This window comes from Antechinus flavipes, chromosome 5, assembly GCF_016432865.1.
Source record: "Antechinus flavipes isolate AdamAnt ecotype Samford, QLD, Australia chromosome 5, AdamAnt_v2, whole genome shotgun sequence".
Classification (NCBI taxonomy): Eukaryota; Metazoa; Chordata; class Mammalia; order Dasyuromorphia; family Dasyuridae; genus Antechinus; species Antechinus flavipes.
The window spans coordinates 210,058,444-210,189,139 of NC_067402.1; the positions used below are offsets into that span (position 1 = coordinate 210,058,444).

The following is a 130,696-nucleotide window of genomic DNA, read 5'->3' on the forward strand; positions in this document are numbered from 1 at the left end:
GCATAATTTTCAACATTTACTTTTACAAAATCTTTTGTTCCAAATTTTCCCCTACTTATCCTCTCCCCTAGACAGCAAGTAATCCAATTTAAGAGAAGGGGTGAGGTATATTGGGACTTTAGCATCTTCAGCAGGTATAAAGTCACTTAAGTTGCGTTATTCATGTGCAATTCTTCTATACATATTTCCACAATTATCATGCTACACAAGAAAAATCAGATCAAAAAGGAAAAAAAAAATGAGAAAAAAATGCAAGCAAACAAAAACAAAAAGAGTGAAAATACTATGCTGTGATCCACACTCAGTCCCCACAATCCTATCTCTGGGTGCAGATGGCTCTATTCATCACAGGGTTATTGGAACTGATCTGAATCATCTCATTGTTGAAAAGAGCCACTTCTGTCAGAATTGATCATCATATAGTCTTGTTGTTGCATGTATAATGATCTCCTGGTTCTGCTCACTTCACTGAGCATCAGTTCACATAAATCTCTCCAGACCTCTCTGAAATCATCCTGCTGGTTGTTTCTTATCCATATAGACCTTTTTCAACCTGCATGTTAAGAGGTGAAGAAGTTTTTAAGTCTTCTCCATGTCTTTCCAAAAAAAAAAGCATCAAGTATCAACCCAATACCCAGATGGCCTTCCACTGGGACTTTTTAAAATTTTAATTTTTGTGGATCCCAGTACGTAATCCTCAGGCTGTCTGCTGGTCTGCCCTCCTTTTCACTACATGATTCTCTCACCTCCTTTTCCAGTCATACCTGCCATGGATGATGTCTTTCCCACTACTCCTTAAGCACTAGTGATTCGAAATAACAGATTGCACTGATTTACAGCTATCATCCTTCTCCCATTACCCTTCTTTTCATTCCCCTTTGTGAATCTAATTCCAGTGATAAAAGTCAGAGAACCTGAGCCCAACTCAATGAATATATATTAAAAATACTACTTACACAAGGAAAGAGGTAACATGCTTAGGAGACCATTATGTAGTCACATTGGCGTACTTCTGCGCTTCAAGCAAAGCCAAAGTGGAAGTTGTTTTGTTTGACTATGTACATTTGTTACAAAGATTGTTTTGGGTTTTTTCTCTAATGGGTAATGGGGCATGGTAGAAGACCAAGGTAAGGTGAAAATAAGGATAAAATGACCAAATTTTTAAAAAAGACATCTATAAGAGGATCAGTGAAGCAACTTTTTTTTTTTTAAATAGAAGAAAGCAAAAGAAAGATCTGCAAATGTTCAAATATGCAGGACCGCTTTGAAAGCTACAGTTCAAACTTGCTATATATATATATTGTTTAATGAAGCCACACATAATAGTTATGGGCAGTGTCATGTTTAATCCTCTTTTTCTTTGCATATGGAAATATGTGCCTATTTAGTATTTGTTAAGTTTATCTTAAAAATAACCTTTTAAAAAATACTGGTAGCACTTAATTCACAATGCTGTTATGAAGTTCCAATGTGGTGATATGTTAATATATTAATATCTCTAAAATGCTTTGCAATTCTTAAAGAAATATATAATGGAGAAGGGTTGGTAATGATGATGGCAACAGTCTGCTATAATGAATGCAAAAAGCAGATTGATTTGAGAGTTAATACTTGTGATTCGTCATGAAAGTCATGTTACTGTAGACAAGAAGCCAACCAAGAATATGGAGTTTTCCCAGATTTAGAGAATCCAGCTGTAACAGGGAGCAATAGAAGTTCAGCTCTATTAGGAATAGAGAGGCAGCCCCGCTTCAGAGAGGGGAAGGGGGCTTTGGAACCCTTAATTCCACTGACTTGAGGACACTTCTGAGAATAGACAGGGAAAGGTGAGAAAGAACTGGTCACCAGTTATTGTTATTGTTTTTCCTTCAATCCTGAAGAGAATCAATGACATAGGGAGAGTGATCCCTTGGCAAATGAATTGGATTTAAGTGAGGTGGATTTGTGGAAGGTCATCAACCTCACTCTTCCTCCAGTCTTTGGGAATCCAGTGGCAAGATATAAGTCAAAATGATTGGTGATAGTTCCTGCTCACCAGAACTAATGTGCTGAGAAAGCCTGAGAGCTCCTGGTCAGAGCTGGTATAGGATGTACTTTCAGGGTTCCTCAAACTACGGCCACGGGCCAGATGCAGCAGCTGAGGACGATTATCCCCCTCACCCAGGGCTATGAAATTTCTTTATTTAAAGGCCCACAAAACAAAGTTTTTGTTTTTACTATAGTCCGGCCCTCCAATAGTCTGAGGGACAGTGAACTGGCCCCCTGCTTAAAAAGTTTGAGGACCCCTGTAAGACAGCTTGGTAATAACCTACAGTCATCCCAGGTTAAAATGGGAGGGTGTGCTAAATTCCACTGAGTTGTTACCTTCTCTCTCACTATACCAAGTAACATGGGGCCGAACTCTCAAGAAGATAGACCAATTAAAGGTGATATTGGAAAACAAATAAAATGCCTATTAAATAAACAAAGGGGAAAAAACTAAAACGGGTTATCTACACCCATTCCTGATATAAATTGGGATGGGGGGAAGGTCTCAATGCAATAAAATTAATTAGCAATTCAGGGAGCACAAGTAAAAAACATAGACTGAAGTATGACTTAACAATGAAATCTGAAGTAATGAAGGCTTAATAACTGTGTGAAAAACAGTGATAATGATGAAACAATATGCCAAAATGTCTGAGATGCAGCTGGTGTCGTTCTTTAATATTTCTAAAAAACACACTAACAAATTTTTAAAAACAGAATATTAATGAACAAAATATGCACTTTAAACATTAGAAAACCAACAAGCAAGCCCAAAGTAAGCACAAAATAGGAAATATTGAAAATTGGAACAGAAATAGGTAAAACAGAAATCAAAAGACTATAGAAATGATAAAGCTAAAAGCTAATTTGGGAAGTTAGGGAAAATGTTGGGAGGAGAGAATCAAGGCACATCTACACTTCAGTACATTACTTGAGTCCCAGAAGCCTGGCAAAGGGGCAAAAATGTGTCACTTTCAAAAGTAGCCTGGAGTAGCTTGGAAGGGCTGAAGTTTTATAACAGCTGATCTTTGGGAAAAAAGCAGATTAAGTAGATTACCCACTGCTCCTTTCAGTAATGTATGTCCCAATAAGCAGAGGAGGAATGACCTCTGGTTTGCAGCTACTGTTACTAAAATGCTGCCTGAAATGGAAAATTCTTTGCTCCAGTGACTCCTTTTATTTTTCTTAACATACCATATGTTGGCAGATGCTATTCTAATATGTTTCTGGCCACCAGGCTCTGGGCGTGAGCATCCTTTCTGTGTTCATCAGGCTGTTTCTTGGCAACTCGAAGAAATCAGTATGTGGGAGAACAGAAGATCTAGAAGGAATGGACAAACTCTCTTTACAGCAGCTGTTTAACAAGGGATTTAGAGCCCACAGCCTGCTAAGATTCTGGATTCATTTCTCAGACACCTGTTGTCCAAATCAAAAGCAGTAGTCATGGTTCCTTTGCCTCCTCTCCTCTCAACTCCTCCTAGGTTATCTAGAAAGGCCTTAAAGTCAATCAACAAACATTTATTAAGCACTTACTAAATGTTGACAAGATGCTAAACACAGGGGATACAAATAAAAACAAAAAGAAAGCCAATCCCTGCCCTCAAGGAGCTTACTTTCTAATTAGAAGCACAACATATAAAAGAAAGTTGAATAAAGAGGGAGGGGGAATGTTGGAGGAATCTAGAACAGGGATTCCTAAGCTTTTTTTAAATCATGAATCCTTTGGCAGATCTGGGAAGCCTAAGGACCCATTCTCAGATTGTGAATTTTTTGAATGCATAAAATAAAATACAGGCTACAAAGACACCAGAGCAATAGTCTAAAAGCCTTTCTGATTATGAACCCCTATCAGTATAAATTTCTGAACATGTACTTCCCATACATGTATATTTATGTTATGTATACTATGTTTTGTAACAAATAGTGTATATCATATGTTATATATAATGTTTGCATATTATAAAATAAACACATAAAATATAAATTTTTAAGAATGGGATAAGTAGGAAATTAATATTTAATTTAAGAAATTAAATAATTTGTTTGAATTTATTTTAAAATAAATAACTGATAAATGAATAAATTTTAACTAATAATTTTACATTGTTTTATTAATAGTACAAAAACTTTTACTCTATTTCACTTTTTAAATTATAAGTTTTTAGTGAGAGTAATGTATTTGAATATGCATTATTATTTTTTGATATGGTAATTCTAACATTCTAAGTTAGAATCTAAGTTCTAAGTTCAGGAGTTTTGTTTTGTTTTGTTTTGACATATGCCTCACAAAGATAAAAATCCAAATGAAAAAAGTGCATTACTGGTTGTGATTACTAAATTATGATTCTTACTTTTCAGTCCCATTCTCACCAAATTTACCATAGCTTTTGCTGAAATTCAGTGGTAAATTTCTATCCTCCCTGACTAGGAGGAAGAGAGAGAGATGCAATCTCTGAAGACCTGGTTATAGGGGTATCCAGGCAGAAATGCTCAAAGAGCAGAGCCCAGGGAGGCAACCAGGGATGTGCTCTGCTGTTGCAGTGATGGGGAAGGAAAGATTTGGACATGCAAGGGGACCGGGTAAAGAATGGCTGACTGTGGGGAAAAGAGTGCAAGTGGCTATTCATCATCTACCACAGCCCATGCTGACTGCAAAGGGGAAAAGAGCAGCAATGTGTCAGGCAGTAAGTAGCTACAAGCACTCGGAAGGGCAGAAGAGAAGGGGAGGAGGAAGGACATGGGTGCAGGAGAGGAAGAAGGGTCGAACCTCCCTCTCTCCCTTCAGTTTCCTTTCCCTTACCCAACTTTTTTTTTTTTTTTCTCTCATTAAAGCTTAAAACTGTTTTCTTTAGGAATACTCATTCTTCTGATTCATTCACTTTGTACTTCCTCTGTCATATCCCAGCTATTCATCATGAACCTCATTCCAGCCCTGGAATTCACACATTAGAGGTAACCTCAGTCGGGGCAGCCAGGTGGTGCAGTGGATAGAGCCCCAGCCCTGAAGTCAGGAGGACCTGAGTTCAAATTTGGTCTCAGACACTTAACACTTCCTAGCTGTGTGACCTTGGGCAAGTCACTTAACTTCAATTGCCTCAGCAAAAAAACCAAACAAACAAACAAAAAAAAACTCAAGTAACTTCAATCCCAGCAGCCTCTTGCTCAGATGAGATGGTTCCTCCCAGAACATCTGTTTAAGGGAGTCTTGTCTTTCTCATTCTTCTCCTGGACTTCTTCTACCATTATCTCCTTATTGGGACCTTTTTTTCTTCTCACTCTTCTGTTTCCTTTTACATGTTATTTTCCACCATTAGAATATGATGTGAGATATATACACCATGTTTAACATACATTGTTTTACATGCCATCTAGAGGAAGGGGTGGGAAGAATGGGAGGGGGGGATTGGAACACAAGGCTTTTCAAAGGTCAATGTTAAAAAATTATATTTGCATATGTTTTGAATATAAAAAATCTTCAATAAAAAATATGTTATCTATGGTGTGGGGTTTGTCACCAAATGATGGTAGATACTAAAAAAGTTGGGGTTCAGTCATATGAAGAATTCACAATGGCCATTCATTCTCTTTGGCAAAAGGTAATTTATTTAGGAAACAGGTTACAGACAAAATGAAGAGATACAATAGACACTGGGAAGGGTAAATATGAATTAGAGTTGGGAGAGCACATGAAAGAAAAGTTCCTCAATGGAACTCACAATTACCTAGCATGGGAGCACTCCATGAGGTTGGTGCATGCCCTCAGCTGGCAGGCTAAATCCTGAAGTGGATTTAGCACCTCAAAAGAGTTGAGGAGAAGAGGGTTGGGAAGCATATTGGAGCATTAGGGGAGATTCCATGTAGCATGGGAGAAAGGGAAGGGGAAAAACACCACTAGGCAGAGTGCTGAGGGGGGCTGACCCAAAGAAAAGTAGCTGCAGTCATGGGCCACAAATTGTTTTATAGGGAAAATTTAGCCTCAAGGATAAGACAGATTCCTGACAGGACAGGGCTAAATGAGACTACTGGAGATCTCTAAGGAGAGTGGGTTTCTGGAGTTTGACATACCTTGAATTTCAGAGTAGACTATCTCCCCAAAGGATGAGACCATGGAACTAAACAGATCTCTTATCTCTTATCAGACAGAACCTTCTGCCTAATTGCCTCAAGGATCAATTCTTTAGTTTCCCTTGGTTCAAAACAATATTTAGGGAATCATCAGAATATAGATTTCTTGAGGGCAAACACTCCTTTCTTCACCTACTTCTGGAGGAAGGATATTTTCTTACTTAGAACACAAGACAGCCACCACTGCTTGTGGCAGAAATACAAAAACTACACAAATAACGTGTCTTTTTTTTTTTTTTTTAACTATTTCTGTACTCTAACAATTAAGATTTCTTCTTTGAACTACTTGTGAGTTTTTACACTTCAATCCTAAAAACCTGGTTAAAATTGGCATACCCACTTAATAACTTGACATACCCACAAACTTTGGTCTCAAAAACTCCACTATCACACCCTATAACTTGATGCAAAACTCCTATCTCATCTAATTTCCCCTACTTACCAGTCTTCTCTCCATTTGCTTTAAATTTTTCCACTTGCTTTTTTTATTTATCTTGCCTTATTTTGTCAACTACATTCTCCTTCACCCATCTACTTTTTCAGTTTCTATTTTCTAATCCTCCTTAATTTTCCTTGGTTCTGTGACAACAATGTATTGGTGTCCCAGTTTTCCCACATCCACTCCAACATTTATTATATTTTCCTGTCAGCCAATCTGAAAGGTGTGTAGTAGTATCTCAGAGTTGTCTTAATTTGCATTTCTCTGATCAATAGTGATTTGGAACACTCTTTCATATGAATAGAAATAGCTTCAATTTCTTCATCTGAAAATTGTTCATATCCTTTGAACCATTTATCAAATGGAGGGCTTGATTTTTTATAAATTTGAGTCAATTCTCTATATATTTTAGAAATGAGTGGAGTAAGAGGTATTAACAATTTATTGGCTTTTTTCTAAGTAGCTACGAAGAAAAACATAAGACCATAGATTCTAAATTAGACTAAGGTGGCAGCTGTGGGAGTAGTTGGAAAGGATTGGATTAAAAAGATATTGTGAAGGTAGAAATGACAAAGTTTGGCTCTGTGGAATAATACAGGATAATGCTCATTACCAACCTGAGACTGGAAATATTGGTAGTGCTTTGGACAGAAATAGGTAAATTGGGGGGGAGGATTTAGTGGGAAGGAAAATAAATTGTGTTCTGGGCATGTTGAGTCCAATTTGAAATATCCAATAGGCAGTGATTCAGGTCAGAACCTCAGGGATGAGAACAGGTGGAAATACCTCTTAGGGAACATTCAATCAGTCATCCAGATATGGATGACATGTCAACAAAGGAGATTGAGGAGCCACTTAACATAGATAAGAACTAAAAAAGAGTAGGGACCTAAAAACCTGGAGAGGAGAGTATTCTGGACAAGGTAGCCAAGTGTCAATTTAAGTCTAAATGTTGAAGAGGAGGAATGAAAAAAGACTACCAGATTTGGCAATTAACAGACCACTGGTTAATGTAGAAATGTTTTGCATGACTTCATATGTACAATGGGTATTGTATTTCTTGCCTTCTCAATGGACAAGAGAGTGGGTAGAGGAAGAGAGAATTTGTAATTGAAAATAAGTTTAAATTTTAGAAACTAATAAAGACCATTGGTAATTTTGGAGAGAGCAATTGTAGTTAAGTGATGGGTTTGGAAGCCAGATGACAAAGGGTTGAGGAATGAGAAAAGAGGAAGTGGAAGCAATGATTGATCCCAAAGAATCTTGGTTTTGGCAAGATACTAAAGTGTGCTGCATCTTTCTGGAAGCAAGATGAACCTCCCTGAATCTGTAAATGCACAAGACCACTAAAGCAAGAGGCCCCTCTCCACCACACACTCCTCTTCAAAGGAAGCAACCACAAATGGCTTAATTAGTTTCAGATGTCCTGTCTCCCTGAACTTGAAAGTTGGATCATGAAGAGCTAGTTTATTTGATCAAACTGCACGTGTATGTGTTAGGTAACACAAACCAGACCTTCCTTGTTAAAGACCAAGGTGACTTATAATTAACAAATGGACTTTCCCCGAGAAAATAAGACTCCGGCTTCATCATTAACCAAGAAAGGAAAAAGAAAATCCAAACCAAGTCCTGGTTTCTTTTGAAGTTTACAACAAAATCTTCATTTCTATCAATCACAGAACGAATAAAGGGAGGGGGGAGCAGGGTGGGGAAAGGGCACAATACCTGGGTTTCTGAGAACATAAAATGGATACAGAACTTTCTTGCTACCATGTGGCCTAATTCAGTCAAATCCAGACAGGATACCCACTCAAAAGAGTTTTAAAAACAAAAGGATCTTCATTCAGCACCTTTCATTTCCACCCTCCTGGAACTTATTTTTAAAACCCTACAAATTTTACAGGCAGAAAAACTGCCTCAAACTTGAAAGGTTCCATTATTCTCAGTATGATCTGCCTAAAGCAGGTGATGATTTATAGTCTTGTGCTTAATTCCATCAGTTAATGCTTTTTTCTAGAGAATGAAAAGCATTTTATTTTGTATTTAAGCAAGGCAGGTAGCAAAAAGTTTTTTGGATTTGTGTTTATGTGTTTTTGTAGACCACCATTTAAATGAAGCTGCTAAAGTTCACTATTGTACAACATTTTATCCTTCAACTTTGATAAAAATCTTCTCTTTAGGTCAACAATCTTGCTTATCTTGCTTATTTCTATCATATAATAGAATTAAATGAAGACATAGGTTGGTATTAGTGTTGCTACCTAAAAATCTTAATCAATTAACAATCAATAAACATTTATTAAGCAACCTGTTAGGTGCCAAGAATTGTGCTAAGTGATGGGGATCCAAAAGGAGGAAAAAGCTAGTCATTGCCCTCAAGGAGTTTAGAGTCTAAGGGATTCTAAGTGATTACAAATGTAAATTATGATAATATATACATTATAAATATGAAGTGATGAGTTGTTTTTATCAGCATTCTATGGCAGCTTCTCAAAATCCATTTTGAAAAGAATCTTAAAATATGAACTTAATCCTCAACATATTCAAATATTTGAAACTATGAACTTATGTAGTTTAAGAAACCTGAGTGTCAAAGTTAGTAAATTAGTAACTGAATTGCCTACTTTGTATTCCATGCAAAACTTTTAAAATATTTTTAACATTTTTCCCATGTCACTTCCTCCTAACTTACTTCTACACAGACTTTTCTCCCCCTCATATCAAGTCCAATTAACAAATCAATACATTCACTGTTTGAAAAAGCATGTCTCACTTAACACACCTTTCTTCCATTGTTTTTTGTTTCTTTATTGGTCCTTTTAAATTTTTTTGCTCAAGACAATTGGGGTTTAAATGGACTTGCCCAGAATCACACAGCTAGAATGTATTAAATGTCTGAGGCTGGATCTGAACTCGGGTCCTCCTGACTTGTTAAGTGTTTTATCATTGAACCATTTAACTGCTCCTTTATTGGTCCTTTGAAGTCATCATTGATCATAATTGGTTCAAACTGATTCAAGTTTTCTTTTATGGGGGTCATGAGTGGAAATAGTTCTCTTGATTCTGCTTATTCCCTTCTGAATTCAAATTTTTCACATTGGTGATTTCTTTCATTATAATAATATCCCAATACATCCATCTTCTGTAATTTGTTCAGTAATTCCCCAATTGGACATCTACTTTCTTTAAAGTTATTTTCTATCACATGTTGCTTATTTTTGGTATGGATGAATCCATGCTCTTTTGATGTTCAATATCAATTTCCATGGCAGAATTGTGGTATGACATTTTAGGTTTTTTTAAATTTTGTTTTTATACCAGAGCTATTTCTAACTTTCCCTCATTCATACTTTAAATATTGTAGCAAAATCAGATACAGCTATTCTATGTCTGGTATTGTCTTATTTCACTGCACTGCAGCTCTCTACTGAAAAGTGATGAGGTGGTAGTGATGGTAGTGCGGGATGTTCCATCATTACTTCTCCACGAAAGACACTGGTCAGATTACAAGTCAGCTGCCTTTTGGTGAGTTTTTTTCTTTTTCTTTCTTTTTTTTTTTTTTACAACAGTGGAATCCAGTCCCTTTTATCTTGCTTCTATCTTCCCGATGCCAGTCAAATCAGGGCTCACCCCCCTCTCCAAAAAAAAGCCCACCCCAAGAACTTTGCCTCTTCCATTGGCAAGAAAAATGAAGTTGCGTAGAAATATTTAAGATAACAGAAGTCAAAACAGTCCAAGTTTTCATTGCTTTTTTTTTTAATGACCAAAATCCAGTTTACCAAGTCTAATCTTACCAACGCAGACTTAGTTCACAGCACAGACCTTCAGAGAAATTTCCATTAAAGGTATGTTACCTGAAAATCTCAGAAAGCATAGCAATGTGTTTTTTTCCTAAGAATGGAATTTGAATCTTTTGGGAGTGCTCCAAAAATGGCACACATGAAATTCTTGAGCATCTGCTTTGGGAAACGATCATAGCAAGAGTATTTGTTTGAAGAAGTTGGCAGGTAGTGGAAAATCTTAGCACACCTGCTGAGCAACCCAATTTAACCTCAGAAACTCAACTAATGATTAACAACCATTAAATGTTACCTGGAAGCTGTAAAGTACTTAATGTATAAGAAAGTACTTTTAATGGTATAATTGTATTTGTTCCTCTATGTACAGTCCCACACCAATGGAAGAGATATGATTCAACAAGTTTGGGGAAAACATGTCAGAATTTTGGTGGAATGACAGTTCAACATGAATCAGCCACAGCATAATAGCTCCAAAATGTGACCTTAAGCAATACTAAAACTGTTTACAATAGGAGAGATTCAAATCTAGAATATTCTCACTTTAGGAAGGACATCTACAGGCTGATAAGGTGGAAAGAAACCACTGGACAGAGAGTCAGAGATTGATGTTTAAATACTTGTTTGGCCCTTTAGTATTTATGTATGAATTTGGGCAAAACTCAATTAACATCTTTGATTTCCAGTTTGGAAAATGGCATTTGGATAGTGAATTTTCAGAAATGAAAGATTCTCATTTGAAAAGTCACAGAACTGAAAAACCTGGAAAGGCTTATTACATGAATTGATGCTGAATGAAATGAGCAGAACCAGAATACTGTACAGAGCAACAGCAATATTGTGTAATGACCAATTATGATAGACTTAGCTCTTGTCAGCAATACAATGATCCAAGACAGTTCCAAAAGATTCATGAAGAAAAATGCTACCATATCCAGAGAAAGAACTGTAGTCTCTTGAATGCAGATTGAAGCATGCAATTTTCACCTTTTTTCTTTTTCTTTCTTGTGGTTTTTCCCTTTTGTTCTGATTCTTCTTTCACAACATCACTAATGTGGAAATAAGTTTAATATAATTGTATGTGTATAGACTATATTGGATTGCTTGTCACCTCTTGAGGAGTGGGGAGGGAAAGAAGGGAGGAAGAAAAATTTGGAACTCAAAATCTTTCAAAAATGAATACTAAAAACTATCTTTATATGTATTGGAAAAAATAAAATACTATTAAGTGCAATCCTTTCCAAAGAGGCAAAATTTTAAAAATTCCTCAATTTAAAAAGACAAAAGTGACAGAACGACACCAAATGATTTCTAAAAGATGCTATGAGCCAAAGTGTAGCGTATCCAGAAAAAAGCTTACCAGGCTGGTAAGTAATCTCAAAATGTCAGAGTTGGGAGGGACAAGAGATTTTAATAGCCACCTATTAAATCATAACCAAAAGGAATCCTTGCTATAACATACCCAAAAGTGGTCATCCAGTCTATTCTTAAAGACCTCCAATGAGTCCCCAGTATCAAATCATTCCACTTTTGGATAGTTTCAATTGTCAGGAAATTGTTCTTGCCATCAAGCCTAGATTTGTTCTTTCTATATCCCCTCCTGGCTCCTGTCTCTGTCCTTCAGAGCCAAAAAACAAAACAAAACACAACAAAAAGCAAAAAACAAACAAAAATTACTTACTCCCTTCTTCTCAATAGCTCTTCAAATGCTTGAAGAAAGGTATTATGCCTTTCTTTAAGAAGGCATATTGAGAGGAAACTCTCAATGCTTTTTTTTTTCCCCTAGATTAGACATCAATAAGCATTTATTAGCACTACTATATATATATATATATATATATATATATATATATATATATATATATATATATATATATATCAAGCACTGAGCTAAATCCTGGGAATATAAAGAAAAAGTGAGACAGTCCCTGCCCTTTGAGATCCTACTGGGAGAATACATGTTCACAGGTGAATACCAGAAATGTATGTGGGAGGACACTTATAATTGAAAGAAAGAAAACCAACCAAGATGGCCAATCTTATTGCTGATCAGCCTAGAAACTGACCTGTTGTATCCAACCTAGGCCAGTTTGCCCTTAGGCAGCTTGGAAGTCCCCATCATCTGGGCCCTCATGCTATTGGGATTGAATTTAATAAGGACATCTGATTGTCTCTGAATCGACTACAGCTTAGATTAATCTGATCACACCTGAGCCACCCAATAGCAGGGATTATATATCACTCCCACGTCAAGTGTCTTATTATACGCTGAAATTTTCTCCAAGATGACAACAAAGCTTCTTCTCCAATACCTGTCTACTTTTTAGTACTACTAGATTAATTCCTAAGGAGATTAACAATGCATAAAGCCAGAAAAAGAATCACAGGATCACATATTTGGAGCTAGAAGGGACCTTAGAGGTTAACAAAAGAACCACAGGACAATAGATGGGAGCTAGAAGGGACCTTAAAGGTCACCAAAAGAAGCACAGGACTATAGATTGGGAGCTAGAAGGGACCCTAAAGGTTAACAAAAGAACCATAGGACTATAGATTTGGACATAGAAGGGACCTTAAAGGTCACCAAACTCATAAGGAAACTGAGGCACAGAGCATTTACTTTATATATTGCCAGCTATGTCATATTACCTGCCCCCACAACTTTTCAGAAGACTCAAGGCTCAATTTCAGTGTTGTCCCCTTCATGTGTCTTTACTGAATCCAGTCCCAATAGCATGAAGTCCAGATGATGGGGACCACCAAACTGCCTAAGCTGCCCAGAACATCATTCAATAAAAACACAAACACTAAACAAACAACAACTGCAACTTTAATATTAAAGTGGAACCACAATTCGCCATTTCAGAAACAATTTTAAGGGGAAAGCAGTTTCCCTATAAAAATAAAATTAAACGTCAAAATTATAAATAGTATAACTTTAAAAAAAAAAAAATTTTTTAGTTTTACAATTTAAAATGCTTCCCTGCGTTACCCACCACCTCATTTCAACCTCTTTCCTGTACCATCATACATGAATATTAACAACACTACAGCAAAGCTTAGGCCATTTAATATAACAATTGATAAAAAATAAACTCAAACATTTCTTTGGCTAGACCTTTTAAAAAACATTCTCTTTCTTTTCTTTTTTTTTAAAAATATTTAAAGGCTGCTGCAGTAACCAGTGTTGGGGGGAATGGGGGAGGGGGAACACACACAAAAAAAATCAGACTTTCTAGATCTACAAATTTCAATACAGTAAGTTTTCCAAATCATGACTTGTAGTGCATATAAAACAACCACTGAGGTTTCTGGATAATATAAAATGAGAATGCCTATTTTACAATCTACTTCAAGTAAAAAAAAAAAAAAAAAAAAGGTAATTCACAGATACCCATCAGCTACCACTGTTAGATCCTAAGAGCATTCAAACTGGAGCTTTATGAAATAAAAACTTTTCATTGCAAGGGTCTGATTAGTCAAAACTCAGGTGGTGGCTGCTAAAAGAAAATTCAAACCCAGGCTGTGGTCTGAATAATAAAAAGAAAATAACAATATTCCCTGAACATTACAGTAAAGTGTCTGTTGATAATGTCACTTAAAACCTCATACATGCAACTACATAGTTTCATGCAAACTAAACAGACATGGTGTGGAAAACATATTTTATATCATTCTACGTTTAAGGAGAAAAAAAAAAAACTTAACAGTTTCAGAAGATACGATTGTCTCAGTCACTTGTTTAGTACTGCATAACCCACAAACAGGACAGAATGATTGTTCTTCATCAAGTCAGCCTGAAAATCCAGAGATGAGAAGAGGAAGGCACAGGTTGCAGATTAAGAGGCACAGGACTGAACCACCTTGGAGTTTCACAAAGAAGCCATTAGGTGTCACTAACGTGTTAACAATTCCTTGGGAATTTATAATAAACGTCTAGAGTAAAAATGGGCTGCACAGGCCCTCTTGAACTTAAGTAAATTTTATTTTCTCATGTTTCCACTGGAATAAACCATATATTCTAGTTACTTGAGTCTGATTCTGTTCTACGAAGGCTTCTATTGCACACCCATCCACCTTCTTTGGTTGGTTGGAACAAGCATCTGTAGTTTAAATAAACGTCTCTGTATGAATACCGGTTACATTAGCAGTCAAATACAAACTTTTCCCCTCCTTTTCCCTTCCATGCTCTGAGGTTCGGGTGGGGAGGGGAGAACTTGGCAACATAACAAACACATGCTGGTTCAGTATTGGAATATTGCAGACGCCAAAGAGGGGAAAAGGAAAAACAGAGGGAGAATAGGAGAGGAAGAATGATCATGGATGCTCCACAGGACTTGGAATACTTTAGTCTTAACCTAGAAAACAAGAATCAGATGCACCTTGGTGAAATAGGTCCTTTCCTCTAGTCTTTTCTGCTAAGGACAAAGACAGACCTTCCTAGGAAACAACCTCATATAAAAGAAGCCGAAGAATGGCAACACAAGTTTCTAAAATACTAAGCGAACGTCATTGAGTATCATCGAAATCTTCACCATTTCTTGGGAACTGGTCTGTGCTTCTCTTGATTTAGGTCTGTTTCCTTACAGATATTGCACCAAACAGACCCACCATTTTCTACACCTATTGGATTCATGGAGAGAAGTAGGTCACCCCAAGTTCCCTGAGGGGTACTGCTCTCCTTAGACAAAGATCCAGGTTTATAAGGTACCTGGCCCCCCTTAATTTTCATGGCAAGCTCAGGACTAACCTGGCTTTTCTTGGTTCCCTTGCATTAACTGTTTCCCTAAATCTCTCCTCCTCTAAGAAATCAAGTCATCCTATATGTAACATATTACACCTTAAAAACTGTATTATTTTAAAAGTGAGTTACAAGCAAATTCCACATCCCTCTTATCCATCATAACCAAACTTCACAATTCCATCGCTGGCTACCAAAGAATCTCCATCTCTGCTCATACTTTCTTTCTAACTTACTTTTTTCTTTCCTTAGGTCTACACTCCATTGAAAACCTTTCAAATTTTCTCAAAAGTTCCTAGCTTCCTTATGCCTTCCATTATAAATAGTTATTTTCATGCAAAATTATAAACTGTTTAACAATAGGAAAAACAGTATATGCTTAAAACTATTCAGATTGGATTTTTCTTTCAGTTTAAAAAAAATAACCAATCTGTAGATTGTTAGGCTAAAAGCCATTTTTAAAAAGTAAATGGAAAAGTCACAGCCATGTCCTTCATATTTCAAAGCATCCTTGAGTTCTGTTAGCAATCTACCACAGAGTCATAGCCTGCTGAGGGGCGATACTACCCACCAACAGAGGATTCTGAGGTGGTATCAAAACTTAATAAGCTTCCAGGTCCCTTAAACAGGTCATAGGGGCCAGGTGCTGAATGGAACTAAATATAAAAGTTGGGGAGAGGTACCCTGTCTCATCACAAAACTGTAAACCAGCTCACTTAATAAAAGAGTACACTTGTGGCTGCCTTGTCGATTGTACTGAGCATGCTACATCTGAGTTTGTTGGTTTTTTAATTTTTGTTTTGTTTTTTTAAGTAGCCTGCACTATTCCTGAGTGTTTTGAGGCTGATGTTTAATCCAGCTTCCATGTTCCTTGGAGGGCTTCTTCAAGTTTGTGTCTATAAGTTGCATAGCGCCGTTTAAGGTTCTGCAGCTGTTCATCTTCTTCCTTGTTCAGGATCCGCAAGAAGTTCTGTAGCTCAGGAAGACTGAAGGCTTCCCACTGCAAGGGGAAAGCACATACACAAAACACATTCAGTGAATAACACATCATTTGGTACTTTAGGGAGTCAGCAATTTTGTTGCTGTTCAACTGTTTCTGTCACATCTGACTTTCTGTGTGTGTGGGATTGTCTTGGCAAGACATTAGAATGGTTTGCAATTTTCCTCTTCAACTCATTTAAAACTGAGGCAAATCTTGGGGAGAAGGTGGGGGGCAAAAGGGGAAAAATTGGAACACAAGGTTTAAGACTGGTTTTCTAAGTCCATTTTATCACAATGCCTTATATAATGTCATTTACTATATGCTTACTAATTGATTATTCAGTTAAAAAAAATGCCCCCTCCCCAAAGTCTAACAGATATTGTATGTCAGAACAATAATGGAACTAGAATGCCAGAATTAATCCCGACACCAATTTGGGCTGTTGTAAACCAAGAAGGAATGGAAGGGATGGTGGATAGTTTGAGCTATTTTGCCCCCCAAATGGACTTTTTAGCACCCCAGCTGTGAGCCCTCTGGGAAGAAAGATTTTTTAAAACTAGGATTCTGGGGGACAGTGAACTCTTGAGACCCCAGGAAGCATCCTTTTAGATTTAATCTCCTTTGATTTTCCTGAATTACTGCTTACTACTTGATTGGGGTTAAGTGATTTGTCCAGTGTCACACAACTAGTTAAGTGTCTGAAGTCAAATATGAATACAAGTTCTCCTGAGCCCAGGACTGATATTCTATCCACTGGGCTACCTAGCTATCCCGGAGATATGTTTTTATTAAAGGAATTGTTCATCTGGATCTTCGATGATCACAGCATTAAAAATTTAGATAAGATTGAGATTAGGACAAAAACCCCTTTGCAGAAGATAGTAAAAATGTGCTAAGAGGAACTAAATGCAGGGAACTGAACATGTGTATAAATACTGGAGACACAAAGATATTCCCCTTCCCATACAACAAACTAATAAACACCAAAAGATCTTGCCCTTAAGGATATGGCGTAATAGGGAGAGGAAGCCAGATTTTGAATCAGAGGACCTGGGTTTGTGGATTATTCTTCATTCTTTATTACTATTATCATATTATTATTGTATCTAGGAATTGTTTGAATTCAGAATGTAGCCCCGATCTCAATAATTCTCCAGAAATGCAGGAGATGACAAGGAATAGAGTGCCAGACCCCAAATCAGGAAGATTCATTTTCATGAATTCAAACTCAGCTTCAAGTGCCCTGGATCCACCTAAACTCACACCCAAGTTTGGGTCTGCCTAAGCTTGTATTCTGGGGTTCCCCTTATGTTTTCCCTTTGCCACCGTTTATTAAATGTTTATATTCACTGATAATCTATCACAATCTACTTCAAGGTGAAAGCTAGCTTTCACATAGCTCTTTTCACACAGCTCTCTAGGTAAAACTGGTTAACTAAATATGTGGGCAGGTACCCTGAGCTAAATCCTACAGAATATACGGTTCACCCTCCTCTGTCAAATAACCTAATAAATTCCTTTCTAAAAGTATTTCATATTTGAGGGTTCATTCTCGTGACTGAAAGGTTCAAATCCCAACTACGCTATTTAATCTCTCTGGGACTCAGTATCCTCAGCTCTGTAAAATGAGAGTTATAATCAGATGACCTCTAAGGTCCTTTCTAGGAAAGCTCTGATCTTAAAAGAGTTATGAAGGCACTGGAATAAATAATCAAAGGCTTCCCTGAAGGTGAGAGTTATACTTGTTCTTTTGAGGAAACTAAGACCAGTCAGGGACAAAGAGGAAAGGATTCCAGGTACAAGGAATATTTCATCTTATTAAAAGACTAAAAAAAAAAAACCAAACAGGATTTTAAAGCATGTTATACTTAATGTAGAAGGAAAAAATGAACAAATAAGCCAATATTACCAACTTGTCACATCTGTCAAACTCTTAGTTGATCTTGAATTATTAAGAAGCAAGAGAAATCTCAAATACTGTATAGTTAAGAGAAGTAGTGTGACACTGTAAACCAGCTATGTGACCCTAACCAAGTCACTTCTCATTACTATTATAAACTGCAGAACCAGTGCCTGTAATTTCCCTCTATCTTTCTGAAAGCTCCCTCCCCTGTCAGAAAAGAATCAAATAGAACAGTTGGAGATATAACTGTTCACTTAAAAACTTATGGTATTTAAACATTTACTAAATTCTTCACAACGTGTGAGGTGACATTCTGAAACCAGCTAAAGCTGGATTCCCTCCTTAGAAGTTTATAAATTAAGTTAACCATATGGGATCACTTAAAAGAACAATACCAATTTTAAAACTCTATGAAGAGTATGCAAGTATTTGGAGTCTGAACTTTCAGGGAAAATGTTAATACATGGTCAAAATGTCTTTAAAAATCCAAATTAGAATTCCAAAATAGTACTTTTCTGAACAATGGCAGTTTATATTCATGAAGCTTCAAAAGTGGCAGAAGCAGAAGTAAAAAGTAACATGAATAATTTATAAAAGCAGTTTTTCCTTCTTGGTAGCTCAAAACTGCTGAATAGATTATCTCATATTCATGTCTTTCATTCATTTTTGTGTCTCATTCATCTTCATCATCCTGTCCAGAATACATTATTACTCTCCCATTTACAGATGGGAGACTGAAGTTAAGGGACAGACAGATTTGTTAACTAAGGATCTAACAACTAGTCTAAAAAGATCACTGGAAAGTTTTTCTACTTAGACTGCACTGCCCAAAAGACACAGTTCCTGGAGGGAAGTGCCAAGTACACAGGTGCAAGCATGATAATTTAATCATTCATGGCAATACAGTGTTACAGAAAGGACACTGGCTGGGCCAGAGTTCAAATCTTGCTTCTCTGAGCTTGAATTTCCTTCTTTATAAAACTGGAGGGTTAAAGTTGAGGGCTTCTAAGGTCTCTCCTAATTCTAAATCTATTAACCTATGAAATTTTTTAAAAATTTGTTTAACTCTGGGTCTTGTGGGCCCAAGAAGCAGGAAACACTTTTTCCTCTGTTTACAATAAATTAGCAAGGAAATGTTTTGTTAGGAATGAACATACAGCAACTGTCAACTTTCAAAATTAAGCTAACAGTAAAAGTATGAGACTGTGAGAAATCTTTGGGGACCGACTACAAAATTCCAACCCTCCAAATCTATTTTTTCAATCATGATTTAATTAACAAATATAAACATTTCAATATGTGAACATAGGAAAGATGTGGGTATAAGAAAGTGTGAACTTGTTTATACACACACACACACACACACACACACACACACACACACGTGTGTGTGTGTGTAGAAACATTAAATTTAATGAGAGAGCAACAAAATTACTGTGTCTCCTGCTTTTCAAAGATCTTTTTAAAAACTACTATTTCTCCCCCCCCATCACCCATCCCAAATATTAAGCAAAGAAAAGGTTACAAAAAATTATCAAAGGCAGATTGACAATGGATTTACTCTTGCCTTCTTATCCCACTTCTTGCACTTGATTACAAAGGTAAACTACCCCTGAAATAATAAATAGCGATGGCATATCCTAAAACAATAATAAGGAATACCACTTACCTCTCCGGTTTCACGTTCACGTAGAACAAAGCTCAGAGTTTCTGTCTTTGGGCCTGCTACCAAACGCAGATAAAGGGGGTGTTCTCGATCTGACAGCTTGCACGTGTATACTAGAAACAATAGATCCATTTTACAGAATGCTTGTTTATCCATTTTACTTCCAAAGAAGTTTATCCCCTATACCTTTCTCCACCTTAGTACAACTGGCCAGTACTAAATAAATGAATCAACATCACAGGCAAATAAAAAGTCAGATAAAAACAAATAATGCAAAGAACAGTTAATAATGTTCTTATGATTTTTAGGAAAAAAAAATCTGATTTTTTTTTTTAAATGTGATCTTGTATATGAAAAAAAAAGCAAATTTTTCCCTATTCAAGGTCTGAGCTTTAATTTTAAAAGCACATATGCATCCACAACATGTGTCTGAGAAAAACATCAGACCAGTTCTTCTGTCTACTTGGTTTTTAACAAGCAAAGGTACTATTTTAACTGGGTAACTAACACTCTTAGGTTGAGCAGCAGAGTTCTAAAGGAGAAAAAATTGAGCCACCTGTGATCTCTTAGCACTTTCTGAAATGCTCACTATTTCTTCCTAGCACTTGGGGGAATAATGACAAGTGTAGTTCCTGGGACAGACAGAATTTCCTAAATGTGCAACAATCAGGTGGAAGTCAATTTCCTACAGCTGTTTCCAAATAAAACCAAGAAAGTTAGGGGAAGGAGAAAAAAACCTTAGAGAGAAGCTACAGACACCCTATAGTCAAACTGAACAGGGGGGATAAGCTGTGTTTGTTGGGATTTACTGGTCCAGAATATCCAACAAAATGTCCAGTGTATTCCCTTTTGACTCAGCATAGCTCTGAGAAGAGAGAAGATGGACTGAAAGGGATGTGGATACAATATTCTTCTCTATTCCAGGGTATGGATGCCTCGGTGTCCTGCCAAAGGATATCTGGGGTTCAGAAGGACTGGGCCTCAGACCTCATGACAGCTCCAAGAACTGCCAGGTACACAGACTCATAATGGAGCATTTCAAATTGAAAAGGGCTCAGGACTACTTCCTAGCAACAATCAATGGCTACCAGAGAAGAAATGATGAAATAACACTTCTGTCCTGTCTACAGATGCATGATGTCCCATATATTCTCAAACTGGGCACTGAGTTGATTGGTTTGCTGAGCTGTTTTATTCTATGTCACAAGGAAGAGGGTTGGGCAGCTAGGTGGGATTAGTGGAAAGAGGGCTGGGTCTGGATCCAGGTAAAACGTTATTAATTCAAATCCTGCCTCAGATTCTGGCTGTGTGACCCTAGGAAATTCACCTAACCCTATCTGCCGCAGTTTCCTTATCTGTAAAATGAGCTGGAGAAGAAAACACAAAAATCCCAAATAGGGTCATAAGAAATCGGATAGAATGAAGTGACTGAACAACAATGGGGAAAGCGTTCAACATATGGGGTATATTTTCTTTCAGTGTGTATATGTGTGTGTGGTGTGTTCGAGTCAATGGCTAGCTGGATGATATCCCTACTACCACAACAACAATTTACTACTACTAGCTAGCTAGCTAGCATTTATATAGCACCTATGATGTGTCAGAATTTTATAAATATTAAAATTAAATATTTGAAGTATTAAATAAAGTATGATAATGTAATATTTAATTAAATATTTAAGTATTAATGTTAAATATTAAATATCTGTCGATCCTTACAACAACCCTGGGGAAGGTTGGGGGTTGTTATTATCCCCATTTTACAATGAAGGAAACTGAGGCAAACAGAAATTACATGATCATACAGCCAGCACATCTGAACTCAGTGCGTTGATAACTGCAGGGAGAAGACATGGATTTTCCTCCCATCCCTGAAACTTCCTTTTTCTGTGACCGGGTAAGTGATTTAAATTCTCCAGGCCCTCAGTTGTCTCATCTGTAAAATGAAGAGGTCAAAGTGATCCTTGAGATCTCTTCTAGCTCTAGCATCTTATATGTGATTTTTGTCAAATGTAAAGACTATTCCTTAAGGGCAGAAATGGTTCTTTTTCATCTATATACGCACTTCAGTGCCTGGTATATTATCTGACACATCATCAGTACTTAATACGTCCTTACTGATCAACGAAAAAAGTTGCATGCGATAAGGATGGACGAGGAGCTATTGAAGGTACCCTAGGCACAGGAATGATGAAGATAAGAAGGGCCAAGAACAGCATACCTTGATCTTCCTTGTGACAACGTTTATAAAGTGCAAACTTGGCTGGGCTTTCAGACACTAGAAACTTTTTGAGCAAGGCCTCAATAACTTCCCGGACAGTGTTGGTGCTGCTGATGTGAAGGGTATTCATGCAGCCATTATTAATGAAGGCATGCTTTTCTTGGTTCCGAGAAGTCCACACACTGAGAGGTCTGCACAATTCCATCTGAACTTTGATGAAGCCAGTGTAAATCCCATTGGAATTCTGTAGCAGGAAGACAAAGAACATGGTCCAGTCAAGCCCTGGAGTTTGGAAGTCATTAGATTATTTGTCATTTAGGGGGAGAGGGTGAGAGGAAGTGGGGAGAAAGGAACTTAGAACACAAGGGTCAAGGGCAAAAAATTATCCTTACATATGTTTTAAAAATAAAAAGCTTTGATTAAAAAAATTTTAAATAAATAAGTGGACAACTAAAAAATAAAATAACGTAAGATGGAAGATGGAGCCAGCATCAAGAAGAATACTTCTGCTCTTGTATTTTGGTGAAGGATGATCTCTAAAGATTTTCCCCTAAAGTGAAAGGGCCTAAGTGTGGGGTGATGTTGAGAGAGTGGGCCATGGACTTAGGTAGCCTTCAGTTCATGCTAGCTGTAGGACTGCTGCCAACAGGTCACTTAATCTCTCACTGCTCCTGGCAATTTTATAGAATTGTGGTCTTAGATCAGTTGCTAAATGAGTTTCCATGCTGCAGGTTCCCCAGATCAATGAAATTATAGCTCAAGATTAAAAAGAGACTTCAATGGGAAGCCTTCATGTGAAGGGCACACAGTCCATCAGCCCAGTCTGTTGGGCAGATGGGGAAATTTTAGAAGATTCTCTGTTGGCTTTGATATATTTACGTCTATAAGACCTTCTGATTCATGCTGCTAGAGGCACATGGAAGAAGTCTGGACCCATTTTTAAGGTAATCCCTCCCTTCAAATCCCTGTTAGTCAAACCATGAACTATGGTTAATGAGAACTATCTGGGCTCAATGCACAAAGGAGGTATCCCTATCATAAAAGATAATGAGCCCTTGGAGAAAAAAAGAAAGCCACAATTTTAATTTTGAGACATCCTAACAAAAAGGGTATCCCAAGAGGCTGGAAAAGATCATTTGATGGATTATTGTTTTACTTAAGACATCATTTCTTACTTCATCAACATGAAACAGGTTATGATGAACTTTCAAGATTAACATTTTTTTTAGACTGCAAGAGTTAACCTCTGGAAATCATAATGAACATTTGTTCATAATTTACGAATGGAATTACAATTCCATTTCTTGGGTTGCTAAAAAGAAATTTAGTAAGCTGGATTAAGTTAAGGTCTTTTGAGTGTGTGTGTGGGGGGATGTACAGCACTGGTGGAAGGGTTAGGGCCTACTGGTTTAGAGAGTAGCAGGCAAAGGAGAGATAATAGGAGGCTTCTTCCCATGGCAATTTCTGCCAGGCTGGAGGAAAACAGAACCTTTAGGCACTTTGGGAGGCACATGGAAGGCAGATGTTAAAAGGGAAGTTCCTGGGAGAAAGCTTATGGGGACATATGGCCATAATCCTCAAGAGGGGGGAAAAAAAAGTAACGTATAAATGAAATCCATGCATTTTGTTCTCAACTACTCAATGTCTCCTTTTCATGATTTTCCCTACAACCACTTGGCGGCCTCAATACAGGAATTTCAAACCTGGATTTCATGAATTTAAAAAAAACACTTCAAAAACAACAGTATTTCAATAGAACTGATTTCCTTGGTAATTCTAGTATTTTATTTTATGCATTCAAAAACTTTCTAAGAAAGGATCAGCAGCTTTCATCAGACTGCCCAAGGCGGGGAAGGGGCGGTCATCATATACCAAAAAGATTAAGAATCTCTCATTTTAAAGCATTTTTATTACCATTCTTGAGTGGTCACTAAATAAGGGCTCCCTTGGATCAAGTAAAATAAAGGTTACCAAGGAATCATTCAGGGTAGCCTTAAAGGCGGAAAGCTGGGACTCCATCCCAGGAGACAAGTGGAAACACAGGCATCCAGAAAGATAGAAAGGAGAATAGGACTCTGTCCCAGATGAGTAAGAAGCCTGGAATACCATCGTGAGGGATCAGGAGGGAAATCCTAAGGGCACTGGTGTTGCTGTCATAAACTGAAAGGGCAAATGCTTGGCTCATCCAGTCCAACATATGTTAAAGAGAAGTACCAATAGGGTCCAAGATTCCACTATCCATAGTTCTGACAGGTAATTTCTCCCATGTTCCTCTAATCAGCTTATGATATTTATGTCTAAATCATGAACCCAGTTTGATTGCTATACAAATATGAGATGTTTGTCTATGTCTAATTTTGGCCATATTTTTCCAGTTTTCTCAGCAGCTATTGTCCAAAGTTAGTTCTTATCCCAATAACTGGGATCTTTAAGTTTAACAAACACTGGGTTTCCCCTATTATCTTATAAAGACATCTGAATCTCATAATTGCAATAGACTGATTTTATAATGACTCATTTTTGTCAAGTGAGTGAGTCACTTAAAGGTGAACAGAACAGAAAGATAACTGACTAACTCCTCCTTTACTGCTCATTGTTTGTCTACAAGTCTATAGGTCCAATTCATGTGGTTTAGAGTCAGTTAATAAGCATTTGCTAAGCCCTAAAGATACACCCCAAAAGAGCAAAAGATGGTTTGCTTTCAAGGAAATTATAACCTAACAGGGGACAACATACAAACAAATCATCTACAGGATAAATCAGAGATAAGCAACAGAGGGAAGGCACTAGAATCAATCAAGGAAGGTTTCTTGTAGAAAGTGAGATTTTTAAAATAGAGAAAAAGACCTATTTGTATAGAAATATGTATAGCAGGTCTTTTTTGTTGAAGTGATTCAATTAGGGAATGGCTAAATAAGGCACAGAATGCCGTGGTATGTGAATATGATGAAACATTATTGCACTATAAGAAATGCCAAATAGAATGATTTAAAAAAAAACAAATAACCTGGACTTACATGAACTGATGCAGAGAAATGGGCAGAATGACAACACTGGACACAATATGTACTTGTATGATAATCAACTGTGAATGACTTGGATGGTCACTGCAATAAAATGATCTAAGAACAATCCCAAAGGACTCATGATGAAACATGTTATCTGTCTCCAGAGAAAGAATTGATATTATCTGAATACAGACTGAAGCATGCTATTTTCCCACTTTCTCTCTCTCACTCTTTCTGTTTGAGTCTACTTATACAAAATGACTAATATGGAAATGTTTTACAGGATTGCACATGTAAAATCTATTTCAGATCACTTACCATCTCAGGCAGGGAGAAGGGGAAGAAGAAAGACAGAATATGGAACTTAGAACTTTTTAAAAAATTTTAAATTGTTTTAACATGTAATTGGGGGTAAAATATTACTATTTATTAAATAAACTGAAAAACTTCAACAACAGGAGGGAGGGAGGGAGGAAGGGAGGAAGAAAGGGAAAGGGAGGGAGAAAGGGAGGAAGGGAAAAAAGAAAGGAGGGAAGAAAGGAAGAAAGAGAGGGAAAGGGAGGGAAAGAAGAAGGGAGGGAGGGAAGGAGAGAAGGAAGAAGGGAAGAAGAGAAGGAAAGAAGGAAGGAAGAAGGGAGGAAGAGAAGGAAGAAGGGAGGGAAGGAAGAAAGGAAGGAGAAAAAAGGGGAGGGGAGTGAGATTTTAGTTAGATTAGAAACCAGGAGGCACAGATGAGGAGATATGAAGCACAGTTAATGATAATGACTAGAGCCTGGTATTTTTTTCAAGAAATAGCAAGGAAGTTAGTGTCATTGAATTAGAGCACATGGTAAGGGGGTAAGATAGGATTAAGGAAACTGGAAAGGTGAAGGGGGTTTGAGGGCTGCTAGGGTCTTTCCAAGCTCTAGATTTCTGATCCTTTGGGTACTTTTAAGGCCTATAAAAATAAAGAATAAAATTGGGATTCTTTTTGCTCATGTCCTTGGGAAAGTAACCATGGTTCCAAAGGTTCTATCAAAGAGGGCAATGAATTTGATAGCACATGCTTGAAATGGGCTAATCCAAATTAAGCCCTAATTGTTTGTAGCTAGGTAAAAGACAGCTTCAGGGACCTATTATGCTATTAAAAGGGGGTAGGAGGGTAAAGAAAAAGATGTTCATCCTTTGTTCATTCTTAGTTCTAGAAGAGGATCAATGACATCAGGAGGGTGATGTCTTGACTTGCAAATGGGAAACCATGGCTTTTTAAAGCTAGTCTTTCTGTGGTCTCAGTCAGAACAGAAACAACTGCTATTTACACTCACTCAGAGCCTTTGCAACCCAATGAGCAAGTGAGACCTAAGCTGGGACCTATCATTGACCAATCAGTGACAGCCAGAGAGATTAGGGTGTAAAGGCATAGTCAAGTAGCTCCATTTAAATCATGATGGGCTTTATCAAAACCTGTTTTCCGGAGGTATATTATAAATGAACACTACATAAGACAAAAGAGTTAATTGTCCTAGTATTTCAAAAAATAATGAGAATAAATAACAATGGAAGAAAAAAATCTAGCCTCCAAACACAACTTAGCAAAGTATAGGTGATCAAAATTTATATTCCTTTGGGCAGAGCTCCCGCATGTGAACTCCCCATGTGAACAAAGGGAGAAAGAGATTTGGGGGAGAAGAGGAAGAAAGAGAAAGGGAAGAAGCTGGAACTAAGTAATTGTTCTTTGTTATTGGAACTTCACACAAACAATAACAAAAAATGAAAATTAGGAGATTTCACTGTCCTCTCAAGCTACAGACCTCAATCTCTTCCTCTCTCTTCACTCTCAATTCCAGAGAAAAAGCTATTTCCTCAAACTTTTGCAATCAAGCTCCTGAACTCATCCCTTATCGGAAATTGCTCTTTCCAACATCAATACTGCTCTTACTGCCAAATGTTAGTTTTCATCTTTCTTACACTGCAACTGACCACCTTTCTCCCTCTTGGATTACTCATTCTCTCCTTTCTGGGTTTTCATGACACTGCTCTCTCCTGATTCTTCTCTAAATTATAACTGATTGCTCTATCTCAAGTTTATTCTGCTGCTTTATCATCCTTATCATGTCCCCTAATTTTGGGTGCTCTCCATGGTTTGTCCTAAAACCCTCCCCTTAATCATCTCATCAGTGCCAATAGTTTTAATGATCATCTTTATACAGATTCCCCCCCCCCCCCCGTCTCTGTCTCTCTGTCTCTCTCTCTTTCTTTCTCTCTCTCTCTCTCTCTCATCTGGCATTTTCAAATGGACATCCTAAAAACATCTCAAACACAACACATCCAAAACAAAACTCATCTTTCCTCCTAAGCCTTTATCACTCAATCTTCCAAGTTTATAACCTTGGAATTACTTATCCTCAACTTTTCATCACCTTCCATCATCCCTGAATAGCCAATCAATAGACAAATCCTGCTGTCTCTACTTCCATAGCATCTCTTGTACTTCACTTGTACTCCTCACCTCCAACCAATTACAGGTAAAGATAGTTTTCAAAAGTCATTTTTGTAAGACTTTGTGTTCCAAATTTTTTTTTTCCTCCCTCTCTCATTTCCTCCATCCTCAAGACAGCAAGCAATCTGATAAAGGTTATACGGATATAATAATTTTAAACATATTTCCATATTACTCATGTTGTGGAAGAAAAATCAGAACAAATGGGAAAAACCACAAGAAAGAAAAAGCAAACAAAAAAAGTGACTCTGCATTGTCTCTATGGTTCTCTCTGGATATGGATGGCATTTTCCATCACAAGTCATAGTATCTCTTGTGTCTGACCCCTATAGTCAATTCACACAGTTATTACTTTCCTTAAGCTACCATAACCTTTCTCTGGGACTACTGCAATGGTCTCCTAATTAAGCCTCCTTGCACCAAGTTTCTCCCCACTCAAATCCATGTTCCCTCTATTCAACTTCCAGAATGCTTTGCCCTAATCATGGATCTTACTGTGCGTTACTCCCTAGCCAATAAACTCCAATGAATCCTCACTGCCCCTAGTATTCGATGTAAACTCCTCTATTTAGTTTTTAAAAGCTCTTCATAACATAGCCCTGACTGATCTTGTTCAAATTTACTATACATCCTTCCAGGGCTCTGCAATGCAACTCATTTGTCTTCCTCTGTGTTCTTCCATGACATTCTTCTTGCCTTTATACAAGCCATTCCTCCCGACTCACCTCTGCTGCATAGATTCCCCTCCCTTCTTCAAGATGCAGCTCCAGCATCTTTTATATGAAGACTTTCCTGATCCTCCCAAACCCATTGTATTTTATTTTTTAAATGTATTACATACAAAAGGTAGTGATGCATGTGGATAGAGCAGGCCTTGAAACCAGAAAGCCCCAGGGGGGTCAAGCTCCAACTCATTTCTCCAGGCCAGAGGTTCCAAACGGTTTTGACTTCTAGGAGTTTAGAAAGTTGCCTAGAACAGTGGTCTCAAACTCAAACTGAAACAGAGGTCCAGGGACCTCAGGGGGTCCAGGTCTCCAAGACCTTTTTAGGGAGGTCCATGAAGTCAAAACTATTTTCTTAATAATACTCAGATGTTGTAATTTCAAATATGGTAAATACTGATAGATATAACTCGCATAAAACAAAAATTCTTTCGAGAAGGGGTTTTAACTAATTTTTAAGCTTCAGAGAAGGTGCTGAACTTTATAGATGAACTTAATTCATCTTTTCCTATGAAATCATAGATTCAGACTCTTTCCCTATATTTATTTTATATATATTCATATATATAACTTTATAAATCTCTCAATAAAAAAATATTATTCAGATTAGGGGATACTCTATTTTTTTTTTTATTATACTCTGTATCCCCTTTGCTTAGTACATAGTTGTTTAGTTTCAGTCATGTTCGACTCTTTGTGACTGCATTTGGGGTTTTCTTAGCAAAAACACTGAAATGGTTTGCCATTTTCTTCACCAATCCACTTGACAGATGAGGAAGCTGAGGTAAATATGTATCCCATGCCATCAAACTTTGCCTGTTTGTGTGTGTGTGTGTGTGTGTGTATGAATGTGTATAAATACATACACATGTATGTATGTATATAAAGTCAGTGATCCTACTCGGGTCGATATAGGATCCTCTGGGGGAGAGGGGAACAGAAACCAAGGGAAACATAAATATGAAAAACAAAGAGATATATGAAGGAGTCATAGGGTCACTGATGACAAATGACAAATCACACAACTAAGAGTGAGGCCAGATTTGAATTCATGAAGATTAGTCTTCCTGACTCCAGGAAGCATTGCCTCCACTGAGTCACTTAGCTGCCTCAAAGCTCATAGCAGGTGCTAAACAAATACTCTGACTAAATATTGTCAATTTATTGTGACCCAGAGCCCTTATTCCAATCCCCACCCCTTCTTCTTATAACAACTCTAAACACAATTACAAGAGAATGTTGCAGAAAGTTTTCCATTCTTAATCTGGTAAGAAATCTTTCTTCATTTTCTTCCTGTGAAAATGAATAATTAAGCAATGCACTGAAAGCTGAGCATTAAGTATTACATACACACACACCAAAAGCCCCATTTAGATAATAGAGATTCCAACTTGATCACATTCCAAATTTCAAGCATAATATCTCTTTCTCTCACACTTTCAAGTATATCTTTGCAAGATAAAATTACTGGAGGTCTTGTTACAAACTGAACAGGTTGACACTGATTAGGCTCATTGTTAATGATTCTTTGATGATGTGCAGAATTCTTTAAAAGTCCGTGTCTTAATTCAGTGCATTGATTTTTTAAGAGAACCCCAAATGAGATCTTTTCCCCAATTTTAGGGCAGGCCAACAGGCGGCCCCATGAAACTGAACCAGTGTGAAGGCTCAACCTCCATGTCACATCTGCTTTGAACATTAGACCCCTGCTCATTTTTAGCCTGAGATTCAAAATATTCTGATTATTCACATTCACCAAAACTGTCAAAATGGGATTCTTACCAAAGTCATCTTCAGTTTGTCTGTAACAGCTAAATTGTAGTTGTGAACCTTCTCTTTGATTTCCTCTGTGCTGAGATAATTGTGGGTTTCCTTTTCTTTCTCAACATCCTATAAGAGAAACAAATCAGGGCCGCTCATTAACAATATGAGAGAAAACACGATAAGCTGGGGTTCCTTTTGCATTCCAGGGAAGAACAACCTTGGTGTACTTAACCTTGAAACACACTCCACCCACTCCAACCCAGCTGCAGTTCTCAGCCTCTGACTGTCAACCTGCTCTGCGTATTTAAAAACAGACCCGAAAACCACACTAACACATGTGGCATTTGTTTCAAAATCCCTCCTGCCTAAAAAAAGTCACTTCTTGGCAGGAGAATCAGTTCTGGAGAAGGAGACCGCTAAATCGCTTCCTTCTCTGATCTAGACCGACAATTTCCATTCCATACAATATTTAAGGCAATATTTTAAAAGCGCTCCCCGTCCCCCCAAGAAGAATTCATGAATCTGAACCTGGTCCTGTCTTCCCAGATCGGAGGATAGGGAATAAATAAACATCCACTGAAGATTAATCATATTATGTGCAGAGAACAATTTAATTTTTTTGAACTGCAAGTTACAAGGAAGTCACATAATCAGAAATCAAGATTATAGACTACAGGTCTATAGAAGGTCTAGTATAAACCTGTCTTTCACAAATAAATAAAATGAAGCTCAGAGAAGGAAAAGGCCTGATCCATGATTATACACCAAGTTAGAAGCAGAGCTGGGACTTAAACTGCAGTCTTGTGCCTTTCTCAGTAAACCGCATTTTTATGCTGAAGGCCAGATGTGCTTTTGTTATTGTTGTTTAATCATTTGAATCGTGTCCGACTCTGTGACCTCATTTGGGGTTTTCTTGGCAAAAATACTTGCCATTTCCCCTTTTGACTCATTTGACAGATGGGGAAACTGAGGCAGAGTTAAATGACTTGCCAGGGTCACACAGCTAAGTGTCCGAGCCTGAATTTGAACTCAAGTATTTCTGACTCTAGGTCCAGTTGTTTTACAGTTCTTTCTTTAGAGATGAAGAAACTAACGAAAATAAGGTTAAGTGTTAAGTGACTTGCCAAGGATCACACAGTCATTTTCCAGCCTCTAGACCTGGCACTCTGTCCACTGTACCACCATACACCCACCTACTTGGCTGCCCCAATGTGACTTAGAGTTATAAAAAACAAGCCCAAAAAATGGCAACTTTCAGTAAACTTATAATCAACTATTATGGGGAATCACTAAAATTAAAGATCTCTTTAAAAAATCACTGAACTAAATCAGTAAACAGAGTGACACTAATACTTATTTAAGATTTATAAAGCATGGCAGCTGGATGGTGCAATGGACTTAATACTGGCTATAGAATTAGGCGCCTCAGAATTCAAATCTAGTCTCAAACACTTTTACCCTGGGAAGGTAAAAAAAAAAATTATTATTATTATTCATTAGACAGATAAGCAGGGCAAAGGGTAAATAATTTGTTTTAGGATCATATATACAGTTACTCAGTATCTAAGAGAGGATTCAGGACTTCATGACTCATGGAACTCCGTTTATACCATAGTGAAAACAAAAGGAGTTAATATACCTAAACTATTTGTGTTGATTATAGAGATCCCCAAAGTATTAAGTAATGATTCAAATGTAATCAAATCATTCTACCCTTCATAGACTGCCAGGGGTAAGGTTTTAAAATTCAAGAGAAAAGATTTCCCAATTTAAAAACAACAAGAATTGGGATAAAAGACAATGAAAGGAGATTTAAAAACGGTCAGAGACAATCTAAAAATAATCAATTTGATTGTATAAAGAGCAATTAAAATTAGATTTATTAAACTGGTTTCTTCCCCACCTGCCCCATCATGAAGCTTTTGAACACTTGTTTCTTACAACCCAGACTCATCACGCTTGTACAAATTCAATCCTCACAGCTGGATATTATCCAAGCTGGCATTTGTTCTCAATCCTCTCCGTGCAGCAACTAGGGTTATAAATACACTGAGGATTTCTACTACAGTGCTATACTCACACCAACACCATATATAGTCTGAAACTGTCCTTCAGTTCTCAAGCTCGGGGTTAAGACTTGGAGAGGGGAACCAAGGGGGAGCGCCAGCCCATTCCCTGCGAAGAGAAGACTGGGCGGGAACTACCTTGCTTAAGGCACGTAAGGTCAGCCCCTGGATTAACTCCACGGAAATCAGACCAACTCCAAAGCATATGTTCATTCCATGGCTTTCATCAAGAATGCCCATTAACAAGCTCTGGCAGCCATTCTCTCTCCCCCAAATTTTCTTTTCAGGAGTCTCTGGTCAGGCCCAAAGGCTGTGGGTTCAAAGAGCTGGCCAGAATGCCCCGGTCAGAAAACTCCTTCTCCTTATTAGCGAGGATTTCTACAACACCTTTGAGCAACACTCATTCTCTGTCACAAAGGAAGCAGAAAGCAAGGTTTTCTCCTTCCTTCTGGGAACTGAAGGCTTTGTTTCTACGTACATCATTTCTTGAGACTTCTTAGACTATATATACTACTGATGACTTAATCCAAGATGGGAAACAATGACCACCCAATGGCATTGCTCTCGAAAGAAGGGCAGACCACAGGGATGAGATGCTGCTCTTTTCAGGTTGAGTTGGGAGTAACCATTGCTCCATCCAATTTAACTTTTTTTTTTTTTTTAAAGTACTTACCATGTAGCAAGGCACAGTACTAAAGGAATGTGATTGAAAATGAATAAATTCTGCTCCCAAAGGGAGGGGAAGAAGGAAGAAAGAGCATTCATTTTAAAATTCATTTGGGTTTCCCATTTATGGCTATATTTTCAAGGTTTTTATAACTAGCACCATCAAAATAGTCTACCTTGGTGGCCCAGGCCAGGTAGGACTTATAAAGGTGGAGCTGGTTATTTCCTTTCTCATTTGATGTTTTTTTTTTTTTTTTAAATCTAAAGTAAATTCAAATTAACATTCAATTATCTATGTTAATAAAGATTCCTCTAACTTGTTTATCCCTTTAAATGATGCTTTGTTTAGATGTTAACATCAGGCTTGGGTATTCCCAGAAATAGCAAAGAGAAACTTATCAGGATGGTGAGATCAATGAAAAATGTGGGGATAACTAAAAATAAAAAACCCAGGGTTCTAATTCCTGCTCTGCTCCTGAAGTTTTTCCCAACCCCTCTTAATTCCAATGTCTCCCCCCGTTAATTATTTCCAGTTGTGTATATATGTATGTGTTTATATACAGTCTCTCCACCTAGACCGTAAGCTCTTTGAAGGCAGGACCTGTTTTAACTCCTTTCTTATCCTCAGAGTTTAGCACAGCACCTGGCACATAATAAGCACTTAATAAGTGTTTATTGATAAATTGCTCCTAAATCACACTGTGGGACCCAGTTCTGGATCCCAATATTCTGATCTGTGAAGTGAAAGAGAATTAGATGGATTCTAAAAATCTTGCAGTTCTTGACCCACACCACTAACTGCCTATTAACTATTTTGAACTGACATCTCCTCCCTCCCCCTCCATTCTTCCCTCCCTTCCTTCCTCCTTTCTTCCTTCCTTCTCCCTTCTCCTTTTTCCTTCCTCCTTCCCCTTTCCCCTCTTTCCTTCCCCCTTCCTCTTTCCTCCCTCTTCCTTCCCTCTTTCCCTCCCTCCCTTCCTTCCTTCTAATCAAGGTTAAGTGGCTCACCCAGAGTCATAAAGCTAGTAAGTATCTGAGACTACATTTGATCTCAGCTCCTTCTAACTCCAGGACTGATGCTATGGACATCTATCTCAAAAGCAACAAGGCCCAAACAGAACTCGAGTTTTCCTGTCAAACTCATCCCTCTCCCAATCTTTTCTATTCACATTCAAGGTTCCACCATCTTTCTAGTCACCCATTTTTGCAACACTGTTGTCATCCATCACTCTACTCTCTGCCCCAAAATGCTCAGATAAGCTTTCATGGCCAGCACCCTTGTTAAGACCTTCATTATCTCTGAATCTAGACTACTTCCCTAATTTGGGTCTCTCCCCACTCCAATCTATCCTCCACACAGTGGCCAAAGGTCTCGAGCAAAGATCTAACTATACATTCAAATTCTAATCACTTCTTGAATCAAATATAAAGTCCTTATTTGGCAATTATAGCTCTTTACAGAATAGGTCCCTTCCTACCTACCTTTCTGATCTACATATATTTCAATTTCCCCTTTCTGAAATGTTCACGATTCTACCATACTAGAGATCTCTCCATAACATCCCATCCCCTATCTTCACATTTCTCTGTCTATCCTCTTGTTCCATACTTGTACCTCTAGATATTGCTGGTTTTCTTCACCCAGTTCAGGATATTTACTGAAGGATGCCTTTCCTGGTTTCCAGAGCTTCTAAGATCTTTCTTCCCAGGTTACTTTGCAGTGATTTGTATACATTTTATATATGCATAGGTATTACACATATTATTTCCCACATTAAAATGTAAGATTTATGAAGGCAGGTAATGTTTTACTTTGTATTCCTGACACTTAGCACAATACTTAAGTTCTCAGTAGGTACCTGATAAATCAGTTGACCGGGTTAGGAATGTCCTTCCTTCTCCCAGAAATCAAAAATAAATAAGTCAAGATCTTCCAATCAAAAACACTATAAACTCAATCAGGGCTGAACCAAACAATCTCTAAAGTCTCTCTAAAATCTGAAGCCCAAATATCTATGCTTGACTCTGGGGATATAAGCTAAAACAGGGAGATAACATATCAAAAACGCATTGCTATTTACTGCTCCTTATCAAGAAACCAAGTTGGGGTCATTCACTAAAAAGCAAATGAAATCTAAAAAGACCCAAATACATTGACTATTAAAGGGAAGTAGTTGAGTGAAAGAAACTATAAAGTGGCTCAAACTTTAATGAATGAAAAGATATTTGCTGAGTGTCTACTCAGGCATTGAGATAGGCCCCAGAAATAGAAAGACAATGAATGGAAAAATCCCCACTCAAAAGGAGCTTATGTTTTTAAGGAGAAGACAAACAAGTACATATGTAAATATGTAGAGAAAATAAATATAAAGAGAATAAATTCAATTAGTCGCTACTTTACCTTTTGTAATTTATCTGTCAATCTTGGAAAGAATTCCCCTTTTAGTCACCTTTAAGAAATGTATCTGATCTGACTTTCTTCTAATATATATTTTTTAAATTTTTATTTTTGCAGAGGCAATTGGGGTTAAGTGACTTGCCCAAGATCATCCAGCCAGAAAGTGTTAAGTGTCTGAGGCCAAATTTGAACTTAGGTCTTCCTAATTTCAGGACTGGTGCTCTATCCACTGCTCTATCTACCAACTAGCTGTCCCTAATTTTTTTAATGGTATAATCTTTAATATTTAAATCATATATCATTCTGAATTTATTGTGTTATAAGGCATAAGATTCTAATCAAAGCCTAATTTTTACCAGACTGTTTTCCAGTTTTTTTAAGACACATTCCGGCTTAAGTACTGTCAGTCATGCAAAGATATTAAGATTTCAAAATTTAGAGGAAATTTAATTATTTGGGAAAATAAAAAAGTTAATTAAAAGTATAGAAAGCAAATAAGGAGCTCATCAATAGGTCATTTAAGTTTTTGTATTTATTAGTGATTAATTAGTGAATTCAATTATTTCTGATTCTTTCTTAACAAAACTGTTCTAATAGTTGACTTGTCCAATTCCAAATAATTTTGGTGATTTTTATCTTATAATTTGAGTTCTGAAAGTACAAATCTTTCATTCCTAGTTTTTTGTTTTGGAGGCAATGGGTTAAGTAACTTACTTGCCTAGGGCCACAAAACTAGTAAGTGATGAAGAATTTGAATTTCAGAATCTCTGGACCCAGAGCTGGCGCTCTATTCACTATCACTCAGCTACCTCCCATTCCTGCTGGTGGTGATGGGGGTTTTAATTAATTTTCTTGATATTGTTTCTTACTGTTAGACCTGAAGAAACCATTTTTTGGATAAACCTCTCCAAAAGGCTAAATACTTTTGTTTCCCCCCCTAAATCAGGAAGGGATCCTCCCCCAATACTCTAAATGCTATTGCTGACTGGACCACTCACTTGTGCAATCTAAACAAAAGGGACAGAATTTGTATCTGGAAGAAATAATGCCTATGAGCATTTTCAAACTTAAAAGACAGAAACAATTCTTTCATTCATGAAATGGGAAATGACAAATGAACAGTGTGAAAAATGGGTACCACAGGAAGAAGATGTGAAAGAGAGAAAAAAAGGAAGAAAATGCACATTGTTCTTTCATTGTGGAAGGGAGGGAAGCAAAGCTATTTGTGAATGTCACATGAGTGATTTGTGATGGCATCCACCAATTTAGGTGCCCACCTCAATGTCTGTCTACATGCGGCCAGTTTTTACAAATCCCTTTTAAAATAATTCACTTTCCTGTATTCTCTGCTTTCTCCATTATCACAAGGGGTATTTTCAGTGAGGGCTAGTTTAAATTTCCATGAAGCAAATCCCGGCAAAATCTGTTTTTTCAGTCAGTCTGGTCTCTTGGCTCATGGGTGGGGTTCCCTTCGGTCTCAAAGGAATTTTCTCATGAGAAACACACCCTATGCCACAGAGATGCAATTGTCTTCACCCATTATTCTGTATAGAAGATGGGATTAGAAACTGGACCCAGTCAGTGGCCACAAGATTGTCATAACTAGTCTATTCTATGGAAACCATGTAGAATATGATCATCCCTGTATCCCTTTATTCTTTTTATTTTCAATACTCTCTTTCACTTAGCAGAAAAACTGTTGCTTTTGAAATGGAAAGGACTTAGGATTCAAGTCTCTAAACTCCTCTGCAAAAAAAATCTTTAGAGCTCTAAAATTAATGAACCTATGACACTACTAACCTAGTTAGAATGGCTAATTGTCATTTCCCCTCAGAAATTAAAAGTTCCTCAGAGGAATATAAACAGAATAGAATCTTAGTAGAATACAAAAGCAGAGGCTGTTTTCATCATTATATAATCAGAGCCCAGCTTAACATAAATGCTTGCTGAATTGAACAAAGTATTTTTCTAGATGGATGTGCACTTATCCAAAAACAAGAAGGGCAGCTAGGTGGTAGAGCACCAGGCTTGGGGTCAAAAAGACCTGACTTCAAATTCAGCTTCAGATAGCTACTAGCTGTGGGACCCTTTTTGCCTCAAAAAAGGTCCCACATCTATAAAATGAGCTGAGGAAGAAAAGGACAAACCACTCCAGTATTTTTGCCAAGAAAATACAGATGGATATCACTGAACAATAATAACAAACAATAATAAACTCATTTACATATATGTGTGTGTATGTCTATAAAAATAAAGATCAACAAAACTATACAGCAAAAATATACTAAATATCCAAACAACTGCCACTAAGGATAGTAGATAGAATGCTATCAGATCCATTTCACAGATGACAAACTAAGGCTAAAAGTTAAATGATTTGCCCAAGATCACACAGCTAGTAGCAGATTTGGTTCTTGAACTCAGGTCCTTTGGACCTCTCCTGCATTATGCTTCCAATTTCATAATCATTCAAGGATCCTTTGGTCAAAAGCCCATAGTTGTTGTAACAGCTGGCCAGCTTAAATGATGAAATCTGCAGCTGAAAGAATAAGACTGAATGGCCTGCCAGCATAGGGGATCAAATTCAGCAACCTGGATCCAGATTGTTCCCTGATCAACTGTATAAGGTGATGTGAGAAACAGAGCACAGGTCCTCATGGCAGGAAAACTCGAGTTTAAATTCGGTCGCAGATGCTTCTAGCTGTGTGATTCCCAGCAAGTCACTTAACCTCTGCCTCAGTTTCCCCATCTGCAAAAATGAGGATAATAAAAACATCCACCTGGCAGGAGAGGTAGTGACGATCCAATGAGTAAGTGCTATCTGAGTATTAGCAATTATTATTATATTAACTATAATCAATTATTGTCTAATAGTACACTGTTCTCATATTTTTCAATACTTCCAGTTAAGTGAACTAAATTGTTTCATAAAAATGACACAGTAAATAAAGTGCTATTTACATTATATTATTTTGCCAGATGTTTTTGGCAGAGACTCAAAGCAGAATAAATCAGCAGAACCTGTAGAAAAGACCATTCCTTTACTTAGAGAAACAATCCCTGGAACCTTTCCCCTTCTGTCCCAAATCAAAGGAAACTAGAAGCTAGAACATTTTTACTTTATGAGAGTATCTGGTCTGTAATTCACATGGTTATGAATAAAGAACAAAAACCTATAAGTACATTTCTTAAAATAATAAAGTATTTAAAAGAAAAAGTATTCCAAAACACACAAACAAACCAAATTCTGTTTAGTCTGAAGGCTTCTGAGCAGCCGTTTCTGGGATCTACAAAACCTCTATTCCTGACCTTAAAAGCACAGTTTGCTCCTTGGTCCAGAGCTTTCCCTGGTGAACTAGCTGTTGACATGTCAGAGAGTCATACGTGCCTGGTATTAATGCTTATCTTACTACAAAAGCCTAGCAAGCAGATTCATAATGCTGGCTAAAGCAGCAAAAGCAAAGGATAGATTTCCACTATCTATAAATGGATTATTTTACCATGCTTCCTCTTGTCTGATTCAGATAGCTCTACAAATGCTACTTTGGAAAATGTTTTTAATGTTATGCATTTTAATATACTAAATATCTTTTAAACTATAAATTTAATAAGAAAAGCAATATAAACATTTGAATTTTTTAAAGTTACTGTATATACAACTGAACATATGTCTTTTCTTTCTATTATATATAGTCTGGAATTTTTTTTTTTTTTTGGGGGGGGAATGATTCAAATTTAACACATTTTTCCACCTGTGTTTCTTTCCAAACGGCCTTCTGCACTTTTTTATTTAAAAAAAGGATTCAGCAATGTTCTTTTCTTATTGTAGTATCCACTAAATAATATGTAACAATATACTAATTAGTAATTGATATATTGGTAATGATATATAAAACAACTAAATACCATGACCTCCAACTACCCCAACTCTTTTCCCAGAAGCAAAATAAAAGCCCTCTTTTATAACAGATCAATATAATTATGCAAAACAAAGCCACATTCTGGTAGTATCTGAAAATGTAATCTAATTCTGCACCTCTAGTTCATCGCCAAGAGATGGGCAGCATGATTTATTATCAGTCTTATGTAGCTGGAATTGATCACAGTGGCACAATCAAGGCCTTTTACTGCTGTTTTTCATTACAATATTATAGGCATTATATATGTTATTCCTCTTCATTCTACTCACTTCTCTTTTCATCTTCATAAAAATCTCCTGGGATTTTTCTAAATCAGTCCTTTTTTTTTTTTTTTATCATTTTTATGATATACTAATATCCCATTACATTTATACATTATAATTTCTTCCAGCCATTTCCCCATTAATGAACAACCACTGTTTCCACCTTTTATCCTATAATAAAAAGCTACTATAAATATTTTAGATACATGGTTCTTTTTCTTTTATCTTTTTTGAGATATATTAAGTATAAAAGTGATATGCTGGTAAAAAGGTAGATACTGTTTAATGATTTTAGAAATAATTCCAAATTGCTTTCAAGAATGGCTGACCCACTTTACAATCCCTCGATCATGAATTATTATTGCTGTCCTCCTACAAGTTATTTCTAACAACTGTCATTTTTCTTTAAAAAAAAAAAATTGGGGCAGCTAGGTGGATACAACACCAGCCCTGAAATCAGAAGGACCTGAGTTCAAATGTGACCTCAGACACTTAATATTTCCTCCCAACTTCAGAAAATTAAAAAGAAAGTTGCTTAAATTTTTGATCAGTTGATCAATTTTCTTTCCTCTCTTATCATTCTTTTGTAGTCAAGCTTCCAACTTTATTATACAACTCAAACTAGTTCCTCTAAAATTACCAATAAGTTGCTAATTATTAAATCTGATAGTCTCCACGGGAGTCATTTGGCTCCCTATGACCCACATGTGGGAGATAGTACCCTGATTGTGCCAGGAAGTTTAGACTATGGAGAGGCTTGTAGCTCTTGGCTCATATGGTGCTTGGGTTGCTGCAAAGGTAGGGAAGGGAGGAAAGCAATCTCTTTGCAAGTTACTTGACTTCAGTTACCATTATAGCCTATTTTAAAGTCTTTGAGGAAAGTTGTCCTTTTTTTAATAGATAAGGACACTCTAGAATTAAATTACATTCCTTTTCAGTGAATATTATTGCATTTAGATTTACAAAAAAAAAAAAATCAATAAAAATAACAGTCTGGCTAAACAACAAAAAATTTGATCTTCATCTTGGTCATCATCCTTCTTGAACTATCTTGCTGCACCCAACATTGTGTTTCTTGCTGGAGCTTCTTCTCTATCTTCTACTGGTTTGACCTCTCTTTCTCCATCTCCTTTGCTAGAGAGGCCCCATAGAAACTTATAATAAATTATTCTTATTATTAATTATTTCTGTTTACTGGTCTGACCTCTCTTTCTTCATCTCCTTTGCTAGAGAGGACACAAATAAACCCACAATAAATTATTATTAGTATTAATTCCTTCTACTGGTCCGATCTAACTCAATCTCCTTTGCTGGAAAGGCCACATATAAACCCATAGTAAGTTATTATTATGATTAATTCCTTTTATTGGTCTGATCTATCGCAATCGCCTTTGCTGAAGAGACCACACATAGACCCTTAATAAATTATCATTATTATTATTATATTATTACTACTACTACTATACTTGTGTATATTTTGTATTCTTTCAATAGAATATAAGCTCCTTTAGAATTGGGGATGTCCTCCACTTTGTTTTGTTTTGTTTTTGGATCCCCAATATGTAGCACAATATCTTGCATATAAATAGGCGCTTATGCTTGCCAAATTCAAGGCTCTCCAAAAATCAATGGTGAACCTCATATCCCTAGTTACTCTATGGAACACACCAAAGGATATGGTTAACTTGACTTATGTAAGTGGTGAACTTTAGTTCACCAATACACTTATGTGTGAAGCATTGTATTACATGCTGGGATATAAAGAATAAAAAACAAACAGCCCTTAAGGAAATTACATTTTATTGAAGGAATACAAAATATATAAAAGCACAGTAATTCCCCAGTGAACAAACATTTATTATAAATCTACATATGACTCCGTCCCCTCCAGCAATGGAAAGACAAGGAGAGTGCATTATCATTATGGAAATCCACACTAAGTAATATTCATCACCCCACTCTGAGTATGATGGTCATGGACAGGTACTCTCAGTCTATCTCCAAGATGGGCTGTCCTTAACACAACAAAAGCATGTTTATTAAGCTTGGAAAGGCATTGGGAAAGAGATGCACAATGGTAACAACTGATTTAATTAACTGCAGTTGTAAAAGGCATTAAAGCAGAGTTTCAATTGGGTCTACAATGACCTCATAAAAACAAAACAAAACAAAAAAACCTCTCGTTACCCATTCTGACCTACCCTATATGGCTGTCTTTTAGGCTGGGAGCTGCAGACTCTCATTGGTTTAGAGCCAGAGAACAAACTTGGTGGATGAACAGCTTCAGTGACGCGACCCAGGAGACAACTCGGGCTCAGAGACCTGGCTTACTCTGACAGGTTTGTTGAAGCTGTAACTGGATCTGCTATTCATTTCTGAAATCTAATATCTTTGGGTAGCTGCTCTGTAACTTTCTAAACCCAAACTCTAACCAGCTCAGCATTTTCCCCATAATCCCATTATCCGGGGCTGACTAGTTGAAATGAAGGTGGCTAAGACTGTGTGCATGCAGCAACTGCTCAAGTTGTACCTACAGTCAATGGCCAAGGTTTAAGAAAAAAAGGTGTCTAGGGCTTTTGTGCCTAATTTACCCGCTAACTAGTTCTGAGATCCTAAACCTGAGCCTCAACTTTCAAATCTATAAAATGGGGATAATACTGTGTCACTGTCACAGAGTTGTTATGAGGCTAGAGTAAGATGTTTACAAATGTTTGGCTATTCAAGTCAACAGGCATTTATTAAGTGCCTACTATGTGCTAGGCAATTCTTGCTAAGCATTGGGGATTTGTTTTTAAAAAGAGGAAAAAAACTACCTGCTCTCAGGGAGGCTCATGGTCTAACTGAAAGAGATAACATGCAAACAATGATGTACAAAAAAAGACAAACAAAATAAATTGGGATTTAGCTCAGATTTGAAAAGAGCCAGGGAGTCCAGAAGATGGAGAGAAGGAAAGGCTGAATTCTAGCTATGAAATGCTAGGAGTTTGGAGGCGGGCAGTCTCCTGGAGGAATAGCAAAGAAGCCAATCTCACGGTATTTCAAAGAATCTGGTAGCTATAGGAAAGACTGGGAGAGTAAGATGAGGTCATGTTATAAAGGGCTTTGAATGACAGGTGGCATTTTACATCTGAACCTGGAAGTGATAGGGAGCCACTGAAGTTTATTGAATAGGAGAGTGACATGTTCAGAAGATCAGTTTGACAGCTAAATGGGAAATGGCCTGGAATGGGGAGAGACTTGAGATCGACCCTCTACTTTCTATATTTTCTAAAAGGTCATCCTGGTATACAGTAGCCATCTGGCTCTATGTAAATGGTGATTGCAAATGGAACTTTAGGAGCCTCTTACTCAGTATTACTCATTTAAAGTTAGACTTTTGCTCCATTGAGAGTTGGGAGGAATGGAGAGGGTGGGAATACATCACTTCATAAAGTATATTAAAATCAAGAAATAACATTAAAATGTTTTATGGGACTTTTAAATCCCAAAGGGTGACATTAGAACCAAAGGAAAGGAAAGCAATTGATTCACCTAGAGGTAAAGCCAGGTATGGGAAAAGCTGGTGTGAGCAAGAGGCAGATAAAACCAAGCATCCAATAATTAGCATTCACCCAACTATCTACCCCAATCTCCATTCCTTGGCAGCCAATTGTGTCTTCATAGGACTATAAGGTTCTTGCTCTTTCCCTATGACTGAACAGAGATCACAATTCTCTTTAGATTTATAAATCTAAAATAAAATGTAGGTACATCCAAGAACAAAGGAAAACATTAAAAAAAAAAAAAATGGAGTGCAGGAGTTTCTGGTCAAACATGGCTTGGATAATAGCTAAAGGGACTGATAATAAATAACCAAGATACCATCTAAACACATCTAGGAGGTAGTGATCCCAAGTTAGGCCATCTGAAGGCAAGCTTTTCATAGCAAAGAAAAACATTTTGAATGTGCAGTCCATCCTCCCAACAGCACCACAAATCTACCATGACTATTTTGGTCAACAAAATGTCTAAGGTTTTGGAGTTCTATGTTAAAAACTGGATAACTGGAACCAAGAACATCGAACATAGGCTGTCAGAGAAAAAAGGGTACCTTAGAAATAGATTACTAGCCTCACATTTTATAGGTAATTATCACAGAGTTAAAGTGACTCATCCTAAGTCACATAGCAAATTAATGGCAGAGAGCAAACAAAATTATGTTTGAATAGCAAGTTGTACATAATGGATTTGCAGTTTTATGTATAATCATTTTTAAAAACATACTACATTATGAAAATTCCATGTTTTATTCCATAAATTAAAAAAAAAATCACAAGGGTCTTTCAACAATACCACGCTCCTTTTGTTTTCTACTTTGATAATAATTTTAAGAGCAATTCTTCTTGCTTCCACATATATATCAGTCCCATGACAGATCCCACTCCATAATGATGTTGCCCTTCAAAAGCACTACACTCAGTACAAAAAGCTTCAGAGTACTTTCCTCTACATCTTAGAACAAACACTTAGGCAGAAATAAAGATTTTGCTTCTGTCAAACTATACACAATTTCGTCATAAGGAACTTGAAACTTGGATAGGCATTACACATGGAAGCAAGCCTTGGACACCTGAAAATTACAAATCTCATTTTGGCAGAATTCTTATTTTCAAGCACAACTCAAGGTGTTGACTTTACCTTAAGCATCACCTTTCCCTTCCCAAAAGAGATTAAACTCATTTTGAGGATAATAAAAAGATAAGTAATTCAAACAGAAACTCCTGATTAGAACTTCAAAAAACCTGAAGCAAACAATTTCCAAACTAGAGGATATCCTTTCCTTAAGAAATTTCTACTACTTTGATTTTAAGGATTTGCAATATTACAGCCTGGGTTAATCCAGGCCAAATCAAGAACATTCTGAACAAAAAGCAAAGGATTCATGATCAAGTTACTAGACACAGGTCAGAAATACAGAGATCAGGATCAGGGGTGAAACAGGGGCAGTAAACAGAAATGGAGGTCAGAAAACAAAGGGATCTCCAGTCTGCCTGGCAAGGGAACTATCTAAGAACTGAAGCCATCAGAAGCAGGGCAAATTGGGAAAGTATGGAAGGTTAATCAAGTTCACAGGCTGCTACAAGGACAGGGCTAACAAAGCAAATCACAGACAGAAGAGAGGGGGTCACCAAGCTACTTCTGGAGAAATGATGGATTATTGCAACCCTTCTGGAAATCAACTTGGAAGTACTTAAGAAAAGTGATTAAACTGCTCATAACCTCTGATCAGTAATCCCATTTGTGTAGGCATGTACTTCCAAATCAAAGACAAAGAGGGCTTCTTAAACTTTTCCCACTTGCAACCCCTTTTCACCTGACAAATTTTTACTTGACCCTGGGCATACAGGAATATAAAATGTTTAATTGACCCTGGGCATACAGGTCTATAAAATATAAAATAAAAACCAAACATTTACTGATAATAAATCCTAATTTCACAACCCTCCATATTCAATTATGAAACTCCATATGGGGTTGGAAGCTACAGTTTAAGAAGCTTGGCGTATAGACTTAACAGAAATGTGTTTTGTGATAGCCAAACATAAAAGGAGACAAAGTGGAAAAATGGTTGAAAAAAAACTTGCAATGTGTTCAGGTAATATGATATTGTTGTGCACAAAAAAGATGAATATGAGGAATGTGTATACATATATACATATATTCACTCCAGTAATCTTTACCAAAAAAAAAAAGAGAGAGAGAGAGAGGTCACAATGAATCAAACATGACTGAAAAGATTGATTTGAATGGGATTGACCAGTTCATCTACCTTTCTCTACCATAAAATCCTAGAGACAGGGAAATGTTTTCAGTAGCTCTCTAAATGAAAATTTCAATTCAATACTCTCTATAAGTATTCCCTGTACAGTTAACATCACCTAGGTGCTTTGGAAGATGGAAAATAGCTCCAAGTCCATGCTCTCACATGAAGAACTTTCTATAGCCAGCAGGGAAATAAGCAGACACATGAAATAGTTAAATAACAATTCAAGATGCAATATGATTAAGTAAATTTTAATGGAAGAAATTAATAGCTTATTCTTTCTGGTACTTTTGAATCCAACCAAATTGCCTTCCCTCCCCATAAGCAATCTGCTTAAGCCGCTACAGAGGAAAAACTGAATCATTAATCTTCCTGATCTTTATTTACAATTAAAGGTCAAAACAGGAACTGCCAAAATGGCCTGCAGCTTACAAGACTGTCAGCTTAAAGAAATCAACTTGTCTAACATAAACACAAACTCACATGCATTCTCAAAAGCTAAAAACACTTAGGGTCTTACACATGCTAGGTACTAAATAAATGCTTGTTGACTGCTTAGATATCCAAGTTTAAAAAAAAAAGTGGATTTTTATAACATCATGAATAGGAGTAAGAGACAGCAGGGCATAATTCAACAGCCTTGGAATCAGATAACCCTAACTTAAACTCTTCTAATATATACATTTTAGCCCTGTGACTTGGGAAAAACAGCTTAACAAATAATTCCAGACAACTTCCTTATCCTTAAATCACAGACTGAACATCTAGATCTACCCTAAGCCTCCACAGATCTGCCTGGTGAGTGCCTTTTGGGGCCCAATGTTTCAGACTGGCTCCAGTCAGTCATCTTCTTCCCAGGTGCCCTGTTGTTGTGTTTATGGGACTTGTCTTTCCTACTCTCTAGATCTAGGGCCATAATCTGATTAATGTATTCATTACTCCTAGAATGTGTCAATATGTTCCCACTAATTATAACTATTTTTACAAGTCCACCCTTGGCCAATGACATATAATCTCTCTCTTGTAGAATATGGTAACTTTTGTATTTGTATACTTAATGTTTATTATATTGTTTAATAAATCCTTTTAAAAATTTTATTCATTCATTTCACTGAGGATTCCTTATGCTGAAGTTTGGATCAAGAAATAAAATTATTGTTGTTCAGTTGTTTTTCAGCCATGACTCTATTTTATTTTTCTAGGGGTTGAAGGTGGAGAAAGAAGATTCAGAAGAAATGAATTGGGTAATCCAGTTTAAATCAGTCCTTTTAGTCACATCTAATTCTTTGTGATCCCATCCAAATGGGATTTTCTTGGCAAGGATATTAAAGTGGTTTGCCATTTCCTTCTACTACTCATTTTACAAATGAGGAAACAGATTTGCCCAGAATCACATAATTAATAAGTGTCTGAGACTGGATTTGAACTTAGGAAGATGAGTGTTTCTGACTTTAGGCCTAGCACTCTATGCAATACCTAATTGGTCCCGAAATAAATTAGATAAATGGATAGGAATGCTGGTCAGGGTCAGAGTCCATTCCCAAGGAAATAAGGTCCTTCAAAGATCAGTAAAGAGATTTGGAATACAACTATGTTGATATAACTTAGCACTTCTAAAAGGTACTTCAATACCCCCGAGCACACTCCACAGAAATCTCAGGACCAAAAAAACTCAATCTAAGACAATTTAAAGGATCCAATATTTTTCTGATAGGCTAATATCCTCTAATGGGAGAAGATAATAATACAGAAAATGTGCCTAATGAAAAGGGAATTTATCAGCTTTAGCTAAAACCAATAATAGAGAAGCAGCTGAAAACAATGGTGGGGGAAAAAAGTGGAGGCTGAGGACCTGGGGAGAACCCACGGACCTAAGAAAATTGACAGGTAGAATCACAGTATTTTTTGCTTTACTGTTTTTTTTTTGGTAGGAGAAAGGTTTCAATTCCTGTAGGGAAAGGGAGTGGTGATGGAAGAAGATAAGGTAATATGTTCAGAGAGACAGTAATCATTTTTTAAAAAGTGTCCTTAGGGTTTGAGCTGGTCTTAGAAAGGCATCAAACATGTTGTAGTTTGCTACTCTGGGGAAGAAGGGAGGGATTTGGAAGAACTATGACTGGCAAAGAGAAGGGAGAAATCTAAAAAAAGAAAATGCTCTGAGACACTCAAGTTAACAAGCATTTGTTAAGTGCCTACTATGTGTCATGTATTGGAGATACTAAGAAAGGCAAAAACATGGGGCCTGCCTGTAGAGAGCTAATAGGGGGAGACAACAAGCAAACAATTACATACAGGATAATTTGAAGCTAATCAGAAAAGATAAGGCTTTGTATAAGTGGGCAAATTTTGGGAAGTTTTTTTCCCTTTCCACCTCTCTCTCCTCCTCCAAAATGAGTAGAAGTTCTATGGCATCTATTTAGGATTGATTTCTGTGATTTTATTTTTCCTTTATACTGTTATTCCTTTATGTTTATTCTTCCTTTATATATGCTTACCCATACTTTGTATAAAATCTATGGCAGATTCTGAATGCTGTGTCTTATTCTGAATGCTGTGTCTTATTCTGAATGCTGTGTCTTATCTGTTTATACAGTGGTGACTTTCTCCCTTCCCAGCTGGGGGTTAGAGGGAGTTAATGAGAAAACTAGTCGCTCTTTGATTAAGCAGAATTTAAACAGCTGGGAAGTCTCTTTTCCAGCCTGAAAGGAAAAGGCCATCTGGGAGATTAATGAGCTGTTATGATTTTATTAACATTTCCTACATTTGGATAAATCCCTCAACAGGCAGAATTTTTAGCTGAATTTGAGGGTTCCTTTTTAATGAGTCTCTTGTTATAACAGGGTGTGGCTATGTGCACCTTCCTCAGTCCAGATTCCAGATATAGAAAAGCTGTAGAGGAGAAAGGGGCCCATTAGTCCAGGACTAGGCCCAGAGGAAGGGGTGGAGGTAAGGGAAAGGGGGCAGGTACCAGCAGGGAAAGTCCCCAGCCAGATACACAGGTGTGGTTTGGGAGGGTTCCATTCTTCCAGCTTTCAGATGGAAGGAAACCTCTTTTAGCTAGTGTCAGTGGTAGTAGGCTACAAGAGAAAAAGACTTGCAGATTTGTGTGACTTTGGACAAGTCTCACCTACTTTGGATCTCAGTTTTGTTATCTAATAAATGAAAGAAGGGTTGACCTCTAATGTTTTTTTTTTCAGCTCTACATCTATAATGCACAATATCATAGTTTTAAAAAAGATATGAATCTCTCTTCCCTCCATTCCTAAAAATAAAAACAAAAAATTATCACTTATTATTATCATTTAAAAATGTGAGAAAAAGAAAGAAAAACAAATAACTTTGAATCACCTATTCTGTTGACAAATTTATAAATGTGGAAAGCTCCCCAAGAACCCTGGAAACTAAGGTCACAGCATTTTTATTTACTTTTAAATTTAATTTGAATTTAAAATGTCTTTATCATGTAAAGTTGACTAGGAAAAGAGTGTTCATTTTAGAAGTGAAAGTTCAAATATTTCTTGGGTTCTTTTCAAAACAGTCCTTTTCCTCCTCTACGTACACAGGAAAGAGCCAGCCACAAGGAAGTGTTGCTAGGACTCCACCTTTCCTTAGATCAACTCCTGTTCAGAGGGCAGAGCAGCTCTGGGTACCATATGTCACAGGAAAGACTGGTATTCTCTAGCCAGGGCAGAAGGGATCACTGAACAAGGCATACATGCCCAGGAAAGGTATAATTTCCAGACTAGAAAGGGGCTAAAAGCAAAGCCTCATTTGATCCTCACAATAACTCTGCAAAGTAGATGCTATAATTACCATCATTTTACAGCTGAAGGAACTGAGGCAGATAGCAACTAAAGTAATTTGCCCACAGTTACACAGCTAGTAAGTGTCTGAATCTGGATTTAAATTCAGGTCTTGGTCTTCCTGACTCCAGAATCAGTGCTCTTAATCTACTGAATCATCTGGCTGCTCCCAAGGCCAGGTGAATAAACACAGCTAATAATTGTCTGTGGCCATATTTCAACTCCAGTCTTCTCAACTCCACCAAGTCCAGCACTCAACTGTGTCACTGTAAAAGATTAGCTGGTCCAAATTCCAAATTAAAAAATAATAAAGAAATTTGATGACTTTTTTTTTTAACATCACAGCTATCTCTAATACAACCCACACTAAGATTAAACCCTTATAACAAATAAAAACCAATACATCATTGAATATACATACTTGTAGATATATCCATCCATCCATTCATTCATCCATCTACCTATGTACCTACCTACTACCTACTTTTACCACATAACAGCCTACTTCTCTGCTGATGGCTTCAAAGGACCATAAATTCAAGACTAAAAAAAACCTCAGAGATACACTCCACTAACTCTTCTTTGGAACAATATTCCAAGTGCCTCATTTTACAGGTAGACAAACAACAAGTCTCTTCCCCAGCACAAGAAAAGAATATCTTGTACAGAGTGAGAAATTTTAAAATTAGAAAAACATATTCTGAATTGCCATTACTATCAAGGAGTGACATGTGGATTTGGATGTTTTTATGTGGATGATTCCAAAATCTCTAGTCATTCTTAAAGTAGCTATTTTAGGGTAAACTTAATTGAGACATGCTTTTTGATTCCTTTTTCTTGAGAGCCATCTCTCCTCAAATGTTACCCTAAATTATGGCAATAGCTGAATCACACTCTTCTGAAGCCTTAAGATTTTTGAATTTCCAGAAAGAACTACCTGCTAATTGAAGAATTCCTTGTTGAGCAGGCAACAAAAATGTAAACAGCCCAGACTTTGTGAAAGACAAGATACAGGCCTACAGCTGGATAATAAAGGAAAAAGCAGCTGCATGGATTGTGAATAAAAGACTAAGCATGAATTTAGGAGAGTGAGCCCTATTTGCAAGCCACAAGAAGATAGTCCTGGATAAGGTGTCAGCTTTATTACTGGCCATCTGGCTGACCACATGCAGGTGACTCAACCCCCTCAGGGTCTCACTTTTCTCACCTGTAAAAATGAAGGGAACTGGACAAGATGGCTGGGATCATACATCTAGAGATGGAAGGAACCTCAAAATCCACGTGGCCCAAATTTTTAATTTTACAGAGAAGAAAACTAAGACTCTAAGGTGGGTCTTTAACATGGGATCTTTGACTTGAGAATAAATACTATTTCTATTGCTTTTCAAACTGTATAGGGTAGTGGCTCAGTGAATGCAGCACGAAGTACTGAGTCAGGAAGCTCTTCATTCATATTTGGTCTTAGACACTGATTGTATGAAGTTGAACAAATTACTCTACCCTGTTTGCCTCAGTTTCCTCATGTGAAAAATGAACTGGAGAAGGAAATGGCAAATCATCCTGGTATCTTTGCTAAAAAGCCCCAAATGGGGTCACCACGAGTTGTACATAACTCACAACAAACCCATTAATTCTATAATCATCATCCCCATTTTTACAGATTAAAGAAACTAAAACTGTGGGGGAGAAGGAAAGGGTAAGGTGACTTGCCCGAAGTCACTTGAGTTCCTTATATATGGTTAGGTTTTCTAGATTTAAGCAATAGTCCCATTTCAACTCTTAACTTCTATGACCACACTACATCAGGAATACCATTAGAGATAGTGGTACTCTTATTTTTAGACAAAGACTATGGAATCTGAAAAGACAAAATTTAATTCATCTGGAGAACCTTAACAGTGATGGCTGTTCACTCAGGAAATCAACTTGGAGCAATCATTAAAAAGACCATTAAATTGTCCATAAACCAAGATTATTGTACATAATCAAAGAAAGAAAAAAGGATCCAGCCAAGCAAAAATATTTATAGAAGTTCTTTGTTAAAGCAAAGAACTGTAAACTCAAGGGATTCTCATTACATGAAAAATGACTGAGCAAATTATTATATATGAATGTAATAGAAAAACAATTTTACTATAAGAAATGATGGAAGGCACAGTTTCAGAGAAACCTGGAGAGATTTATATGAATTAATCCAGAGTGAATTGAGAAGAAATAGAAAAACAATTTATACAGAAAAAACAACAATGTAAAAAAAAAAAAAAAAACTCCAACCTCAGTCCAATTTTGAAAGACTTAAGGAATCTGTTCAATGAAGTAACTAACTACAATTCTGAAGGTATTTGTCATAATTGTCATTGTGTTAATATACTGGTTACAATGTGAGTAAATTTTATATCAAGTAACTTATTTTCTTAAGCCGTCTTTGTCAAATGCTGTTGTGAGGGTATTTTTAGAGTGTACTTCAAGAGTTTGCTACTGTTAATCAGTCTAAACTCTTACTCAACAGCTTCTCCAAAAAGAAAAAAAACTTGATATTCATAAAAATAAAAAGAGGTTTCTTACGGGAAAAGCAATTCTTTCAGTTTATTATATAAATAATATTTAATAAATAGTGATGTTAACTAAGCCAATTATTTATTCCATGATAAAATGTGGCAATCTTAGTGACTGACAAGGAAATATCCAAACATTCCCTTGGATAACTTTGGTGTATGCGCGAGGCAGATTCAACCAACTAGAATTGACTATTAAAATGTTAACATGAACATTTGTGTCTAGGAAATTGGCAAACACTATAAAAGGCTTGTTAGTGTAGTGTTAGGGCTTGATTTATTGCTTTGTGATTGTCTAGACTTAAGAAAGTGATAGGAAAAAATAGTAATAACACAGATTATACATAAGAGTGTATCATAAATACATTTTTGAGTCAGATGCTAAATATTTACCAGCGCATCCCTGCATTGAACTCAAGATGAGACGAATAAATATTATAACCATTCAAATAACAGAAGAGAGGTGATCACCTTCCCTGTCTATAATACATGACCCAAAATCTGTTCCAGAAAATAATAGCTTCAGTTAATGTCAGAGCTTGAATAAAATCCACCTTTATTCATTTATGCACTTCCTTGTCTGCTATGGCCCTTGACGATTCAATGCAGGCAATTAAAGCATTACTAACCCCATAATATGTTTTGGAAATTGTTTGGCTTTGTGCATGTGTTTTTCTTCAAATGTAAAATAAGAAGATTGAAAAAGACAATTTCTAACACTCCTTACCCACAAAACAGGGTTGTTTTTCTTGTCCCTGGCTCCTCAAAGTAAGCACAATAATATCTAGTTTTGATGAAACTATGAATCGGTCCTGCCAATATGGAAGGCAATTACTAAGCATATCTTTTATCCTAGAGTTAACTTTAAGCCTATTTCCCCAAAGAGACTAAAGAAAAAAGGAAAGGTTGTATATGTATGAAAATGTTTACATCACGTTTTGGTGGTAGCAGAATAATGGAAATTCTTAAGAGATGCCTATTTCCTGGAAGAAATTATAGTACATAATATAATGCAAAAACTATTGTGTTGTAAGTAATGCTGAAAGGGCCAACTTTCAGAGAAACCTGAGACGACTTGTATAAATTAATTCAGAGAGAAGGGAGCAGAAACAGAATCACTTATAGAATAACAACTTTGTAAAAACAAATGACTTTGAAAAACTTAAGAAGTCTGGTTGATGCAATGATCAACTATGATGGCCTGAAGAAACATGGTACCCAGAGTCCTGACAGAATGACTCATATTTTAGAGATATCTTGTTGATTATGGAATTTTTTTTTGCTTATCTATGCATATTTGTTCAAAGATATTTCCTCTCTATTACCTCACATGGAAATGGGGTGGAAAGGAAAGAAAATAATTTCTGTTAACTGAAAAGGAAAAAAATTACAAGTTCTTTACATTGTAAACTCTGTGAGAGCAGAAGTTGTCCTTTTTATTAATTATATCCCCAGAGATTAGCACAGTGGCTGGCACATAATAGACATTTATAAGTTTACTGGCTTGCAATGGAACAATGAGGGAAAGCTTAAGGGGCAGCTCAGTGGCACAAGAGTCTCAGGAAGACTCATCCTTGTGAGTTCAAATGTAGTCTCAGACACTTACTAGTTGTGTGACCCTGGGCAAATCACTTAACCCTGTTTGCCTTAATTTCCTCATCTGTTAAATGAGCTGGAGAAAAAAATGACAAACCTCTCCAATATCTCTACCAAGAAAAGCCCAAATGGAGTCATGAAAAGTTGAACGTTCCTGAAAAGGAATGTACAAGAAATGAGGAAAAATAATTGGGCTTTGGTTTGTCAATAAGTAAACTCAACTGCATTACTTAAAACCAGGTTAAACTCTAATGCTGAAAGAGTAACAGAGTTCTAAGTGATCAGAGGATCATAAATTTTAGACAGAACTTTGGGGCCATTTCCTCAAAGTCCTCCTTTTTAAAACTGAGAAAACAGAAAATGTGAATTAACTTGCCCAAGATCACACAAGTAGCAGCAAGTAGCCAACTAAGGTTAGACTCTAGGCCTTCTGAATCCAAAGGCAGGGCTGAAGTGGGACAAATCCTAGCTTCCCAGAAGAATATTATCTTTAAATCGGGTTTAAAAAGGACTTGGTTCCCACCTTGGCAGGCAGGACCTACTTCCACCAACCTTCATGTGAGGCAAGAAAGCAACATCTTATTAAACAATTAACTTAAAATAGGTATGGCAATCAAGGTTCAAATATCATGGTGATCTCCGTGAAGGAGCTAGAATGCGGCTGACCACTATTTGTTTTTTAAATACATCTCAAAATTCTTTTGTAAATATCACAGGTTCATTTATTTGATTTTCAACTAAGTCTATATGGAGGAACTGCATGAGAACATCACTACCAAAAACAAGTCAAGTGGCCAAAAGTTAGACCAGCTAATTAAGGACTTCAGAAAACCAGCAAAGAAAATTTAAATCCACTAATTTTAATCATATAGATCCATTATTAACAACTGCTGCTCCGAGAGTATTTTTAGACTTGGTTTCGAGACCGTCCTGCTGTTGTCACCCTTTGAAGTCTACAGCAAGCTCTCTGAAAAAGGAGCCTTAAAACTGTTAAGACAAAGTTTAGAAATTTTTTGAATAGGTCAAATGCACCTTCTCCAGCATTTTTCAATATGTTTCTAATTTCTTTTTATTTATTAATAAGGCATACAAATCATAAGGTCAGGGATGCAGGATTAGAAGACAAGACATTTCTCTAATCCAATCCCCTAATTTTGTAGCCTAAAGAGATTAATTGATTTGCCAAACATCACAAGAGTCCCAGAATTTGAATTTAGGGCCTCTTAACTGCAAGGCCAATGTTTCTTAACACTTTAATACAGTGTCTTCCAAAAGAGGAAGTTATATAGGCCTGAATCCATTTTTTAATAAAGTACTTAATATATGCTCAACACAATAAATATAATAGATCTTCTCAAGGCCCTTTGGGGAAAGGAATCCCTTTAATCCATAGTGGGCAATGTTCACAATAATAAAAATTAGGGACTGAGAGAAGGCAGAGTGTTGGGACAGACAAGCAATGGGCAATTTTTTTCCAAAACAATGTTTATTCCCTTCAGGGTATCTCATTAAATATCCTGGAGTATTCTGTTAACCCTTTGGAAAGGTCCAAAGTCTACTCAAACTCCCCTAACTGGACAAGCTTGGGCCTGGATCAAATTCTGAATCCCTAAACAGGGAGAATATCCAAATTATTTTCAACATGCCACTGTTACACCCAGTTCTTTTCAGCAAAAATATTATGATGCCTCTGAGGATTAGGCCAAAGTACATCAAGTGATGTCACTCCTTATTCAGATGTTCTAAGTTGGCCTTTCTCATTTACTGACAACGCTGGAGCATGAATAACCTGTCAGACAGACACACTCCCTGCCCTAAAATACCTGATGGTATCAACAAGTTCATCTCTTTTGTAAATAATCTATTTAAATGCTCTTAAAAAAATTTTTTTTTTCTTTATTTAAGTTACAAATTAACTAATTTGCACACTGTAGCTCAAAGTTTGGAGTGATCTGCCCCAATGGGGTGAATCTCACACTTTATTTACTAACAAACTCCAGGTAATGTTCGTCTCATCTCTAGGAGTTACCTATTAAAAAAAAAATCATATTTTCATATGACAAGTGAACCAGAAAGGCAGCCATTCAAACAAACTAGGATTACCTTGACAACAAAAAAACAATCCCATGGCAAAGAATCAGAAATTAAGGGGATGCCCATCAATTGGAGATTAAACAAAACAAACTGTAGTATATAATTATGATCTCAGGTGTGTGGCTAGGTGGCACAGTGGATGGAACAGTAGATCTAGAATGAAGAATTCAAAACTGGCTTCAGACACTTACTAGCTGTATAATCCTGTTTGCCTCAGTTCCTTATTTGTAAAATGAATAGACAACATCAAATGGGGTTAAAAAGAGTCAAACATGATTGAAAAATTCCTGAACTTGCTATCTTACAGGAAATGATAAACAAGATGTTTTCAGAAAAACTCGGGAAGACTTACATGAACTGACACAAAGTGAAGTGAGCAAAATCAAGAGAACAATGTATACAGTGAGAGTAAATTATATCACCTGAGTTCCAGGGCAATACATCTGAAACAAACAGTCCACAAAGCAAAACTTTGGAAAACTGAAAGGTATTCCCCCATGTGGTGTTAACTTATGGCAGTTACTAATCTCCCTACAGTTTTATTAACTAAAATTAATTTTAATTTTTAAATTAATTAATTAAAAGTGAACTAGATAAACCTATAACGAAAGGATTAAAATTTTGAGAGATTCTAGTCTTCTTTCTTTGTTTTTAAAAACCATTACTTTGGTTTTTTAAGTACATCAGTCAAAATATAACTTTTCTCTCTGTAATGATAATGATGTTAGAACTTCAAATCATTCCCCTCATCCCTAATCCATCCTCCACTTGGCTAACATATTAAACTTTCCTAAGGAAATATAAGACCATGTCACCCTCTCTTTTAATTAATGTCAAGTGGCTCTCCATTACTTCTCCTAGGATCAAATATAAAATCTGGATTTTAAAAGCCTTTCATAACAATACTCCTTCCTACCTTACTCCTCTCCTCCAAAGGTCCTCTGCAATCCAATAACACTGACTTACTTGCTGTTCTTTAGGGACAGCGTGCTGGACCTGGGGTCAGGAAAACCTGAGTTTAAATCCAGCCTCACACTTAGTAGCTCTGGGACCCTGGGCAAGTCACTTAGCTCTGTCTCTTTTTCCTCATCTGTAAAAGGGACTGGAGAAGGAAAGGACAAATCACTCAGTATCTTTGTCAACAAAACCCCAAATGGCAACCCCATTTGGAAAAGACTGGAAACCACAAGACTCATAAGAGATCCTTGCTGACTAATGACTGAATGGTCAGAAATCACAAAAGCTAACAAGTATTAGAGGAATTATTCAACAATTCTCTTTTGATTGCAAATTCAACACGTCCTTCACTGAATGAATACTAATTATCCCCAAAGAAGCTATATTTGTAACTAGTGTCTCTATAGGATAAAGTTTAAAAATATAAGAAATAGCTCACAGGATTGGTGAAAAAGTAGGGCAATTATTTCCAACAAACCAGTACACACGGGAATATACAAGGTCAGGGTGACTGATTAAAGCTGAATCCACAAGATTAAAAGAAAAAAGGCAGTGTCCAAGATAAATCTCCTAAAATTATATGCAACAAGTGCAATGTGTGGTGTTTCCACCAGCAGCATCCCCACCCCAAACCACTCTGTATACCAGACACTTCCGATGGAAGTAGCCTCCCAGGCTTGCTCTTGGGGACTAGACATTATGATTCATTCCTGGTCCTCCCGTGGCAGTTGCTCAGTTTGAAATTGTACTTTCAACCCACAAAAGCAGAATACTGAGTTTGGGCTCAGCCAGGAGAAGTTTAAAAAAAAAAAAATGCAAGCTGGATATGAAGAGAAGGAAAGAAGGTGAGCCTGAAAGTCAGCAATGCAAAGCTGACTAAGAGAAAACCCTAGGGGCTCCCATCACCAAGGGAAAGAAGGACTAGAAATGCTGCTACAATCCTCACTGAGTTTACTCTCCAGATATCCATAATCTTCAAAAGAGAGAAGGCTAAAAATAGAGAAGATGGGGGAAGTGGAGTGGAAAGAAAATTAGGCTAGAGACGAGGGATACCAAGGACAGTGAAAAACAAAAGTTCCATAAAACCAGAGAATTACAAAATAAAATAAAATATAGGGAAATGGCTTAGATTCAATCAGCTCTAAATTGGGAGAAAGTCCATGTTTCATGTTTATATCTATCAGGGTTCTACATGTTCTCAAAAGTCAAAGCAAGTATTCCATTAAAAAGAAATATACATTGGAGGGACCCTCACTATAAATGACTTGCTACTTGGTAAGGAGCAAAATTCCACATAAGCCTGGTCTGTCTGGGAGTTTGTCCAAAAGGGGGAAAGGAGAGGGGAGAGCAATCTATTATTAGAATCTCTTTATAAACACAATTTCCATTAGTAATGTGGTTCTGTAATGTGAACATGATATTGAGATAGCCAACGCATTCTACTTCCATAAAAATGATCATAGGATTTGAAAGCCCAGGATAAACTAATTAATGACAAAGAATATTTCCTTCAAGGATAGTCAACTATAGGCCTGTCTTACAGGGAGAAGACTTTATCTTTTACTTTCTTTTTTAAGCAGCAAAATCTAAGACCACCCTGATCTAAGATCATCCTGGGGCTCCCCAAGAAAGAAGTAGAAGATTGCCATCTGTACACAAAACCTAAGAGACAAAACAACGCACAGTTGCTAAGGCTGGGGTTCTTGGTGAGAGAAGTTAGTTTACTGAGGCTGAAAATTCTCAACCTTCTTAGAAAGATATAATCAATCAACAAAAGCAAGCATTTATGGAGTACTTTAAAAAAACCCACACACATACTTCTCTCTGTAAGACCTACAGTTAATTACCTTAAAGGAAATACTTTTGGTCACTTCTTATATTAAAATATATGTGTGGGTGTGTATGTGTATGTATGTATGTATCAAGTGTGCATACATAGGTGTGTGATATGTATATAATCAAATAATAGAAGTATTATATTAAACATAAAGCATATCATATTAAATAATATGTGAATGTTATATGTAATATAAAAAATCAATAGCAAAATAAGTAATATATGATATGCTAAATAGATAATTTTATATATTCTATGTAAAACTTTGCCTCCTTATGTATTTATATAAATTCACACACATTTACATATACATATACATCAGGCTTCCCCCAAATGCCATTTTACCCAATAAAGCTTGAATATATATGTGTAAATTGATGTGAGTGTATGTTCACACACAAATATGACACATTTTAGTCCCTAAGTCAGTTTTCTGACCTCAGCTTCCTATTTGATCATTTCATCTCATTTGGGCAGAAGTTTCTTTATGCACAATGGAAAAAAAAGAATTTGTTTACCAAATGATGATGTTGGTAGATCCCCAATTTCACTCACACCTGCCTTTCCACACTGTACAACTCACTACAGACAAAACTGCTGACAAAGCATTTAATCTACTTAAGAAAACTGCTTTTAGGGTACCTCCTATTTGCAAGCCAACAAACAGATTGCCAAGAGGCAATTGACATGCTGGAGGCAAATTATTTAAATTCCCATTAAAATAGGCCTGATAGTTGCTCTACAAACTATGTTGGCTTTTGGATGATCCCAGAATTTCTGGACTGGAAAGAAACTAAAGAATCACAGTCTATTAAAACTGGAAAAGACCTTGAGAATATTCGATAGAATATTTACTATATCACCCAGGTCAGGAGAGTGATGGATTTAGAATTAGAGGGGCTGGCTCCAAATCCTGACCCTGCCACTCTGATGTCACCATAGGCAGGTCAATCACCCTCTATGGACTTTGGTTTCCTCAACTGTAAAATAGAACTAGATCATCTCTGAGAGCCCTTCTAACTAATCCTAACATCCTAGGACAGCGAACTCAGTGCACAATTTCATGAGCAGAAAGGAAGGTCCAGTGGTCAAGGAACTAGTTATGGTAATTACACTATTGGTCTGACTCTCAAGTCCAGGGCTTTTGCGTTTTGTTCACAGTTAATTCAATTGACTGTAGGAATTTGAAATGATTCTTGATTGACCTTCCACTAAAAGTTGGCAAAGAACCGGGTTGTTCTTAACCTTTTCTGTGACATGAACCCTTTTGGCAGGCTGGTAAAACTTGCCAAAAATATAAATTATGAGAATAACATTTTTAAAATGTACAAAATTAAGTTGATCAAATTACCAAAAAAAAAAAAAAAAAAACAATTATGATGAAATACAAAAGTTATTCAACTCTGTGAGAGATGACCTCTCAATGATCCCATAAGGTGACTTGGGTATTCACTAACATATCAACATTCAGGGAAAGAGAAAACCAGTTCAAGAAAGAGATTTATGTAGGCAAATTAATAATCTTACACATTCTAGGGTTTATCACTTTCATTTTCCTGGCAACATCAAGAATTTCTCAAAGAAAGCAGGATACAGAGCTCAAATCCCTAGGCTATCATGGCCCATGTAGAATATCTCTGGTTTCCACAAATAAGCTTCCTTAGCTTCTCAAGAATTTTCACACTGGCCTATGGGAACGAGAAAGTTTAAAATCATCCAGCTGTTGATTAAGTGAGCAGATCAACTGGTCACAAAAAACTGAAATGCTGGGAAAGCAACTGACCAGAATTTCCAAAGGAAAATTTTCTGGTATACATTTTTGGATGCAGTCAATGTGGGAATTTGTTTCACTTTACCATATGTATGTTAAACTTTTCTTTTTCTTTTTTTTTTCCCCCAATTGGGAAGGATGGGAAAAAGATGAGCAATAGGGATAGTGTTCCATTCCCATCTCAAAATGTGAAAAAAGAACAAAAGGCCCTGATGTAATCACAGAAAAGCATGACATCTTTGAAAGTTACATGTTCAGCTCATTATATGCTTTTTAAAAGATTCAGTTTTATGTCCTATCATCTGTTCTACAATGTATAGTAAAAATGCTTATTTTCTTTAATGTTTAATGTTTAAGTTCCTAATAAAAAGTTAAAACAGAAATTTCAAAAAAGAAGAAAGCTTTCAAGCTACAACACTGTTATTAATAGTGCTGGTGCTGGTGATTCTTCATTTTCAAAGATGACCAATGATTAATGCATTAATTGGATTTCAGTGAGGCAGTGCTACACAAAGTAATCAGCCCCGCTCCTTTCCTCCAGTCACTTAAATCCAGTGGCAATCTGGCTACAAAGCAAGTTTCTAGAAAGATTTCCCTATGGATTTTTCAACTTGATATCTTTCCACCAACAGTAAGCCATCTTTTAAAAATAAAATGACCTTCTACATTTTTCAACATGGCTACTTGAAGAATGATATTTACTCTCTCAATGAGGCAATCTGATTGAAGTTCCCTATGAACAAACTGGAGTTAATAAGATTAGGGTTGTGAAACAGCAACTATTTTTGGAACCTGAAGATCATTCTTTCAGATTTTAGGGGATAACGTCACTCTCAACCACCATGGCATCCATTAAACTCTAAACAAATATGAACTAAAGAAAAGAAAAAATATCTAAGTTTAATTTAATACCAGTGACTCATCATATTAAGCATACTTTAAAAAACTACAGGGGCAGATCACAAATAGGGAGCAATAAGATTGCCATCAACAGTCACCAAATAAGGTCTCAGAGTACAGTATCCACAGTCCCTAAACCAGTAAGATACTTTAAAAAGCACTCAGAAAATTACATCTTCCACAGTACATACCTAAACACATTCCCAGCTAAAGTTCAAATTGATCAGCAGTTCAAACAAGCATACCACCTATGCATATGACATATTGTATTATCATCATGTACTCTGCTTTTTGTTACAAGTCTAGTTGCTTGGAAACCTGATACTTCTCTCAAGAATTTGTTTCCTCTAGTTGGCTATGAGAGATAAGAGTACAAAGAAAGCCTTTGTGTGCAATGAATTGTGTGAATTATTGATCATTGATTATATATACATATATATAAAATGCTCAAAACATACATATATCAATATACATTATATGAATGTGTACATTTTATAATTATATATTGTATTATTTATGTACATGCTATAATATACATTATATGTGTATTTATTATTTATACAAATTATATGTATACATATATAGATATTTGTCTCACAGATCAAATATATGTAGTCAATACTCCTACTTAATATGTAATTAACAAAATATATGCAATTTGTTTCGACAATCAAAAATTCTTTTCCTGTAGAACTGAGAGGAGTGAAAGTACAAGGAGAGAAAAAAGTTTCTAAAAAGAGAACGGGCAGGTGTATGATCCCATGATTGCGTTGGGAGTATATTCTCATTCTCTAATAGTCTTCTCCCAGTATTAGCTATTGCTTCAATTTTATAGCAGACAAGGCAGCAGGAATATCCCAGGCAAGCTCAGCCTCTAGTTCACAATATTCCTTTTATCTTTCCCCCCACCCTTTGAGGGCCCTACTAATCTTGAGCATCCTTATCACCTGCTCACTTAGCCTATTGTTATAGCTTCCTAAATGGTTTTACTGCTCCAATTCTCACCCTACCCACTCCACTCACTTTTCTAACTCATCCTTCCATACATAGCAAGCAGATGTAAAAAAAATAACCTTAAGCACAGGTATGATCATGTTACTATTTATTCTCTTTCTCCAAAAGACCTTTACTGACTCTAACACACTCCAGGACAAAGTACAAACTCATCATATTTTAGGTAAAACACGGACAAAATGAAATACATCCAGAGAAGGCAACTAGGTTGGCCAAAGGACTAGAAACCAGTTCATACAAGCAACAACTGACAAATGAGTTGGACAAAACTCTAAGGTCCTCCCTCTCAAAGGGCCCTTCAACTTGTAAAACCTAGGTAACACAATGAACTTCAACAGGACCAGGTCTGGAGTCAGGAAGACCTGAGATCAGACCCAGACTCAGATATCTTAGCTGTGTAAGTCTGGACAAGTCATTTCATTTGCTTGCCTCAGTTTCTCCATCTGTAAAATGGGGATAATAGCATTTACTATAAAATTGTGCATACCCTTTGATCCAGCAATACCAGTACTAGGTCTATATCCCAAAAAGATTATAAAAAGGAAAAGGTCCCTCATTTTAGTATATACAGTGTGAAGGAATGCATGAGGTGGAAGAAGAGTGGGCAAGATGGGAAAAAGGCAGATGTGTGTATCAAGGAGAATAATATGAGAAAACACTAAAGAGATAAGTTGTCGAGAATTAAATATTTGTAGCAGTTATTTTATAGAGGAACCTGAGGGGATGCTATCAATTGGATAATGGCTGAAGAACTTGTGGTAAATGAATATAATGGAATATTACTGTGCTGTAAGAAATGACAAGGAAGATTTCAGAAAAACCTGGAAAGACTTACATGAACTGATGCAAAGCGAAATGAAACAGGAAAACACTGTCAATGATCAACTATGATGGGAGTTTGAAAGCAGATTGAAATATACTATTTTCACTTTCTTTTTTTGTGGGTGTAATTGTAATTTTGTAAACTAATTATTTTGCAAACTCTTTGTTCACAACATGACTGATATGGAAATGTTTTATTTAATCACACATATATTAACCTATATCAAACTGCTTATCTTCTTTGAAAGGGGAGAAGACTAGAACTTAAAATTTTATTTTAAAAATGTTAAAAACTGTCTTTACAAATAATTAGAAAAAATAAAATACTATTAATTTTTTGTGGCATTTACCTCCCAAGATTGTTTTGAGAATCAAATGGGATAAATAATTGTAAAGCAGAGAACTATATATAGTGCCTGGCACACAGTAAGTGACATAAATGTTAGCTATTATTAATTTATTTAGGGATGTTTAGCTAGGAGTTAAAAGTAGATTAGGGGGCACATGACCTCTATATGCAAGTATTTGAAAAGCAATCATGCAATATTGGATTTAACATATATTGGATTACTTGCCATCTAGGGAAGGGGTTGGGGAAGGGGGGAGAAATTGTAATACAAGGTTTTGCAAGGGTTAATATGTTGAAAAATTATCCATGAATGCTTTGAAAATAAAAAGCTTTAAACAAACAAAAAAGAAAAAAAGAAAAGCAATCATGTAGAAAGATTTAAGATTTGTTCTATTTGACATATGTTTGACAGAGCTAGGTTCATTTGATGGACGAATGTGGCTGATTAGAAGAATGATGATGTTCTCAGAGAAAATAGGGAAGTTTGGGACAGGGCTGGGTTTAAAAAGAAAGTTAGGATCTATATCCAGTGGTTCTCAAACTTTTGTTTTCAGTATCTTCATGTTGTTAAAAAAAATATCGAGGATCTATTCAAAGAGTTTTTGTTCACATGGGTTATATTTATAGCTATTTGCTATATTAGAAATAAAAATGATTTTTAATTTGTAGACCCTCTGAAAGGGTTTCAGAGACCCCAACAATTCTTTGGACTACACGTTGAGGACCACTGGTCTACATAAATGAGGGGAACTGGACTAGAAAGCCTCTGAAGTCTTTTCCTGCTTTGGATCTGTGAGCTTATGAAGGTGCAAAGAGACAAATTTCAGGTCAATCTAAAACCTTTGAATCATTAGAGAAGTCCCAAACAAATACAGCTTTTCTCAAGAAACAGAAGATGTCGTACTACCAGAAGTCCAGAGGGTGGATGACTACTAGCTGGAATTGGGAGAATCCCACTCTAAAAAAGGTGTAACTATGTGATCCTTGTCCTTACAATTCTTTCCAACTCTGGGGTTCCAAAATTCTGACGTTCCAAGCTCTTGACAACTTACCTCTCTGGTTTTACCTTCATGTACCTGGTACACACCTGACTTTCTCCCACCTTATCCAGCCCTCTCTCTTCACCATATATATATATATCTCAAATGGGCAGCTGGGTGCTACAGATAGAGTACCAGGCCTGGAGTTTCCTTATCTGTAATAATACCTGTTCACTCACTTTTTCTAATCATACATGTTTTATGAGATTCTTGACATCTTCTTTATAGCTCCTTATTCATTATATGTTGCTACCATCTCACATTCACCAAATACCATTCCCATTACTTGTTGTAAAACACTTGTTTTTAATTCTTTGGAGCCAGCAGTATCATGTAACTTAGGAACCACACATCAACCATCCCATTCAAGTTGATACCTTCTCTGTCTTAAAAAGTCATCTGGGATACTGAAAGTTTAAGTGACATATGCAAAGTCACACAGCTTTAATTTTGTTTGCCTCAGTTTCCTCATCTGTAAATGAGCGGGAGAAGGGGCTGTCAGAGGGAAATCTAGGAAAACACATCCTCTTGACTTCAGGGCCAGCTCTCTTAGCAATTACATCTCACAACGGACATCTATTTCCACATTTGCAAAGCCCATTTTCTCACAAGATCTCATTGTAAGTTTAAGTGATGAGGCAATAGATAGAATGTTACTTTTAGTTGAAGCATACCTGAAGCAAAAGAAACTGGAAATATTGGTGTTCCAGTCACTCCCTATCACTGCCCTTAGTATCTGATTCAGCCATTGCAAGAGAAGACAACAGAATGCTTCTGGAATTTTAGGAAGCCAAGAAACTATTTCCTCTGTCTTCACATGCCTCTCTGAAGACCAAAGGATTCAAATACTGCCAAGAATTTTTCCAAGGTGAAAGTTAAGTCCTGATTTTTAATCAGTACCAGCAGGAGAAGGGCTCAAAAAATTAGATTAAAGGCAGTATGAGCTGTATTTATGGAATGTAAGCTTAAAGTTACTCATGATTTAAAACAACAAAATAACAAAACCAAACCAGATTAAGACCGTCGATTTCCCTGGGTGGTTATCTCATATCAATAAGCAACAGCATTCCTTAGCCTTGTATACATTCTCTGAGCAAGTGCAGAACAAGGCTTTTCCTTTTCTTTCTTTTTTTTTTTTTCTTTAGGTGCATATTACAAATAACTCTCAAAAATAGCTTCAAGTGAAGCCAAAGCATATGGAAACAAACAGTGGTTTAATTTTTGGTTTTACCACCACCACCAATTTTTTTTGTCTTTAAAGAAAAAGAAAAAATCTGTATCCTGTAAATTACAGTAAGTTAGTCAATCTTAACATTTTAATTTCCAAAACTTCCTTTCCATGAAACCAGAAAATAACAAAACCTAGATTTCTTTTCATTGTACAATGTCCATAAAGCCTCTGGTATTGAAGGAAGTATCAACTTTACTGTACTTAAATCGGTTTCTTTCTTTTCTTTCTTTTTTTTTTTTTTAAAGTATGTAAGAGACTCAAGGTCAGATGGAGTTTAAATTAAAAAAGCATGAATTCAGATGAGCAGATAATTCAACTAAAATAATCCAACTTCAACCCTTCTTTACCTTGCTGAATTTACATAGTGAGCAAATGACCATGTTTCATTTTTAGCTTGTATAATAAATAATCTAATGGGGAAAATTTTATTTCTCTTAAATTATTTTACAGATGCCATACCCTTACCTACTATTTTTTTGATTCCCTATATCTAATCCCCCTTCCTCCATCCTTCTCCCCCAAAAAAAGGTTTAACCAAAAAATGTTTCTGGGAATAATCAATCCCTTTTGAAGAGCATTAACAGCTGCCTGAAAATTTTCTTCTTTCAAACTCCATCTTTTCAGGCTCTCATTCATTGACCCCAAGCACTTATACCAACCCCACATCTTGGAACAGTCCCAAAAGGACGCAGGCTTTAAAAGAAGGATCCTCCTTCATCTATACATTGAGTATCCAAATATGGGAGGTAGAAAATAGTGTACATGCTTGTTTTTTTGGTCCACGTCTATGATTTCACTGGAATGAAGAACTCTTAAACACTCCAGTCCCCTGAGGACATTGAAAGACTATGACTTGACTGGAATTACTAGTAAATAACTAGTAAGTGTCCCATGACTTCACTGCTGGTCTTCCTGACTCCAAGACCTACTGTATTCCAACTGACCATGTTGTATATTTGTCCACACACTATACAGCTATTCTCAAGACCACCATATTCTGGAGAAGTAGGGGATCCCCAATGATCCCCAAAAACAAGGATTCTTAACCTAGAACTCAGAAATCTCATGAGGCTATGGATAGATTTCAGAGGGCCCATCAATTTGGATGAGGGAAAATATGCTACCTTTATTTTCACAAACCTTTGGTTTCTTTTTGTAATCATATATATACACATATGTATATATATTCAAAAGAAACCATATATATATATAATTTTTGGGGGAGGGGAGGGATGCATTTTAAAATTCTGATTAAAATTCATGATTCTGAAAAGAGATCTGTAGGTTTCAGCATATTGCTAACAGGGTCCAAGACACAAAGCAAATTTAAGAAATCCTGGTCAGGAACAATTTGTAGAAAGCCCTCTGCAAAAGCCCTAATAAGAAGTCATCTATCCACTGCTTAGATCTCCAGCAAAAGAGAAGGTATTACCTTTGGAAACAACTTATATTCCACTTTGGACAGACGGGAGCTATCATAGAATCACAGACTTTTAAGAGATCTCATTGGGTTATCTGGTTTAACCCCCAGCTTCTTAAACTGTGATTCACAATCCCATTTGAGGGTCACATAACTGAATGTGGAGGGGGGGGGGGTCAGAAAATTATGATGTTACTAGTAAATGCTTGATTTGGGGCAAAAAGAGGTTGCAAGTGTAAAAAGTTTAAGAAACCCTAGTTGAACCCACACTGAGCATCATAAGATACCTGATATGTAGTCAAATATCCTGTCTGAAGACCTCTAAGGAAGGAGTATCCTACGCTTTTTAAGATAATCCATTCAACTCTTGGACATCTGTAATCATTAGGAAGTTTTTTCCTAGAGCTGAATATGGCTCTACCCAATTTTCTAGTCACTGCTCCTGATTTTATCTAGATTTAGAACAATCATCTCTATCTCTCTCTCCCTCTCTCAATCACTCACTCACATGACAGCCCTTCAAATGCTTGAGTACAGCTATCATATCACCCCCAGCTATTCTTTTCATGGCACATTATAGACTATAAGCTTGTTAAGATAAACATGCCTCTGTTTTTTTTTTCCCCTCACCCAAATCAGTCATTTTTCCATGTTCAAATAACAACTATCAATAAACCTCAACTGACATCATCCACAGAAAATTAATCATAACTAAAATCTGGTCCCTACACCGAGGTAATCCCCAACTCCGCCAACACCAGGAAGGGATTTTCCAATACAGTCAAATTCTAATTTTTTGTTAAAGGCTATGTCCAAAAGGGAATTCCCAAAAAGGGAATTTCAAAGATATTTGTTTACATTTTTTAGTTCTACTTTCCTCACAACAATCTGGAAAGCTTCAAAAGAAACATGAAGTGAAAAGTCAGGTTTTAAAGTATTAGAAGCAAAATTTCAAGGACTCTTTGGGAAAGTTAGCCAGATTCCACCTATATCCCTAAATGAGTATGGGAACACCACTGCCACTGTCAGAGATGCAGAAAGATAAAGTCAGAAGGTGTGAAGCTGAGAGCCTGGTACCCCATAGATGCTGATATTGTCTGGAAAAATGTACTTCTAACCAGACAAGGCTGTAACAGTGTTATAACGGGCTGTAGGCTGCCATCTTTGAATTCAATCCAGTTCCTGTGCCCATCTTTCTAGCTTAAATTTCTTTTTGGCTCTAATCAGAGGATAAACCTTCCAAGGAACAAAAAAGCAAGGTTAGCACAGAGAAAGAGAGACAATCTTTCTTCAATCCTTTACTCTTAGAAGAACAAACCCAATATTGAGATCTAGTTCAACATCGAATAGGAAAAAAAGTGTTAGAGTCAGGGAACATGCATTTGAATGCTACCTTTGACAATTTACTAACTGCTGAACAGAAGCAAATCGTGTCATGTTCCAAGTCTCAAGTTCATCAATCTGAAAAATGGGAATAACAACCCTCATGAGGTGGTGAGGAAAGCACTTTACCAGAATCAAAGTATTATATGTGAATTATTAGCATAATTTACATAATTAATAATATATCTATTAAGGTACTTCATTCATCAAAATCCAACTTTACTCCTCCTTAATGAAATTACAAATGCCTCAAGTAAAACTGTGTCACTTTCTTATCTTCATTAGGCTTTCGAATTCCCATTTTAAAGATAAGAAAATACTGAGTAATCTATCTTACGGACAGATACTTCATTAATGCAAATATATATGAACAAGAGACATTCTGAAAAAGATAGCAATAGGCAATTTTTTTAAAAAGGCAACTTACAAAATTCATAAATATGAAAGAACATCAGTAAAAAGAGAAATCTAAATTAAAACAACTGTAAGCTCTTGATTGAGGATAACTATGAACAAAAATGATAAATGCTGGGTGAGCTGCCAAATGAAAAGCATACTAACACACTGTGAGTAGAATTGTGAATTGGTCCAATCATTTTGGAAAACATTTGAAATTATACTAGAAAATAGAAAATCTGTAAATCTTTTGATTTACTAAGGCCTACATCAAAAAGGTCAAGGATAGATGAAAAAATCCTGCATACTTGTATGTGTATGCATGTATATGTGTGTGTATACAAACACACAGAGAGACATATGCATGTGTACATAACATGTATATGTAGATGTATGTATATATACATATACATGTATGCAGGAAATAACTATATTAACAACACTTTGAAACTGAAAAAAACTGGAAATAAAGCAAGTGTTACTCAACAGGAGAATTATTTCTATAATTGTATATAAATGTCATGTTATATTGCTGGATTATAGGGAAAACAAAGAATAAGAATCCAGCGGGGAAGGAATAGAAATAGTTACTCATGGAAACAGCTAAATCTAAAAAGGGAGTCAATTTGGAGGAAGAAAGAAAAGTATAGAGACTAAATATGGATCGAAACATAGTATATTTTTTTTTATGGTTGTTTACTTTTCTTTCTTGTGGTTTTTCCCTTTTGATTTGACTTTTCTTGCACAATATAACAAATATGGAAATGAGTTTAAAAGAATTGCACATATTTAATCTATATCAGATTGCTTTGCTCTCTTGGAGAAGGGAGAAGTAAAGAAGGGAAGGAGAATATTTGGAACACAAAGTCTTACAAAAATGAATGTTGAGTAAGATTATGTGATGATCCACTGTGATGGACTTGGCTCTTTTCAACAATGAGGTGATCCAAGACAATTCCAATAGACTTGTGATGGAGAGAGTCATTTGCATTCAGAGAAAGAGAACTATGGAGACTGAATGTGGATCAAAGCATAGAGTTTTCACCTTTTTGATGTTATTTGTTTGCTTGCTCTTTTTTCATTTTTCATGTTTTTTTCCTCCTTTTGATCAGATTTTTCTTATACAGCATGATGAATAGGGAAATCTGTTTAGAACAACTGCACATGTTTAACCTTTATTGGATTGCTTGCTATTCTGGGACAGGGAAGAGGGAAGAAAGGGTGAGAAAAATTTGGAACACAAGTTTTGCAAAGATAAATGTTGAAAACTATCTTTTCATGAATGTGGACAAAAAAAACTATTAAAAAAAGAATGTTGAAAACTTTATGTGTATTTAGAAAAATAAAATGAGACTTTCCATTTCATGTACAATCATCTTTTTTATTATACTATGTAATGAAAATGCTTCTTTTGTTCCAAAAATGTGTATATTAATTTAAAAAATAAAGGACAACCACCAAAAAAAGATGTTTATGGTATATCCAGTTTAAAATATCCAACAAGCAGTTGGAAGCTTGATGGATAGCGTACTGGATCTGTAATCAGGAAGACCTAAGTTCAAATACAGCCTCAGACACTTACTAGCTATGTGACTCTGGGAAAGTCATTTAACTTCTGACTGCATTAATCTGCTGAAGAAGGAAATGGTCAATAGTTCTAGCATCTTTCCATGAAAATTCCACGGACTGTATTGGCCAGTTATGGTCCACAGGGTCATGAAGACTAAGACACAAGTGAACAGATAATAGAGACAAGGGTTGGATATTTTGATCTGGGAATCTTCTGAAGGAGGATGATCACATAGCTCCCCTTGGGAGTTAATGATGTCACTAAGTGGGAAAAATAGAAAGAAACAGCCCTGGATATAATCCTGGAGAACATCTACAGTAAGGTACATTAGATGAATGAACTAAGCAAAGATTGAGAAAGAATAGTAAGTTAACTAAAAGAATAAAGAAGACCAGTGTTTCAAAAAACCATGAAAGAGAGAGCATCCAGGAGATGGTCTTCAAATAAGGTAGAAAGGAAGACGGGCTTTTGAAAAAAGGCCATCAGATTTGATAATTAAAGAGATCCCAGTAACTTGTAGAGGGCAGTTTCAGCTGAGAAATGAGGTCAAAAACCAGATGGCCAAGGGCTGAGGAGAGGAAGAAGAGACAAAGAAAGGGGTTATCTCTTTCTAGAAGTTTGACTATTAGGAAGAGGGGTAAGGGTGATTACTTTTAAGGATGGAAAGACTCAGGTTTCTTGCCAACCAAAAGGGAAGGAAGCAGTAGATAGGGAGAGATTAAAGACAAAAGACTGAAGATTAGAGAAAGGTGAAAATGATTGAGAAGACAAATTGTTAAAGACAGGAGGCAATGAAGGATTTTTTTCTTTCTAATTTTTATTCTGAATTAAACAAACCAAATCTGAAGGATATCTGCATGCAAAAAAATAGAATAGCAAAAGAGGATTTCATATAAAATCTCAAGTCCTTGTATATGTATATACACTACTTGTTTTTCTTTTAAGTATATAAGAACAACCAATAATTTTCAAAACTATCCTTCCTGTCTGGCCTTCCTTCTGGGTTCTTTTCTCTCTGTTCTTTTTAAGTATATAAGAACAATGGATAGCTTTCAAAGCTGACCTTTCTTCTGGTTCTTTTCTCTCCATTCTTTTAAAGTACATAATTAGAACTACTAATAGTTTTCAAAACTGTCCTTGTCTGGCCCTTCCTTCTTGTTCCTTTTCTCTGTTAAAAAGAAAAATAAACAAAGAAAAAGAAAAGAAAAAGTGACCTTTTCTTTCTATTTTTTGGGAAGGCATCCTCTATCACTATCCTTCTTTGCTGCCTATTTCTCCTCTCAGTGCAAGGGGGAAAACATAAGAAGACAGAGTTTCAAGGGTAGGTGCAGAGAGGGATTTGTAATAAGAGGAAGGGGAGATGCTAGAGGCGGCAAACCTAAATCTGCCCAAACATAAAGGTCCTCCGTTCAGAGAGTAGGGGGAAGATTGGTTCCAACACACCCCGGGATGTGTTCAATGAGCATCAGCTTAGAAATCAGGCCTGAGAAAGTACTGCAAGGTATAGGCATTGGTGGTCTGGTTGAGTACCAAAAAAAATTTTTAGGAGAATTAAGGACTAGGAAAGTGATGGAAAGTAAAGAAATTATGATCAGATTGGATCTCAGAATTTTTAATCACAAAAAAAGGACTGGGAAAGTATTTTCCATTCAGATGAAAACCTCATTTTGCGTGAAGGTGATTTTGAATCTCAAAATTAATGATAATAAAAACCAGTAGACAGAGATTATAACAGTTTGTATACATAATACATAATAAAGTCCTTGTTCGAATTCCACTTGTCAGTGAAGTAGTGATGCATGAAGGCTAGAAAGCTAAACTCAGAGACAAAGAAAACCTGGATTCAAGTTCCATATCAAATGATGGTTGAGTGGTTCTGGCCAAGTCTCTTGAGAGCCCAGGCAAGACATCAGAGAAGCTATAGGTATACATAAGAAATGGAAATCTCCCATTCAGAGTTTTTTTGGCAAAAATAAAGTCATCTACTTCCCCGCCCCCCCCCCCCCAAATCCTATGTACTACTTATCTAACCTAGGTTTTCCTTATATGTAAAATGGAAGAGGTGAACTAAATGGCCTGTAAAGTCTTTTCCAAGTCTATGACTTTAGATTTACTTATTCTATTTGTTTACATTTCTTAGTTTTAGTATAAGTATTTTCTACAAATGTCCTACTATAATATAAGAGTAGTATTAGGATGAGGTCATACATGAAAATCAACCATGATCATTTTGTTTATGCTTTTCTATGGAATTCTGAAGGTGATTTTTTTCATTCTTTTCCAAAATCCAGATGACAAGGATTTAACATTGGAGCCCCTAGATATATGCAGCCAATATTTAAGCTGGAGTTTTTTTCAACTTATTATCTTGGGACAGCTCCTGCCAACATTAGCCCCTTCCTCTGTGGCGCACTCATAATTTTATGGACCTTGAGAGGGTGGTTGATGGAATATATAATCATAAAAGTAGCATATAAGTAGAGAGGAATACTATCAAACCTGGTTATTTACTTTATCTGTTTTTCTTTGCTACAGAAGGAAGAGAAGAGACAATGTCATTTAAAAAAAAAAAAAATCCCAATAAAGCATTTGAAAAACAGAAAGACTTGTCCCAGGATAGCAGATCAAATTAGTACTTTCTTCCCCATCAAAACCCCAAATAGATTTTTTAAAAGAGACTTCAGTTCCATTTGCTCTGTGAGATTCACCTTTAAACTTGGAAAATTCTAGCTATGACCATGTTTTCAGCTATCTTTAATTCACTTATCCGTGTGTACAATTAATTTTTTTAAAAATTGTTTTGGAAAGAGATGGGCATTAAAACCTAGAATTCCTACTTGGCAGCAGTTCACAGGCCAATGTTCCTCTCTCCCATTTCCACATGAATGACTCCCGTCATTCTCTCTTTGATTACTTTCATTAACTTCTGAGGCTGCTTCAGACAAATTATTTCTAAACCAGGAGTTGCCAACAACCAGGAACCAATTATCCTTACAGCTGAACAGGGAGAAATCATCTCCAAATTGATGTGAAATTAAGAGATTTAAATTCAAGATTCATTTCCATATGAAGCTACATCTATATAGCTCTTTGAAAAAAAGAGAAGTGGATGTTTAAATAGAAGTATGAGACCAAAATAACTGTAGTTACTTATGAACCAATAAACTATTTATTTAGTTTTGTATGTGTGTGTATTCATTTATTTAGTTAGTTTGGCTCAGAAGGCTTTATCTGCATGTTATTCCTCCTAACAGGATGAGGACTCATTCACTAGAATGCTTTAATCATTTTTATCAGTAGTGTTGGTTAAAGGTTCACTAAGAAAATATGAAAAGGAATTTTTATGTCACCTCCTAGGAGAGACTGAGCAAAATACTAGTCATGGAGTGTATCGTGTGTAACTCCTGACCGCCCTTGTTAAGGTCCTTCTGTTGCCAGTTCCCTATGCAAGGCTAGCTGTGAATGACTTAGCTATTCTCAGCAATATGATCCAAGACAATCCCAAAGGTCTAATGATGAAGCATACTATCTGCTTTCAAAGAAAGAACTGCTATTGATTGAATACAGACTAAAACATGCTTTTTTTTTTCACTTTTTTTCTATCTTTTTTTTTTTCTTAAATTCAAGTATTTTTGTACAAAATGACAAATATGGAAATGTTTTATATAATGTTACAGGTATAACCTATATCAGATTGCTGACCATCTCAGAAAGGGAGGTAGGGATGGAATTTGGAACTCAAAACTTTAAATAAAAATGTTTTTAAATTAAGGGAAAAATTTCATGTTGACACACAATATATCAAAAATCAAGATATATACTCTGTGTGTGTGTGTGAGAGAGACAGAGAGAACTGGTTGCCTGTACCCCCAATTCTCAAAGCCTATGACAGACACATGGGCAAATCTTTCCTTTGCTTACTTCCTTCATGTCTGAAATCAAAGATAAGAGAGGTCAAAAGTCTCCTTAAATTGTAAAGTACTATACACACTTAAGGCATTATTATTATTTTTCTGTCTTCTTTCCATTCTCCAAACCTGCCCTCTTTCCCAAAAGACAGAAGCCTGGTGAGGATAGAACACAGAGAACCACAAATACTATTATTTTCTCTTTGGAATAATACGGAGTGGTCCTGAATTCATGCAATGAAAGTTGTTTATTTAAACACAAAACAATCCCTAAAAGGGGGATGGGGAAATGAGAAGGAAAAGTGAGCCCCTGGTGTGCAGGCCAGCTAGGCAAAAGCCAAATACCCTATGTCCTACTCTCCTATTCCACACAATCCAAGGGGGAAAATTAACTGGAATTTCATGATAAATGATAAGTGTGTATCTGTTCTCTCCATACTGAAGGCCCTTTAGGATGATATCAGGGGAACAATCTAAATGTGAAACTAAAAAAGGAGAGGAGATGATGAAACTAAAAATATGAGAGATTCTTTTGCCAGAAAGGGCACAGTCCAAAAGTAATAGAAACAGCTCAAAATCCACAATCAATCTGGACACTAAGATCATGCTCATACTGGTCCTGCTATTCTCAACCTAATGATTTCCTTGTTACATACCCACACCTAGTCTATAGGAATAATCACAGTACTTGAACTTTAAGCCTTTAAGGCCCACAAAATGCTTTATTGAAACATATTAACTTATTTGTTCCTCCCCAAAACCCAAGGATATATAAACTTTAAGTATCATCATGCCCATTTTACGGGAAACCTATATATATACTTTACAATTTAGGGACACTTTTGACCTCTCTTATCTTTAATTTCAGACATGGAGGAAGTAAGCAATGGAAAGATTTGCCCATGTGTCTATATATATATATATATATATATATATATATGAAAATGAAATCAAAGTTTAAGGGGAGATCTGCTTTTGTCTGAAAGATCAAAGATGGCTACATGGAAGAGGTGGGCATTTAATCTGGTCCTTGGGAAAAATCAGTGAGATAAAAATCCCAGTAAAAGTGTGACTTAGTAGGAAAAAAATCTGGCTGTCTTGGTGGAGAGATAATAGAATCATATTTACACACAGGTTCATTCATCTCTTAGAGATCTTAAGTTTTTTTTCTAAAAAAGATTTCTGTCTCATTCAACTCTGTTCATCTTCCTCAGTGCACACAGTACAAGGTGTTGTAAGTAAAAGATAATCAATTTATTGAACTGAGTTTTTTAGGAGATTTTAACATATATTCAAAAAAATGTTTAAAAAGCCAATTAGATTTTGGAACAAAAGCAGCAATGGCACAACAGAATCTTGCACAAATAGACCTTAATAAGAGCAGCAGCCTTTAGTTGAACACAGTAATGTATTAAGGATGAATGCATATAAGTACAGCCCACTCATTTGCTATCACAAACAGATTTTTGTTACCATTTAAGCATAATTTTTAGGTGCCTGGGTGACCAAACATAATAACAACAACAACAAAAATAAGTAGCTAACCTTTATCTAGTGCTTAAAGTTTACAAAGCACTTCAGAAATATCTCACATTCAGAGAACGCTTTGAAATCTTTCCATCCCTTTGCTTTTCTCAAAAGTTAAGTATAATAACATTGTACATAGTAATAACAAGAATGGTGTCCAAACATAACAACTATAACAATAAAGATAAGTAGCTAGCATTTATATGCTTAAAATTTGCAAAGCCCTTTAGAAATATCTCACATTTAGAGAAAGCTTTGAAATCTTTTGATCCCTTTGCTTTTTACAAAAATTAAATATAATGAGAACACTGTAAACAGTACTAGGAAGATTGTGTGATGATCAACCATGATAGACTTAGCTCTTCTCAGCAGTGTAAGTGATCTTAAGACAATTCCAATAAACTTGGGATAGAAAATACCATCCACATCCAAAGAGAAAACTATGGAGACTGAATGTGGATTGAAGCGCAGTATTTTCACCTTTTTTTTGTTTGCCTTTTCTTAAGGTTTTTTTTTCCTTTTAATCTGATTTCTCTTTTGCACAACATAACAAATATGGAAATATGTTTAGGAGATTACATGTTTAACTTATATTGGAATGCTTGCTGTCTTAGGGAGAGGGGAGGTAAGAAATGAGGGAGAAAAATTTGGAACACAAAATCTTACAGAAAGGAATGTTGAAAATTATCTTTACATATATTTGGAAAAATAAATTCTTATTGAGGAAAAAAAATCCTACTTATCAAATGAGGGAGATATACATATATACATATATATGTGTGTGTAAATATACACATCTATGTATATATTGGGGTGTGTATGTGTGTGTTCTCCCTTTTGTTCCACCAAGAAATTCGGAAGAACAGGGAAAGTTACTTTCTCATTTCTATAAGGTTTCTGCAGCAATCCCAGGAATCCCAAACAGCTAAACGGCAGGGCACTGGGCCTGGCATTAAGAAATCCTGAGTACAAATACAGCCTTAGACACTCACTAGCTGTGTGACCCTAGCGAAGTCACATAACTATTTTTGCCTTGGTTTTCCCAAATGTAAAATGAGCTGGAGAAGGAAATGACAAACTGCTCTGGTATCTCTGCTAAGAAAACCCCCAAAAGGGGTCACTCTCTTTGTGATGATGGAAACAACTGAATTATAATAAATATCAGATATTATTATCATATTATTTCTTCTTCTTTTTGGCTACATTTTATATTCTACACTGTCTCCTTTCCTCTCCATCCCACAACAAAGATGCACTTTATTTATTTCTGAAATTGTATTGCTGCCGAACAAGACAGTTTTGACAGCTTTGGCTTGGGATTAAATCAGAGTAGCCAAAATTCTAATATATGAGTTTGTATAAGCTCCTTGAGGACGTTTAGGTCCCCAGTGTAGGACATGCTGCACAGTTTGGGTGTCAATAAATGTTTGCTGAACTCAACTGCTGTATCCAGAGTTTATGAGCCGGTTAATGGAATAGGAAGCTGGCTTTCACCTCTGGCCCCATCCCATCCTTTACCCGGGACAGAGACAGTACCAAAATACAAGGCTTCAGATCTTTCCTGACCCGTGACCTTTCCCCCAACATAACACCTAAACTGTAACTTTAAAAAAGAAACATCTGCATGAAAGAAGATAAATGACTGAGAACACAATATATCCAAGGCTCAGCCAATTAATAGCATAGCTTCTTTACCTTCCCTCAAAAAAACAAACAAAAAATGCTGGAAAGAAGGAGGGTCTAAATTATAGCATTTATATAAGCACTTTTAAAAGGTTTGCAAAGTGCTTTATAAGAAGTATCTCATTTAATACTCTTAGGAAAGGATGATTATTACTCTCCCATTTTACAGATACAGCAGAAGAAAGTGAAGTGATAAACTCAGGGTGTCACAGTAATAAGTGCCATGGGCAGAATTTGAATGTGAGTCTTCCAGAATCCAGATCCAGTTCTATCCACTGGTCAGCTGGCTACTTGCCCAGCTATGAAGAAAACACTTTAAAAAAAAAAAAATGTTGAATGATTGATGCAAAAAATACCACGTTTAGATAAGATTACTATTTTAACCAAATAAGGGAATAATACACACTGATAATTAAATAGTAAAATATTAAGGGCTGTGTGAGCGTAAAGCTAAAGTACAAAGTCAACCTAATTTTAGTTAAAGTGGGGTACCAAGCCTGGGACAGAAGGGGAGGGCTTGGGAGCTAGCTTGCATGGGCGCCAGAAGTCAGGGGGAGGGAGGAGGAAATTTTGGGGAACAGGTCTCTGATTGGTTGGAGCTGAGGAGAGGACAGTACCCATCTCCCCATCCTCCCCCCTTCCTAGAGATCATGCCAGGGCCTCCTTGAAGATTAGTTTTATAGGAAGCAATGAAATCTTAACTCCTAGCATTTTCCCAAACTGCTTTTGCCAATAATTTTCTAAGGAAATTTAAGCCATCTTCCACCTCCCCAAAAAGTGTCTTACATCTGGATTCCAGCCAGGAGAAAACACAAGTCAGGGTCAGACTACTTGGGAATAGGACTATATATGAAAAAGGCATTGGGGTACCCTTTTACTCGGGGTAAAGCTCAGCCCAAGCAACAGCTTCCAAACAAAGGCCTCCTCTGGGATTTCCAAATTGCTAGTTTCCTCCTTTTTCCTCCCCAACACCAACATTTTATTAACTTTGCAAATATTTGGTAATTTTTAAATCTAATTAAATATTGTCCTTCCTTAACAGAATAAAAATAGAATTTAACCTCTCTGAGTTTTTTTTTGTTTTTGTATCCCCAGCTAGTCCAGTGTCTGGCATGTGATTTTTGTTGTCCAGTCATGTCCCCATTTGAGGTTTTCTTGGGAAAGATCCAAGAATGGTTGGCCATTTCCTTCTCCTGCTCATTTTACAGGGAAGGAAACTGAAGCAGTTAAGTGACTTGCCCAGGGTCACACAGCTAGCATCTGAGACTGGATTCGAACTCAGTTCTTCTGACTCTTCATCTGGCACTCTATCTACTGAACCAATAAGCTGACCCTGGCCTATAACAGACACTTGCATATAAAAGCCTGTCGAAATTTGAATGAGGGAAGGAAAGAACTTAATATTTCCTCAAAATGGATGTTAAACATAAATAATGATCCTTTAAAAGCCTGTTGAATTGAATTTAAAAGGTAAACTGTCATTTTTCACAGCCATTAATTAATTAGGATGCATAAATACTATTTCCTATCAACTCTCATTATGTACCAACTCCTCTGTTTTTATATTTCTAAGTCCCTAGTATATATGCACATATCAAGGCTAAGTTATAGGGATGCACTGGTTAAAAGAAAGAAAGAAAGAAACGTTCCCTGACCTCAAGGACCACTGAGGAGATTCAAGGATACATAAATATATGCCATAAAAGTAATGTAAATTCATAAATATTCTAAGGGGGGAGATCAAGAAAGATGAAAAGGACCTATATGGTGTATATATGTGTACAGAGAGAGACAGAGAGAAAGAGATTCTCTTGTAGGATCCAAGAACTGGAAATTAAGGAGATGTCCAACTACCAGGAAAATAACTTTTAAAAAAAGTTAAAATATATGAATGTAATGGAAATGCTTTAATGGGATGTAGAGTGAAATGATCAGAACTAAAAGAACACTGTATATAGCGATAATAATAGTGTCAAGAAAAGACTTTAATAGTGAATCCATAAGGCTAACAATAAAAATGAACACTCACATCCTGCCCAGAAAGGTGATTTTAAAAGTGTAAAATGAGGTATACATCAGGCAAAGTTTATTTTGCTATGAGTTTTGTTATGAATTTTCTTTTATTATTCAACACGGAGAAGAGGGAGTACGGGAGGGAAGAGAATAAATGGTTGTAAAATAATTTTTTAAAACTAGTTATCTGGGGATGGGACACATATAAAAAGAAAAGACAAAGGGGGGAGGGAAGAGTTTCCCCTTCGGAAAACCCAAACTTAACTTTAATGATTCACTTTAATGACCTTTAATATAATGGTCTCCAAAATTTTGATGTAAGAGTGACTCCTTATTTTCTGATATAGTGAGTAGTCAGGGACAATACTTAAGGATGGTCAAGCTAAATGAATAGTGCCCGTAATTTTGGAAGACAGGTGGACATAGGAATAAGATTAAGGTAGCAAAATATGTGATGGAAGAAACCCATCATGGGCTGGCCCCATCCCTTAAGGAGCTCTGACCTCCCTAGCCTGGAAGTAATCATGGGGGCAGGGCATGAAATTTCTAACAGTGCTTGGGTTGTAATTAGGTTATAAAAACCCTGAAGGGCCGACATCTGTTGCAACCATAGGATGATGGCTGGGAGAGTATGAAGCAAGAATGGATGCAAAGAGTAGCATAGGTGGCTCTGCTGGAGACAAGCCCAGAATTTATTGTCCCCAGGAGGGTGGGATATAACCCATTTTTTCCCATCCTCCAAATGGCTGATCATATACCCCTCGATGTTTTGCCATAGTCCCAACTCTGGAGACAATGGGCAAAACAGGGGCACCAGGAGGAAGGTCAAAATAGACAAGACAAAAATATCAAACTTCTGATATCATCAGTTTATAAAACCAGTCCAGCAGGTCTGTTGGGCAAGAAATAAACCACAAGCTAAGCCAAAACAACCTGAGCGGGATGAAATGATAAAGGCGCTGTTTCTGTCCAGTACTGTCTTGCGCATTTCTGCTATCTGCTACTTTGATCTTTGCAAAGGGGCATTTTCCATGATGAACTATTCTTTTACCAAAATAAAAGTTAATTTAATAATAAACTTGTAGTTAATAATTAACTGTTTGAGTCCCGTATTCCCTTCTGCTTAACCACTCAGATTATACAGAAAATTTCATTAAAAGAGATTTGCAAATGAACTGCAGAAAGCATTAAGGCCATTTTTTTTTAATGTCTGATCCACACAAGTTCATGAAACTCAAAGTCATATTGGTCAAGTCTATTTCACCACTCTGAGATTTTTTCCCCATAAGTAAAATAAGAAGATTAAGCTAAAATTAAATAAGGAAATTTGGACAAATTTTCTAAGGACTTTTCCTGATCGAAAGGTATAACTTTTCGAAAAACGGGGTTTCCAATTCCAATTGTTCAGTAATGAAGAGAATCAGCTACAATCAGAGAAAGGACTATGAGAAATGGGTGTGGACCACAACATAGCATTCTCACTCTTTCTGTTTTTGTTTGCTTGCATTTTTGTTTTACTTCTCAGGTTTTTTTCTTTCTAGATCTGATTTTTCTTGTGCAGCAAGATAACTGTATAACTATGTATACATATATTGATTTAACATTTAATATATTTAACATGTATGGGACTATCTGCCATCTAGGGGAGGGAGTGAGGAGGAGGGGGAAAGTTGGAACGAGAAGATTTTGCAAGGGTCAATGTTGAAAAATTATCCATGCATATGTTTTGTCAATAAAAAGCTATAATTTAAAAAAAAAGAAAAACAGGATTTCACTTTTCTCAGATTTGCTGCTGAACAAGTAGTATAGTTTCTAGCAAAGGGCAAACAACTTCAAATGGTTTTGCCTGAATTATAAATTAACAGTTTCATTCAGAAAGTTAAAACCAATTAACATATAACAGATATGATCTACCCTGCCCTGTATTTCCTTTTCTCTTGAGTCACAAGTTAATCAAGCCTCTACTAAAGCTAGAAGGCAATAAAAACTAATAAACATACATGATTACAGTTCAAATAAATAAAAATTCAACAAACATTTATTGAGCTTCCTTCAAAAGGTGAAAGGTATTGAATACAGTAAAAGGTACCTGAAAAGCACTTAACAAGTGTAGTTTTCAAGATACAATCATCTAATTTTGGCATAACCTGTAAAAAGTATAAGAGTTTTGTTTCTATAGTAACTGATTTTCATATCAAAAAGTCCTGAGGCCATAGCTGGAAAAAAAACAATTTAGGCTGGTCCTTTACTGCAAAATTTCGAGCTGTCTCACTTGCTTTTATGGAACTTCTCCTGGATAAATGATGTTGCAGAATGCATTTGGCTTGGGCAGTTGAGATGGTCAAAGTTGGGAGGAACTGGAAATATTCAGCTGTTTCTGTTCTTTCTGGAGATGCTGCTTCCAAGTTTCCTCCCTGATGTAGTCCTTGGCAGCTGATTCTGCCCTGACTATATTTTTATTTTTCAGGTCCTCCCTCTCTCAGCACTTGTCTTTAATCATTGGGCTACAATTTTAAACTTTTTGATATGTGGATTTATCGTTGCTTCCTAGCATCACCATATATATCTAGTTTATATCATATATGTATATATACATAGTATTATATCATATATATTCAATTTTCCAAACTGAACTTGTACGCACTCCAGATAGATATAAAAAGATCACAGCTGGAAAGCTATGAAAGCTGGAAAGGATTTTTATAAGCGTCATCCACCCCTATAATCACAACCTCCGCATTCTACTACTGATAAGAAAACTGGAACCCCAGAGAGGTGAATTTGCTTGCTCAAGGTCAAACAAATAGTATAGTGTCAGAGCGGGCCTACATATGCCTCCTGTGACTTTTATAATCTCAGACTACAAGGTAAAATGGTTGGCAATTAGTTGGCACTCAACAAAGCTTTCTACAAATGTTTAGCAATCCCTAAGAGGTTAGTGTGGGTGTGAACTGTTTGATATTTGTTACAGGTTTTTAAGTCTCCCTCCTGATTTAAAAAGAGCAAAAAATAAAAATAAATGATATGAAATAAGCTACAAAAATGGGTTCATCTGGATTAATGTCTATCATAACTGCCCAAATATAAATACAAAGGCTTCTAACCAATGGATGGCTTATTTTTCAGTTGAAATGAGTTTATTGATCAGTAACAATATAAAATAATAATATCTATTAGGAATTTACTCAGTACAGAGCGCTATGCTAAAAAAGTGGGGAAGAGTTCAGAGATAAGAAAGCAGATAAAACATAATCCCTTCAAAGAGCTATAGTTCATAGGAAGATAAGAAGCCCACATAAGATAGCTAAGCTATTCATGCCAGGAATTTTATTAGAGAGAATTAGAGAGAAGCAAAACAAATGCTAAGAACAGGTCTAAAGGGGAAGGGTCTGGGCTTGGAGTCAAGGAAACTCTTATTCCAGTGTCTCAGACACTTACTAGATAGCTGTGTGACCATGGGCAAGTAAATAAGCTGGAGAAGGAAATGGCAAACCGAGAAAACTCCCAATGGAGTCATTATGACTTATGAAGAGTCAGATAGGACTCCTCCAACAACAGGACACATCCGAGGAAGTGTTTGAACCTATCTTCCAACACCTGAACCAGTCTTCCTATCACCAGGCCACAAATGAGTGTCAATTCTGATCACTGAAATCTCCCAAGGCATCTTGGTAGGTTTAGGGGCTAGGACCGTATCTTAAATACAAACCTCTCTGCTCTTAAGGACACCAGGTCCCACCAACAGGATGAATACAGAGAGGCTTGGAGAGACCTACATGGACTGATGCTAAGTGAGATGAGCAGAACCAGGAGATCATTATACATTTCGACAACGATACTGTATGAGGATGTATTCTGATGGAAGTTGATTTCTATGACAAAGAGACCTAACTGAGTTTCAATGGATAAATGATGGACAGAAACAGCTACACCCAAAGAAGGAACACTGGGAAACGAATGTGAACTATTTGCATTTTTTATTTTCTTCCTGAGTTCCTTCTGAATCCAATTCTCCCTGTGCAATAGGAGAACTGTTTGGTTCTACAAATATGTATTATAGCTAGGATATACTGCAACATATTTAACATATATAGGACTGCTTGCCATCTTGGGGGGAGGTGGAGGGAGGGAGGGGAAAAAAACGAAACATAAGCGAGTGCAAGGGATAATGTTGTAAAAAATTACCCTGGCATGGATTCTGTCAATACAAAGTTATTATTAAATAAAATAAAATTTAAAAAAAAAAAAAAAAAAGGACACCAGGTCCCAGACCAAGCCCAGTTTGGTCACTGTTTGGGCTCTGATTGGCTCAGAGTGAATGTAAATAGCAATTGTTTCTGTTTGGGCCAGAAACCAGGAAGGTCTTCCCCTCCCAGGTTTTTTTTTTTGTTTTTTTTTTTTTTAAACTAGGCAAAACAGGCCATTCTCTGCCTCATCTCTTACCTAGCCATAATCGCTGAATGGGTGTTGCCTAGTTAAACTGAGACTAGTTAAAGACCTTAGCTTAAAAAGGGCAAGGTCTCCCACTGCATCCACAGCCGTTTCCAGTTGTCCTGATCTATGTCTTGCCCCCAGATTCAGATGGCTCTGGAGGGGAAAGTGAGGCTCACTTAAATCCAATTTACTCACATGTCATGTCATCATCTCCCTGATGTCATAGTTTCTCCTTCAAGAATGAAAAATTAACAATAACAACCACCACGACTGACTAATAAAAAACATTTTGTAAACATTAAGGTGCTATGCAACTTCCAGCTGTTAATATATAACTGGACCCACCCTGATGTCGAAACACAGAGCCTGAGAAATCCTAATTCTCTGGCATGAAATTAAAATTAAGGTGTAGTACACTTGATTGTTGTAGGGAAATGGGGCATTGGGGAAAGTAGAACAAACCATATCATTCACAATCCACCTTCCTGGAAAATCCAGACAACTAAATTAAAGAGTTGGGATCTAATTAATTCGAAGGTACCATTTAAATGACAGCAAAACTCCTTGGGAGTTACATTATCTGGAGAAGGAAAGTAACAAAACAGCATGTAATCTATAGTAAGTCTCTGTAAGTCAATATTTAGCTTAAATACCAGTTGTCACCCACCCATTTCCTCCTCAAAAGATAGATGAAAAGAGCTAAGTGACAAACATCTAAGGCTAATTATTAGATAACAATGTTGATGCCAAAGCAAAGTGGAATAAATGTATTTGTATAAAATTTGGGAGGCCTTTTTATCTTCAAAGCCTTTTATAAAAGAGCAACCAGTTAATTTTTTTAAAGCCTTCTGGAGTATTTCATGAAGCAAACAATAGGATTATAGAAACTGATTTTGAACATTGACAGGAAAATGTTAACTGAGCCAAATTTAAACAGAAGCATTACTGTATCTTCATGAATATATACATTCCCCCAATGGATCCTTGCCTTCTCAATGAAAAGCTATTTTGGGAGCAAACCCCATGACCACATTGTTAAAATCACTAACTCATTTCTGGACTCATCTGTCTGATGTGCCAAAGTGAACTTTCAAATTCCTAGGAGTTTAAAAAAAAAAATCACTACTAGATCATGTTAAAACAATTTAGCTTCTTAGGCGAGGAGATTAAATAACTAAGCAATCTGGCACAAGCCTAGTGTTACTTTAGAGTACTTAAGCCAAGGACAAGTATAGCTAGTTCACTCTAAGATAATTTAAATTTAGAAATCTAAACCATCTGAGTAGGCTTGAAATTCATTTAAGGTGGGTGGATTCCCCAAATTAAAAACTCAACGGAGTACTAGAATGATTTGAAATCTGGGAATCTCTACAAGAAACTGGTGTTTAAGCCAATTCAAATCAACACACAATTACTGATTGTCATGTTCAAAGTAGCAACAGTAACACTGACCAAGCACCTTGCTAAAGCTAAATTTTATTTATAAAATTTTATTTCATTTGAGCCTCACAACAATCCTACGAGGTAGATGCTGTTATTATTCCCATCTTCCAGAGGGGGAAACTGAAGTAAACCAGGGTTACACCATTACACAGCTAGTATATGTCTTAAGGCAAATTTGAATCAGGTCTTCCTGCCTATCCTCCCAACTTCACTTAGCTGGCCATACAACCAATTCAAGTCAGACTCACTTTCAAATCATCGAGATCTATACCCCTTCTTCCCTAATTTGATATGAGGATTAAGCAAGATAACATACAGGAAATGCTTTGCAAATCTTAAAAGTATAAATATAAGTAATATGAATACATGACATTTATTTAAAATAAATATATTTTTATTTTATAATTGATTATATTCAATTAAACAATAACATTAGGGATCACTTAGTTCACACCTCTTTTTTAATTGATTACATTAAATGTTAAATTATATTATACAATATATAAAAGCTGTTCATTTGGTTTTTATATAAATATCAATATAAATGCTATTAATAATTTCAAAATATACCACAGCAGTACAGTGACCAGAGATCCATGTGTCTTCTATAAAGCACAGTAAGAAACTATCAGTAATGGCTTTTCATAATCTTTGGAAGAGTTAGGCTAAGTAACTTTATTTTCAATTAAAGACCACATTCTTTTCAAACTAGAAATACAGTAATGTAACAAAAGATAGCACAGTAAAATGGAAAGAACTTAACTTCAATGGACCTCAACAACTCATTCAAGCTTTCCCATCCAGTGTAATTTGTCTATTTCCTCCTATAAATTCACTATGGTAGATTGGGGCATTCAACAATCTGAAGGACATGCCTTTTTTTTTTCTTGACATTACAAGCGTATCAGTGAAATCTTCTTTACCAGTCATTCCTCATTCTTGCCATATAACCACAGCCCATCTTTTCTTTCACTAAGTGCCTTTGATGGTGCCTTTCATCCCTACTCTAACGAGTTTGTCATTGGTTACAGGTTGTAGCCTGCTCACATCAAACCCTGTCGACTTACATGCAATACATTTAATTTGTTCTTTGGAGAATACTGTATTCCAGGTCTCGATCTTAGTACCATATAGCAACTCTGATAGAATGTTAAGACTGGAAAGATGGACTTCTACTTCCAGGGGAAGTTTGAGATCAGTTTAGAAATTTCCCAAAGGCAACTCAAATTTAATTTACCCTACCTATCTTGTTTAACTCTAAATCTTCTACCATCCTATGAACAGAATATTAAGGTAGAAGAGACTTAAAACTTTCCCCTGGCCTAAGGCAAAACTATATCAAGACTATATCCAAGCCATTCCAAAGACAGACTGTAATTTTTTAAAATATCATGAGTTTACTTAGAAATTTTTAGAAAATAATTGGTAGATACCAATTGAAATTATTAATAGCTTCAGCAAAGTTGTGGGGCTACAAAATAAACCCATGGGAATACCAATGTGTAGGAGAGACAATAGAGTTAGAAATCTGGGACAAAATAATTACAAAACACATAAAATATTTGGGAGCCAATCTACCAAAGTATAAATATACAAAGAGAAAGCTCTCCTTAAAGAAATAAAGTACAATTTAACTAGTACAGCCTGAAGGATAGTCAATGCTCATTGGCTGGGTCTTGCCATTTAATTAAAAAAATAAAAAAAATAAAAATACTACTCAAGCAAATTTATAAATTTAATGCTATGCCAAAATTACCAAAGAAGCTAGATAAAATAAAATTCACTTGGAAAAACCAAAAATCCAGAATAGAAAAGCAGCTTAAAAAAGAACAGCTTAGACAAAGAAGAATCAAACAATTGAATGCGACCATGAAATGTACAATAACCTGGGAAAAACTCTTCTATCTGAGAAAAAAATTGCATGGGAAACTGGAAAGCAGTTTGGAAGAAATTAGGCTTAGACCATCATCTTACATCATATTACACAATAAATTCAAAATGGATTAAACTTAAAAGATCATAAGAAAATTAGAAGAGAAGCACTTTCAATCAGGGGTGAATTCTTAATCAAATAAGGGATGGAGACAATTACAAAATAAATAGCTAATTCTGATGAAATTAAATATAAAAGCTTTTGCATAAAACTGAATTGTCTAGGATAAGAGGGAAAGTGATTGACTTACTAAGGAAAAAAATAAACTTTGTATGTTTGTATTATCTACATTTTAATGTATTTTTATTTATTTTGTTAAACATTTCTCAATTACATTTTAATCTGGTATGGGCAGCACTTGGACGTATTACAAGCCACAAACATGTTTTACACCATACGGGATACAAAGGAACGATTTGATATGGTACACTCCTTCACTATCCTCAAGAAACTTAATCTCACTCAGACAAGGAATAATTTGATATGATACAATGCACTATCCTCAAGAAACTTTAATCTTAGACTAGTTTTGTATATGTGAAACATTAGAGAACAAGAAATATATAGGTAAAAGAAGAAAAATAAAGACATATTTTTTAAAAAAGAGACCAAGAATTAAGTTTGGACATGTATACTAATATTGTATTTAATTTATATTTTAATATATTTAACATGTATTGGTCAACCTGCCATCTGGAGGAGGAGGTGGAGGGAAGGAGGGGAAAAACTGGAACAAAAGGTTTGGCAATTGTCAATGCTGTAAAATTACCCATGCATATATAACTTGTAAATAAAAAGCTATAATAAAATAAAATAAAAGAGACCAAGAAAATCTACAAGCATGTGCTAAATCATATGAGGTTGGTAATAAAGAGATTTGTACAACCATAGAGATTAAGGTAAATTCTTGTAAGGAGGCCAGCCTTGATCTGAAAAGATTAATCTTCAGAAGAATTACAGCAAGAAAGATAAGAAGCAAATAGGTGAAGAAAAAGAAGCTAAATTCTTCCCCAGAAATGAGTTCTCCCTCATAGGTGAATAATTAGCAAATACAAAGTCACTCTCTTAAGGAAATAATATGACCCATGCTGATTTTGATATCCATTTACGACAAACATTCAGAGCACTCTAGCTCAGAGAAATGGAGATTATTGGTTTATTAATTCTTAAATTCCTGGCATCTTCTTAGTCATTACCGGCATTCTAAAGAAACATTAAAATTTCAGTATTACCAGATACTGGGCTAGGAATTGGGAAGATTCAGAGATATATAAGCAATAACCTTCAACCCCTGAGGGGCTTAGTTATGGCTCAGTTGGGTAGCAAGATAGGAACATAAAATGGGGCACAATCAAGATTAGAAGATGACAGGCAAATGTTCAAAGTGATTTCAAATAAGGTCTTTCTCCCATCTTAGGAAGAGATGATGGAGATTTTAAAAGGCTAAATTAGAGGAAGTATTTCAGCAAAACCTCCTAGGATGTCAACAAGTTTAGTCCGAGCAAGGAGCAAAGACTTTCCAAAGATTGCCTAAGAAAAGAGCCATAGGGGAGAATTCACAGGAAGAGGAAGGGGAAGAATAAATTTCAACAGAACATTCAGTTAGTTCATCCAACAGGTAGTTGGATCCATAGTGAGAAGTTTGGTTCTGAAAGCCTTCCCTAACCTAGCTTTCTCAACCCCCCATCCCCATCCCACCTTTCTTAGACCTAACTCCCCCCCCAACACACCCTCCATGATCCAGCCTCTTGGCTGGTCCATGGCTAAGACATTCCATCTCTCAGCTTTGGGCATTTTCTCTGGCTCTCTCCCACGCCTGCCGTTACATTTTAATTTGATTCAGGCAGATTGGGGAATGTTACAGGCCGTCAGCACATCTGGCACCTTTCCCATAAAGGATACAAAGGAATAATTTGTTATGATGCCCTTCACAGTCCTAAAGAAACTTTGTCTTACTGGGGAATTAAGTTTTGTGCTCGCTCTCTCTCTCTCTCTCTCTCTCTCTTTCTCTCTCTCTCTCTCTCTCTCTCTCATGTTCCAACTACTGACCTCCCTGGTTTCCAAATCCCACATTCTATAGATTGTTGATGTTATTAGTCCTTCGTTCTCAAAGAGGTCCATGACATCAGGGAGGGAAGGCCATGACATGCAAGTGAACTGGACTGAAGTGAGGGAGGGTTGGGCACCTGTCTCACTTTTCCTTCCAGAGCCATCTGGGTCCAGTGGCCAGATATGGATCAGGACGACTAAAGATGGCCTTGGATGCAACGGAACACTTTGACCTTTTTAAGCTAAGGTCTTCCCTTCTCCCATCCCTCTAAATTTCAATTATCTACTTTATGTTAATGATTTCCCATATTTCCAATAGATATCTGGCTTTGTAAATATTTGTTTGCTCAAGGTCATCCCCCATAAGATTAAGCTCCTTAAGAGCAAGAATTATCTTTTGCCTCTTTTCACATCCCAATCACTTAGCACAGTGCCAAGCACATAGTAAGCATTTAATAAATAAATAAAAATAGCATTACCGAATTGAATGCCAGGTAAATTATTCTGACACTATTTTAACAAGCAATGAATCTCTTCTGAACCACAATCCACAAATATTCAACTGTCTACCAGGACCTCCAATTCAGGACCTGTATCAAAAGCAAGTTTATTATTTTTATTAGTTTATTTTTTTTTTTCTGTTAAACTTCCAGTCACCCCATGGTCTCCCATGTTTAAATTTTGGGCTTACCTTTCCAGAGCCATGACAGAGTAGAAAGAGAACTAAATTTGAAATAAAGAGTATCCTCCCTTCCTTTCAATCTCGACCTTGCTGCATAATCATCATTCAATTTATTTTATCTTTGTGGGTTTTCCCATCTTAAAATCCATAGGTTAGACTAAATGATCTTTCCCTTTGCCCTTTACCAAGTCTAAATTCTATAACGCTAAGTCTCTTCCTTTCTCTCATTTCTTTTAAATCCAATCTAAAAGGACTAATTGTTCTGTCAATTTGACTCCATCATCTCTAGAATCCATTCCCTCTTCCCAGAGCTATCAGTAAAATCAATACACATTTATTAAATACCTACTATGTGCCTAGTACTAGGTTAGGCATTAGGCTACATCCCCCCAGTAAAGGGTTTTAATGCTACCTTCTTAGACTCTGGCAATAAGCTATAAAGAGCAGGCTACATAGGAAAAATGGAATAGTTAAGTGGTACAAAGGACTAAGTGTGGGATCTGGGATGAAAATTCATCCATAAATTCAAATCTGGCCTTAGGCACTTATTAAGTGATCCAGACTAAGTCACTTCAATCTATTTGCCTATTTCTTATCTACAAAATGAAGAGAATGGAGAATGAAATGATTCTAGCATCTTTGCCAAGAAAACTCGAAAAGATGTCATGAAGAGTTGGACAGGATGGAAAACAACTCAACAATAACAGCAAAATTATTATTGTTTTTATATTACCTCTATGGCTGTGAGCAAGCTATTTAACTTCTTCCAGCTCTAGTATTTATTCTCACCTCTAAACTAAAGGAGCTGGACTAGATGAGCCCTAAATTCTAAACTCTTGGGCTCTGACTCTTACATTATCATTAACACTAGCTTTCTAATTCTGAATGAGCAAGCCAGTTCCCATAAGCCAGGCCCTCAGCAAAAAGCAACACTGGAGGGGACTCTAAGGAAAACAGTAACACAACTGGAATGTCTACATGGAGCCTACAGTTTCAGGAATTAATTTGAATAATTTATAATTAATACATAAAACAGTATATTATTGTTCTATTATAAGAGTTACATATTATTATAATACATTATAATATAAAATTATTATGCACATTATTATATAAAACATTAATATATAATTAATATATAATTTAATCTGAGTAAAAGGGCCTAAGAAAAGAATAGAAAGACCAATGAGTTGTTGAGTCAAAAGGGAAAAAAAAGCAATGAAACAAAAAAAGAAATTTCTATGGCACAGTATATATTTCTTTTGTCTAAATATTTGCATTTAAGTACTGGACACCCTCAGGTCAAATTCTCTTTCCCAAATCAAAAACCCCTTTTCCTTTTAAAAATTTAGTTGAATACTTGTGATAGGTACCTGATGATAAACTCTGTAGAACTCTTGAGACAAGAAGAATGGCAGCATAGAGAGAAGCAGGACAAGTCTCCCAGGGATATTAATCAGTTATTTCGCTCTCCTTTGCTATGATAGTCAATGGGATGTCATTGAATGATGCTGGGAAGAGGGAGAAGGATCACTAACTCCCTTCTACAAAAGAGCCTTAGAAGAAACATCTAATTTTCAGGCATTTTTCATGCATTATGGCCAGATTAGGAGCATTGTGTCCACTTGATGAAGACTCTACTGTGATTTTCATTTAATAAATTTCTTCAATACATCCAATTCCCCATTGGAAATCCCAATAAACTTAAAAGAGGAACAAACAATATGGCACACAGCTGTGTGGCCACATAAAGAAATACCCCTTTTAGGAATAAATATTAACATTCTAACTGGAATGGTAGCCAAAGGCAACAATGGTTTAGAATACAAGCTCATTTGTGAAACTTTTATAGAGGAGGAGTAAGTAAAAAAGAATGAGAGAAGGTTATTTTGTGTAAAAGCAATTATGGAAAAACAAAACCAACATCAGCAGTTTAAAGTAAAGAGATAATAAATACTGCTAAAATGGAACAGATCTGCTCAAATTTTTATCCTGACCCATTTTCATCTTTAAGAACACTTCACCTATTAGTGCCTTATATACAGGAGACATCTATTAAAAAAAATTATAAATAATATGATCATAATGATGATAAGAATAACATAGCTACAGTTAAGTTGCAAGTACCTAACTTAGAATGCATCAAGATAGGATATTGAGGATAGTTGCCACCATCAATTCTAATTCCCTTAAAAGCATTTTAACTTTATTTTCATTCTTCAATTATTATTCCAAATAATTCCAAATTATTGTTACCATAAATTCTCATCTATAAAATGAAGAGGGAAAGGAACACATTTATTAGGCAATATTAAGTGTCAGCAATAATCAAAAGTATTTGGTTTAAAAAAAAAAGAATAGAAAAGTTGATCAGTGAAAAAGATCAGGTACAAAACATCACTCTCCTGGTGTTATTGGTTCTCTTTGAGAATGAAAGTTGAACAATAATTATTCCAAATTTCCATGTTTCATCTTAAATTTCAGAAGTAAAAAAAAAAAAAAGTTAAAAAAAATTTTAGAAGTATATTTTGTTATTCAGTGTTTAGTTGGTTTTCAGTTATGTCTGACTCTCCATGACTCTTTTTGGGGTTTCCTTGGGAAAAACACTGGAATGGTTTGTTATTTCCTTCACCAGCTCATTTAACAAATGGGGAAACTAAGGCAGAGAGGGTTAAATGACTTGTCACACAGCAAGTATCTGAGATCGCGTTTAACCTCATGTCTTCTGGAATCCAGGCCACCACAATCCAAACACAGTACTACCTCATTGGGTCAGCAGTATGAGACTCCCTCTGCCAAGTTCCTATTTGGATCATGGAGATGAGCCTGGGTCCTCAAAAAATATCCACCAGTGGAACCAAAAGCTTTCTAGGCACGTTTATCATGCTTGAAAGGTTTTACAAATAGTCCCAATAACTACAAATAACTAACTAGGGTTTCCTTTCCTAAAACCAGATTAAGACTCATACTCTCTTCTATTGCCCAAGGCAATCCATAAAACAAAGAAAAACACAAAATGGCTCTTAATCTTGTTCTATTTCTAGACAAGTCAATCAACTGTGTTTTGTGTTTATCTTTTGATCTGATTCAGTGCAGTAGGAAGTGTACCCCAGCCCTAGAACAATGACCCCCAACCTAGACCAATGAATAGCTCCCCAAGAAAGGTTAAGTACACCTGTATGAATTGTGATCATATCAAAGTACCTGTATTAGTGAGATCATAGATTTACTGAAATATTAAAACGTTGACTGATGTACACTTTTCTTTCTAATCCCCTAAATCAGGCCTTCTTAAACTTTTTTCCACTCACAAACCCTTTTTGCCCAAGAAATTTTTTATGGGTGCCTCGGGGGTACATAATTATATAAAACAGATATGCAAATAAAGCATTTACTGATAATAAATCATAATTTTGTAACCTCCTTCAGTTACAAGACCCCATATATCCCTACTGCAACATATTTAACATATAACATGACTGCTTGCCATCTGGGGGAGGGGGTGGAGAGAGGGAGGGGAAAAATTGGAACAGAAGTGAGTGCAAGGGATAATGTAAAAAAAAATTACCCTGGTATGGGTTCTGTCATTAAAAAGTTATTATAAATAAATAAATTTTTTTTAAAAAGACCCCATATATCCCTAAACGGTCGTTTGGGGAACATGTCACACATGCCTGAAACCATCACAAGGCTAACTTCTTAAAAAAGATTTCCACAGTAAATCTGTTTGAACCCTTTAAAACCACAGGAAGTTAAAAAAAAAATCTTTCCTAAAGCCATGAGAATACTTCAAATGCCATTTTATTTTAAATTGGGCAAGTTTTTTTAAAAAGAAAAGAAAAATCAAACCAAGTTGTGATGAGTCAGAATATAAATAGATTTGAAACAAGGGGCTAAGATGGGAAGTATCAACTTATTTCAAAATCTGATTCTTATGGAAAATTTTCAACAAAAATTGATCTTGTATGAAGAAAGTTGCCTTTGTAGGTATAGTTTGAGAGGCTCTGATTTCAGCGATCCCCCATTGGGATTATGAATTAATACCAGAGAATTTTAGAAGGCTAGTTAGAAAACTGACCAGAATTTTATAAAATTCATAGAAGAGGAAAAAACGCAATTACTCGCTCCTACTGACCTACCTCATTGTTTATTAGGAATTAGAAAAGTGGTTTTTTTCATAGTAATGTGAACATAGTTCTAATGTGATAATTGGAAGAGTAACAACTCAAGTCTTGCCATTTCAAGTTGTGAAAAATCATCTTGCAACACATTATCCAACAGTGGTTTCCCAAATGGGGCCATTGCCTCAGGGGGGAAGGGACACAGAATGATTTTAAAAGGTCCAGGATTGAAGCCCCCTCCCCCCCAAGGTTATGTGATCAAAGGATAGGAAAATGGGTCACAACCTCAACCCGATGCTTCTCCCACTGCCAACTGAGAGCTTCTGAGTTATATTCTCCAATATAACTAACTACTCCTTTCATCCTTCATACCCCATCTGTTGTGCCCTAACTCAAAGCTTACTTCACATCAAGTCTTATGTTGAACACGGAATTTTAGAGTCTTCTGATGCTGTTTCTCCTTTATGTTTTCATGGCCACAGGGTAAAACTCTCATCCTGACTGATTACTTTGTTCCATATTGGTCATATAAATTTTCACAAGGTTTTTCTGAATTATTCTTATTTGTCATTTTTATGGTGCAATAACTTCCATATACATATCAATGAATATGCACTCATTAAATATCTCATGTTATCTATTAAAAAAATTATATACACATGTATACATGAATAGAGTTTATATAAAGGGCATTATACATACTGTGCATGTAAATATATTTTATATTAAATGCATTATATATGTGTATATGATATACAAATATGTATTATATGTATATACACAAACATGCATATTTTATATATATTAAAAGCATTAGAATGTATACATGTAAATATTTTATATTAACTGTCTTTAGTACATGTATATTTTTATATGCATATGATGATACACAAATATGTATTATGTATACACACAGACATATTTATATATTAAAAGCATTATAATAGGTACATGTAAATACATTTTATATTAAATGCATGACACGTACACGTGTATTTGGTGATATAGATATGTATTATGAAATGTGTAAACACAGACATGCATTTTATATATTAAAGCATTAAAGTGTATATGTAAATATATTTTATATTACATGCACTGTATGTGTGCATTTATGACACATGTGATATACAAATGTGTGATTTGTATTGTGACACATGTACACAAAGACATGCATGTTTTGTATATTAAAAGCATTATAATGGGTACATGTAAATCTATTTTAGATGTATGGTATAAATATTTTAAAACATTGTATACCCATGCATGTATTACATATATGTACAATATTGTTATTATTGTTGCATGTTCTTTTTCAAAGACCAATAACATCACAGATGATGTCTTCGACTTGTGAGAACTAACATTTAGGAGAGGCAGAGTTGCCCAATCATCACCCTTATTCTCTCTTCCAGTCAATGAAATTCAGTGACAAGAGAAAAGTCAGCATGACTGGGGATGGTCCAGGGTGCAGTAGATCACCTTAGCATCTTCAGTGTCTGCCCAAACTCTTTAAGTGCTCTCCAAATTTATTCACTGGTCCAATTTCATATTAGCTTACCTATTTTACCATGGGATCTCCAATATTTAACATTTTTATCATCTTCAATCATCTTAGTCAATCTGATTAGGCGAGATGTGAAACCTCAGTTATTTTAATTTGTTTCTCTTATTCTCGGTGATTTAGAATATTCTTTCAAATGCCTGTTGACAGATAACATTTCCTTTGGCAATTTATATTATGGGGAATGGTTCTAGCTCATTATCCATATCAATTCCTTGAAAATTTAAGTATCGGATTGTTATTGCTGCAAAGATTCTTCCCTTACCTTCCTCTCCACCCCTCACCCCCACCCCAATTAACCTTCATGGCCTTCCTTTCTTGGTGAACCAGTCAGGTTTATGTTTGGATTACCCAAGATCCTTCACATGCTATACTGAAGCTCTTGAAACAGCACTTTAGCAGAGGCTTTGTTTCATCGGCCCAGGAAATAAAAAACTGAGATACATTTAGAAAATGATTTTCACAACCCTATATTTAAAAACAACTGCAAGTAATTATTTTCACTTTAACACTTCAATAACTACCTTAATGGCAAACTATCATTATTATTAATCACAATTATTTCCTTAAGGCTAAATCTATTCTTCTGACTCTGTGGTTCACAAATCCATTCATTATTTCCTTTTGCATAACATCTGGAAAAAGACCAAAAGTGATGCATGAATAACTACTAAATGACCCTTAGCTGACTGCATCAGGAGGGAAAAGATCACAGTTAAGAGTCCACAAAAGACGAATTAGTTTGACAATATTGTAAGAAATAATAAGCCTTATTCTTTTCATAAAGTACAGGGATTAAGAGACAGTTGGTGTGGCTCAAGGGATGCCTTCTATTGTAAGGGCTCATCTGGTAGAGGGAATTGAACAAGTAAAGAAAGAAAGCTTCCCTCACTCCCCCTTCAACCAGTACCCCACACATTTACTGATCCCAGCTATTCCAGTCAATAAGTATTTATTAAACACCTACTATTTGCCAGTCATTTACTAGCTATGTGATTCTTGGGGAAGCCACTTAACCGCCCCCCCACATTTACTTGGGATTATCTACTGGGGTTATATATTGGGGGGTCATAATAGCATCTACTTTCCAGTATTGTTTTGAAAAGCAAATGAGATATTTGTAAAGTGCTTAGTATAGTGCCTAAGTACATAGTAAGCACTATATAAATGTTTATTCTCTCCCTTTTTCTTTCTCAGGCACTAGGCTAAGGGCAATATCGTTGTCTTTAGCACAAAAATTTTAAAAATATCTTCAAGAAACTGCACATGTTTAACATAAATTGGATTAGTTACTATCTAAGGGAGAAGATAGAGGGAAGAAGGGAAAATCTGGAACAAAAGGTTTTTGCAAGGGTCAATGTTGAAAAATTATCTATGCATATGTTTTGAAAATAAAAAGCTTTATAATTTAAAAAAAAAAAGTCTTTAAGAGCTCCTCAATTTCTCCAGGATCCACATTTCACCACTTTCTGAACCATTTTTAAAAACTGGTTACAGACTGGAAAACTCTGATTTTTCCCTAGTGCTAAAGGAAGATTCTGCAGAATCCGAGAAAAATCCATAGCTACATTTATCTGATCTTCCCCAATAGAATATAGGAAAGATCTTATTCTCCTTAGCAGTGGGGATGTTTGGGTGCCAGCTCGGTGCTATCTGGGCAAACAAGGGGATATGACTTGTTTCCTGGAAGTCAACTCTGAGAGAGTTCAGAAATGCCTTGTGCTGGTACCTCCCAATTGTTTTTAAATTCTTTCAATAAATCCTGCAAAGAAGGAAGAATATAGCAAAGAGTACTGGATCTCAAGGCAGGAGACCCACATTCAAATCCTGACTTTTTTAAGTCACTTCAATTCTGACCTTCAACTTCTTTGTTAAATCAATCATCAGTTTCCTTATTTGTAAAATCAGAAGATTGGAACTAAATGACTTCAGCTCTAAATCTATTTCCCTAAGACTGGAGGAAGTGGATGTCAACGGCCGTAGATCTCAGTCCCATCTCTACTTCTTAGTATTAGCCATAAGCAAAGGTCCCAGCTTCAGTTTTCCCATTTGCAAAATGGGCTAATATCTTCCCTATCTCAAAGGGATATTATGAAAATCAAGATAAGGAATAAATGTGTAGAGTATTTTGAAAACTATAATGAGAAAATGAGTGTATGGTATCATGACTGATGAAATGTAAACCTACTCTGTAGAAATCTTTATTTATAAATCACCATTACTGGCATTTGATATCTCCCAATCCAAACCCAACTTTCGTCATAAAACAAAATACCAAGACTACAAAATATTCAGCGTCACTAGAGCAGCTCTAATCAGAAGTGCTAAACAATTAAGAGAAATCACAAAATAAAACTCTCTGGACGCTACAGCTATACTTCCAGTCTTTAAAGAGAGAGCTCTGGTTTTTAAAGAGATCTCACTAGAGTAGAGGACTGGAGAGGAAGGGTTCAATCCCCAAAGTACTAGAAGTTTGCATTCTCTAACACAAACTCCCAAGTAATGACCAGGAAACAGCATTATTTTCAGGTTCCTGTGTAACCTGATATAGAGCCAAAGATACAGCCTAATTTTAAAAACCTGGGAAAACCCCAGAGAAATCTTCCTCTCTGGACATGTAGACCCAGAGGAATAAACTTTTCTGGTTTCAATTTTTAAGTGTAGGCAAGATATGTATACTTTTTTTTTTTTTTTTTGAGTTTGAGAAATGAAATTTTGAGGCAGCCTGGCTAGCATAGTATGGATAGATTGCTGAGCTTGGAGGAAGGAAAATCAAGGTTCAAAATGACCTCTCTGATGAAGGTCAAGATCCTTTAGCTTCTTATACACAACTCCCTAAGGAGTTGGAGTTTGAAATTTCAAACTCTTTAGGGATTAGTGATATTTTATCTCAAAGATTTTTCCATTCAATACTGTGATGTGAAAAAAAAAGATCATCATATTCGTAATTAAATTTAATTCAACAGACATATATTCAATACCTACTGTATGCTAGGCACTGGACAAAAAAAATTTTTACAAAAGAGATGAATAACTGCTACAGGTACTACAAAAGTACTAGTTAAATTTAAAAACTATACTATATTTCAGAATGGAAGTCAATAGGGAAAAAACTGCAATCTAGCTTACATAAATTCAGCTTAGACCCAAATTTTCCAATCAAACACATCCATCACAGGTGTATTTTACTTTGTAGACATAAAAGAATTAGAGATAAATCAAATCCTTTAAATAAATGCACATGAGAACTAGCTCTTTAAAAGAAGCCTATGTTGAATCCTTTTGTGAAAAAGCAAGCTATCTTTTTGTAAAAAGTAACACCCTTATTTGTATTTGGCAAGCAAAGAATTTTTTTTTTTAAGCTAGGCTACCTTAAAACAAGAGAAGCCTGCAAAGTCTATTTGCCCAAGCAATTTTCTTAGATTCGTTCAACATTTGCTGTTTACTCCAAACTGGGGAACATACAGAGCAAAATGGACATTAAAATATAAGATGGGGTTCCTCATCTTTTGAGAGATTTATAGTCTAAGAGTTGGAATGAAATGACCTCCGATAACTAATTAGGCTGACTTCTGGGCCACCTTATATATCATTTTCTTTCTCTCTCTCTCTCTCTTATACACACACACACACACACACACACACACACACACACACACACATACACACACATATGATTATATATATAATCTATGGCAGCTAATGAAATAATGTATCAAGTGATAGATTTGGTGTAGCTGTGTGACATTGGACAAGCCACTTAATTTCTCATTGAGAATTTTCCAGTTCTCTTTTTTCCTACAGATTTCCATTCCTTAAAATACAAAAAATACAAATCTTAAAACTTCACTAACACCTTTGGGACAACAACTATCATTATTTATCTTCTCCCATCTTCAGTTTTCTCTTCTGTAAAATAGGTGTAATATAACCACACAAAGTTGCTTGTGAGAGTCAAATGATAAATCCATGTTGTTATTTTTTCCCCAACCTTTAAGTATGTTATTCCTACAAGAATTCCTACAGGAGGTCAGCAGCCTCCCAGTTCTAAGGCAGGAGAAAGACTTGAGAGGTAAAAAGCTCAGAAGAAGCCTACGAAAAAAAAGACTTCTGATGTGATGAAGAGAATACCGTATCGTAGGCCTTTTGTGCTATAATTATTCCACTGGTTCAGTTGAATATCAGTAGCATGAGTGATGTTGAAGTTTAGGGCTTTAAAAAGGGAAGATAGAAGATGAGCTGGGTCTTAATATAAGACCCAGTTAGACAAAAGGATAAGAATAAAAATATTGTTCCTTGCTATTTATATTTTCCCCTCAATAAGATAAAAATATAAACTGAAGCTAACTCCAGTGAGTGATATGCTGCATACATGAGCAGACAGCTTTCATAGCTCTCCCAGCATCCATGAGTTCTTTCATATTCTTCTAAAGAGAAAGCATCTATCTAACAGCCTTTTGGCCAAGTCAACAATGAAAGAGATTCTTAAAAAAAAAAAAAAAAAAAATGTTCCATATTTAAGGGGGAAAAAAAAGCAAGGAGATGTTTGGGGCTTGGTGCAAGAGGGTATGCTAATTTAAAAACATTTGGTTAATCTCATATTTTTTTCTCCCAGAAAACAATATTTATAGCATGGCATACACTGACTAAAAATGTCTAAAAAAGAAACCCAGTAACTATCAGATATTTTTAGCTCTTCTTTTTGTAAGCTCTACATGTCACTGCTTTCCAAACAAATCTAAGTCTTACTGGATTTAAACAGAAATGGGACCTCTGATTTTATTGGAATTGGGATTGCCCAGGTAAGGAGACTTTGTCTATCAGTGGACACTTTCTTTACAACCTAAGTGCATCGAGAGTTTCCAGGTTAAATGACTTGCCCAGGAACATCCAACCAATATTAGCCAGGAGTTAAGATTTGAAGCAAAGTTTTACTTCATCAAAGGTCAGCCCTCCATCAATACCCCACATCATATCTCCTGGATTTAGTGATTTGCAAAGAGAAGCAGCAACATAAAAACCATTATTCATTTATATGATCAGTGACTGTTCTCTCCAGGAAATGTGGTTAAAGGAATAAGATACCATGTGATCTCATAAGATCTAACCAATCATGTGAAAAAGTCCAGTGGATTTTGACCCTGTCTACCATATGCTTAAAAATGACTCACCTAAGAAATAAAAGACATTTTTTATGGAAAGAGACACCTCTTCTGTCCCAGATGATCTATCTATATTACTTAGCTACTCCTACAACAATGCAAAAGCAACACATAAGTCTTCTTACCCCTAAATCTGAAAAAAAAAAAAAAAATCCCTCAAATTTTCCCAAAGCACTTTACCTACTTCCTTATGTATCATATCTCTAAAGCTTGTAAGAGATCTTAAGAAATTATTTAATTCAAAATCCTAATTGTATAGATAAAATAAACTGAGGCAGGGCCAGTCTACATACCCAGGTTCTCCAGATTCCAAGTCATTGCAATGATATAGGTTTATCACATCCCTCTTTTCCCAGTAAAATTTTTAATTATTACTTAAATTAACAACCTCATTTAAATAATATTGGTATTTAATATTATAATCAAATTTAATATATACATATATATTTAATTCTCAGCATCTAATACAGTACCTTGCACAGAGCAGGCAGTTGTGAGTAGATGAAATCGAGATATCCGGTCAGAGTTGAGTAATTCTCCAAGCAAAAGGGGGAAACACTATCAGGAGTCACACATGACCGAGTGAAACTTCCCCTTTTAGTCTCAATTTTGAAAGGGGAAACAAACAAAAGAGAGCTGCCAATTAGATTTCAGAACAAACATGTTTACTTCCTTAGTCTTATTGCATAGCTTTTCAGTTAGGACACTCTTCTATAGGTACCTACCAGCTGATTATGGTATACGGTTCTCATGACATGCCTTTTCAATGCTTGAAGGAGATATGGCCATACAAGTTCAACTAAGACAATAGGCCCCTTAGGGATCTCTCCTCTTAAAGACCCAAGACTACCTTACATCAAGGTGGCACATTAGAAAGAATGTTCAAATCCACTCTAGTCCACTTACTTGTAGGACCCTGTGCAAATCACTTAATCCCCCCATGCCTCAGTTTCCTCAAATGTAAAGTGAGGGTCATAATAGTCCCCACCTACCACCCAGGCTTTTTGTGAGATCAAATAAGTTATCTGCAAAACACTTAGCACAAGGTCTGGCAACACAGTAGGCACTTCATAAATGCTTGCTTTTTCTTTGTTCTCTAGGGATTTCCTGACTACTGGAATTAAATCATTACACCAAAAGCCACTTTTAGCAGTAATATATTAGTATTAAAAATACAGTAAGTAAGAGAAAAGGGAAAGAAAAAGCAGGGAGAGAGATACTGGAGAAAAAATGGTCAAGTGAAAAAAAATGAGGGGAGGGGAAAGAGAAGAGAAAATCAAGATGGAAAAAACTCAAAAATTTCTCCCAACACAAGTGTGTCCTTTGGTGGCTAAAAAAGCCAAGCCAGGTTGGACCCTAAAGCTAGAGATATCATCAAGGAAACAGTTCATGTGACTCCAGAAGAAATCAAACAGACTAATGGGATGCACCCCTGTCCTTTTTTTTTCCCCTTTCTAGGTGATGAAACACTTATTGCTTGGCTTTTTGAAGCTTCTAAAATGTGAAGGAGATACTTACTCTTGGCCCCAATCTTCATAATATTCTTATTCCATTAAAACAGATTTTATTTAAATAATGAATATCTCCAGAGTCTGAGAACATCCAGACAACAAGTTTTGAAAAGTCATTCAATAAACATTAAGCACCCACACTATGTAGCAGGCCCAGTATAAAGAAGAGGGAATTCAAAGACAGGTAAAAAACAGTTTGTACTTTCCAAGAGTTTAAAATTTAGAGAGAGAAAATGTTACTGATTTGGGCCTAGATTTACATTAACCAAGTCCCCTTTACCTTACATATAGTTTATATAGTGCCATTCTAAACCATAAAGGTGAGGAAGTGACCAGTGTGCTTCCCAAGAAACTAGATTTAGAAAGAAGCACTGAGATGAAAACAAGAGCTGGAAACTAAAACCTGATAGTGAGATTACATGGTACTAAAAAAATGTGATTTTTATCTCGTCACCCATGCCCCCTGAACTATTTTCTCCCTCTTAAAAAAACCTCCAGGACTAAGTCTGGTTATGTTTTGTTTTGTTTTTTTCCCAAGGGGACCAACAATTTGTTCCCTAACAACCTTCTTTAATGTGACTGCTGTAAGGATGGTTCAGCTGGTAGGGCTTTTCCCAGCCCCTCCCAGAGTCCAAGGGCCCACGAGTTCAAGCCCCAGACTTGGAAACCTAACCCAAATCTAGCAAAGTCTGGTAATACTTTCCCTCCCAATTAAATTGACTCTAATTAATGGATTAATTTACCCAGTGAAGAACTTCTGAGAATGTGGATCTATACAAATTTAGTTATGTTGGAGAATACCCATCTCCCTTCGCATGGGGGTTATTGACATTACTGTTATGACCCTTAGATTATGTTAGGGCCATAATCTGTGACAAAGGGAGACATCACAGTACACAGAGACTCGTCACAACTGCTGTGCCCCACGTAGGTTTGCTTATAAGGGACAGGTAACAGGTTTCTTAGCTCCCAAAGAGCTCAGCGGGCTCACTATGTGCTTTGTGAACAGAACTGATTTGAATATTCCGGGCTCTCGAAGGTAGCTGGAGAACCAAGGGACGGAACTCCAGGGAGAGTCTCTCCACCTAACCCTCAACTCCTCTCCCCGACCTAGGACGTTCGCCACTTTGGGTTATCTGCCGTCCCCCACCCCCATTTCCTACCACAGAACATTAGAGCTGCAGTCTAAGCCCATTGCCCTAAGGCAACAGCAGTAGTTACCATATGGTAAGAGGGTGACAGCGGGGAGTAACAGCAGAGCCTTCTTTCTCCTTCCTTTCTACGGGGAAAACATCCCCCCACCTCCAAACAGCGCGCATTTTTATGGGGAATTTGTTTTTGTTTTTAAGATTTTCAAAGTGCTCCACAATTTTTTGAGTCAATCAACAAGCAATGATTAAACGCTTACGGTGCTCCAGGCACTGTGGGTTTTACAAAGAAAAGAGGGGAGAGGGGTGGGAGGAAGCATGGTCCTTTTTCATCTGTGGACCTCAGTTTCCTCAGCTGTAAAAAATGAAGAAAAGAAGGACTAGGTCAAGGATTCTTAACCTCGGGTTACATAAACCCTTAAGCAATCTGAAAAGTCACCTCAGATATGCACAAAATAAAACGCAGAGAATCACGAAGGAAATCGAAGGTGAGTGAAAATTAAGGTCCTTTTTTTTTTCCCTTCCAAGTTCACGGATACTCGGTGAAGACCCTCAGGACAGGAGATGGTCCACGAGGTCCCCCGTTGGATGTCCTATGACCTGGGCATGTGTTGTGTATGAGCGAAGCACACGCGCCCCCACTTAGTGCGTCCCCTGCGAATAACCCCCCTCCCGGGGCGCCACTCACTTGCTTGCCGGCGCGGAGCTTGCCCTGAGGAGGTCGTCTGAAGAAGGAGGTCCGGGCGGTGAAGAAGAAGTCCTCCGTGTCCTCCTCCAGGCTGCTGTAACCACTGCTCATGCTGCTGGTCCACGTCATCTACCCGGCGGCCGGGGGAGCAGGGAGCCTCGCCCGCTGCAGCCCCAGGGGTGCAGTGCAGGGAGACCCGGGGCGGGCGCCCTATACCCCACGGCTCACCCCGACAGGGGGGCAGCAGCAGCGGAGGCAGCCCCGGCTCCGCCTCCCGCTGCCGCCGCAACTCCCCACAGCCAGGCTCGATCCTGTGCTCGCTTCCCCGCGGTTGGCCCCCGGCCCGCTCCCGGCTTCCTGCCACTGCTAGCCTCCCGCCCTCCTTTCCCCGTCTAGCCCATCCTCCTCCCAAGCCTAGTCCGGCAGAGTCCTCCCCGCCCTCTCTCCTTCCTCCTTCCACTCCTCCCCCTCGCTCTTTCGAGCCCCTTCGCCACACCCCTTTCCCCCCAGATCCCCGCCCCGGCCCCCAGCGAGGCGGCCTCCCTCACTTCTTCCGTCCTCTCCCCCCACTCCCCCCACCCCCCGTCTCTTTGCAGCAACTTTGGGAATTTAGGCCGGCTCTTTCCGACTTTTAGGATCGGCCACTCCCTTTAGGAAACCGGAGGGAAAACCTGTCCAGTCTCCAGGTGGCTTGGAGTCCTGGCTCCTTCCACCTCCCCGGGTCACTCTGACCCTCTCTGTTCTTTTGCCGTTTTTAACACCCAGAAAACCCCACCACAGGAATAGAAGCTGCTCAAGAAATAGTCCCCATTTATTGCACGTGGGTAAGGGTCCTGCAGGCGTTTTAGACACAAACACACACATTTTTAGGCTTCTACGGGCCGGGGAAAAGGACTGGAATTTGTGAGCCAAAGCACACTCCCTTCCCTGTGTTAATGAGCGCTAATTTATTCTGTCTATATCTTTGTACGTAATTGTTTGTATGTAGTCTCCCCTCTGTAGACTGTGAGCTCCTTGAAAGCAGGGACTGGCCTTTTGATGTATCCGCGACGGTTAGCATATAGAAGGCGCTTAATAAATGCTTATACCCTTAACTATTAATGTGGGGCCTCCTTTACAAATGCAAATCTGCAGATTCCACAGTTTTTTTGTCTCAAACCATAGAATTTTAAACTTTTCTTTATATACTGATGACTATGAACTGTGATTTCTCGGATTACTACTCTAAATGCATAAAATAAAATGAGCAATAAACGTTGGAGACTAGTTAGCAAAACACAGTTTAGTCCCTATTCTTAGTTTTATTTACATTTTTTAGTAAAAAGCCAGGTAGTAAAATAATTGTAAAAATATTTTTTTAAAGACAAGCATTCCAGATTGATAAAACCCCTGTTATAGAGATTTAAAACGAACCTCAAATTACTTCTCTGCAGAAGCAAGGCTATGAACCCCTTTCCAGCTTTCTTATTCTGTCCCTCGACCCCTTTTCCCCATCCCCCCTCCTTTGACCAGAGTTTCCTGCTTGAATCTGTTGCAGGCTGAACTTCCTCCTCTTCCATCAGTAACTGGCCGGAGGCCAGACTTAGGGGGTGGGGGTGAGAACTACAGCACCCGTGGTCCGGAACCAAGGCAGCTGTCTCTTATTCTCGGCCAAGGGACCAACATGAAGCTAGGGATGGCAAGGGAGTGGGAGATGTTGGAGGAATATGGGCCCCCATCAGAGGAAGATCCCAAAAGACCTTTAATCTGAGCTTCAAGCTCAAAGGGGGGAAAAAGGGGGACCTCAAATGTAAGCTTTAAATAATAAAATAAAACTAATATTACTCTTCAATTGAAACAAAAGTTCTGCATGGTCTTTTTTTTTTTTTTTTTAATAGCAATTGTGACATCAGGAAAAGGCTAGAATTTTTCTGCACGGAAAAAAAAAGTTTGCTAAATTCACTTTTGTGTCCTTTGTTTTTTTTCTGAATCTTAACTTAGCAAATGAATAAAATAAAAAATCAAATGATAATTATTATTTTTAATACACTGTGAGCTGGCACAGTGGAAGTTTACCTCAAATAAATACAAGCTGTGTGATTCCCAGGCTACAGGTAGCTTTAACAAACATTTGTCTGCCTCGGTGTACTCATCTGTAAAATGGACATAATAGCACCTGCCTCCCTGGGTGTTTGAGGATTGAGTTAAAATACAACCCTACACAAATGTTGTGACTATTTTCACTATTGTTATTAGTAATAGTATCATTGAGTTCTGAGCTAGGAACTCAAAGCCAGCAAAAACTGGTGTCAAGAGGTTCACCTTTTACACACATTGGCCCTCGAGCCCTTTCTCAATGCTCAGGACTAAGCTTCAAAGAGCTTACCAACCTATCTGGGTAGATGAAGTTTTCTCATTGTGGAGTTCCCTGTACTCAGGAAATCACAGATCCAGTCCCTATCCCTGTTCAGTCTCCTCTCTAAAAAGGGAGGGAAGGCAATAAGCATCTATAAAAAGCCCCTCCTATGTGCCAGGCAGGAATTTAGTGATTTTAACCAATATCTCTGGGAGGTAAGTGCCATTATTTACCCTCATTTTAAGGTTGAAAAAACTGGGACAAAGGCTAAGTGACTTGCCAAAGAATCACATGGCTAGTTTTTGTGGTCCAATTTGAACTCCACTCTCCCCAACTCCAAGCCCAACATTCTAGCCACCATACCACCTTCTACCTCATCTAAGTGGTGATAGGTAGTCTGAGAAGCTACCCAGATACAAGTGATAAGGAACAGTTATCAGAGTCAGATTTGCCCAAATTAAAAATAGAGTATTTGTTGTGGATACATTGTACATGGGTCCAGAGATCTATTAAATACATTTAATTTCCATGAAAATATTTTTCTAACTTTTTTTTCTTTCTCCCTTTCTCCCCTCTCTGAAAAAAAATTTTTTTTGAAAGAGTCATAACAGATATATATAGTCAAGCAAAATAAATTTTTGCATTGCCACAGTAAGAAAAAATATTTCTCAATCTGCACCTTAGTGCACCTCTCTTTCAGCGAGTGAGTAGCATTCATTATCATGAGCCTTTTGGAAACATGTCTGGTCACTGTGTTGATTAAAGCTCTTAAGTCTTTCAAAGTTATTTGTCTTTGCTATGTTGTAACTAAATAAATTGTTCTGCAGTTCTGTTCACACTCTGCACGTCACTATGCATCAGCATTAATTCACTTAAGCCAATATTTCTTTACCTTTGGACAGGTAAGTAGGACAGGAATGGAGGACAGGGCCTGTAGTCAAGCACACTCGAATCCAAAATGAGCCTCAGACATTTACTAACTGTGAGCCTCTTAAACGGAGGTTTGCCTCAGTTTTCTCATCTGTAAAATGGGAATAATAATACTAGCATACCTACCTTCCCAGGTTGTGAGGGTCAAATGAGATAACAACTTTAAAGTACTTAACACATAGTAGTACTTGGCACATAGTAGGTGCTATGTAAATATTAGTTATTACTACTATTATAACCATTTCTTAACAGCACATAGTATTCCCGTCACATTCATATGCCACAATTTACAGAGATATCCCTCCAAAGACAGATATCTCCTTAGTTTTCAGGGTTTTTCCCTCAATATAAAAAGCTGCCATTATGTTTCTATACATAAAGGTCCTTTTCCTCTTTCTTTGATCTCTTTGGTATAAATATACTTTTTTGCCTTGGGCCCTGCTCAGTTCCTGACCAAAAAAATTATTATTGCAACCACTATTCTTGGCCTATAGATTTTGGCTGGAGTGGGAAAAGACAGTTTTAAAATGAGGTCCAGGGTTTAATTTATTTTGAACTCTCATTTGTCAAAATAAAAGTATTTTCAAATAAATGTCTACTCAGGATCAGTTTAAGGCCTTAGAGAAATGTTCCCTTTCCGCTCTCAGAAAATCTCTCCTTATAGCCTGAAATTTTATAATTAGAAATTCATTTTTAAGATATAAATTTCTATATTATTGTTCGGTAAGAAATGACCAACAGGATGATTTCAGAAAGGCCTGGAGAGACTTACACGAACTGATGCTAAGTGAAACGAGCAGGAACAGGAGATTATTGTATATTTCAATAATACTATATGATGATCAATTCTGATGGACCTGGCCATCTTCAGCAATGACATGAACCAAATCAGTTCCAATGGAGCAGTAATGAACTGAACCAGCTATGCCCAGCGAAAGAACTCTGGGAGATGACTAAGAACCATTACATTGAATTCCCAATCCCTATATTTTCGCCTGCCTGCATTTTGGATTTCCTTCACAGGCTAATTGTACAATATTTCAGAGTCCGATTCTTTTTGTACAGCAAAATGACAGTTTGGTCATGTATACTTATTATGTATCTAATTTATACTTTAATATATTTAACATCTACTAGTCATCCTGCCATCTAGGAGAGAGGGTGTGGGAAAGGTGGGGAAAAATTGGAACAAAAGGTTTGGCAATTGTCAATGCTGTAAAATTACCCATGCATAGAACTTGTAAATAAAAAGCTATGAAATAAAAATAAAAGTAAAAAAAAAAAGATATGAATTTCTAGCCTAACCCTGAGAGAGAAGACTTCAGTCATTTACATATGAAGGACCCTGAGACAAGTAAAATTTTCTCATCTCTATTATGACACGGTTAGACTACATATGTATAGGTGTATATGTGGGGGGTAAGGTATGTGTCTGTGCTTTGTGCTTCATCAGCCTTCGCAGGCCTGTGCCCACTGCCTCATGGGTTCCTCTTGCTGACCACCTTCTCTAAGCTATATTGGGAATTACTGGAATACTTGGGGAATAGGTGACCCCTATGCCAGGGACACTCTGCTCATGGTTGGACCAGCCACCCTTAACCTGCCACCATCCACCCAGCAACTGTTTTTGTTTCAAGTAACATCTCTTATTTTGACTCTGTACCTCAACCCTCAGGGGAGAAGAGAGGGGAGAGAATGGAGTAAATATACTTTTCCTCTATAGATTTGTTTTACATTCCTTCATTAATGTAATCCTTATTAAAAACTTTCTTTTATGTACATTTCATTTTAAAATAGTAATTTAGAGGGCTTTTTTTTGTTGTTGTGGATGAAAAGAAGGAAATTTCTCCACCCAGAGTAAATCTGTTAAATAAACAAATCCTGAATACTTTTTTTTTGGGGGGGGGGGGGGGGGGGAGGACAAGGAGAACTTGTCACAAGAGATTAAGCAAACAAAATCATTTTAAAAGATCTCCTGATTCTATAAATAAATGGGTCTTTCCTTGAATTACATCTGTCAACATAGTGAACTTCAACTAAAAGAGAAAGGCAGAATAGATCTTTGAATTAGAGGCATCTTTCCTCTCTTTTTCTCTTTGTTTCTCTCCTCTATATATATATTCATAGATAGATAGATATACATATATAGATAGATACATAATACACACACACATATTTCTTTTTGTTGTGTTGTTCAGTCGTTCAATAGTGTCACTTTTTGTGACTTAACAGGCTCATCTATCCTCCATCTTTTGAAGTCTGTTCAAATTCATGTTCATTTTTTATACACACATGCAGACACACATAAATATACACACACATACGTTTGTGTGTGTGTGTATGTATACATATTTTAGAAGGAAAAATTGGAAGATTTAAAAGTCTATCAGGAAAATCAAAATATATCCTATTTCTGTTATTCTTTCCTAGCAAGGTTCCATAAAAACATACTTTTTAATATTGTAGAATATACTATCTAAATCTTCACAGTTTCAAGATTAAGGCTTTTCACCTAATGTCATTAATGAAGTTATTATATGCATAATCATTTGAAATATAATATTACATAATCAGCAAGACCTTTTTATAATTCAAAGTACAGTAACTGGGATGGTGGAATAAATACAGTAAATTCATTACAAACATGTTCAGCTTTGAAAGGAGTAATTGTCAACCACAGGATAGGAATGATGAGTGGGACACTTCTTTCTATAAGCTCCAAGCAATAGAACAAGACAGTAGTGTTCTAGACTTCTTAATAGACACTGCTCGCCCACCGACTGGTATATATAAGAGAGAGAATGTATTAAAACTTGCATTAAAATATGCAAATGTGAATTTTAATTTTAAATGCCTTTCTAAAAACACAGATTCAATTATACTATTGGACAAATCATAGAATTTTGTACTAGAAAAGGGACTTGAGAGATCATCGAATCTTATCTCTTTGCACCCAATGACCCAATGAAATGAAAGTGACTTGCCTAAAGTGAAAGACAGGAACTACACCATAGATTAAGAATTTGAATCTAGAGCTGTCTTCCAAACTCACTAGTCTTCCCCTATATGGCACTTTCCTTAGGTCTTTTAAATTCATGGAACATCAATCATTTATTAAGCACTATTATGTGCCAGGCACTGTATTAGACTCTAGGAAAACAAATACCAAAAAAATGAAAATTCTCCTACTCAGAGATCTTAGTGTCTTATATATAGCATATATAAATATAAGTAAATACAAAATAAATATAAAATGAAAAGAATTAAATGGTATAATATAGTGGCAAGGACAACTAGGTGGCACAATAGATAGTCAAGCCTGGAATCAGGAAGATTTATTTTCTCAAGTTCTAATCTAACCTCAGATACTAATTATATAACTGGGCAAGTCATTTAATCCTTGTTTGCCTCAGTTTCCTCAGTAGTAAAATGAGCTGGAGAAGGAAATGGCAACCACTCCAATATCTCTGTCAAGAAACCGCAAAAAAAGGTTCACAAAGAGTTAGACATGATTCAAATAATTAAATAACAAAGAGTTAGGCAATGGATGAATGAGTTTTTAAAAATTGTAAAATATTATTCTAAACATTGAAAAAAGCAAATCAGTCTTTATTATCATGGAACTCACATTCCTTGGAGAGAGCATTCAGAATATCCCAAAAGTCTTGATGCTATTTTAAGGTATTAAAACTGCAGCCTAAAAGCTGCAGTAACTTTTTTGGAACACCCTATATATAGGCTGGTTCAGCTGTAAGGAAGATGGAACGTTCCAGTGGTGCTTAAAGTGCATCAGTAAGACAAATGGCAATAAATTAATCAACAAAAATCCATCAAGTGATTATTGTGTAGCAGAAACTGTGCTAAATGCAAGAGATTGAAAGAAAAATCAAAACCAAATCTTTCAAGGAATTTACAGCTATTGAAAAACAGCATGTAAGGAATACCAAAAGTTTTAGTACAGTTTGAAGCTATTAAAGCTTAAATTTAATTAAGATATTAAAGTTTAAAACTGCACCAAGGACAACCTGTACACATAAATCAGTATATACAAGATAGCTACAGTGTAGAGAGAATGGCACCAGTAGCTGGGAGAACCCCAAAAGGTCTCCTACAGGAGATGGTATTTGAATAGTCTCAAAGGAATCAGGCAGAAGTTAGGAAGCAGAGCATTTCAGGCTCTGGGAACATACAATGCAAAAACATGGATATTGAAATCAATAAGGCTGAGGCAGAGAAGGAGGAGGAAGAGAGGAGGAGGAGAAGGGGAAGGAGGAGGAGGAGAAGGAGGAGGAGTAGATGGAAAAGAAAGAGGAAGAGGAGGGGGAAGAGAGGAGGAGGAGGGGGAAAAGGAGAAGGAGAGGGGAGAGGAGGAAAAAGGGGGAGAGAAGAAGAGAGAAAAGGAAGGAAAGGTGAGAAGGAAAAAAGAAGGGAGGGGAAAAGAAGGAAAGAAAAGAAAGGAAAGGAGGCGTGAAGGGAGGGAAGGAAAGAAAAGGAAAGGATAATAGTGGTAGTAGTGGTAGTAGTAGTAGTTGTAAGAAATAATAGTAGTAGTGGTGGTGTGGTATTTTAGTATTAGAAAAGTTTAAAGTTAGAAAGCTAGGAAAGCATCAGATTGTGAAAAGCTTTAAATGACAAATAGGAGAGATTATATTTGATCCTAGATGGAGCGGCTGGTCTTAATTGTGTTGGTGAAGGTTAGCTCAGATCAGAGCTTTAAAGTAATCCCTTTGATTATTAAGTGAAAGATAGATTGAAGTGGGAGAGAATTGAGGGAAAGAGACCAATTAGAGACCATTGCAATAGTCTAGGCAAGAAATGATGACACTGAAGTAGTTGTGTGAGTGGTGAAGAGACATATCCAAGGGATGTAGAGATAGAAATGACAAGATTTACCATCCAATTGGGTATACAGTGAGATTGATGATTGAGGATGAACCTGAGCTACTGGAAATATTGTGGTGCCCTCAAAAGCAATAGAAAAGTTCTTTAAAAAAAAAAAAAAGAAATGATTTTTGGGAAAAAAGATGAGTTCTGTTTTGGATATATTTGGATCCAATTCAAAATGTCTAGCAGGCAGCTGATTATAAGCGCACTTAAGGGAAAAACTGGGGTCTATTTGCAGATCTAAAAATCACCTATGTAAAGATGATTACTAATCCTTAGGAGCTGGTAACATCACCCAAGAGAAATTTTTGAGAGAATAGAGCAAGACTCCAGAATAGAGGCAACTCAACAAATGTCCTCCATTTTCTTAGTGAAAGTATATGAGGTGATGTTCTCAGTTGAGAATGAAAGGTGCTATGAAGGTCTGGAAGAGACATTGTGCAGAATGAGGTTGAGAATTGCTTGGGGAGGAGAATTAGTGCCTTGCTGCAAGGAGTCACAGTTAAGATTAGATAACAAAAATGTATAATAGGTCCAATTACCACATATACAAAGATGGGATATAATGGAGATAAGAGCTAGAATCTATGTGGTTCTTTAAGATTTGTAAAGCATTTTATAAATACTAACTTATTTTATTCTCTCAATAACCGTAGGAGTTGGTTTATTATTATCCCTATTTTATAAATGAGAAGCTAAAGTAACCCAAAGCTAAATCACACAACTAGTAAGAGTTTGAGGAGAGATTTGAATTTATTATTTTGAATCTGGGTTTACCATATTGCTTACTGTGCCACCCAGTTACCTTTCAATAATAATCCAGGACTGGGCATGATGATACAACAAAGAATATAAGATTAGTTAATAGAGGATATTGTAATATTGAATTGATTTTCCAAAATTTTAAGACTGGGAAGGGAGGAGAACATAGAGCATGACTGATGGCCAGGGGAAGGAATGAGGGGTAATGGGATTAGAAATTGTTATTAAATTAAAGAATAATGTGATTCCTAAAGCTTAAGGAGAAATAGAATGAAGGAATATGATTGGATAAAGGAATTTTGGAGTTCCCAAGCATTATGATGTACAAAATGTGACTAAAACTTTCCTAACTTGATTATTGGGCATAAATCTTTCCTTTACAGAAGGAAAGTCCCATAAATATCAAAATATTCATAGTATCACTTTTTGTTTTCTGTCAACAATAATAAAAAGTGGAAGCAAAGTGGGTACTCATAGATTGGAAAGTAAATTGGAAATTGTTGATACATGAACATAATGAAATATTATTTTACCATGAAAAATTCAAAAAAGCTTGGGAAGAATTGTATAAACTGAAAAAGAGTAAATTAGGTAAGATCAAGACAAAAACAATATAGTGAGTGTCTGCAAAAATAGAAAGGAAAAAAAAAGATATCAGAATTCAAATGAGAGCAGTAACCAATCTTGATTCTAGTGATCAATTAGGCATTTTTCCTTTTCTTCTTTAGAGGCTGTAAACTATAGCTATATAATGTTGCCTATACTGTTGGACACATTTAAAGTATCTGTTTTGCCTAACTTTTCCCCTTGATGACAAGGGAGGATTCTACTAAGGTGGGGGCTTATTGAGAAGTGACTGAAATTAAAAAACAAAACCCTAAACATCAATAAAACATAAGCAGTAACAAAAAAAAAAAAAAAAGAAAGAAAGAAAGAAAAACAAAAACAGAAGGAGCAGCAGATGTCAGAACCAGGCATCCAGTTACAGTCTCAGAGTCTGGTGATATAGGGAAAAGTAATTAGGGAATAGATATGACAGATTTCTGAACCTACGTTGCCAAGCAGGGATGGGGACAAGGGAAGTCAAGAAGCTTGCTGCTTTAATGTAGAAGATTTACTATCTTCAGAAAAGAGTGAAAGTAAAAAAGGCAGTGGCTTCAAAAGCACAATCTCTTGTGTTCTGAAAAAGAGCTGAGAAGCTGGCTTTGATCAAACAAAGACCAAGGTCCAGAACTGGTTCTCTTAAGGCAAGAGGCAGCAATAAGTTGCCAGTGGCTACCCTAGCACTATCTGCTGATAGTGAGCTTAGCAAAGTATACATGGATCTTTTACAATTCCTTTTCTCATGGAAACCTAAGAAGAAATACAACAATGGAGCTTACAGGACAGGAATCAATTTAAGATGAGCAAAACAATACAAGTAATTTAAAATTCTATGTGTGTTGTTACATATGTACAGAGTAAGTAGACTATAGTTTTACTAAAGGAAGAGGACAGATATTAAAAAAAAAAACAACTGTCATTGTATTCATATATAACAGGGTATATATGGGATCTTGCCTTCTGGTCAACTATGGGTGCTTGCTCTATTCTTGGGCACTTTAGGGAGGATGAAGCACTAAACAGCTAGATGGATAGATGTCTGGGCCTGGAGTCAAAGAGACCTGAATTCAAACCTGATCCCAAATACTTATTAGTTGTGTGACCCTGGACTAGTTAACTTGTTTGCCTCAGTTTCCTCAATTGTAAAATGTTAATTTGTTTCCTCAGTTTCCTCAACGGTAAAATGTTATTCAATTTCTGTTTGCCCCAGTTTCCTCAACTGTAAAATGAACTTCTGTTTGCCCCAGTTTTCTCAACTGTAAAATGTTAATTTGTTTCCCCAACTGTCAAAAGTTATTTAACTTGATCAAGGATGGATAGAAGCAGCTACACCCAAAGAAAGAACATTGGGAAATGAATATAAACTATTTGCATTTTTGTTTTTCTTCTCAGGTTATTTTTACCTTCTGAATCCAATTCTCCCTGGGCAACAAGAAAACCATTCAGTTCTGTACACATATATTGTATCTAGGCTATACTGTAACCTATTTAACATGTATAGGACTGCTTGCCATCTGGGAGAGGGGGTGGAGGGAGGGAAGGGAAAAATTGGAACAGAAGAGAGTGCGGGATAATGTTGTAAAAAATTATCCTGGCATGGGTTCTGTCAATAAAAAGTTATTAAAAATAATAATAAATAACAAAAAAGTTATTTAACTTCTGTTTGCCTCAATTTCCTCAACTGTAAAATGTTAATTTGTTTCCTCAGTTTCCTCAACTCTAAAATGTTATTCAACTTCTGTTTGCCTCAGTTTCCTCAACTGTAAAATGTTAATTTGTTTCACCAACTATAAAATGTTATTTAACTTGTTTACCTCAGTTTTCCCAACTGTAAAATGTTATTTAATTTCTGTTTGCCTTGGTTTCCCCAAATGTAAAGTGTTACTTAATTTCTGTTTGCCTCAATTTCCTCAAATGTAAAATGTTACTTAATTTCTGTTTGCCTCAATTTCCTCAAATGTAAAATGTTACTTAATTTCTGTTTGCCTCAGTTTCCTCAACTGCAAAATGTTATTTAACTTCACAGCTATTGTAAGAATCAAATGAGGTAATATTTGTAAAACATTTAACGTAGTATTTTGAACAGAGTAACTATATAAATACTTAGTTTCTTACTGCCATCCCACCTTCCCCATTTCTTACTTCCCTTGCCCACTGGCTGGCCACATGTAGCTGACTGAGGACATCTTTTAAAAAGGAATGATTCCATCCCTGCATCTCTTTTAATGTTGAATCTTCTTATGGCAAGTAGTGTTCCCTTCAGGGATAAGGCAAGTGGCCACCAACCCAACAGAAATATCAATTATTATTGCCATGTGCTAAAAATTGTTTTTGTTCGGTCATTTTTCAGTCGTCTGACTCTCCATGACCCCAGTTGGGGTTTATCTTGGCAGAGTTGCTGGAATGGGTTGCCATTTCTTCTCCAGCTCATTTTACAGATGAAAGAACCAAGGCAAATGGGATTAAGTGACTTGCCCAAGGTCACACTACTAGTAAATGTCTGAAGCCAGCTTTGAATTCAAGAAGATGAGTCTGGCATGGCAACCATTGTAGCACCGTCTAGCTATAAGTAGATGGCAGCTGAAGTGCATGATCTCTTTGAAATTAGCTGTGTTTGGGGCTGACTCTGCTGCATTTGTTGTGGTTTGAGTATAAGTGACTGAACAGTGATCTTGAGATGGATGGATCTAATCAATCTTGAGTTTATCCTGGCATGGATTCTGTCAATGCGAAGTTATTATTAAATAAAATAAAATTTATTAAAAAAAAAAATAAAAAAAAAATCTTGAGTTTAGAATTTTATTCCAAATCTGAGCTGAGTGGCAAGCAGTTGGTACACTGGACAGATTACCACCAATAGAGGAGAAAAGTCAACTTCTAACTGGCTTTATTAGAAATGATAGAGAACTCTTTAGACAGTTTAGCTTAGAGGAAATGTAAACTGCCTATTCAATCGTCCTGCAAACTCTAAAATGATGGTGCTTTAAGAGGCAACCTTCTAGAAGATTGAGTACTTAAGATACCTAACAGCACATGATAAGTTAAATGAAGTAGAAGAGAGACAAAAATCACATTGTTTTAGAGATCCACTGAGTCATCATCTTTTCCTCCTCAATGATCAATAAGAAAATTGCTTCATAATCTCCACAACACCTGAGTTCTTCAGCCCTGGCTGGCCAGAAGCAGCTGGTAGCTTCCTCATGTCCAAGTGCCAAGCTAACCCCTAGTTAGAGGCAGGCAGGGCAGTTCTTTATATGTCCTGTTATACTCAATGTATTGTAAAAGTACAATTGTAGGCAAAAATACACATTATACAATTTCCACATGAAAATTTAAGCACAACTAAAATAAGGAACTATATATGTTATTGTTGAGCCATTTAGTCTGTCCAGCTCTTTGTGACCCTGTGGAACATACTATCTATGGGGTTTCCTTGACAAAAATATCAGCTCTTTGTGACCCTGTGGAACATACTATCTATGGGGTTTCATTGACAAAAATATTAGCGTGTTTGCCTTTCCTTCTCTAGCAGATTAAAGCAAACAGGTCCAGGATCAAATAGCCAGTAAATTTCTGAGGCCAAATTTGAAATTGGGTCTTTTTGATTCTAGACTCATTCTTTTATCCACTGAGCCAATTAACAGCGATATATATATAAACAAATAAATAAATAGAATGCATATACATCCATATGAAAATATAAACTTTATAAGCAAAAGAGATCAAAGTAGAATTCCAAATTTCCATTAAAAAAAGGCAGAGAGTTAATGTTAAGATTATACTGGCAAAGATCTAGAATTATCCAACATTTTCAAAAGCGGTACTTAGATCTAAATGCTAATTAGGTGGATTTCTCTTCAAGGAGGCTGACTTTCCTCTGTAAACAAACATTTTCCCTTCATTAAAGTACTAGTTTATTCATGTCTAATGCAAGAATTTCTACAAAGTAACATACAAGTTGAAGCAACTGCATTGTATTTTCTTATTTTGAAGATAGTATTCTACAAGCCTGACCTTAGGTGGTCTCAAGGCAAGTAAGGAAAATAGGCCTATATCAGTTGTGATCTACCAGCTTTTAGGCCATTCTCCCTCTTAATATATCGTTAAAGAGATTAATGTCTCCTTCAGGGCCCTCCTCTGCACCCCAATATGTGTCTTTATATCTGGGTTTTTTAATAAAAAGTCTGGTGTCCCATCAAAAAGTTCATCAGACTTCTAAATTCCCATGACTCACATTTCTACTCCTCTTCAGTCTTCATAGCTTGAATATTATTACCATCCACAGTTTTGTTATCACCATGATTTTTAACTCCAATATCCATCTCTTAGATCAAAATCTCCTTTCCTTCTGTCTTTCCCACTGCCTCACTACCCCTTCACCTTTTGTTGTCCTTACCATAGTCTCAAGTCCATTCTGCATGTTCTCTATAGTCATTATTCCTGTTCTACCTGACTTCATAGTTTTCATCAGAAATTTATTCAGTTTATATCTAGTGTGTCTTTTATCCTTGATTCTGTGCCCCAATTTCCCTTTTACTACACATATCCTGTCAATTCTAAACACTTTGTCATCCTACTAGCTGATTTCTCTGTTCTTAATCTTGACTATTAAAAAGGGGTCATATCATCAAATGGACAAAGTTCACTGTCAAATTCATGTTGTTGTGAGTCCTCTGTTAAGGGCAAGATATGGGCAGGATTTAATTTGTTTTGCCTGGTTATGCTTATTTATTTTTATTAAAGCTTTTTATGTTCAAAACATATGGACAGATAAGTTTTCAACACTGATCTTTGCATAGCTTTGTGTTCCAAATTTTCTTCTCCTTCCCTCTACACTCTCCCTAGTTGGCAGGTAATGCAATATATGTTATACATGTTTATGTATAAAGATATTATATCCATATATGGATATCCATAAATCCAATATATATAAACATATTTATACAATTATCTTGATTATGCTTATTTATTATAAGAAAGTATTTGCATTTGTTTTGGGGAAATGGAGAGTAGAAGGAAAATATCAGAAAAGAATGGAATTTGTGACAAAGATGCCCAAAAAAGAAGAAAGGATCATCCATGAAACATCTTTTTAAATATATAAAAAAATAGCAAAAAGTTCAGAGGGAGAGACATAGACAGCACAGCTTTGGAATAATCATGTTCAACTTCTTGTATACTTTCTTTTTTCTGCTCTTAATTTAATTTAATTTTTATAATAGCTTTTTATTTTTCAAAATATATGCAAAGATAATTCTCAACATTTACCCCGCAAAATCTTGTGTTCCAAATTTTTCTTTCTCTCTCCACTTCCCCTCCTCTCCAGACAGCAAGTAATCCAATATAGTAAAACATGTGCAGTTCTTCTAAACATATTTTCACATTTATCATGCTACACAAGAAAAATCAGATCAAAAGGGGGTTAGAAATAAGAAAAAAAAAAACAAGTAAGCGAACAACAAAAAAGTGAAAATACTATTTATGATCCAATTCAGTCCCAATAGTCTTCTCTCTGGGTGCAGTGTCTCTCTCCATCACAAATCTATTGGAATTGGCCTGAATCATCTCATTGTTGAAAAGAATCAATTTCATCACAGTTGATCATTTTATATACTTTCTTTTTAAAAATCTTAGATATTTTCAAAACTAAAATCTATGTAATAGAAATTCATAATCTTATAGATGATTTCTTCTCTCCTTTGTGTTATGCCACAGTTTTCTTTAACTGTCCTGACTCAGTTTCCCTGTCTCAGTTTCCTTAACTGTTCTGTCTCTGACCCAGTAAAACTAAGGATTATTCGCTCTCGGGTTGTAAATTAGCAAGATAAAAGAGTAGCTCTCCTGACTCTTTTATGGATTTACAATATTCCTTTAGAATATTCCAAGACCAACCCATGATATCTTTACTTCTTTGTCTCTGGAATTTTTAGGTTTTATGGCTTCCTCTCCCTGATAAAAAAAACTTTCCCTCCCTTTCTCTTCTTTGTCTCCAAAAAGGTATTTAAGAAGTTGTTGTTCTTCCATTCATTGCTGGAGAATGGCGTCTGGCAGGTGTATGCTGGACGCTGGATTCTTTGGGTCCTCCAGCCCTGGGACCAATATGGATTCCTTGGTCCCAGTATACTTATCTCTGTCTGACTGGATAATCTGAGACAAGAGTCCTTTCCAGTCAATCTTACTCTCCCATTAATAAAATATTAAAAACTCTCTAATCTCTCTCCTGCCTCAGTTTCTCCGGCATTACAATTTGGAGGTTCCACCGAGATAATAGAAACTGAGAACTGGATTAGAGATTAGAGACCTCCCGGTCTCCACCTAGGCCTGAGGGGGGCTCAGGACCTGGGTCTGTTCCTTGAGAAAAGACCAGCACTCTGGCTACCCCAGAGCCTCCTAGGAAAAGGAAGCGGTTCTTCAGCCTCAGTCTGGCCTACAGTGGACAACGAAATCGATTCGGCATTTGATTCGGCATTCGGGAGAGTAAGTCTGTCTGGTTTTGGTTCTGGTTCTGTTCTGTTCTGTTGCTAGCAACCTGTGGTCTCAGAATAAATACCGACGGGTTTAAAAATTCTGAGACAGGTATTTTCTGGGACGCTGGAAAATAGCCTCTGGGTATATGTTTGCTTAATGTTGTAACTGTGTAGTCTGTGTGATATATGTTCTATGTTCTGTGTGGTTTGTCTGTTATGTTGTTGGTTGGAAAACAACATTGCAACTGTGCATAGTAAATTGGAGCTCCATGTTTGTTTGTGTGTGTCTGTGTTAAAAGTTAAAATAAGCTTGTAAGAGATAAGGATTCAGCCTCTGTGTTGCAGGCTTAGAAAATATCAAGAAGTTTGAAAAATCTTTCTCTCTCTTTCTCTGTCTCTGGCTGACTGCAGCAGCCTGTGAGAAAAAGGGAGAAAAGGGAGAGAAAGGAAGAAAAAAAAAGGAAATGAAAAAAAAAAATAGATTGAAAGGGATTTGAAAATTCGGAAAGTTAAAAAAATATATATAGAAGAGCAGGTGCTAACATTTTGAAGGAAAGAAGTTTGAATGGAATATCTAGGCATTCTCTGTGAAGGCAGAGAAAAGCACTAAATGGGCTTCCTTGGAAGTTCACAGAATTTTCAAGGTGAAACAAACTTCTCTCTGAGGGTGGGGAATCCTGGAAAAAGCCCCTAGTCTGTTTTTGCTGATGTAAAAGCTTTGTTAAGTTTTAAGAACAATGATTAAGGAAAATTTGCTTGTGATTTTAAACTTTTTTAAGGAAAAGCCTACTAGAGTAAAGAGCAATAAAATTCAAGTTTAGCCTGGCCTGGGCAATAAAAAGCTCTGAAGATAAGATGCTAATACCTGTTAGAAGAAATGTGGTAGAAAAGAAAGAAAAAAAAACTTTTAAAAACAGCTGTATTAGTTTGATTCAGTTTGTTACCTTCTGAAATTTGTTAACATAAGTTAATACTTTAAAACCAGCTCTGCTGGACATGTGTGGGTTTTTGGAGGTTTGGGCTATTCACAATAGTGTGAATCTTACAGGTTTTTGAAGGGAAAAGGAAAGAGGAATGCAGGTGATTTAGGAAGGACTGATTTGTAGGGAAATTAGAGGTTTGCATGGTTTTAGGAAGGTGAAAGACTTTTGGGAGTAGGTGAAGAGGTGGGGGAGGGAGCCATGCACCCTCACTGTCTTCTGCTACTATACTAAAGGAGCATCTAGGTAGAAAAGTTCTTTAAGGAGATTGTTTAAGTATGTAGCTAGAGAGAAAGAGAAAGTTGGAAATGGGTGGATTTGGGAAGAAACCTGATCTTGGGAAACTGATGGGCTAAATCTTGAAAAGGATTCCCATGTAGGAAATCGAGTGGGGAACCTGAGGGAAGTTTTTTCTAGGGGGTCAGGAGTGGAGGAAGGATGGCCATATGGAATCCTCTCCTCCCCTCACCCTGCTGAGTATGTTCCTGCCGTTTTTTTCTTAACTGATTACAGCCAGTGCAGCAAACTGTGATTTTTAAGGACATGCTTACTTTTAGGTTAATTGATTGAATATTTGTTTCTTCATAAAGGTTTTCTTGGTTAAGAGATATGGTCATAAATGTGATCCATACTTTGGTCCGAGGATTTCTAGTTTAATTGCTATGTTAAAAAAAAAAAAAAAACAAACAAACAAAAAAAAAAAAACCTTCTTGAATTCTTTTATGTGGAATTGGGTTTTTTGTATAAGTTTAAATTGATTGTATTGGGTCATCCTGAGGTTATTTAAAGGGCCTCTGAACATAATAGTTTTTTTTCTTTGTCCTTTTGAAAATGTTTGTTATGGACAATATGCAATTTGGGATATTTTTCTATGTATTGGGTATTTTAAAAGCAAAATGATTTGTATGTATAATGTTCACTCATGTAACATCTACCTAGATATGATAATTGTTCTAAGTTGTGAACTTACTGAGACAAAATTTCTTTCTGTTATTACTGTAAAGTTATGATAAATCTTTGTTTAAGATTTATCAGAAATTTGATTAATGAAATTTGTTATTGGAGGCAAAAGTTTTTGGGCTTAGAGTTAATTAGCTAATGCTATTTGGGAGTTTTAAAGCTCCACCCTCTGACAGTTACTGAGACAATTGATAAGCAGTTAAAATTCAACTGCTTATGTTATGTTATAGTTATGTTCTTGCATTTTTCCTTCTGTAACTGATCTCTTTCTGATCAGAGCAATGGTCAATAGAAACTGTTAATGCAATTCAGTTATGTCGTGCCTTGCTATTTTAGTCTGGTTATATGTAATCATTGTATCCTAAATGCCTGGTCATCTGTCTGTTACTGGATATTTGTGTTTTGTTTCTTTAAGGTTTCTACATGATAAGTGGACAATTAACAGGGTTCTGTAAGACTGCAGCCGTTTGCTTGGCCTGTAAAGCAAACTCATCTCGTCACATAGGAAACTGCAGGCCAATTTATTTTGGCCTCCTCGTATTTTGCAACAGTTTGGTGAACTGAGTCTTTCTATCTGAGACTGATCTAATCTTTATTTGTTAGATTTGTGTTTTTGTTTTAGATTTTGGTCAAATTATAGATATTGACTTGCTTCTGGAACCTGGATCAGCTTTGATCAGCTTTGATTGCCAGCATGACACACCCACTCTGCAAGGAATGAGAGCCTCCTGCCATTTCATAGCCTGAAGCAGCAGTTTTAAAATGAGACCATGGATTTGACCCTGCATCGACTGTACTTTGGACTGATATGAGGGACTTTGGGAATGGTTGATGACTGTTAAACCTTGCCTGGATTATCTATTTCTATGTGTTTAAGATTTGATATGGATTTGTTAAAACTGTGTAATTATTGCTGTTATGTTTGAGGGCTTTTTAGGCCTTTTTAGGAAATGCTACTGTATTAGTCTGTTATGTATAGGGATTTTGATTTGCTCTTGGGATTTATATGGGGAATGTCATTTGATAATTCCTTTCCGTGAGAAAAAAAAAGGGAGGTAGAGATAGAACATTGGGGAAACTGATATATTTTTTTTCAAAATACCTGAAAGAATGGGAACCCCTAGCTCCTATTCACTTTGCCTTAGGCATTTCTGTCCCACCCCCTGTCTCACTAGTTGAGATGGAATTGGATGCTTTAGTTTTAGAATCCCTTATTTTGTTAAAAGTGCCCTGGCAGACTCAGTTTTTGGGATTATTTTTTTTAGAAAAGTTTTAGAAATCAGACACCTGTCCCGACACTGGCAGTCTCTCTGATCTATTTTTCCATTCCTGTAACCCCAGTTCATTAAGTATTTCAGCATTTCAAAGGACCTTGAAGTTTGGCTTGAGGCACCTGGAGTTTGCCTGCCTTGATGGTCTAACTGCATAATCTGCTCAGAAATCTGTATTCTAATAGCAGTCCTGTTTCTCTGGGTGGGGACAGGTGGAGCTACTACAAGCCTCATCCTTCCCCCATGGAGAGGGCTGCCTCTCTGAATGGGCCTTGGACCCTGCTGCTTTGTAAGCAGAGACTGAGTTAAGTGCACAAATGACCACAGACCTAACTGTCCATCTCAAACTGGATTCTCTGGCTGAGGTGGTGCTCCAGAATTGTAGAGGGCCTGACATGCTTGCAACAAGGGAGCCTTTGTACAGCTGTTAACTCTGGGGTTATCAGGGAGAGACTTGCTCTTGCCATATGAGTCCTTACATTTTTTCTAGTTTTATTTTTGCTTGTTTGCTTTACATAGGGTGGGTCAAAGACCTCCTGGATACCTAGAGGAAGGTGCTAAGATTCAAAGGTTTGAATATTTAGGAGAAAGAGTGTGGAATGTTATGCCACAGTTTTCTTTAACTGTCCTGACTCAGTTTCCCTGTCTCAGTTTCCTTAACTGTTCTGTCTCTGACCCAGTAAAACTAAGGATTATTCGCTCTCGGGTTGTAAATTAGCAAGATAAAAGAGTAGCTCTCCTGACTCTTTTATGGATTTACAATATTCCTTTAGAATATTCCAAGACCAACCCATGATATCTTTACTTCTTTGTCTCTGGAATTTTTAGGTTTTATGGCTTCCCCTCCCTGATAAAAAAAACTTTCCCTCCCTTTCTCTTCTTTGTCTCCAAAAAGGTATTTAAGAAGTTGTTGTTCTTCCATTCATTGCTGGAGAATGGCGTCTGGCAGCTGTATGCTGGACGCTGGATTCTTTGGGTCCTCCAGCCCTGGGACCAATATGGATTCCTTGGTCCCAGTATACTTATCTCTGTCTGACTGGATAATCTGAGACAAGAGTCCTGTCCAGTCAATCTTACTCTCCCATTAATAAAAATATTAAAAACTCTCTAATCTCTCTCCTGCCTCAGTTTCTCCGGCATTACACTTTGTAAATGGAAATGTTTGTTGATTTTTATTAAAGCCACAATAACAAAATAAATATTTATCATAAAAAGAAGGATATGGCTGATGCCCTTGGCCCTCCAATAAAAGAATTGTCATTTCATCAATAGAATGAACATGCAAATTGTCAGTCTGAAAATTATTCTGTCCAGGGTAGTTTGTTGTACCCTGATCTTTTGGCTTGAATCAATGCTTAGCACCTGACCTTAATCCACTTCTGTTTTTGCCATCTTCCCTTCTCCGCCAGGGTTACAATGACCAGTTTGAACACTTGAAGCCCACTGATGGCTGTTTTTTTGGCATGGTGACCTTGACTTCCCAGTTTGAACCCTCTGCTTCCTGTTTGATGATGACGCCCTTTAATTTAGCATTTACTCTGGCATTCCTCTCCTGCAGATGTTTCTTCCTGTCTCAGAACAAACTATTAACTATAGTTAATATATTCTGGATCTGTGTGCATACTGCTACCCTTGGGACTAAGGAAGTTACAAAAGAATCAATCCATGAACATCTATATTCAGTTCCTGTGACACATAGCATTCCAGACTGTGGAAGTTCTTGGGAATACAAAGCAAAGAAGGAAACAATTCCTGCCTTCAAGATGCTTACATCATAAATGGCAGGAACAACTTATGCTCATAAAAGAAAAGCAAAATACATTCAAAGTAAATAGAAAATAATTATAGGAGAAATTCTAATATATAGACAGATCAAGGAAAATTTCACATAGGAGACGGCACTTCAATCAGTCAATTAGTCAACTGCCATTTATTAAGTATCTTCTATGTGCTAAGCAGGGTGGCTAGGTGACACAGGACAGAGTGAATAAAGTTCTGGGCCTGATGTCAAGATGTCCTCATACATTTATCAAACAGCCTGTGGCCATTTTGGGGTAAAACTCCTGGTTCTGTGGATGGCAAAGGATATAAAGAAAGTGCATGTGCTTGTTCAGAATACTGAGAATATTTCATTTGAGATCCTAGAACTTGATCAATCCCCATCAGCACAATCAAATGAGATTCACAGTATCATACAAAATTCACAATTGTTTTAATGCTCATGGTTAATAGAATCTTAATTGCATAATAAAAATTACTTGCTACCCAAATAACTATAGAAAATGAGTCTTTTTTTATATAGAAAGATCCAACAACTATTGGAAGACTGTTCAGGTTGCTTACCTGTCTAATTTCCCAAAAGATCAAAAAATCCTCAGATCTCATCACCTTTCCTAAAGGACTTTTAAACACATGAGTATTTATCACAGAAAATACACATTATTCCAACAGATCTGCAATTCCCCCAACTCATAGTCTTGTGCTCATCATCGAAGACACTTGCCTATGTCTTTTTCTAAGTTTTCCACAGTGGGTCTGCCCATAGTCCTTACAATCTTCATTAGTTCTCCATTCTTTTCCAATACAACTGGAAACATATTTAGTCTTAACTTCTTCCAAGAGGAATGTATTATTTAGCATTTTATACTTTAGTTTACACTAGAAAGAGAAGTATCTGTAAATATTTGCTGATAAGCACTTCATCAGGGTTTTAATAATCAAATGAAGCACAATTTTCTCCTGACAATTCCTGTAGCAAATGGATTTCTCAGTCTCCTGTGCTACCACACATTTTTAGATGGTGCCACAAGTTTTCTATGAAATGCATAGTCATTCTGAAGTCTCACATCCAATTTATGGCCTCTAACAAATAACTACTTTGCAGCCTTTGATCTTCAAAGCACTTTGCAAATCTTAAACATAAATCTTCACAATATCATTGAGGAGTAAGCCAGTTATTAAACACATTTCTAGATTTAAAAACTGAGGAATTCGGAGGAAATAATACCTTTATCTCTTGCCTGCCTATCTTCTAAGTTTCTCAGAGCACTTTCTTGTACATTATTAAAGTTAACACTAATATTATTGACATTCCTAGCTTACAGAGATTAAAACCTCCTCGTGAGGCTCGGATGTTTGGTAGTGTTGAATGATTTCTTCATACTTTCCACATCCACAAGGAGATTCCACCTCTAGTTTAGAAACTTTGCACAAAGGATGTGAGAAAATCAATGTGAGAATTGAAATTGTTAATCAAAACCTTTCTGCATCCTGTTCAATACTCTTTTAGATATAAGAAATGTGACATGTTTCCAATTTTGTTATCAGAAAGTACTACTGTGAATATTTTGATATATATGGAGACAGAAAGAAAGGAAAGAAACAAGCATTTATTAAGTACTTACTATATGCCAGAGAAAGGCACTTTTCAAATATTATCTCATCTGACATCCTTACAACAGGTTGATAATTACAACAACTCTGGGAGGTAGGTGCTATTACAATCCCTATTTTACAATTTGGAGAAACTGAGGCAGAGCCCAGGGGCACATAGATAATTAACTTCTAAGGCTGGAGTTGAACTCAGGTATAACTCCAAGTTCAGTACCATGAGGCTGTCTAGGTGAGTTCCATGGTAAATATACCCAATAGTAGAATCAATGGGTTAAAGGTATAAATGGTTAAATGAATTTTCCCTTTCTCGCTCAACATTTTCTAATTAGCTTTATCAGTCACTATCTTCATGCAAATGCCAGAGAAATTTATATATCCAGCTCCAGTTTCTCTCCTGTTTTCTGGTTACACAATTACCTATTGAACATTTTAAATTTGAAGTCTTCCATAAACATTTCAAACTCAAGATATCTAGAATAAAACTCAAGATTTCCCCCAAAACTGAACTCTTTACCAAACTTCCTTATTTCTCTTAAGACACCAAGAATCTCCCAAATTTGTAACTTTCACATTTAACCTTGAATTTTCATTCTCCTTTAATCCATATTATCTGTTGCCTTCTTACCACACAGAAAGTTACCACCACATTAGATTAGGCCTCCTCACTTAGATTACTGTATTGCTTTCTTAACTTGTCTCTTTGATTTAAATCTCTACCTATTCTTGTCCATTCTCAATTCTGTAGCCAAAGTGATTTTTCTTAAGTCAAAGCTAATTGTGTAAATCCTCTAGTCAATTAACTCCATTGTCCATTAGATCCCTATTGCTTCTTTCTGTCCTTCACACCTGACCACCCATCTTTTATCTCTGTGTCTATACAGTGGAATTTCCCTACTTGGAATGTACTCCCTCCTCCTTTTTACCTCAGAGAACCCCTTACTTTTTTTTTAATCACTCAGTTCAAGTATAGGAAGCCTTTCTGGATTGCCTGCTCTTCTGTTGCTAATGCCTTCCTTCTGTATCTTATATTTAATTATGTTTAATTTATTTTGTATTTATTTAGTATTTTGGTATATACATACATATATATGTATGCTACCTCTTCTAATATAAACCTATAGATATCAGAGATTGTTTCTTTTTTGTTTGATTTTGTATCCTTAGTGACTCACATAGTGTCTAGCACATAGTAGGCATTTAATAAACACTTGCTGATTAAATTAATGAAAAAAATATTAAGTGATTGAATAACTGAAATGAATTAGAAAAGCATCTTTTAAATGTTGAGGATGTTTCAGTGTATTAGTAACACAAATACAAAGAGACAGTCCTCATCTTCAGAGAGTTTATAATCTAGTAAGAGAAGACAATAATATCCCTTATCATCCAGAATGGTTTGTACTGGTCAGTCCCAGAGATGATGAGTGCACAGGACAATTCATTGGCTTGCCTTTTCTAGGAAGAGTAATATTTTTATAATAGATTTTTATTTTTTCAAATACATGCAAAGATAGTTTTCAGCACTCACCTTTGCAAAGCTTTATGTTTCAACTTTTTCTCTCTTCCTCCTCTCTCCCTCCTCCCCTAGCTAGACAGCAAAAAAATTCAAGATAGGTTAAGCATGTGTAATTCTTCTAAACATATTTCCATATTCATCATGCTGTGCAAGAAAAGTCAGATCAAAAGGGAAAAACACAAGAAAAAAAGAAAAAATAAGGCAACAATCACCACCACAACAAAGGTGAAAATACTATGCTTTGATCCACATTCAGTTTTCATAGTTCTCTCTTTGGATGCAGATGGCTCTCTCCATCATGTCTATTGGAATTGCCTTGAATCACCTCATTGCTGAAAAGTCAAGTTCATAACAGTTGATCATCACATAATTTTGTTGTCGTGTACAATATCTACTTGGTTCTACTAACTTCATTTAGCATAAGTTCATGTAAGTGGAAGAATAGTGTTGATTTGATTAATATTCTTAAAGCCAGAGGTAGAAAGTAAAGTAGGGAAAGGGATGTTGGCAATATGTCAGGAAGATAGATGGAGAACAGAATAATTTACATCTCCAAATTGGTTTCAATAATAGCTAAACAAATTCCTGACTTCCCCTAAAATGCATTGGGGTGTGTATCTTTATGTAATTACCCCAACACTGACTCTTTCCATCTTTTATCATCTTTGTGACTAATTCTTTATTATTTACTATTTATCAAGCATGCACAGTATGCTAGACATAATTACAGAGCTCATCATAGTCTTCCCTTGAAGAGTCTTTCTTCTATGGAAAAAGCATGGTTGGCTTAAAATAACATGCTTGAAAATGTTTTCTCATCTTGCTCATGCTTGTTGAAGCAATACCAACCTGTGTGAAATTTCAAACTAAAGGATTGCTATCTTCATTTTTTAATTGTGGAGTGTCTTTAACAATCAGATGTCACTGACATAGACTTCAGTTTCTCATGTGAAAAGAGTAGTTGGATTTTATCTTATGTGAAACAGGATGGCATACTGGAAAGGGAATTGAGCTTGGAGTCTGGTGGTTTGGAGTCTAGTCTCAGAATAATTTACTATGTGACCTTGGGTAAGTCCCAGTTTTCAATTCCCTCATCTGTAAAATGAGGGGTTAGTTGGATTAACTTGATAGCTCAGGTCTCTTTCATCTCCATGAAAGATATGGAAATTCTGTTCAATCATTCTATAATATACTCAGGATGCTCAGTATTTCTCCCTTTTAAAAATTTGGTTGGCTCATATGATTCACTTGACTTATTTTATTAACTTGATGCAGTTCCAGCAATAGCCTGAGTCTATTTTCTGAGGATCAATTTCATTAAGTCCAGAAAGGCACAATCAGCCAGTCAAAAAGCATTTATTAAATTCTCACAATATACCTAACACTGCACTAAGCTCTGGAAATATAAAGAAACACAAAAGCACTATCCCTGCCCTCAAGAAGCTCAATTTTTTTTAATGTGATAACCTACAATCACAATTATGCAGATCAATTATTCTTGAACACACAAGCTTCCAAGAAGCAGTTGGTTCTTTAAATATACACAAATATTTCTAAATGAATTTTTACCCTTATATCAAAGAGGCTTAGTTCTAAAGGGAGACTCAATATGCAAATAAGTATATACATTTAACACATATATGATGAAATGGTAGATAATCTCAGAGGGAAGGTGAGAGGAGGAGGTCAGGGGAAAATTGGGAAAGGCTTCCTGTTAAAATGGGATTTGAACTGACTCTTGAAGGAAGTCAGAGAAGCTGGAATGTGAAAAGAGGGAGGGAGAGAATTCCAGGCAAGAAGACAGTATAAAAGCTTAGAGTAAGAGCTAGAGAGTTGTGTGTAAGGGATACCAAGTGAGCATATGTATCTGGATCTCCATGGAAACAATTAAAAGATAAGATGACTAGGAAAGTAGGAAAAGGTCAGCCTATGAAGGATTTTCAGTATCAAACAGAGAGGATTTTATATTTGATCCTGGAGGAACAATAATAGGGAACCAATGGAATTTGTTAAATGGGGGTGACATGGTCATACCCATGCTTTAAGAAGATCATATTAACAGCTCAGTGGAGGGCAAATAGCTGTGAGGAAAGACAGGGAGATCAATTAGAAAGCTATGCAGTAGTCCAGATGAAAGGTAATGAAGGCCTAGACTAGAGTCATCATTATACGAGTAGACAGGAGACAGCATATATGAAAAATGTAAAGATTAAAACAACAAGATTTGGCAAAAGATTGAATAAGTAGGATGAGTGAGAGTGAGGAATTTATGAAGACTCAGAGATTGTCTGTATGAGTGACTGGGAGGGTGGTGCCTTTGAAAATTATAGGGAATTTTAGAAGAGAAAGGGTTTATGGGAAAAGACGATGAATTCTATTTTGGACATGTTGAGTTTGAACTGTTTATAGGACATCCATTCAAGATGTTCAAAATGTAATTGGTCATGCAGGAATGGAGTCCAGGAGAGAGATTAAGACTAAATAAATAAATCAGGGAATCATCTGCCTAGAGTTGACAATTGAATATGGGAACTTGATGAGATCACTGAGATAGTATAGAAAGAAAACTCAGAACAAACCCTTGGGGGATTCCCAGGGTAGATGAACATGACCTCCAGGGAAATCCTGCAGAGAAGACTGATAAAAGGAGTAGTCTAAGAGAGCAATGTCATGAACACTTAAAGTGATGAAAATATCCAGAAGATGGTCAGCACTACCAAAGATTGTAGAATAGTTAAGAAAAATGAAGATTGAGAAAAAGCCATGGATCATTTTAGAGACAGCAATTTCTATTGAATCATGAGTTCAGAGTCTGATTGCAGAGGATTTGGAAGTGACTGAAAGAAAAGGAGGCATTGATTATAAATGGCTTTTGTCGAGGAATCTTGCTAAGATAGGAGGATATATAATGATTGCTATTGGATCCTTAGTTATGAATTCTTTGACTGAATGGGAATGCATAAAACAAAGAAAAAGTATTAAAGTGGTCCCCATTCCTGG

General features: G+C 36.4%; 1 protein-coding gene across 4 annotated transcripts; it reads right to left on the bottom strand.

The window, feature by feature from the left end:
* Nucleotides 1-13,197: 13,197 nt before the first annotated feature.
* Nucleotides 13,198-104,690, bottom strand: RASSF3 (Ras association domain family member 3). 4 transcript variants are annotated; one of them, XM_051963720.1, is made up of 6 exons: nucleotides 103,596-104,690; nucleotides 100,722-100,850; nucleotides 29,894-30,001; nucleotides 21,903-22,146; nucleotides 19,685-19,794; nucleotides 13,198-16,130 (listed from the first exon to the last, which is right to left on the bottom strand). In XM_051963720.1, exons 1-6 carry the CDS (start codon nucleotides 103,722-103,724, stop codon nucleotides 15,981-15,983), a joined length of 870 nt encoding a protein of 289 aa, XP_051819680.1. In that variant the 5' UTR covers nucleotides 103,725-104,690; the 3' UTR covers nucleotides 13,198-15,980. The 4 variants fall into 4 exon arrangements, with proteins under 4 accessions (XP_051819680.1, XP_051819681.1, XP_051819682.1 ...); XM_051963721.1 differs by lacking the exon at nucleotides 103,596-104,690 and adding an exon at nucleotides 100,974-101,178; XM_051963722.1 differs by lacking the exon at nucleotides 100,722-100,850 and having other exon boundaries at nucleotides 103,596-104,688.
* Between the last annotated feature and the right edge of the window lie 26,006 nt (nucleotides 104,691-130,696).

Coding starts and splice junctions, on each gene's coding strand:
- RASSF3 (XM_051963720.1), bottom strand. CDS start 103,724: ATGACGTGGACCAGCAGCATGAGCAGTGGTTACAGCAGCCTGGAGGAG. Junction 30,002..100,721: donor AACTGCCTGCTCTGTGCAAG/GTACTGTATTAG, acceptor TTTCTCTTATAG/GATGTTGAGAAAGAAAAGGA. Junction 16,131..19,684: donor GTGAACGTGAAACCGGAGAG/GTAAGTGGTATT, acceptor TTCCCCTTGCAG/TGGGAAGCCTTCAGTCTTCC.